The 121,896-nt window shown below is 46.7% G+C and overlaps 2 protein-coding genes across 2 annotated transcripts; one reads left to right on the forward strand and one right to left on the reverse strand.

Annotated features, from left to right (window-relative positions):
* Nucleotides 1-32,070: 32,070 nt before the first annotated feature.
* Nucleotides 32,071-88,898, reverse strand: SCARA3 (scavenger receptor class A member 3). Its single transcript, XM_047717506.1, has 6 exons — nucleotides 88,625-88,898; nucleotides 63,702-63,800; nucleotides 62,396-62,515; nucleotides 58,771-58,869; nucleotides 56,576-57,619; nucleotides 32,071-33,973 (listed from the first exon to the last, which is right to left on the reverse strand). The coding sequence occupies exons 1-6, from the start codon at nucleotides 88,629-88,631 to the stop codon at nucleotides 33,522-33,524; spliced, it is 1,821 nt and encodes a 606-aa protein (XP_047573462.1). The 5' UTR covers nucleotides 88,632-88,898; the 3' UTR covers nucleotides 32,071-33,521.
* A 14,258-nt stretch (nucleotides 88,899-103,156) lies between these two features.
* Nucleotides 103,157-120,058, forward strand: CLU (clusterin). Its single transcript, XM_047717507.1, has 9 exons — nucleotides 103,157-103,373; nucleotides 107,263-107,394; nucleotides 108,910-109,058; nucleotides 111,710-111,880; nucleotides 113,583-113,987; nucleotides 115,052-115,157; nucleotides 118,268-118,497; nucleotides 119,399-119,574; nucleotides 119,811-120,058. Exons 2-9 carry the CDS (start codon nucleotides 107,301-107,303, stop codon nucleotides 119,818-119,820), a joined length of 1,341 nt encoding a protein of 446 aa, XP_047573463.1. The 5' UTR covers nucleotides 103,157-103,373; nucleotides 107,263-107,300; the 3' UTR covers nucleotides 119,821-120,058.
* Nucleotides 120,059-121,896: the final 1,838 nt, after the last annotated feature.

Below are 121,896 nucleotides of genomic sequence, written 5' to 3' on the forward strand. Positions count from 1 at the left end.
TATGTGGCATAGTTTCTATGAAATGAAGCTGGAAAATATCCAGGGGGAGAGAACTATGCTCACTAAACCTTGGTTCTGATCCAAAATACTGAAATATACCCTTTACATACAAAATTCATGTAATCTTCTTTACTACTCTGTGAAGTAAAGATTCTTACATTTATGTTTTAGAAAGAAAGGTGGGGTTTATGAAGTAAGAGTAATTTGCCTAAGACACAGCTGGCAAAGGACAGAGCAAAGATTCAAACAACATCTCTCTGGCTCAGATCTGGACTCTTTTCACTGTGCAGTACTTTCTACCCAGAAAGGTGTCTGTTAAGAAATTTGGTCAAAAAGCATGTAGTTCCTTGATTCATGAGTTGGAATGGTCCAGCATTGCCTTGATGGAAATCGTCAGATCTTAGGGGTTTTCTAAGATTATAATCTCCATCTGAAACCTGTATATCTGGGAAGTTTTGTGATCAGGCACAGGAGAATGAGAAGGGTAGGAGAATTGAGCTGAGGAGATCAGAGATTAAAGTTAATTGAAAACTGCAGAAAGGGAATCACACAAAGGAATGGGTCCAAGGTCTCAGAGAAGGGATTGAGGATGAGGTCAGCAGGAAGAATAGAACACTCAGGGAACAAAAGGGCCATTCAGCCCTGAAATTTACAGGAATCCACAGGGGGCAAGATTAATGCAGCAGACAGAGAGTGTTCCCAGAAGCCACTCACATGTGGAGTGACAGGAACCAGGTGAGTGTGGCACTGAAACTTACAGGAATCAACAGGAGGCAGAATTAATGCAGCAGAGAGCCTTCCCAGAAGCCACTGGCATGTGGAGTGACAGGAACCAGGTGAGTGCAATCAGCCTCCCCTACTCTCAGCAAGGGGTACCAACACCATTTATAATCAGAATGAATGAATGGTCTAGTTGGAAATGTTAGCATGCTATGAAAGTACATCGAAATGAATCATGGTGTCATGGCAAGTGCAAAAAGAAGGGAAGGTGGTGAGAGTTTGAAAAAGGAAAAAAATAGTAAAGGGAAGTAAGACTCTCAGAGATTGTGCTGTGCTGGACAAGGGAGAGAAACAGCTGGGGGATTCAAATACGTGGTCCCTAGAAAGCCGCATGCACACTGATGATTTGCTAAACTCTTCCCAGTCTGGAGTAAAAGTAAATATTCCTTGCTTTGGAAAGATAGCCTAGCTTCTTTACTTTTTTATATTTTAAAATAAAAACAATTGCTTGATACATTCACAAAATCCAAAAGGTACAAAAGAATATAAAGGGAAAGGCAGATCTAGCTCTTACCTCTCTCACCCATTTCCTGAGCTCCCCTTTCCAGAGGCTTCTATTATCAGGGTCCTATGGATCCTTCCAAAGATATGTTTAAAAACAGCTATGTATCTATTTATATTTTCACACAAATGAAAGCATAATGTACATGTTCTTTTGCACATTGCTTTTTACAAATTTTAACTTTTTTTTATTTAAAGATTTATTTATTTGACAGAGACAGATCACAAGTAGGTAGAGAGGCAGGCAGAGAGAGAGAGAGAGAGGAAGGGAAGCAGGCTCCCTGCTGAGCAGAGCGCCCGATGCAGGGCTCGATCCCAGGACTCTGGGATCATGACCTGAGCCGAAGGCAGCGGCTTAACCCACTGAGCCACCCAGGTGCCCCCAAATTTTAACTTTTTAAATATATTTTGGAAATTATTCTTTATCAGTTTAGAGGACGGCCTTATTACAGCCTGCCTTATTAAAAGCCTGTGTTTTTTTAACAGCCTCGTAATTTTATGTATAGATGTCTCTTAACTAGTCTAATATGAATGGGAATTCTGGTTAATTTCTAGCCTTTTGCTATTACATACTGGACAGTAAACATCCTTGAATAACATGGAGTCAAGCTCAGCAAAGTGCTGGCAATTCCAAAGCACTTGGACAATTGCTGAGGATTCTCTCAGGTGCCCTAATATTCGGAAAGGTCGCATCTCTCTGGATAAAGGATAAAGATATCAGGTCTCTAGAAGTATGTGTCTTTTGTGATAAATAACCTAAATCAACTTTCTGGCCCAAATTGGTCTTGGGAGTTGCCTGGGATCGCTTAGGGTCCACCCAGAATCTGGCTCACCCTGAGCAGAGCTGAGAGAGCACATCTGGGCCTGCTCTCGGCCCACCAGGTTCTGCAATGTGCCGGGGCCCTGAGAGGACTGGACAAGATAACCCCCTACCCTAGGGTTCCCCCATGTTCTAGAGCAATTGAGTGTCTTCTCAGTGCCTAAACACCCACATCCAAACACAATAGGATTTTCGTTTCCAAAGACAGGGACTTGGGGAGCCGGCCTGACCCACCTGGGTCCCTCCTCTGTAATGTGGGATGATCATGAGATAAAAACCAGCCACAGCTCAGTGCATTACCCACTTGGCATTGGTTTAGCTTGGAACTGCCACAGGGTAGTCACACTTGGACCAGCAGCTCCTGTTTCACTTCCTCATTCCTCAGGAGCTTCCGCCCTCGGCTTGGCTCAAAGCCCTTTCTCTCTTAGCTTTCTAGAATCTGAGAAAACAAAAGCTCCAACTGTTCCCCAAGTCTACCCCTCGGATAGAACTGTGGGGCCTATAGACCCCACACTGAGACTGTGGATCCCCTGGATGCTTCCAGAACCGGTTTATCAAACTTCTTTCCCAGGATCCTTTCAGGCTGCCAAGACATACTCTTTTCTGGCACTGCCTCTGATTTTCAGACCTTTTCTGACTGACTGGTTTGGTCACTGGCCAGTGGACTGGTGGGTATAGAATCAGGTGGCAGTCAGGCCATGAAATTCATGGTAAGGGGCCGATGGCAAAATGAAGGATATTGACTCAGTTAGCATATCAGTACACAGTAAAAGGCAAAAAACACATCAGACACCATACCCTTTCTTTTTCTTAATTTAATGAAATTTATAGGACCTGTTGCTCAATGTTGAGTATAAGTGGTGATAGCAGACACCCTTGTTCTCCATCCTAAAGAGAATGCATTTTCTCTCTTTCTCATGTGTCTATGCATGTGCATGTGCACACGCACACACATACACACGCAAGGGCATTTTGTTAATGAATATACTGGAAGATCGAGGGAAGGAGGTGTGGCTATGTTCAGGGATTATAATTGTCATCAGGTCCTAGTCTCTGCTTTCTTAGAGTGGCTTCTTTCTTAGGCAGGATCTTCTCTTATTTTTCAGAAAACGGCCACAACCACTCCAAGCTTTCAGTCTTCTGACCTGGATACCTTGCAAAGAGAAAGCACCTCTTTTCTAATATTTCCAGTGAAAATGTGGAGACTGACTCTCCTGCCTGGGTAACATGTCCATTCCTGCACCGAGTGCGAACAGAGCTGTGGTAGTCCCGCTGGTCAGACCTGAGTCACTGGTCTGTCTCTGAGGGAATGTGGGTACTGGGGTCAACCCTACTTGGACCACATGAAGTGATTAAAGGTGTTTATCCAAAGGAAAAGACAGACAGGCGTTGATACTTGAAGAAGGAGTGGGGGTTCGGTCACTCCAACAGCTATCTGCCATAGTGGCGTGTGAGCTGGGTGTGCAAGTTAGGCAGGACTTAGATCTGGAAAGACAAGCAAAAAGGGAATTCTGGGAGGAAGAAATGGTGTAAGCAAAAGCCAGGAGGTGTTCTGGAGACAGTTTAACCAGCAGCCTGGTCTCCCTGGGAGGCCCCAGGATGGCAAAGGAGGAGGATAGCCTCTTGCCTTCTTTGTTTTCTTTTTCAAAATAACATTTATTGTTGTTACCATCATCATCATTATTGTCTTTTAAGTTGTTATTACAGGGGATTTCCAACAAAAACAAAGAGTAGATAATGTACCCACCATGTACCCACGTACCACCCATTACCCAATTTTATAATTATCAATGTTTGACCACTTGTTTTATTTGTCTTATCTCATGGCATATTTTAAAGCAAATCCCAGACATCAAATCAGTTCAGCTCTAAATATTTCAAGGTAGGTATCTTGAACATAGAGAGGTTTTTTTGTTTTTGTGTTTTAAAAGATTTTATGTATTTATTTGACACAGAGAGAGAGAGCACAAGCAGGGGGAGCAGGAAACAGAGGGAGAGGGAGGCACCCCGCTGAGCAGGGAGACCAGTGTTGGGCTCGATTGCGGGGACCCTGGGATCCTGGCCTGAGCCGAAGGCAGATGCTTAAAAACCAACTGAGCCACCCAGGCAACCCCATATGGAGGTGTGTTTTTTTTTTTTTTAAGTAATCACAGTACATTATGACACTTAATAATTTCTGAATATGGCCTAATAACAAATCTGTGTTCAAATTTCCATGATTTTCTCAAAAAATATCTTTATAAAGCGATTTGTTTGAATTGTTTGAATTAAAATCCAAAGTCCAAACATTGCACTTTGTTGATATATTTAAGTCTCTCTCTTTAATAAATTTTTCCTTGAACATTAATTTTAAGATTCTTTTAATCTCAGCATCTCCTCTACAGTACTTTTCCCATGCCATTTATTGTTGAAAAATGAGTCATTCTGGGTTGACAACTCATGATCATGAAGACGGCATTAAGGTGTTTCTTTGGAGCTGCCGTGAACTGGAAGATAGATCTAGAGGCTTGATTACAATTAGGGGCAAATTTCTTTTCTTTTCTTTCTCTGTTCTGGCAAGTCAACTTAATAGGTGGTGCTGTGTACTATTACATCATATCTGGAGGCATGTGATGTCTGGTTCTCTTAAAGGGAACAGCTTCCATTTTTCAACTTTATGAAGGGTTTTTGCTGTGAACTTTTTAAATTGATACTAAATTTTAGGTTTAAAAGTTCCCAGTCTGGGGAGCCTGGGTGGCTCAGTCAGTTAAGCATCTTGGCCTCATGATCTCAGGGTCCAGCAATCGAGCTCTGCATCAGGCTCCCTGCTCAGCAGAGAGCGTGCTTCTCCCATTCCTCTGCCCCTCCCCCTGCTTGTGCTCTCTCTTTCTCAAGTAAATGAATAAAAAATCTTTAAAAAAAAAAAGTTGATAAGATGTCTTAAAAACCATGAGCAGATGCCTTGTTTATGAAATATTTTTTCTGCTTCTATTCATCTATTTCCTTTTCTGACTCTGGTAACAAGCTTTTCTATCCTCATGGAATAGGATAAAATAACTCTATTTTATCTGTTCTCTGGAAGAGTTTGTGTTGGATTAGAATCGTCTTTGAATGTTTTGGTAGAATTTGCCTGTAAATCTTTCCCCATAGACCTGGTGTTTTCTTTGTGGGTTTTTCTTTCTCACAGATTCAATGTCTCTAATGGCTTCAGAATATTCAGGTTTTCTATTTCCTGAGTCAGTTTTGATGAGTTACATTTTCCTATGAATTTGTTTGGTCCATTTAAGTTTCTTTTTTTTTTTTTTTTTTTTTTTAAATTTTTTTTTTATTTTTTTCAGCATAACAGTATTCATTATTTTTGCACCACACCCAGTGCTCCATGCAATCCGTGCCCTCTACAATACCCACCACCTGGTGCCCCCAACCTCCCACCCCCCACCCCTTCAAAATTCTCAGATCGTTTTTCAGAGTCCATAGTCTCTCATGGTTCACCTCCCCTTCCAATTTCCCTCAACTCCCTTCTCCTCTCCAACTCCCCTTGTCCTCCATGCTATTTGTTATGCTCCACAAATAAGTGAAACCATATAATAATTGACTCTCTCTGCTTGACTTATTTCACTCAGCATAATCTCTTCCAGTCCCGTCCATGTTGCTACAAAACTTGGGGATTCATCCTCTTTCTTTTTTTTTTTTTTTTTTTTACAGCTTTATAAACATATATTTTTATCCCCAGGGGTACAGGTCTGCGAATCGCCAGGTTTACACACTTCACAACACTCACCATAGCACATACCCTCCCCGATATCCATAACCCCACCCCCTCTCCCAACACACTCCCCCCATCAACCCTCAGTTTGTTTTGTGAGATTAAGAGTCACGTATGGTTTGTCTCCCTCCCAATCCCATCTTGTTTCATTTACTCTTCTCCTACCCCCTCGACCCCCCATGTTGCATCTCCTCTCCCTCATATCAGGGAGATCATATGATAGTTGTCTTTCTCCGATTGACTTATTTCGCTAAGCATGATACCCTCTAGTTCCATCCACGTCGTCGCAAATGGCAAGATTTCATTTCTTTTGATGGCTGCATAGTATTCCATTGTGTATATATACCACTTCTTCTTTATCCATTCGTCTGTTGATGGACATCTAGGTTCTTTCCATAGTTTGGCTATTGTAGACATTGCTGCTATAAACATTCGGGTGCACGTGCCCCTTCGGATCACTACGTTTGTATCTTTAGGGTAAATACCCAGCAGTGCAATTGCTGGGTCATAGGGTAGTTCTATTTTCAACATTTTGAGGAACCTCCATGCTGTTTTCCAGAGTGGTTGCACCAGCTTGCATTCCCACCAACAGTGTAGGAGGGTTCCCCTTTCTCCGCATCCTCGCCAGCATCTGTCATTTCCTGACTTGTTAATTTTAGCCATTCTGACTGGTGTGAGGTGATATCTCATTGTGGTTTTGATTTGTATTTCCCTGATGCCGAGTGATATGGAGCACTTTTTCATGTGTCTGTTGGCCATCTGGATGTCTTCTTTGCAGAAATGTCTGTTCATGTCCTCTGCCCATTTCTTGATTGGATTATTTGTTCTTTGGGTGTTGAGTATGCTAAGTTCTTTATAGATTTTGGACACTAGCCCTTTATCTGATATGTCGTTTGCAAATATCTTCTCCCATTCTGTCAGTTGTCTTTTGGTTTTGTTCACTGTTTCCTTTGCTGTGCAAAAGCTTTTGATCTTGATAAAATCCCAAAAGTTCATTTTTGCCCTTGCTTCCCTTGCCTTTGGTGATGTTCCTAGGAAGATGTTGCTGCGGCTGACGTCGAAGAGGTTGCTGCCTGTGTTTTCCTCGAGGATTTTGATGGATTCCTTTCTCACATTGAGATCCTTCATCCATTTTGAGTCTATTTTCGTGTGTGGTGTAAGGAAATGATCCAATTTCATTTTTCTGCACGTGGCTGTCCAATTTTCCCAACACCATTTATTGAAGAGGCTGTCTTTGTTCCATTGGACATTCTTTCCTGCTTTGTCGAAGATGAGTTGACCATAGAGTTGAGGGTCCATTTCTGGGCTCTCTATTCTGTTCCATTGATCTATGTGTCTGTTTTTGTGCCAGTACCATGCTGTCTTGATGATGACAGCTTTGTAATAGAGCTTGAAGTCCGGAATTGTGATGCCACCAACTTTGGCTTTCTTTTTCAATATTCCTTTGGCTATTCGAGGTCTTTTCTGGTTCCATATAAATTTTAGGATTATTTGTTCCATTTCTTTGAAAAAAATGGATGGTACTTTGATAGGAATTGCATTAAATGTGTAGATTGCTTTAGGTAGCATAGACATTTTCACAATATTTATTCTTCCAATCCAGGAGCATGGAACATTTTTCCATTTCTTTGTGTCTTCCTCAATTTCTTTCATGAGTACTTTATAGTTTTCTGAGTATAGATTCTTAGTCTCTTTGGTTAGGTTTATTCCTAGGTATCTTATAGTTTTGGGTGCAATTGTAAATGGGATGGACTCCTTAATTTCTCTTTCTTCTGTCTTGTTGTTGGTGTAGAGAAGTGCAACTGATTTCTGTGCATTGATTTTATATCCTGACACTTTACTGAATTCCTGTACAAGTTCTAGCAGTTTTGGAGTGGAGTCTTTCGGGTTTTCCACATAGAGTATCATATCATCTGCGAAGAGTGATAGTTTGACTTCTTCTTTGCCGATTTGGATGCCTTTAATTTCCTTTTGTTGTCTGATTGCTGAGGCTAGGACTTCTAGTACTATGTTGAATAGCAGTGGTGATAACGGACATCCCTGCCGTGTTCCTGACCTTAGCGGAAAAGCTTTCAGTTTTTCTCCATTGAGAATGATATTTGCGGTGGGTTTTTCATAGATGGCTTTGATAATATTGAGGTATGTGCCGTCTATCCCTACACTTTGAAGAGTTTTGATCAGGAAGGGATGCTGTACTTTGTCAAATGCTTTTTCAGCATCTATGGAGAGTATCATATGGTTCTTGTTCTTTCTTTTATTAATGTGTTGTATCACATTGATTGATTTGCGGATGTTGAACCAGCCTTGCAGCCCTGGAATAAATCCCACTTGGTCGTGGTGAATAATCCTTTTAACGTACTGTTGAATCCTATTGGCTAGTATTTTGGCGAGAATTTTTGCATCTGTGTTCATCAAGGATATTGGTCTGTAGTTCTCTTTTTTGTTGGGATCCTTGTCTGGTTTTGGGATCAAGGTGATGCTGGCCTCATAAAATGAGTTTGGAAGTTTTCCTTCTATTGCTATTTTTTGGAACAGTTTCAGGAGTATAGGAATTAGTTCTTCTTTAAATGTTTGGTAGAATTCCCCCGGGAAGCCATCTGGCCCTGGGCTTTTGTTTGTTTGGAGATTTTTGATGACTGTTTCAATCTCCTTACTGGTTATGGGTCTGTTCAGGCTTTCCATTTCTTCCTGGTTCAGTTGTGGTAGTTTATAGGTCTCTAGGAATGCATCCATTTCTTCCAGATTGTCAAATTTGTTGGCGTAGAGTTGCTCATAGTATGTTCTTATAATTGTCTGAATTTCTTTGGTGTTCGTTGTGATCTCTCCTCTTTCATTCATGATTTTATTTATTTGGGTCCTTTTTCTTTTCTTTTTGATAAGCCTGGCCAGGGGTTTATCAATCTTATTAATTCTTTCAAAGAACCAGCTCCTAGTTTCGTTGATTTGTTCTATTGTTTTTTTGGTTTCTATTTCATTGATTTCTGCTCTGATCTTTATGATTTCTCTTCTCCTGCTGGGTTTAGGGTTTCTTTCTTGTTCTTTCTCCAGCTCCTTTAGGTGTAGGGTTAGGTTGTGTACCTGAGACCTTTCTTGTTTCTTGAGAAAGGCTTGTACCGCTATATATTTTCCTCTCAGGACTGCCTTTGTTGTGTCCCACAGATTCTGAACCATTGTGTTTTCATTATCATTTGTTTCCATAAATTTTTTCAATTCTTCTTTAATTTCCTGGTTGACCCGTTCATTCTTGAGAAGGATGCTGTTTAGTCTCCATGTATTTGGGTTCTTTCCAAATTTCCTCTTGTGATTGAGTTCTAGCTTTAGAGCATTGTGGTCTGAAAATATGCAGGGAATGATCCCAATCTTTTGATACCGGTTGAGACTTGATTTAGGACCAAGAATGTGATCTATTCTGGAGAATGTTCCATGTGCACTAGAGAAGAATGTGTATTCTGTTGCTTTGGGATGGAATGTTCTGAATATATCTGTGATGTCCATCTGGTCCAGTGTGTCATTTAAGGCCTTTATTTCCTTGTCGATCTTTTGCTTGGATGATCTGTCCATTTCAGTGAGGGGAGTGTGAAAGTCCCCTACTATTATTGTACTATTGTCGATATGTTTCTTTGATTTTGTTATTAATTGGCTTATATAGTTGGCTGCTCCCACGTTAGGGGCATAGATATTTAAAGTTGTTAGATCTTCTTGTTGGACAGACCCTTTGAGTATGATACAGTGTCCTTCCTCATCTCTTATTATATAGTCTTTGGCTTAAAATCTAATGGATCTGATGTAAGGATTGCCGCCCCTGCTTTCTTCTGATGTCCATTAGCATGGTAAATTGTTTTCCACCCCCTCACTTTAAATCTGGAGATGTCTTCGGGTCTAAGATGAGTGTCTTGTAGGCAACATATAGATGGGTTTTGTTTTTTTATCCATTCTGATACCCTGTGTCTTTTGATTGGGGCATTTAGCCCATTAACATTCAGGGTAAGTATTGAGAGATATGAATTTAGTGCCATTGTATTGCCTGTAAGGTGACTGTTATTGTATATTGTCTCTGTTTCTTTCTGATCTACTACTTTTAGGGTCTCTCTTTGCTTAGAGGACCCCTTTCAATATTTCCTGTAGAGCTGGTTTGGTATTTGCAAATTCTTTCAGTTTTTGTTTGTCCTGGAAGCTTTTAATCTCTCCGTCTATTTTCAATAATAGCCTAGCTGGATATAGTATTCTTGGCTGCATGTTTTTCTCATTTAGTACTCTGAATATATCATGCCAGCTCTTTCTGGCCTGCCAGGTCTCTGTGGATAAGTCTGCTGCCAATCTAATTTTTTTACCATTGTATGTTACAGACTTCTTTTCCCGGGCTGCTTTCAGGATCTTTTCTTTGTCACTAAGACTTGTCAATTTTACTATTAGGTGACGGGGTGTGGACCTATTCTTATTGATTTTGAGGGGGGTTCTCTGAACCTCCTGGATTTTGATGCTTGTTCCCTTTGCCATATTGGGGAAATTCTCTCCAATAATTCTCTCCAATATACCTTCTGCTCCCCTCTCTGTTTCCTCTTCTTCTGGAATCCCAATTATTCTAATGTTGTTTCGTCTTATGGTGTCACTTATCTCTCAAATTCTCCCCTCGTGGTCCAGTAGCTGTTTGTCCCTCTTTTGCTCAGCTTCTTTATTCTCTGTCATTTGGTCTTCTATATCGCTAATTCTTTCTTCTGCCTCATTTATCCTAGCAGTGAGAGCCTCCATTTTTGATTGCACCTCATTAATAGCTTTTTTGATTTCAACTTGGTTAGATTTTAGTTCTTTTATTTCTCCAGAAAGGGCTTTTATATCTCCCGAGAGGGTTGCTTTAATATCTTCCATGCCTTTTTCAAGTCCGGCTAGAACCTTGAGAATCATCATTCTGAACTCTATATCTGACATATTACCAATGTCTGTATTGATTAGGTCCCTAGCCTTTGGTATTGCCTCTTGTTCTTTTTTTTGTTGTGAATTTTTCCGCCTTGTCATTTTGTCCAGATAAGAGTTTATGAAGGAGCAAGTAAAATACTAAAAGGGTGGCAACAACCCCAGGAAAATATGCTTTAGCCAAATCAGAAGAGATCCTGAATTGTGAGGGGGGAGAAAGGGGATAAAAAGGGGTTCAGAAAGAAAGAAAAAAAAAAACTATTAAAAAAAAGAGAGCCGATAAAAAAAAATATAAAAAGAGGAAAAAATATATATATATTAGATAAACTATTTAAAAAACGTTAAAAAAAAGAAAACGGTAAAAGTTAAAAAAAATTTAGCAGAAGAAGAGAAAAAGAAAAAAAATTGAAAAAGAAAAAAAAATTAAATTAACTGCAAGGCTAAAAAATCATGGGGAGAAAGCCATGAGTTCCGTGCTTTGCTTTCTTCTCCTCTGGAATTCCGCCGTTCTCCTTGGTAGGTGAACTTGGTCCTGGCTGGGTTTCCCGTAGATCTTCTGGGGGAGGGGCCTGTTGTAGTGATTCTCAAGCGTCTTTGCCCCAGGCGGAGTTGCACCGCCCTTACCCGGGGCCGCGCTGAGTCATCCGCTCGGGTTCTCTTTCGGGAGCTTTTGTTCCCTGAGCGCTTTCCGTAGAGTTCCGGAGGACGGGAATAAAGATGGCGGCCTCCCGGTCTCCGGCCCGGAGGAGCCGAGAGCCCGGGGCCCCACTCCTCAGTGCGCCCTCAGAGAACAGCGCCAAATGACTCTCGTCACCCTGGCCTCCGGCCGCGCTCCGAGCTGACCGAGCCTGCGACCGGTTCAAGGCAACCCCGAGCTGAGAGTCACTCCTCGGCTCTGTCTCTGCAGCCGGCTTCCCCGTTCTAATACCGGTAAGCTCTGCGACACTGAGACACCCCCGATCCTTCTGCGACCCTGCGGGACCTGAGCCCCGCGCTTACCCCGCCTGGGCTTCACCCCAGTTAAGCCTCTGGAGCGATGTCCCTCAGCAGAACAGACTTTTAAAAGTCCTGATTTTGTTCCGTTGCTCCGCCGCTCGCCGGGAGCCGGCCCCTCCCCCCGCGGTCTATCTTCCCGTCGCTTTGGATTCACTTCTCCGCCAGTCCTACCTTGCAGAAAGTGGTTGATTTTCTGTTTCTGGAATTGCTGTTCTTCTTCTCTTCAATCTCCCGTTGGATTTGTAGGTGTTTGCAATCTTTAGATAAGCTATTTAGCTGATCTCCCGCTACCCGAAGTAGTCTCAGCCTGCTACTTCTCCGCCATCTTGACTCCTCCCCTCCATTTAAGTTTTCATAGGGACTGGCACTAAATGTTCATAATGTCATCTTTTTTATTCTTAGTTAATCTTTTGTTGATGCTTTCTCTCATGTGTCTTGATCAGCATTGCCTACAGTTTATCAGTTGTGTTAGTCTTTTAAAAGAACCAACTTTTGGGGCCCCTGGGTGTCTCAATTGGTTGAATATTCGACTCTTATACTTGGCTCAGGTCATGATCTCAGGGTGGCAAGATCGAGTCTTGTGTGGGGCTCGCACTCAGCCCAGAGTCTGCTGTTCTTTCTCCCTCCCCGTTTGCTCCACTGTGTGCTCTCTCTCTCTCTCTCTATCTATCTAAAATAAATAAATAAAATCTTTAAGAAAAAAAAAAAAAGAACCAACTTTGGCTTGGTCAATCCTCTCCATTCAAAACTTCTTTTTCCTATTTCATTAATTTCGGGACTTTATTATTTTCTTCTTCCCTCCCGCAGTGTGTTCTGATGTACCTCAGACTTTTCAAGTGGAACATGTAACTCATTTCTTTTAGCCTTTCTTCTTTTTCTTCTATAAGTATTTAAGACCACCAATTTTCTCCTCAAACACTGCCTTGGCTATATTCCTCAACTCCTGAGATTTAAACATTTCATTATAAAATAGCTTTAAAATATTTTCTATGTCTATTTCAACCTAATTTTTATTACAATTTTTTTTTTGTAAGTAGCCTCAGCACCCAACATGAAGTTTGAATTCATGACCTCAAGATCAAGAGCTGTGAACTCTACTGACTGAGCCAGCCAGACATCCCTATAATTGACTCATGAGCTCTTGAAGTGAATTTCTATTTTTTTTTTCAATAATTTTTAAAAACTCAGTGTTACTTTACATTCCTTCAGTGAAATGCACACCTCATGTGTATAGTTTGATGAGTTTCCCCAAATGCGTACCTCTCTGTACAAGTCCACAGCTCTCACCGTACAGACCGTTTCTGTGACAGCAGGAACTTGTCTTATAGCCTCTCCATCAATCCCTGTGCTTCCCCTGCACACCTTGAGGCTGCAGCTGTTCTGATCTCTAGTATCATAGAGTAGCTTTTCCTCTCCTGAAATGTAATAGAAATGGAACCATATCATATGTACTCTTTTGTGTGTAGCTTTTCTTCAGTATAGTGTTTTTGAGTATTTTTTTATGTTGTTGCTTGTATTTCTTTTTTTTTTTTTTTTTTTTTTTGGTTGTTGATCTCTTTCTTCTTCTTCTTCAACCTTATCCTCCTCCCCTTCTTCTCTTTCTTCTTTTGAATTTTTCATCGTTGCATGAACATACACAACAATTTACCCATTCCTCTGTTGATGGATATTTGGGCTAGTTCCAGTTTGGGGCAATTATGATGAAAGCTGCTATGAATGTTTTTTTTGTACGAGTCTTTTTGTGGAATATGTTTTTATCTCTCTTGGGTAAATACCTAGGGGTGGAAGTGTTGAGTCATAGGGTAAGTGCATGTTTACCTTTACAAGAAACTGCCAAACTGGTTGTCCAAAGAGGTTCTACCACTCACACTCCACTATTGCTGGATATTTCAGTCTTTTCAACTTTAATGATTCTAGTGAGTAAAATATGGTATCCTAGTTTTTTTTTATAATCAGTTTTACTGATGTATAATTTATATACAATAAAATAACATTTTAAATGTGTGATTTCTCGAGTTTTGACAGATGTACACACCTGTGTAATCATCACCCCTAATCAAGACATAGAACAATTCCCTGGCCCTTTCTAGTCACCCCACTTCTGCCCCAGTAACCACTAATCTTATTTCTATCATTTTTCATTTGTTTTGCCTATTCTGAAATTTCATATAAATGGAATCATACACTATGTGCTCTTTTTTTGCATGGCTTCTTTCATTTAGCATAATTATTTTAAGATTCACTCATATTTTTGTGTCCAACATTAACATTTCCCTTTTCATTGCTGAGTGACATTCTATTGTATGGATGTACCAAACTTATTTATCCATTGTCCTGATGATGGACATTTGGATTTCCTTTACTTTTTGCCTATTGTGAATAAATGTATTTTCTTATATATGTTTTATTTCTTTTGGATAAATTCCTAGGAGTGGAATGGCTGAACCATATGAAAAGTGTATGTCTAACTTTTTAGGAAACTACCAAACTATCTTCCAAAGTGGTTGTATTATTTTATATTCCTTCCAGCAGTGTATGAAAGTCTCATCCTCACCACATCCTCACCAAGAGTTGGCCTGGTCAGTCTTTTTAGTGTTAGCTATTCTTATAGGTTTATGGTGGTATCTCATTGTGGTTTTAATTTCCATTTCCCTGATCACTAATGATGTTGACCATCTTTTTATGCACAAATGTCTTTTGTGATGTTCGCTGAAACACCACCCATTTTTCTGGGTTATTTATCTTCTTATTACTGAATTGCAAGAGATATTTATATATTTTATTTGTAAATTATTTGTCAAGTATTTTCTCCCAATGTGTAACATATTTGATCATTTACTTAACTGGATCTCTTAATGTGCAGATTTTAATTTTATGAAATTTAATTTATCAATGTTTTCTTTGATGGTTAATGCTTTTCTTGTTCTAGCTGAGAAATTTTTGTCACCCAGATATGATGAAGGTGTTTTTCTGTATTTTATTCTAGAAATGCTATAATTTTAACATTTATATTTAGGTCTTCATCTTATCTTGAATTAATTTTTATGTGTAGTATGAGTTAAGGGTCAAGATATATTTTCTCCCTATGAACATCCAATTGTACCAGCACCATTTTTGAAGAATCTTTCTTTTTTTTCATTGATTTTTTTTTGGCTCCTTTGTAAAAAAAAAAAAAAAATCAATTGACTAATATTGAGCTAATTTCTGATTTTGTTCTGTTCCATTTGTCTGTTCATCTTTGTGCCAATACCATACTTTCTTGAATACCAAATCTTCACAGTAATCACTGAAATCAGACTATGTAAGTCCTTCAAATTGGTTCTTTTCTCAAGAATTTTTTTTTGCTATTCTATGTCATTTATATTCCTATATACATTTTATTTTATTTTATTAAGATTTTATTTATTTATTTATTTGAGGTGGGGGGAGAGTGTGTGCAAGTAAGGGAAGGGGGTACAGGGGAAGGGAGAGAGTCCCATGGATCACCAATACATGGTTAACTCAAAGTAATAAAAGCATATATCCTTGACTCTTTTCAGCTCTTAGGGAAAAGTATTAAATCTTTTATCATTAAGCATGATGTTAACTGCAGGTTGTTTGTTTATTTGTTTCTTTGTCTTAGGATATTTTTTTTTATCAGATTGAGAAAGGGCCATTCAATTCATACTATGGTGTGAGGTTTGTTTTTTTTTTTTAATAAATGAATTTTGGATTTTTTCAAATGCTTTTCCTGCATCTATAGAGATAAATATATTGGCTTATTTTCCATTAACATGGTGAATTATCTTAATTTTGAGAGTTAAAACAACTTTGTATTTTTGAGATAAAACATTCATGATAAATTATCCTTTTTATATATTGTTGGATTCAATTTGGTAAAATTTAAGAAATTTTCCTTCTATATTCTAAAGATACTGATCTGCAGTTTTCTTTTCTTAAAATGTTTTCTTTTCCTGTAATATGCATTAGGTTTTGTTATCAAGGTGTTGCTGGATTCATAGAATGAGTTAGCAAATGTTTCCTCCTCTTCTATTTTCCAGAAGAGTTTGTACAGAATTTGTATTATTGTTTTCTTTAAATGTTTGGCAGAATTCATCATTTGGCTCAGCTGAGTCTAGTGTTTTCTTTGTGGGAATTTTTTTTTTTAAACTAAAATTGTGTTTATTTAATAGAGTTGTTCACATTTATTATTATCAGTTTCTCCTTGAGTGAGCTGTAGTAGTTTATGTGTTTCAAGAGATTTGTTTATTTCATCTAAGATATTATTGGCTTAACTTAGTTTAAAATTGTTCACAATATGTCCTTATTATTATTGTAATGTCTTTAGGATCTGTAGTGATGGCCCCACTATTGTTGCTGATATTAGTAACTTGTGTCTTCTCTTAGTTCTGATCCATATGACTAGAGGCTTATCCATTTCTTGAACTTCTCAAAGAACCAGTTTTTTTTTTTTGTTTTATGAACTTTTCTTTGTATTTTTTTCTTTTATTTGTTATCTTTATTATCTCTTTTCTTCTGTTTACTTAATTTCCTTTTCTTTTTTTAGTTTCTTAAGGTCAAAGTTTAGATCACTGAATTGAGAGCTTTCTTCTTTTCTTTTCTTTTTTTAAGTAGGCTCCATGCCCAGCGTGGAGCCCAACACAGGGCCTGAAATGACGACTCTGAGATCAAGACCTGAGCTGAGATCAAGAGTTGAACATTTAAGGGACTGAGCCACTTAGGCACCCAGAGAGCATTCTTCTTTTCTAATGTAAGTATTTAATGATATGGATTTCCCTAAAGCACTGCTTTAGTTATGTCCCACAAATTCTGTTATATTATGTTTTCATTTTCATGAAGTTCAAAATATTTTCTAATTTCTCTTATGATATTTTTCTTTGACTCCTGGGCAATTAAAAGTGTATTGTTTAGTTTCCATTGATTTGGAGACTTAGATACCTTTCTGTGTTCATTTCTATTTTAATCCCATGTGGTCAGAGAATATACTCTGAGTGGTTTCAATTATTTTGACTTTGTTGATACCTGTTTTATGGGCTATAGTATGCTCTGTCTTGGTACATCTTTTATCTGCCTTTGAAAAGAATGGATATTCACCTGTTGCTGGGCGCAATGGTCTCTTATTATTAGGTCAAATTAGTTGATAGTATTGTTCAAATTTTCTATATCCTTACTGCTTTTCTGCTTATTTTTCTATCAATTATTGAGAAAGACTTTGTCACTGTGTGTCTAAAATCAGTTCATAGTCGGCTCATAAACCCTGTGATTTTTGCCTTACACGTTCAAGTCACCATTCAAGGAAACTCTGTGCACAACTTCCTCCTGCCCAGTGCCCTGTTTCATACCCAATTCCAGCTACCTTGGCAGCCCCAAAGTCTGACTTCTATTACTTCCAGCCAGTCAGACCACTACTCTCTGTATGGGCCCCACTTCTCTGTAAGGTGCCTTGGAAAGTGTTCTTGGGCAGGAAGCTAAAATGAATCTGGAGCTCACCTCTTTTTCTTTTTCTTTTTTTTCTTTCTTTCTTTCTTTTTTTTTTTTTCAAAGTACAATATGTGGCAGTTACTTACAGCTCAAGAACTATTCGTTGAATGAGTGAACACCTTCAGTGGGATCTCCACACTACCTATTACGTTTTTAAAAATGTTTCCATGTCTGGAAGAAGGAGCTCTAGGAAGCTGAAATAAGGACAATGATGGATGATGGGGAGCAAGCAAATTTCAGGTTGTAAACTTAGGAATCAGGCTTGTCTAGGGCATTTAGAAGTTCTTGAAGTTCAGAAGAAGGAACTGTTGGACTACAGATCCAAAATCATCACGTGGAGATTCTCTCTAAGTCAAGAGCTCAGCTTTATCACAAGGGAGAATGTCAGAAGCAACAGAGCTGACTTAGGGCAGTTGGGCTCAAATATTTTTATCACATCCCCTTTAGTGAAAAAATTTTTTGAATTTTTGAAAATGTCCCAATATATGTAAAAATATTTATTTGTAAATTATTTTTTATGTTTTATTATTGGCTAATGTCTCAAGGCATAATTGCACTGAGAGCACTGTTTATTATTAAAGATAGTGAATATAAATTCATTTTCAGATCATATTCTTGGTCATTCCAAACTTCCTGGCTGACTTCATGTCAGATCGGATTACACGGAAACACAATGTAACTTAGAATAGATGAAACACAATTAGTAGACATTTTAATATTTAATAGTTTTTTCCTCACCCCAGAGGATTTAGTTGGGTGCCCATTTTGGACAACTTGGGCTTAGGGAAAAGGCCACAGGGAGGCTGGTGGCTTGGCTGAGGACGGGCACCTGGCCTCCTTAGCGAAGCCTCCAGCTTTCACAGCAGAAAGCATGAGCCCATCTCTAATTCCTGCACTGCTCTTCCTAATCCCTAGATGTGTTTAGTGACAAGGCAGCCGGGCCAGAGAGGCCTGGCAGCCCTGAGTTCTGGGGCCTTGTTACAGCTTTGTCAATAGCTTGCTCTGGGTCCTTGAACAAGTCTGTTTCTGCGGGTCTCAGCTTTCTCAACTGCAAAGCACAGGCCCGACTAAATTCCCAATCCTACCATTCTGTAAGCAGTAGCTCCCTATAGCTGGCTTCTGTAAATTCTGGGTTCAAATCCACATAACGTCTGCATGGCCTTGAGTGAATGATTTGACTTTTCTGAGCCTTCTTTTCTGATGTATAAAATGAAAAATACTTTTGATTTGTGAGACTTAGAAGAGATGTTATACATAAATTTAAAAAACCCAAACAAACCCATAGTTCACTTTCTGTATCTCTTACACCTGTGGTTCTCAAATTTTATTTGGGGCATCGGAACTCCCTGGGGATTTTTTCCCATCATCCTTCATATGCCACCCCATCTGCGATTCTGAAGCTGGGGTAGGGGCCAGCAGTCTGCACTTTGGTGGCCTTCTGTGTGATGGTCCTTTCTAAGAGCACTGCCCAATACTTTGTGCATCTCCTACCACATCAAACACAGAGCCTTGCACTTTGAAGCATTCAAAAGAAAACAGAGAGACTGGATAGGTGATGGCAAGGGAAACAAACAAACTGTGCTTCTGCACATCAAGCCATACCCTGGGAGGCTGCATGCATAGTGGCCTGCCTGTGTGTCCCACTCGTCCCTCCCCAGCCCAGCCCAGCCCAGCCCTGCTGGAAAGCATGGCAGGGTCAGACGGTGTTTGTCAGCTCCCTGGTCTCCTTGCCTCCGGCTCTGTTTTGACAGGTGTGTCTGAAGCTGGCACAGCACACATTGCCAGGGGAGAGGAGCCAGAGGAAAGTCTGGAAGCTCCGCTCAGGGCCATGTCCTACCCCAGCTGGAGGGGCAGTGAGGTGGCTCTCACTGAGGAACGGTGGGCAGGCCTGGGGGGGTTTGACCTATCCCAGTCCTGTGGCCTCCAGGAAGCCCCTTAGAAGGAAGCCCAGGGGCCTTCCAGGCTTTGCAAATCCAGTGGGGATTAAAAAAACTGATGACAAAGGCCAGGTTTCTAACCCAGTGACTGAAACCTCGCAGGCTATCACCTCTCAGTCTGGCTTCAGACTTTAACGCCTTAGCCCTGGCAAGTTCTAGGAAAGCAAACAAGCAGGGCAGGAGGAACAATACTCAGTTAGAATTGCAGGGTAGAGGAATCGGGCACATTCTAGGAGCCTCCCTGATGGAGTCAAGACTGGGCCCCTTTCTTTGTTTCCTAGCAGAGAACCCAAAAGCCAGAGAGGGCCTCTGTCAACCTGCAGTCACTCAGGAGGTGCTCAGTGGTTGTGACCAACAGCAAAGGAGCCCAAGAAGTAGAGCTGTAGCCCAACAGGAGAGGTGAGAAGTTGGGGGGCCAGGACCCAAGAGACCTGAGTTCCGGTCCCAGCTGGTGACAAACTCCTCACCTCTCGCAGCCTTGGCTTTCTGTCCCGGAAAGAAGAGGCTGGGCTTGGTGAGGTGCCAGCTCACTCTTGGGTCTAACGATGCAGAGAATGTGGGAGTGGGCCTTGCAGGGGCTGGAGTTCTGGCTCATCGCCTGCAGAGGACAGTGGGGAGTGCCACTGCCATTCAGAGGCTCTGGCTCTGTGTAATGACCCTCATGATAATGGCTGCTAATAGCATGGTCACCACTGCCATGTACTATGGACTGGATTGTGTCTACACAAAATCCATACGCTGAAGCCCTAACCCCCAGTGTGACTGTATTTGTAGACAGGCTACTAGGGGATAACTGACTTAAATGAGACCATAAGGGTGGGGCCCTAATCTGTTAGGGCTGTTGCCTTATAAGAGGAAAAGGGGGCTCTCTCTCACTCTCTTTCTCTCCTCCCAGACACTTCTCTCCCCATCCCCGACCCCGAAACCAGGTGAGGACACAGCAAGCCAGGAAGAGCTGGCATCTTGCCCTTGGACTTCCTAGCCTCCAGAGCCCTGAGAAAATTAATTTGTATTGGTTAAGCCACCTGGCCTGTGGTACTTTTTTATGGCAGTCTGAGCTGACTAATGTACCAGGCAATTCACCAAGTGCATTGTTAAAAAGAAAACCACGGGTCCCAAATGGCAGTGCTTGGGCCAGGTCAGGTCATGAAACCTGGGCTTAATACCTAACCTAACTGCAGTTTCTTTTCTTTTCTTTTTTTTTTTAAAGATTTTATGTAATTTATTTATTTGACAGAGAGAGATCACAAGTGGGCAGAGAAGCAGGCAGAGAGAGAGGGGGAAGCAGGCTCCCCCCTGAGCAGAGAGCCCAATGCGGGGCTCGATCCGTGGCTCGATCCCAGGACCCTGAGATCATGACCTGAGCCGAAGGCAGAGGCTTAACCCACTGAGCCACTCAGGCGCCCCCTTACTGCAGTTTCAATCTCCCCCAGAAATATGTCTCAACCTGTCAATCAGGAATTTTCTGATAAGCCCCAATGAGGTCATCTGAGGACAGGGGCCTTCTCCCTTCCCCCACGGAAGATGAGGTAACCTGCGTAGTAAAACCCCTTGGCCTTGCCACCATGGGAAGGTGATTTTGCCTGAAATAATTCTTTCTTTTCTTTTGCTTATAATCTTTTGCCCCACACTCCTTCCTATAAAAACTCCCCATTTGGTACAACCCCTCTTGACGCCCCTCTCTTTGCCAGATGGGGTGCTGCCTGATTCTTGAATCATTTAATTAAGCCAATTAGATCTTCAAATTTAGTCAACTGAATTTTGTGTGTGTGTGTTTGTGTGTTTGTTTGTTTGTTTTTTTACAGTATCCTCTTACTTAACCCCCTCATTGACCTCAGGCGGTTGATACAATTATAACCCGCATTTTACGGGAAGGGAACAGAAGCACAGAGAAACCGTGCTTTTCACCCAAGGCTGAGTTTCAATAGAGGTACATCTAAAAACTCGTTATCTGTGTGACTTAGGGAAGTTAATCTCTCCAGACCTCAGTTTCCCCATCTGTAAAGTGGGAATAATAATGTTCATACAGACATAATAGCTACATTATAAGCTGTAGTGAGGATCAGATGTGTTCTTATATGTAAAGTCCTTAGAATGGTCTTCTGTTGCATAGTAAATCCTCCACGGGTGTCTGCTCTGATTCTTGTCGTTATGAGTCTCTTATTCCTATTGCCAACCACAAAGTTCATGGCCAGCTTTGCTCAGAGTCAGTCTCGCTCTTGTGCCTCTAATTTTACCACATGACTCCCTCCCTGTGTAGTCCTAGCTCAGTGGATCTGGGTAGAACCCCCCCTACTGACCACCCCCCCACTCCCCCCCCACCCTGGCATTAGCAATTCGATTGCTCTCCTAGGGCTGGGAATTAGAATTTGAAGGATAGTCCTTTGGTGGAGAGCAATAGCCCAGTTAAGCTGTGCTTTATGCAAATGGAAGATGCTGGCAGAAGAAAAGAGACAAAGGGGAGCAGAGAGGAGGGGTTAGTGGCCAGGGAGACAAAGTAAGAGACAGGTCACCCTCTGTAGTGAAGACAAAACATGGGATGCTGGCAGCTTCCCATGGGTAGCAAGCCTGAGGCCAGGCTGGTTTTGCCCTAATTCAGGCCTGATTCAGCCCCGATTTTGCCTGCTGTGCCCATATCATAAATTCCTTCTCCTTTACGTCCTTGCTAGTGTTGAGAGGACTTTCGTGACCAGGGAAAAGTGCACGTGTGGACCTGGGGGAGGGGATGCTGTGTGACTGCACAGGTTGGCTCCAGGTGCCTGCCTTGTCCTTGCCTGTAAATAAAACTGACACCCCTCTGTAAAGTTGCTCCCACCGGTGATGGTAAGAAAAGAGGCTATGAGGCAAATGGATCCGAGAGATGAACTTTATTGCAAGCATTCTCGGGCGAGGTTCCGCAACTCACAGAAAGAGAGGGGGGCGGGGGCGGGGATAGTGAGTTGGGGAAGTCGCACTGGGAGGGAGTTGGTGAGGTCCTTTTATAGGGTTGAGGTAGGTCATAGTCTTGCGCCCACTGGGTATGTGGTGATCAGAGGGTATGGGGCGGGGGTGGTCCGTGATGGCCAGTTTCCAATTTGGAAGCTCCTGGATGGAGAGTTTCCATCTCCTGACGGTGACATGGAGGCCGCAGTGATGGTGGTGGGATAGTCCGCCATTTTGGAGAGGGTTGGGTGGAAGATCCACCATTTTGGAGCCCCGGTTTCCCAGCCGGCCCATCATTCAGACCTCTTTATATTTATATTGGTATCAGGGGGCGTCGACTTTGCTCTGGCTGCTTCCTGCTGGCAGTGGGATGTCGTCGTAGAGGCCATCGGATGTGGGCAGGCGGGAATAGGACTATAGGAGGAGTTGGTTGACTGATACCCTGGTCATTTTCTGCAGGCGCTCCTGTAAGCAGTGTATAAGGCAGGGAGCGATAGAGATTAACAGAAGGAGTATACAGAAGGGCCCTGCCAAAGGGAGGAGCCAGGTTACCCAGGCTTGGGGGTTTAAGCCCTAACTAGAGTCATCTTGACGCCTTGCCCGGATCCGGTCCTTGAGTTCCTTGACTTTGGAGATGACTATGCACGACTGGTTGACGAAGCAGCAGCACTCCTCGTTCAAGTAGAGGCACGTTCCCCCTTTCTCAGCAGTGAGGAGATCCAGTCGGTTTTGCAGAGTGACAGCGGCTAAGCTGGTGATTTAAGTCTGTAGGGTGGTGAGGGAGTCTGCTATTTGTTCCATGTCCTCGTTGAGTGCCTGGGAGAGCTTATAATAGAAGTTAATGGAGGTTCCCAGCCCTGTGGCCCCAGTTGCCACCCCAGTTGTTAGTCCTGCCCCTATTAAGAAGGGGAGGAAGGCAGCACTCCTCTTAGGAGAAGTAGGGAACAGCTGAGATAAGAGTTGTTCAGATGAATAGATGCTGGTGGTTGGAGACAGAAAGATGAGAGTACAATCCAAGGAATCATTGGTGGTTAGGCAGCGATAGATCCCTTTTGGGCAGGAGAGAGATTCCCCAGGGGGTGCAGTAGGGGAGAGTGGAGATGTTGTGGGTGGTGTGAGGTGTGGAGGAGGTGAGGTTCAGGATCGGTATGGGAGCGCCGATGGGTCTGATGTGGACCGTCTTAGTGGAGGAACTGGGTATAGGCCAGGAGTTAGGAATCGGTATCCCGATGATGTTAGTGAGGGAGGAAAAAGGAAAACAGATCCAGCAGTCTTGCCCCCTGGAAACGTTTTTCCAGAGATTGTAGCTGGAATTTAGGAGAGTTAGGGTGAGCGGTTCGGTGGAGGGTGCCCCCTGTAGGAGTTGAGGTTGATCCCTTTATATTCAGGTTGTGCTTGTACCCGATTTAGAAGTTGTTGTACTTTCTTGAGGGAGTTGTTGCAGGTGGCCTGGTCCTGGATACCCCCCCCCCCCCATCAGAAAGTCCTATTTGGGCCAGATAGGTCCAGCAGACTTTTCCAGATTTGGGGTAATTAGTACAGGGGGAGCAGGAGGTCTAAGAGAGTTCAGAGGTCCAAAAGGTCTTTCCCGGGGCATGGGTTGATGTGCAGAGGGTTGGTGTCTTTCCCTGGTAGCAGGACTTGGGCATAGAGGTATAGGCCGAGAAACAGTATGAGGTAACTGAGCCCCTCATGTAGTCACATGAATCCGCCTGGATCTGGGGACTCAGGAGGAGTACGAGAAGGAGCCCTAACCAAGCGGAGTTTGGTGGGGCCCACCATCTGGGAGGCCCACTTACTGTCAGTGGGGGCCTATTTAAGGTTGTTGATGTGCACCCATGGCTGGTAGCCCAGTAACTTTGCCGCAGTTGGGGTGGACAGTGTGGGGTCCCGTCCACTGCATCTGTAAGGGACCGGGGTTGCGACTCCTGAGGAGAACCTGGTCACCCGGGAGTAGTTTCCGGGGAGAAGTCTCATCATCCTCGGGGTTGTTCGGGGCCGGGGTGACTGAGTCAGCATGAGCTCTCAGGAGGGCCCAAAGCAGAGTGAGGTAAGGCAGATACGAGAGAAGGGGTGGAGGAACAGCCGGGAGATTGTGATCTATGAGGAAGGGATGACCGTAGAGGAGTTCGAATGGGCTTAGTCCCGAGGGTCCACGGGAAGCCGCCCTAAGCCTGGTGAGGGCTAGGGGCAAGAGGATGGGCCAAGGAAGATGGGTTTCCAAGGTAAGTTTAGTGAGTTGGGCTTTAAGGAGGCCGTTGGCCTTCTCTACTTTACCCGATGACTGAGGATGGTAAGGAATGTGTCGTCTCCAGGAGATGTTGAGACTTTCAGCCACTTGCTGGGTTATTCTGGATATGAAGGCGGGCTCGTTGTCCAACTGGAGGGTTTGGGGCAGCCTGAAACGGGGGATGATGTGTTCAATAAGGATAGAGGACATGACATCTGCTGTCTCGCGGGCTGGGGGAAAGGCCTCTATCCAGCCTGTAAATGTGTCAACCAAGGTTAGTAGGTAGAGAAGGGTTTTGTGGCAGAGTATGTGGGTGAAGTCCAGTTGCCAGTCTTCTCCCGGCTGGTGGCCCCACAATTGGTGGTTAGGTCCTGGTCTGCGGATCCCGCCTTGGGCATTGACAGCCGAACAGACAGTACATGCTCTGTGAACGGTTTCAATGACCTTGGACAGGAAAGAGTGATAGAAGAGAGGTTACAAGAACTGAAACAACGCCTTGGGGCCAATATGGAGCGACTGGTGAATTTCTGTGACCAAGGTGTGAGCCAGGTTTTCAGGTATGGCAATGCGGTTCTGGATGTGGATCCACTCTTTGTCCCCCAGTTTGCCCGCAACTTTTGGAGTGCTAGTGTCTCCTCCTCGGTATAATAAAGTTGGTGTGCAGTGTTGGGGAAGAGTACAGGGGCAGGAGTGGGGCTAAGGGCCATCTGCCTGGCCACTGTATCAGCCTTGTTGTTGCCTAGGGAGATCGGGTCAGGGGTAGTTTGGTGTCCCCGGCAGTGGACAATGGCGACCTCGGTGGATAGGCGTAGGGCTTCGAGGAGCCTGGCGATGAGTGGCCCATTTATGATAGGGGTGCCTTTGGTAGTCAGGAATCCCCTTTCTTGCCAAATAACCAAGTGAGTGTGGGATATGAGGTAAGCATATTTGGAATCAGTGTAAATAGTGACTCGCTGTCCCTTGGACAGGTGGAGCGCCCGGGTTAGAGCTTATCAGCTCCGCCTTCTGGGAGGTAGTCCCAAGAGGAAGGGGGGCTGCTTACACAACCGCCTCAGAGGTAACTATGGCGTAGGCGGCGCGGCCAAGCCATATGGGGTCAGAAGGGAGCTGCCATCCACAAACAGGATGCGGTCAGGGTTAGTCAGGGGTTGATCGGAGAGTCTAGGGTAAGAGGGGGTAAATTCCTCCAGAATTTGAGGGCAAGAGTGAGAAGGGTCAGAGGTAGGCAAGGGTGCAGGCAGTAAAGTCGCAGGGTTTAGGCAGGGGGAGACAGACAAAGATATCTGACGGTTTTCAACGAATAGCAAATGGAACAGCTGCACCCGGGAGGGAGTCAACTGGGCCAGAGACCAATGGCCAAGGAGGTCCATAAGTCGGTGGGGGGAGTAGACTGTAAGAGGCTGTCCTAGGGTCAGTTTTAGGGCCTCCTTTGTGAGGGAGGCCACGTCAGCCAGCGCCCTGAGACAGGGTTGCCAACCCCGGGTGGTGGCGTCTAACTGCTTGGACAGGTAGGCCACTGCCCTATATGTAGGCCCGGTGGACTGGGCCGAAGGCCGGTGGCTCACCCAGAACGTTCATCCGTGAAGAGATGGAATGGTTTAGTAGGGTCCAGGAGGGCCAGAACTGGCCCCTTGATGAGGCAGTCTCAGAGCTTCGATAATCTGTGCTGGATTGAGGTAGGATCAGTTAAGGGACCCTGGGAGGTTTCCTTGGCCGCTTGGTATAAAGGCCGGGCCAGGATAGAGAAGTTCGGAATCCAGTGTCTAAAAAACCCCATGAGTCCCAGGAAGGAGAGTATCTCATCTGCACTCTGGGGGGGTTGCAGTTCTCGGAGGAGGCGAATACGGTCCCCAGTAAGGGATTTAGAGGTAGGAGTCAGAGAGATCCCTAGATATGTGACTGATGGGGTACATAGCTGGGCCTTAGATGGGGTGACTCTATACCCCTAGCTCCCAGGAAGTTTGGTAGGGTAGAGGTATCTTCCTGGGAGGTGAGGAGGGAAGGGCTACAGAGAAGCAGGTCATCTACATACTGCAGCAGGGTACTGGTCTCCAGGAGGCATTCCCTGAGGTTGGCCGCCAGGGCCTGGCCGAAAATGTGGGGGCTGTCTCGAAACCCTTGTGGTAGGACCGTCCAGGTAAGTTGCCCAGAAACATGGGTGTCAGGGTCTTCCCAGGTAAAAGCGAACAGGAAATAGGAGTCAGGATGCAGGGGAATAGTAAAGAATGCATCCTTTAGGTCGAGTACCGTGAAATGAGAGGTGCCGGGAGGGATGTGAGACAGCAGGGTATAGGGGTTGGGAATGACGGGGTGGAGTGGGACGACGGCTTCATTAATGAGCCGTAGGTCCTGTACCAGCCGATAAGCCCCTGATGGCTTTCGTACAGGCAGAATGGGGGTATTGCTGGGGGAGTTGGTAGGAATGAGAAGGCCCTGCTGCTTTAGGCGTTCTATTATAGGTTTGAGGCCCCGACAATGGATAAGGGAGGTGGGGAACTGAGCCCTAGAAGGGTATGTGGAGTTATCCTTTAACCGGATATGAACTGGACTGTGGTGGGAGGTGACGATGGGTTTGGATGTGTCCCAAACTTGGGGATTAACAGCGGGTAGGTTTGTTGGGATGGGAGTTGGAGGAGAGGGGAGGAGTGGCAGTAGGAGGCACTCCGAGGCTGAAAGAGAAGGAGAGAAGCGGATGGTGGCCCGCAGTTTTGGGAGGATATCTCTTCCCAAGAGAGGCACTGGGCAGGTGGGGATTACGAGGAATGAATGAGAGAAAGGGAAACCATCCAGGCTGCAAGTAAGAGGTTGGGTCATCCTAAGGGAGGAGGTACCGTCGATCCCCATCACAGTGACTGGTGAGGCATGTGTGGGTCCCGAGTAGGATGGCAGGACTGAGTAGGTAGCCCCCGTGTCCAGCAGAAAGGAGATGGACTTACCCGCTACCTGGAGCGTTACCCTGGACTCGGCTTGGGTGAGGGGGGTATCTGAGTCCGGGCTCTGTCAGACTTCCTCCAGCCTGAGTAGCTGGAAAGCAGGACTTGCTGGTTCAGGGTTTCCACCCCCCCCCCCCCCCCCCCCCGCTAGAGGCTCCAAGGATCCCCCGAGGCTAGGACAGTTCGACTTCCAGTGTTCCATCAGGTGACACCGAGGGCACGGCTTCGTGGGTGCCTTTGGGTTAGGACATTGACGGGCCCAGTGTCCTTCCGCACCACATTTAAAGCATGCCCTGGGAGGGGTACATCCGGTTGCCCCCTCCCTTGCTGATTCCTGGAACCAGCTGGCCACAGGGCTGTCAGCAGGGCCTGGGTTTGTAATTGGACCTTCTGCTGGAGTATGGCTTGCCGTTTGAGTTCGGCTGCCTCCTCTCGGGAGTTAAAAACCTTAAAGGCCATTTTTTTTTTTTTTAAGATTTTTTATTTATTTATTTGACAGAGAGAGAGCACAAGCCGGCAGAGAGGCAGGCACAGAGAGAGGAGGAAGCAGGCTCCCTGCTGAGCAGAGAGCCCGATGCGGGGCTCCATCCCAGGACCCTGAGATCATGACCTGAGCCGAAGGCAGCGGCTTAACCCACTGAGCCACCCAGGCGCCCCTTTAAAGGCCATTTTCACCAAGTCAGAGATGAGGGTCTGGGGGCCCTCCTCTGCCTTTTTAAATTTCTTTCTCATGTCCAGCGCGGATTGAGAAATAGAGTGGGTTGCCAGGACTGTGGCTCCCCCTGGGGAGGCCGCGTCTAATCTGGTGTATTGTGTTAGAGCCTCAGTCAGCAGGTTAAGGAACAGGGTGGGGTTCTCATCTGGGGCTTGGATAACCTCCCTGATCTTATCGTAGTTAACCGCTTTATTGGAGGCTGCCCTCATGCCGGCGTTAAGGCATTGAACCATGCGGTCTCGCCGCCGGCGGCCATCCCGGCCATTCTGATAGTCCCATCCGGGCTCTACATCGGGGACCACCTGAGCACCCACAGGCATGGTGGCGTCTGTGAGATGGACTTGATTGGCATGTGCTTGAGCAGCGGCCTGGATGCGTTCCCTCTCCTCGGTGGTGAGGGTAGTGGTCTGAACCACGTGTAAGTCATGCCAGGTAAAATCATAGGCTTGGGCCAGGTATTGGAACTCTTTTATGAAATTGTCCGGGTTGGCCGAGAAGGAACCCAGGCGTTTCTCAATTTGGGAGAGGTCCTGTAGGGAGACGGGCACATGCACTCGGACGACCCCTTCGGCTCCAGCCACCTCCCTTAAGGGGCAAATTAAGCTGAAGGGCGGATCTCGGGAGCGCGTCTGGGCAGAAATGGGAGGGGAGGTTGGGAAGTCCGGCAGAGACTCTGCTTGTGCCGGGGGTGGGGGCTCGACCTCGGAAAAGGCTGTTGGGGCCTGCGGGGGTGCTGGGGTCGCCGATTCCCCGGAGGGCTCAGGGGGCGCCAGAGGTTGAGGAGGGGGCTGATAAGGAGGAGGAGGGGGTAAGGTGGGAGCTCGAGTGGGGGGTACAGAAAGGTCTTGGGGCGGTTCAGAGAGATCGGACTGAAGAGGAGCGTCTGGTTCACGGGTGCGGTAGGGGATGTGCGCGGAGTGGGGGGAGCGGCGTGAGCAAGGAGGACTTGAGAGGTCGAACAGCAGGAGCACAAGGACGGCCGAGACCGTAGGGTCCAGAAAGCTTGGTCATAGGGAATTTCGGACCATTTGCCCTGACGCCTGCGTAGGTTGTCAAGATCTGTGAGCGCCTGATAGTCAAATGTGCCCTGGGGAGGCCATTGCGATTGGTTGTCTAATTTGTATTGAGGCCAGGCAACGGGGCAATAATGTATAAGGCGTCGCCTGCGTAAGTCCTGGTCTAACTCCAATGTACGGAGGTTGGCCAGAAGGCAGCCCAGGGGCGTTTTGGAGTCGAATTTGGATTGGGAGGCTCCCATGGTCCCACTCAGATTACGGAGGAGAGCGTCCCCTCGTCCGAGCACTGGGTCACCAGAGGGACAGCAGTTTCCGCGGAATGAGGACGTCTCCCGATTCCTTGGGACTGGCAGGGCCACCAGGTGGCCGAAGGTCTGCCCAGGCGCCGCCGCGGCTAGGACAGGGTGACCTGGAAGTGGATCAGGGGCCAGGAACACTCACCACAACAGGCTCCGAAGTAAGCCTTCTCGAGGTGGGCGGCGGGAGGTTTAGGTCCGCAGGTGAGGAGGGAGCCTCTGTGCCGGGCAAGGGCTCAACCTCCTTCCCGGGTGCCGGCACCAAATGTAAAGTTGCTCCCGCCGGTGATGGTAAGAAAAGAGGCTACAAAGCGAATGTATCCGAGAGATGAACTTTATTGCAAGCACCCTCGGGCCAGGTTCTGCGACTCACAGAAAGGGGGAGGAGGGGGATAGTGAGTCGGGTAAGTCGCACTGGGAGGGAGTTGGTGAGGTCCTTTTATCGGGTTGAGGTAGGGCATAGCCTTGCGCCCACTGGGTATGTGGTGATCAGAGGGTGTGGGGCGGGGGTGGTCTGTGATGGCCAGTTTCCAATTTGGAAGCTCCTGGGTGGAGAGTTTTGGTCTCCTGATGGTGACGTGGAGGCCGCAGTGAGGGTGGCGGGATAGTCCGCCATTTTGGAGAGGGTTGGGTGGAAGATCCGCCATTTTGGAGCCCCGGTTTCCCAGCCGGCCCATCACCCTCCAAACCACATGGCCAGGGATGCTGGTGGCAACTGTCCAGGACGTGTGTTTTTCTTACATGTTTGCTTCTATGTTCTCAAATCGCTCAGTTTTTGATCTTTGCAGCCTAGTCTCTCCTTCTGGATCCCAATTCATCTCTTGGAATTGATTGCAGATCTAACTGGGATTTTTGACTCCAGGACATTGTCTTGCCCCCAGGCTTGGACTCCTCCAGCTCCCTGGGCCGCTGGCTTATGCTGGGGAGCATGGTTACCTCCAGTCATGCTGACAACCCCACCCTGGACAGCGATTGGCTGTAATTTCCTGGAGGCATTCTTGGGGACCCAGGCTGTAAAATGATACCACTGGATCATCTCCACTGTCTCCTTCAAGGCCCACCATCTCTGTGCCATGGCCTACTCAGCTTCACCTGTTACATTGCCCCCAGGGCCACGTCCTCTCCCACCCTTGGCCTGCCTCACATGCTGCTTGAGGTGGAGAGCTATCTGTTCACTATGAGCCCCCCTCCCCTCCTAGAGGTGAGACCCACAGCACAAGGCCTCGGTGCTAAACATTATTTCTAGGTGTGCTTGTGAGGATGTTTCCAGAAGAGATTCGCATTCAAATGGGTTGATTGAGTAAAGATTACTTTCTGTATCTGTCTCTGTGCCCTCCCACCCCAATATGTACACACACATGTATGTAATAGTCCACCCTTATCTGCAGTTTTGCTTCCCAAGGTTATAGTTACTGCTGTCAACCACAACCTAAAAGCTGACGATCCTCCTTCCAGCCAATAGTAGCCCAACACTTAGGTCATGACGCCTAGGTCCCTCACCTCACTTCATCCCATCACGTGGGCATTATACCATCTTGCATCCCTACAAGAAGAAGGATGAGTACAGTATAATGGGATATTTTGAGAGAGAGAAAAAGAGATCACATTAATAGAATTTTATTATAGCATATTGTTATAATTGTTCTATTTATTATTGTTGTTGTGAACCTCTTAACTGTGCCTCATTTATAAATTAAACTTTATCATAGGTATGTATATTTGGGGGGAAAAAGCAAAATATATATAGGGTCTAGGACTATCTGTGGTTTTAGGCACCCACTGCAGATCTGGGAGCATATCCTTCACAGATAACAGGGGACTACTGGATAGTCTATTGGTTTTGTTTCTCTGGAGAAAATACAAAAATGCAAAATACAAAAGCAAAACAGGGCATAGGACTTACACTAGGCCATGTTTTACTAGCAAATGAATACATTGTGTTACCTACCACAGACAATTGTGTCTCCCCAAAGTTTATCTATTGAAGCCCTAACCTCCAGTGCAGAGGTATTAGGAGATGGAGCTTTTAGAAAGTGTCTGGGTCTTGAGGGTGGAGCCCTCATGAATGGAATTAGTGACTCCAGAGAGCTCCCTCCCCTTTCTTTCCTTCCCTGTGAGGGCTCAGTGAGCATGTGGCCAGCTATGAGCTAGGAAGCAGGGCCTCACCAGACTCTAAGCCTGCCAGTACCTTGATCGTGAACTTTTAGCCTCCAGAACCGTGAGAAATAGATGTCTGTTGTTTGTAAGTCAGCAGTCTGTGGTTTTCTGTGGTAGCAGCCTAGATGGACTTAGACTTATGCTTTCCAAGCCAGCCCCCGAGGGCTGAGCTCCCCTCACACATTCCAGCCTCCTGGGGCAGGCATGGCTAATTCATGGGGGTACCCCACTGTCTTCTGTTTCCTGGGGATCCTGGAGAGCCAGGCCTTTGGGGGAAGATCTAGCCTGGTCTCTTCCTCCTTTTTTCTTTTATCTGCCAGTCTTAGAGGCAGGAGAGGGAAGCCTCAGGAAGGTATCCCTCAGATGTCCAGGACCCATTTTGTCCTGGTCCATTTCAGCCCACTGGGCTTCTGCTCGTTGTGAGTAAATCCCCCACATCCTCTTGGTCCTTGGCCCCAACGGGACAACTGTGAGCTCCTGGTAGAACTCAGTATTTCTAGATGGAGGGGCAGAGGGGGAGACCCAAACTCCACCCCTCGTCCACCGGTTCTCCTTCCAGGGCAGGTGAGGCAGAGCTCCTGAAGGCATTAATGCCCCCTTTAGGGCAGAAAGGACCAGAAGACAACTCCCTTCTGGAAAGAGCTCTTTACTGAGTCAGTAATACTATGTCTCATGATATCATAGGTAGACAGGATTACACGGCAGTGGGGGCAGGCGGGAGTACAAGCCAGTTGCACACCTATGACGAGAAGGGAGGTGACACTGTGAGGCTTTCGGAAGGAAGGAAGGAGCTGGAGTCTGAGTTGGGGCAGGGGAGGAGACAACTCCATGCCCCCAGCCCAGGAGTGGTGGGAATCTGTCAAACCCAAAGGAGGGCAGCTTGACAACCAGTTTAGCCTGGGGACCGCCTTCACCTTGCTGGGGGGATGTCCCAGAGCTCCTTTCTGCACCTGTGCACAGGAAGGGGGTGAGGGGTGATGTCAAAGTGAGCCCCCTGTGGATGTTCAGGCCCTTCTGTCTTCGAGTCCAGTCCTGCTGCTCAAGCAGAGAGGCCTCGGCCGTTCTGAGTCATGGTCGGGGGAGATCAGAGGGCGGTTATGGGCAGGAGAGCCAGGCATAGGAGGGGAGAGCTGCCGGGGTTGGCCCTCCGTCAGCCACCACAGAGGGGGCCCATCTCCATCAGCCCCACATTGGGGAGTGGAGCAGGCCAGCCTGGCTTGGAGCAAGGGAGCCAGCCCCGCACACAGCCTCGTGACCCCAACCTCTTCACACTTGCTCCTGCCCCCCACCCCCACCTTCCTTCAGGGTCCCAGCTGCAGGGCACCACTCTGGGAGAATGTTCCAGGGCCTAGATAGTCTTCCCATGCAGATGAGACTCCTGCTTGCATTCTTCTGGGATGCTCCTGGAAGAAGGAGGGCAAGGATGATGTGGAAGAACTTTCTGGAGACATGAAAAAATTGTGCAACTCCTGGGAGCACGGTGCCCAGAGCCTGAGGACAGCAGCACAGGTGGGGGACCCTCTGGTCTGTGTAAGGCAGGGGCAGCTCCTGGGACTCTGTTCCCATGCTTAGAAGGAGAGTGTTTGGGTGGCCAAATCCATCTTGTCCCTAGAGTTTGTACTACATCTTCTGCAAAGGTTTTCCTGAGTCTTCCCAGCCGCTGGGAGCCACAGGGAACTGCTAGCTAGGTTGGTTCTGAAGATGCTGAGTTGGTTAGCAATTCAGAAATAAGATCAAGACCTTCTTCCCAAGGTAGTCACCTCCCTGGCAGGCTCAGTCACAGGACAGGGGATGTCTCCTCCCGCCATCTCCTCCTGCCCAGCCTGGGAAACCCGGCTGGCCCTCCTGGCCAGCAGAGAAAGGTGTGTGCGTGTACATGTGCGTGTGCGTGTGTGTGAGGGGCTGCTTTCTATGGTACAGTCAGTACTGGGGAGCCCACAGGTGCAGGGGCAGGCCGGTTGGAGGAAGCCCCTTTGGGATCAAATTATCACCACTATCTGTAGGTGTGGCTTTCTGGGCCGCTCGCTCTGCCCTGGGGCCCTTCCTGCCATTCTGCATAGCAGTGTCTGGGACTGGGGCTTTTAGTAGCGGCTCTGGCTTCCTGGTGGGCCTGGGGGCCCTGGGAGTCCTGGGGGTCCCTGGATCCCTGGTTCACCCTTAAGCCCCATGGGCCCCCGCTGGCCCGGCGACCCTGTCTTCCCAGCAATCCCTGGTTTTCCCTGAGGCCCGGGGGGCCCTGGAGACCCTGGGGGTCCCTCTGACCCGGGGGGCCCCACCTCCCCCTTGGGGCCTGGCTGTCCTCTTGGGCCTCCATTTCCAAAGCTTCCCTTTGAGCCTTTGAGGCCTGGGAAACCTCGAAGGCCAACCGAACCCCTTTCTCCCACAGGTCCTTTGTCTCCAGGCTGTCCCTGAGGACCCTGGGGTCCTGGTGGGCCCAAGCTGCCAGGGTCTCCTTTGGGTCCTCTGCTGCCAATGGGTCCTTTCATGCCCATGTCTCCTTTGAGTCCTCTTGGTCCTGGAGGGCCGGGGGCACCTAGGGTCAGAGAAAAGAGGGGAGAAGTCAGTACACGAGGGCAGGTCACGAGGCTTTCTCACGATGTAGGTGTGGTGCACAGGTCATATCGACGAGCCTGAGAGTGGGACAGTAACCAAGGCCAGGTCGGCCAGCTGCAGGCTCTGGAGCTCTGGCTGATTCCATGACTTCTCTATGTCTGCCATAGCACCTGTGAAGGGGGACAGGAAGACTCACCAGCAGGCAAGCAGGGATTCAGAGACAAGGTGTGTAAGCCTGAGGCCTGGTGCAAAGTGAGAATTCATTGCTCTGACTTCAGGGTTCAGGATGGGAACTGAGAGAGCTGGACAGGTCTGGGAAATGGCCAAGACTGTCCAGGACTGTCTATCCAGGTCTGGAGGACAGCTTGGCCTTCTATACCTTCTCAAGGTCTTGGATACAAGCCCATGCCCCACAGACATCACACCCTTGGCTCTGCCCATGATGGTCAGGGGACCAGAGATGCAGTCAGGTGACATGGATCAGAAAACCAAAAATCGAGGTGTGAGAGGCAGACCCCTCCCAGAATGAGTGCGTGGGTACAACAGCCCAGAAAAAGGACGGCTCCTCCAGGCGGCCCACCCTGATCACCACAGCCTGTTCTCTGAGTTCCCGAGATACTACTTGCTGAATCTTCCAGGTGATGTGTAGAAAAAGAAGTCACAGTACAGAGGAGTCAAGATGGCGGAGAAGTAGCAGGCTGAGCTGACATCAGGTAGCAGGAGATCAGCTAGATAGTTTATCAAGCCATTCTGAACACCTACAAATCCAAAAGGAGATCAAAGAGAAGAAGAGCAGCAATTCTAGAAACAGAAAATCGACCACTTTCTGAAAGGTAGGACCTGTGGAGAAGTGACTCTAAAGTGACAGGAAGATAGACCGCAGGGGAGGGATCAGCTCCTGGCAAGCGGTGGAACAACGGAGCACTAAATCAGTGCTTTTAAAAGTCTGCTCCACTGAGGGACATCGCTCCAGAGGCTAAGCAGGGGTGGAGCCCACACAGGGTCACAGAAAGATTGGGGGTGTCTGAGTGTTGCAGACCTCGCAGGTATGAAAGCAGGGAAGCCGGCTACAGAGATGGAGCCGAGGAGTGAGCTCTCAACTCAGGGATACCTTAAACTGTGGTCCGTGGCACAGTCAGGCCACTGCTCTTTGAGCAGGGAACCCACAAGATCCGGGGAGACCCCCACTGGGAGCTCAGGGATCTGCTGGGTTTGGAGACTCCAGGCGAGGCTGTTTGCCAGAGACAGAGATGCTTGGTCACAGGCTGGGTGAACTCAGAGCACAGTCAGAGGCCAGGGAGATGGGAGTAATTGAGTGCTTCTCTCTGGGGCGCACTGAGGAGTGGAACCCCAAGCTCTTGATTCCTCCAGGCTGGAGATAGGGAGGCCGTCATTTTCATTCCCGTCTTCCAGAACTCTATGGAAAGCCTTCAGGGAACAAAAGCTCCCGAAAACGAACTTGAGCAGATTACTTAGCCAAGCCCCTGGCAAGGGTGTTGCAATTCCACGTAGGGCAAAGACACTTGAGAATCACTACGACAGGCCCCTCCCCCAGAAGATCAATAAGAAATCCAGCCAAGACCAAGTTCACTTATCAGGACGAACAGTGGAATTCCAGAGGAGGAGAAAGCAAATCATGGAATTCATGGCTTTCTCCCCATGATTTTTTAGTCTTGCAAAGTTAATTAATTTTTTTAATTTTATTTTTTTCTTATTCTAATTTTTTCTAACTTCTGCTCTTTCCTCTTTTAACATTTTTTAACTAGTTTATCTTAACAATACCTTTCATAAAAAATGTTTTTGAACCTTCATTATTATAGTCATATTTTATCCTTCATTGTATCTAACTTTATTTTTTGTATACACATAGGGTTTTTTCTTCTAAAAAATTTTGGGATACAACTTCTTCTAATGGATCAAAATATGCCCTAAATCTAGCACAGGGCTTTGTTCTAGTCTCCAGCCTGAGCAAATTCTCTCCACTTTCTTTTTCTTTCTATTCCCAACCAACTTACCTTATCAACTCCTTTCTTAGAATTTTTTTTCAGTTTTCATCTTTACAGTCATATTCTATCCCTTCATCGTGTTTACCCTTATTTTGTGTGTGTGTGTGTGTGTGTGTGTATACATACATATATATAACTTTTTCTTTAAAGTTTTGGGAGGTAGTTTCTTCTAAGAGACCAAAATACTTCCAAAATTAAGTGGGTGGCTCTGTTCTATTCATCAGTCTAATATGTATATTTTCTTTTTTCTAAAAAAAAATTTTTTTAACTTCTTTTTACCCCCTTTCTTCTCCACACGATTTGGGGTCTCTTCTGATTTGGTTAACACCAAAATAACACCAAATATTTTCCAGGGGTATTTGCCACCCTTTTAGTATTTTATTCTCTCCTTCATATAGTCTTATCTGGATAAAATGACAAGGTGGAAAAACCCACCACAAAAACAAAAAACAACAACAAAAAAACCCCCAAAAACCAAGAGGCAGTACCAAAGGCTAGGGACCTAATCAATGCAGACATTGGTACTATGTCAGATCTAGAGTTGAGAATGACGATTCTCAAGGTGCTAGCTGGGCTTGAAAAAGGCATGGAAGATATTACAGAAACCCTGTCTGGAGAAATAAAAGCCCTTTCGGGAGAAATAAAAGAAGTAAAGTCTAACCGAGCTGAAATAAAAAAAGGTATTAATGAGATGCAATAAAAAATGGAGGCTCTTACTGCTAGGATAAATGAGGCAGAAGAAAGAATTAGTGATATAGAAGACCAAATGGCAAAGAATAAAGAAGTTGAGCAAAAGAGAGACAAACAACTACTGGACCATGAGGGGAGAATTCAATAGATGAGTGATACCATAAGATGAAATGATATTAGAATAATTGGAGTTCCAGAAGAAGAGGAAAGAGAGAGGGGAGCAGAAGGTATATTGGAGAGAATTATTGTAGAGAATTTCCCTAATATGACAAAGGGAACAAGCATCAAAATCCAGGAGGTGCAGAGAACCCCCATCAAAATCAATAAGAAGAGGTCCACACCCCATGACCTAATAGTAAAATTTACAAGTCTTAGGGACAAAGAGAAAATCCTGAAAGCAGCCTGGGACAAGAAGTCTGTAACATACAATGGTAAAAATATTAGATTTTCAGCAGACTTATCCATAGAGACCTGGCAGGCCAGAAAGAACTGGCATGATATATTCAGAGCACTAAATGAGAAAAACATGCAGCCAAGAATACTATATCCAGCTAGGCTGTCATTGAAAATAGAAAGAGAGATAAAAAGCTTCCAGGACAAACAAAAACTAAAAGAATTTGTGAACACAAAACCAGCTTTACAGGAAATATTAAAGGGGTCCTCTAAGCAAAGAGAAAGCCTGAAAGTAGTAGACCAGAAAGGAACAGAGACAATATACAGTAACAGTCACACTACAGGCAATACAATGGCACTAATTTCATATCTCTCAATAGTTACCCTGAATGTAAATGGGTAAATGTTCCAATCAAAAGACCCTGGGCATCAGAATGGATAAAAAAACAAAATCCATCAATATGTTGTCTACAAGAAACACATTTTAGACCCAAAGACACCTCCAGATTTAAAGTGAGGAGTGGAAAACAATTTACCATGCTAATGGACATCAAAAGAAAGCTGGGGTGGCAATCCTTATATCAGATCAATTAGATTTTAAGCCAAAGACTATAATAAGAGATGAGGAAGGACACTATATCATACTCAAAAGGTTCGTCCAACAAGAAGATTTAACAATTTTAAAATCTATGCCCCTAACATGGAAGTAGCCAACTATATAAATCAATTAATAACAAAATCAAAGAAACACATCAACAATAATACAATAATAGTAGGGAACTTTAACACCCCCCATCACTGAAAAGGACAGATCATCTAAGTAAAAGATCAACAAGGAAATAAAGGCCTTAAATGACACACTGGACCAGATGGACATCACAGATATGTTCAGAACATCCCATCCCAAAGCAATGGAATACACATTCTTCTGTGGTGCACATGGGACATTCTCCAGAATAGATCACATCCTGAGTCATAAATCAGGTCTCAATTGGTACCAAAAGACTGGGATCATTCCCTGCATATTTTCAGACCACAATGCTCTGAAGCTAGAGCTCAATCACAAGAGGAAATTTGGAAAGAACCCAAATACATGGAGACTAAACAGCATCCTTCTCAAGAATGAATGGGTCAACCAGGAAGTTAAAGAAGAATTGAAAAAATTCATGGAAACAAATGATAACGAAAACACAATGGTTGAAAATCTGTAGGACACAGCAAAGGCAGTCCTGAGAGGAAAATATATGGTGATACAAGCCTTTCTCAAGAAACAAGTAAGGTCTCAAATACACAACCTAACCCTACACCTAAAGGAGCTGGAGAAAGAACAATTAAAAAAAGCCTAAACCCAGCAGGAGAAGAAAATAATAAAGATTAGAGTAGAAATCAATGAAATAGAAACATAAAAAATCCAATAGAACAAATCAATGAAACTAGGAGCTGGTTTTTTGAAAGAATTAGTAAAATTGATAAACCCCTGGCAGACTTATCAAAAAGAAAAGAGAAAGGACCTAAATAAATAAAGTCATGGGTGAAAGAGGAGTCTGGAATTGAACCAACACCAAAGAAATACAAACAATTATAAGAACATATTATGAGCAATTGTGCCAGCAAATTTGACAATCTGGAAGAAATGGATGCATTCCTAGAGACATATAAACTACCACAATTGAACCAGGAAGAAATAGAAAACCTGAACAGACCCATAGCCAGTAAGGAGATTGAAGCAGTCATCAAAAATCTCCCAACAAACAAGAACCCAGGGCCAGATGGCTTCCCGGGGGAATTCTACCAAACATTTAAAGAAGAATTAATTCCTATTCTCCTGAAACTGTTCCAAAAAATAGAAATGGAAGGAAAACTTCCAAACCCATTTTATGAGGCTAGCATTACCTTGATCCCAAAACAAGACAAAGATCCCATCAAAAAAGAGAATTACAGACCAATATCCTTGATGAACACAGATGCAAAAATTCTCACCAAAACACTAGCCAATAGGATCCAACAGTACATTAAAAGGATTATTCACTATGACCAAGCGGGATTTATTCCAGGGCTGCAAGTTTGGTTCAACATCCGCAAATCAATCAATGTGATACAATACATTAATAAAAGAAAGAACAAGAACCATATGATACTCTCAATAGATGCTAAAAAAGCATTTGACAAAGTACAGCATCCTTTCTTGATCAAAACTCTTCAAAGTGTAGAGATAGAGAATACGTACCTCAATATCATCAAAGCCATCTATGAAAAATGCACAGCGAATATCATTCTCAATGGAGAAAAACTAAGAGCTTTTCCACTAAGGTCAGAAACATGGCAGGGATATCCACTAGCAGCACTGCTATTCAACATAGTACTAGAAGTCCTAGCCTCAGCAGTCAGACAACAATAAGAAATTAAAGGCATCCAAATCAGCAAAGAAGAAGTCAAACTATCACTCTTTGCAGATGATTTGATACTTTATGTGGAAACCCCAAAAGACTCCACTCCAAATCTTCTAGAACTTGTACAGGAATTCAGTAAAGGGCCAGGATATAAAATCAATGCATAGAAATCAGTTGCATTTCTCTACACCAACAAGAAGACAGAAGAAAGAGAAATTAAGGAGTCAATCCCATTTGCAATTGCACCAAAACCATAAGATACCTAGGAATAAACCTAACCAAAGAGGCAAAGAATCTGTACTCAGAAAACTATAAAGTACTCATGAAAGAAATTGAGGAAGACACAAAGAAATGGAAAAATGTTCCATTCTCATGGACTAGAAGAACAAATATTGTGAAAAAGTCTATGCTACCTAAAGCAATCTACACGTTTAATGCAATCCCTATCAAAATCCCATCCATTTTTTCCAAAGAAATGGAACAAGTAATCCTAAAATTTATATGGAACCAGAAAAGACCTCAAACAGACAGAGGAATGTTTAAAAAGAAAGCCAAAGTTGGTGGCATCACAATTCCAGACTTCAAGCTCTATTACAAAGCTGTCTTCATCAAGACAGTATGGTACTGGCTCAAAAACAGACACATAGACCAATGGAACATAATAGAAAGCCCAGAAATAGAACCTCAACTCTATGGTCAACTAATCTTCGACAAAGCAGGAAAGAATGTCCCATGGAAAAAAGAGAGTCTCTTCAACAAATGGTGTTGGGAAAATTGGACAGCCACATGCAGAAAAATGAAACTGGACCATTTCCTTACACCACACATGAAAATAGACTCAAAATGGATGAAGGACCTCGATGTGAGAAAGGAATCCATCAAAATCCTTGAAGGGAACACAGGCAGCAACCTCTTCAACCTCAGCCGCAGTGACTTCTTCCTAGGAACATCGCCAATAGCAAGGGAAGCAAGGGCAAAAATGAACTATTGGGACTCCATGGAGATCAAAAGATTTTGCACAGCAAAGGAAACAGTTAACAAAACCAAAAGACAACTGACAGAATGGGAGAAGATATTTGCAAATGACATATCAGATAAAGGGCTACTATCCAAAATCTATAAAGAACATATCAAACTCAACACCAAAAGAACAAATAATCCAATCAAGAAATAGGCAGAGGACATGAACAGACATTTCTGCAAAGAAGACATCCAGATGGCCAAGAGACACAAGAAAAAGTGCCCCACATCACTCAGCATCAGGGAAATACAAATCAAAACCACAATGAGATACCACCTCACACCAGTCAGAATGGCTTAAAATTAACAAACCAGGAAATGACAGGTGCTGGCAAGGATGTGGAGAAAGGGGAACCCTCCTACACTGTTGGTGGGAGTGCAAGCTGGTGCAACCACTCTGGAAAACAGCATGGAGGTTCCTCAAAAAGTTGAAAATAGAGCTACCCTATGACCCAGTAATCGCACTACTGGGTATTTACCCTAAAGATACAAATGTAGTGATCCATAGGGGCACATGCACCCCAATGTTTATAGCAGCAACGTCCAGAATAGCCAAACTATGGAAAGAACCGAGATGTCCATCAACAGATGAATGGATAAAGAAGAGGTGGTATATATATATACAATGGAATACTAAGCAGCCATCAAAAGAAATGAAATCTTGCCATTTGCGATGACGTGGATGGAACTAGAGGGTATTAGGCTTAGTGAAATAAGTCAATCAGAGAAAGACAATTATCATATGATGTCCTTGATGTGAGGAAGTTGAGAGGCAATGTGGGGGGCTTGGGGGGGGTAGGAAAAGAATAAATGAAACAACATGAGATCGGGTAGGAGACAAACCATAAGAGACTCTTAATCTCACAAACTGAGGGTTGCTGTGGGGAAGGGGGATAGGGAGGGGGTGGTTGGCCTATGGATATTGGGGAAGGTATGTGCTATGGTGAGTGCTGTGAAGTATGTAAACCTGGCAATTCACAGACCTGCATCCTTGGGGCTAATAATACAATATATGTTAATTTAAAAAATTAAAAATTAAAATAAAAAAAAAAAAGATGTCGCAGTACAGTGAAAGCAAACCTTTGGTGCTTATCTGGTGAACTCAACTAGACTGTGGAACCCCAGCAAGAGAGTGAGGGCCACAGCTCACATCTCCCGCCCTGGGCATGGAGCCTGGCACGTGGCAGGAAAGCTCCCCCCAACAGCTGAGGGCCCCCTGCTCCCACGTGGCTCTGGCCCAGCACCTGGGGGAAATGCCGAGATGAAGATGTGGTCTGTCCTTAAAGAGCCCAGGTTAGCTCCCAAGCCAGGGGTCAGAGGACTGTAATATCCCTCTGAAAAGGTGGGTCTGAAAGTCACCACCTCCCGGAGTTGTACCAACCCTGAGGATACAAAGCACAGTGTGGCCATCACTCTGCCCAAGGCATCTCTCAATGCCCGGAGCGTGGAGGAAAGAGGACTCTCCGGCCTCATGAAGACCATACAACAAAGGCCCAGGAAAGACCCGGCTTTCTTCAGTGGTCTCTGCAAAGGGGCTGTGGGAGCAGTGGGCCCCAGGGCTGGCCTGGGGGCTGAATTTTCATGCCGGGACTCAGCTATCCCTGAGAATGCAGCGGCTGCATGAGTCCTCTTGCGAAAGACTTGCAGCCTTTTCGAGCCAGGTGGGAGCCAGTCCAATTCCATTTCACAGAGGAGGCAACGAAAAAGCCCAGAGAGGTGAAGCAGCATTCTCAGGGGCCCCTGAGCGGAAACCACAACCCAGGTGGGCCTCTCAGGGATGAGGGATCCTGCAGCTGGGAGCTGGGAGCCCTGCCTGTGGCCGTGACCCAGGTCTGTGGCGCCAGGGCCTCCTCCCCAGCTGAGGAAGATGCCGTGGCTGTGAATCCTGGCTGATGCTACCTGCTGTTCAAGCTCCCCGCGGCCAACTCCCTTTGTGTCTGCTTCCCGGAGGGTTTCTGGGGAACAGAGTGTCAGTGACACCACCTTCTTTCAGATCTAAACTGGGATCTAAACTGGAAACTGGAGCCCAGACAGAGTCAGCTCCATGAAGGCCAATAAAAACCTTCCAGCCATTCTCTGCCCACTCCCCACCCATGCCCACTTTCCCCCACACAGCGGGGAAATGTGTGCATTTCCATGTGTGCTCGGCTCACGTGGCCGGCCAGCTGCACAGGCCAGAATTCTGTCACCCCGCTGGCAGGGACCAGGGTGAGGCTGGCTGGCTCTGGAGGGGACACCTGGCCTGGAAGCAGCCCAGAGGCAGGTTTGCAGAGGCCCTCCTCCCTCGCCCATTCCCTCTCCCTGTCTTGCAGCCCATAGCGAGGCAGCCCGAACCACCTGGGACAGGGAGAGGCCCATGTTGGGGACACACCCACCCCACCCCACCCCCGCCGCCGCCTGGCAGGACTTGCTAGGAGCTGGCAAAATCATGGCGCTGGTCAGTCTTCACCCCGGTTCTGGACTCAGCATGTTGAGCCCACTGAGGTTGGAACAGCAGAGCACTTAGGAGGTGGAGAGGCCCCAGAGGCTGGGTGGGTGGCTGGGAGTCAGAGGGCCCTGGAGTTACGATGGGCAAGTTCTGCCCACTCGGGAGCTCACCTCTCATCTAGAAAATCGAGAGTCACTCTTGACAGTTCCGAAGGACCCCTGGAACTCCACCACGACCCCTCTTCCTGCCTCGGTCCCTGTTCCCCGGCCTGCTTTTTTGGGATCAGCGTCTGCTTGCTCTGGGAACACAGCTTCCTGGTTCCTCACCTGCTCGACTTCCAACCATGGCTGTGCCTTCCACTCTTGTTCCTGGATAGAGGGCTCCACACTCCCTGTTTCCAGCCATGAGCCAGGAAAAGCACGAGCAGTCTCCTCTCGACAAGGTCGCCCTGCTTTAAGCAGTCTCCAGGTCCAGCAGGAGCCCCCTCACTCTCTCCGGGGACCCCATCCTTGCCTCCCCACTGTCTTCACCAGCTGCCCCTCCTCTCTTGCTCAAGATTGGGAGCAGCTGGCTGCGAAGGCTTCTCAGGGTCTCTATGCCAGTCGTAAGGGAGAGAAGGCAGAGGGTAAAGGCCCTCTCTTCTGCCCATCCCCACCAACCCCTGTAGCCTCCTCTTCCGGGGGGAGCTCCTGGCGCCTTCCCTGGATGGATTAGGTTAGGCACCCATGAGCCTGGAGAGAAGGTGTGTTGTGTGCCCACCTTGCTGCCCCAGGAGGCGGCAGCCCCCAGCCTGAGTGGAAGGAGGTCTTCAGGGGAAAGAGCCACATCCCTCTCCACAGCCCCAGTCGTGGCTGCACCCACTGACCCTGTCTCTGAGAACACAGAAGGATGCCCTAGACAGTCCCCTCGAGGACATCAGGTGGGGTGGCCTCATCTGGGACAACTTCCCAGGCCTCCCTAGCTGCCCTCATCAGGGGCCAGTAGACGAAGCCTGCCCTGTGTCGGTGTGCCCATGACATCCAGCCCCCGGCTCACTCTAACTTGTCCGTGACCTGCCTTCTCTTGGAAAAGGGAAGGGCCATACGAGGAGCGAACGTGTGTCTGCCAAGCCTCTCCTGTGTTAGCGCCGCACACTGAGCTTGCTGTCCCATTCTAGAGATGAGGAACAGGGGTGCAGAGGCTGGCTGCTTGCCTAAGGTCATCAGCAGGAAGGGGGTAGAGATAGGATTCAAAGCCAGACCTGAAACCCTGAAACCCATGCTCCCTCCCCCGACCCTGCTGCCTCTGGTCCTCATCACACTGTGGCTGGGGGCTCCTGGCCCTTTCCCCAGCCCCCAACTCCCCCTGGCCTCCCCCTGTTGGGGCCTCCTGCCTGGTGCCCAGAGGAGAGGGAGGGTCCCCATGGAGCGGGGAAGGGGAACCTGAAGGTGAGCTGAGACCCTGCGGGTCCCTCCCTGGCCAGCCATGAATCATGCACTCAGTGGGGACGGCTGGCGGCCCTGGGTCTAGCCGGGAGGAAGTAAACAACCATAGCTTGGTGGTGAGCTTAGGAGCCAGGAATGTGGACAGAGGCTGACCGAGGCACTCAGCAGGACAAGGTGCCCCTGACACAGCCCATAATCAGATCGTAGTATGAGTAGGGCTAAGGGCAGAGGAGTGGGGGGCTGGATCCTGCTCTGGGCAGTGGAGGGACATTTAAAGCAAAGGAGGAAACTGAGTGGCAGTGGCTGAGGTGCAGAGTTGGGGGGAGAGGCATGGGGCACCCTGGAGTTCTGGGGAGGTCCATAATTACCCAGGAAGCCAGAGACTATAATTAGGCCATCCCGGCCCATTAGGATAGAGCCACAACTGACTGCATGTCTGGGACGAGTAGGTGGTCTGCTCCTGGTCTGCACCAGGAACCCGGAGGAGAAGGAGGGGGATGGGTGTGTGGGTGTGTGTGCGCGCGCGCACGAGTGCACACGCGCATATGCACAGAAGCAGCAAGTCTGTCAGCACTCAATGCGGCCCACCCATGGGTGGGGTAGTGTGTGGGCAGGAAGGGCCCACAGTACCTCTCACGGTCCAAAACCGCAGGCCAGCCTACGAGGACAGAAAGAGGTAGAAACGGGAAGGGCGCCTCTTGGAAGGCTGGTGCCATGGAAGGCGCACAGGCCTCGCCTTTGGAGGACCTGGGTTTGGGCCCCAGGTCTGATATTAACAAATCGGATGACTGGGTAAGGGTCTGTCCCTCCTTGCACCTCAGGCTTCCCTCCATTCAGTGAATATGTTAGCTTGGGTCAGGGGCTGTTGATGTTGGCTGCTGTCACCTGAGGAACACGGGGAAAATGACCAATGACAATGGACTTCTACTTCAGTGACACAGTAGATGGCAGCAGACCGAACTTCTCCCATGGAGAACAATCTGAATCATCAGATCAGCAGATCAAGTAGCAAGACATCCTTCTGATGTCTTCGGAGAGAGACCAAAGGCCAAAATCACAGGGAGAAGGGAGACCCCTGAAAGCCTGGCCCTCTTGGCCACGTTGCTTCTCAAGGCATTTGTTGATTAGTGATTAGTGTGGGCAGAACCCCTGAGAAGCCAGACAGAAGGCTGCAGCTGTCAGGCTGAGAAGCTAAGCTGGGTTTTCAACAGCCTCTTTGGGGCTGGAGTTCAGGACTGCCAAGATTCAGGAGGAAAGGAGGCTGTGTGTGCAATTGCTGTAAGGAATTGAGAAGGGGCAGAGAAGTCAAACAGAACATTCAGCTTCATTCAGTGGTGCTGGGGAGACAACAGAGTTTAAGACCAATAAGGTGGTAGGGACCTTGTAAACAGTCCTCCAGGACCATGCATGGTTATCATGAGTGTGTCAGAAATAGGCCAAGTGTCAGAGCAGCAGTTGGTTAGGTGTCTGATTTGATTTCAGCTCAGGCCCTGATCTCAGGGTGGTGACACTGAGCCTCCTGTTGGACTCTGTGCTGGACGTGGAGCCTGCTTAAGATTCGCTCCCTTTACCCCTCCCCACTTGAGTGCACGCATTCTCTAACTCTCTCTCTCTAAAAAAAGAAAAAAATAGGCCAAGTGTCACCTTCCTTGCCCACCCTTAGCTTCTAGCCTTGTTTATGCTTTCATTATGCATTCACTGAGCAAATGTTTCCTGAGTGCCTTCCAAGGGCAGGCACTCTGCTGGGTTTTTGGTCATTGAGACAAGGAGCCCATCAACAAGCAAATTAGATTCAGTCCTAATCCTGAAATTAGGACACACTTTTATAGTTTACAAAAACTTGTTCATACCCATTGCTGGCAATGATACTCATGGCTACCCCATAGCATATAAGTAAGGCAGGTATTAATGTTCCTATTTGTAGATGAGGGAAACTGTATTGAAAGTAGCCAAGAGCCTTGTCCAAGATCACTCAGCTAATAAGCAACGATGGTTTCCTGTCTCCAGTTCCCTAGCAACAGTCCCAGTACAGACACTGTCTATCACAGACACAGAAATCATCCTACAGAATAGGAAGAGGGAACTATCTTATGGGAGGGACAAAGACTACGGAAGTATCACAGGCTTTCTGTTGAGCAAATGGAGCTAAAAGGGGTCTCAAAGACCAGCTGGTCTTATCTTTTCCCTTACAGATGAAGAACAAAAACAAACAACAGAGGCTTGGAACGATGAAGTGATTCTGTCTACAGACTCAGAGCAAATTTAAAAGTCAGACTTCTCTCCCACATCATTTAAGAGTCCAGCCCTTCAGTCCGCACTCAGCACCTCCCCGTTGGCTGTGGTTCCTGCTGTCCCACCCCCCGTATTCTAGAGAGCAGCTCAGCTCCAGCCAGGGGGAGACCTCACTGCCAGTTCCAACATGAGAGGCTGGCAGCACCTGTCTGTGCAGGAAAGAATGAGAACCAAGTTCCTTTAGGAAGGGATGTACATTTTGTACCTGAAATTCTCTCACTGATGAGAAAGTATTTTCATGTGCTGCTTTAACAAACCAAGAGGAATGTAGACAGATGTGCAAGAACAAGAGTTGGAAGTGGCTGAAACGAATGTCCCACCTTGCTTGCACACTAAGATGAGGTCCTTGGATGAGAACGCTGCCATTATCAGCACACGAGCAGATAAAAATTCCCATGACTCTAACTGGGTAATACTTAGAATGAGGCTCCCCTCCAACACCTTGAGTATCATCTTCCCCTTCTTCACTCTCCACCCCACACCTTTACACCTAGGCAGGACCTGAGTGGAAAGTCCTTTTTGGTATCCACAAGCTCATGCTCTCAGTGTCTCCTCTTCAGGCTGGACAGTGGACGTGTGCATCTCAGAGCCACGACAAGGGGTCAGTTTTTAAAATCATAGTGTGCCCTTGAGTTCATGCCTTCACCTTCCCCAGTCTCAGGTCACCTTTCTGTAAAATAAAGACACCGACTCCTTGATGTTGCCTTGTCTACTATACAAAGGTGGTTTTGAGGCTGAAATGAAACAAAGTGTGTGAATGTGCTTTGACATTGGGAAAGCTTTATATTCCACTTGTTCTTGGGCTCAATGCAACGAAAATACAAAATGACCAGAGAATGAACCACAAGAACTACCTAGTAAGGCCTTTGCTGGAAAAACGCATCCTAGAGGTTGTATGTTAGAGATACATATTTTAGGTAAAATACTGAGGGAAGATTTCAGTTACCCAAGAAACACTCAGTACCTGGCTTTGTTGCAAAAATATGACAGCAGGCAAACAAGACCTACCCCCACCCAACACCACCAATCTAGAGGAAAAAAAAAAAAAAACCCTAGTGGCAGTAGAAATGCTCACTGATAAAAAAAAATAAGGGCAACATATGTTTGAGATTAAATGGTTAAAGCAAAATAGAATCAGAGAGGCTGGTTCCAAGTCTGTGCTCTGCAGAGAGAACAGAGGTGTCTAGGATCATGGGACCCTCCCTTCTTTATCCTTGGAGCTCCCTTGGTTATCAGGCCCAGATGTTTGGCCCCCAAACTGCAAACCATAAATTCTGGAACTGCCATATCTCAGTAGCTAACTAATTCTTTTATCTAGAGCCAAGACTAGTTATATTTTCAGGTTGAACATTCTTTCCACCAAGACACATGCTTCCTCGGGAAGGGTTCAGGGAACCTGGGTATAGCCATCCAGATTCCTAGCATAAAAGAATCCTGATTAGGAGTTCTTTTGGACTCTTTTGCAAGACAAAAACTGTTGGGTCTACTGCCGTGAAGGAGTAGAATGTAAAAGTAATAGTATTTGTTAGGGATTGAATTGGGTCCCCTCAAAATTCATAATCTGAAGTCCTAACCCCCAGTACCTTGGAATATGACCTTCCTTGGAGACAGAGTCTCCACAGAATCAATTTTAAATGTGGCCACTAGGTAACCCCAAATCCAATATGACTGGTATCTTTATGAAAAGGGGAAACTGGACACAGAGACAGACATGCACAGAGAGAAGATGAAGAGACCCAGGGTGAAGCTGGCCACCTATAAGCCAAGGCCTGGAACAGAGGCTCATAGCCCTCAGAAGGGACCAACCTTGATCTCAGACTCTGACCTCCAGAGCTTTGAGACAATACATTTCTGTTCTTCAAGCCTCCTAGTCAGTAATACTTTGCATCAGCAGCCTGAGCAGATGAATACAGTGCTCATTTCATAGTGAACTTCTCATAAGCAGAAGCCATAGAGCATTTCAAGTGAACTGAACGAGGGGGCCAGAGAACCCCCCTTTGATATGGAATCTAGGAGTAAGGTGGGGATGGAGGTACCCCAAGGGGAAGATGAGGTCAGCCCCTTGCTGGGGAAACTGATGGGGAGTAGACAGGAAAAGCCCACAACAACGACACGGAACAGTCTGGGGACAAGGAAAGGAGAAGGCCATTCAAGACAGCTTGCAACTTTGGATCTCAACTGCCTTGAATTTGAATCCTGTTTCCATTCCTTGATAGCTGTGTGAGCCTGGCTAGACCTCATGTGGCATCTAGCTCTTCACTGCAGGCTTTTTGGATTCACAGTTTCAGAGATCCTGGGAATGAAAAAAAATAATGTATATGCCCTACGCTTTCCCCAAGACTTTGCATGTATTGCTCCCTCTACCTGGAACTCTTCTGCTCATCCATGCTGACTCTGTTATACCTGACTTATTCCTCCTTCTTTCTCAGGTCTGATTATTAATTTCATATGTCAAATTGACTAGTCCATGGGGTGCCAAGATATTTAGTCAAACGTTATTCTGGGTATGCCTGTGAGGGCGTCTTTGTATGAGATTAATATTTGAATCAGTAGACTGAATAAATCCCCAAAGTGGGTGGGTCTCATTCAATCAGTTGAAGGCCTTAATGGAACAGAAAGGCTAAAAGGGAACTCCACCTGTCTGACTACTTCAAACTGGGACATCAGTTCTTTTCTGCCTTTGGATATGAACTGAAACACTGGCTTTTCCTGGCTCTTGACCCTGCCAGCCTTCAGACTGCAATGACACCATCAGCTCTCCTGGGTCTCAGACTTTTGGACTCAGAATATAATGCAACCATTGGCTCTTCAGGTCTCCTGTTTGCTGACTCACACTGCAGATCTTGGGCTTTCCTTGCTTCTATAATGTGTGAGCCAACTCCTTCAATTCCTTATAGTAAATCAATATCTCTTTTCAGAGATCTTAATGGACACAGGATATATATATCCTGTTGGTTGGTTCTGTTTCTCCAGAGAACCCTGACCAATACAGATTTTGGTACCAAGAGTGATTCTAAAGGAACACAATATTAAACATGAGTTTTCTAAGTTGATCTGGGGTTTCTGGAATTGACTCTCTAATCTAAGATTTAAAGATGCTAATGACTTTATTTCTAAGTAGTAAAGGCAGTCTAATGGTCCAAGGCATATGTGATAATAGAGAAATGAAAAGTACTGGGGACTCCTCATGAACCACTTATGAGAGGCAAGGATCTGGGTGCCCATGTGTATGATACTTTCAAACACTTTTATCAAAATAATGAGTATAATGAGGATTGGTTGCTCCTAGTGTTACTGGACAAAGTGGGGAAAGAAAAGGTTGGCCTTGGGATTTAAATTCCCAGCTCAAGTGTCACATAAATGACCTGCAATCTATGTCTGCCCTTATCTCCTGTAGTTACAGGGATGAAATTGTTGAAAATCTAACATACCTTATCCTGTGATTGGCTGAATTGCAATGCAGGTCGAATTCCCAGCTTCCTGGGGAGTCTCCTGTTAAAATAAAGGCTTTGACTGGGAAGGAATGAGATCCTGAAAGTTGGATTGGGGGTATATGGGAAGACCCTGATGGATCTGGGGACACTGGACCCCTAAATTATGATGAGTCATCTTTGGCAGTGGAAGCAGTTTCTCCACCCCCAGTATAAGTGACTTCCTGAGGCACCTGGCTACTCAGTTAAGCATCTGACTCTTGATTTTTGACTCAGATCATGATCTCAGGATTGTGGGACTCAGCCCCTCATTGGGCTCCATACTCAGCAGGGGAGCCTGCTTGAGATTCTCCCTCTCCCTCTGCCTCTCCCCACTGTACTCTCTCTCTCTCTCTAAAATAATAAACAAATAAATCTTTTAAAAAATGACCTCTCAACCTGTGTCTGAACCCTGCCTTGCCTGAGGAGAGGACAGTGGCCTCCCCCACTGCCAAGCAAGACAATGCTGATTGTCCTGAGGACCCACCTCCCCATCCTTCTTTGCTTCTAGACCTATAACTAGACTCAGTTCTCAGCAGGACCCTAACAGTGAGGTAAAGTATGTGTGTGCTATACTCCAAAAGAATTACCTGAGTTTTCTAATTCGTACGGATAGATATCTGGGGACTACTTGTGGTAGTGGATACTAAAGGTGTGGGATAATGGTGGAAGAAACATAATGTTGGATCAGGCAAAATTCATTCATAGGGGCTGACTAAGCAGAGATTTTCTAAGTAATGTTGCATCTTGGGGAGTTAGAAAGAGTCTAACAGTTTGTTTGTTTCATTGGCTGAAGCATGGGCAAAAAGACCCACAGGGAGTGAGTGAAAAATACTGGGTCTGCCTTGATTTCATGTAAAGAAAGGGATCCAAAGACAGGGAGAGTGGGATTTTGGAGTGGGTTTATCCTCTGAGACCCACTCACCCACCCTGGGAAGGTCCAGAAGACATGACTTTCACCATGACTATGAGAAATAAACCTGTGGGGAGAGTCTTAGAATCCTTGAAGAGCTCTATGATCATTCTTTGTAGGCCAGACCTTGCAGGGAGAATTGCAGTCTCTGAACTGGGAAACCTAACCACAATGACAGTAATTGGATCCTGGGGTGGCAAATACCTAATTGTGGCACTCAACTGCCTAAGGCAAGGAGAGCCTGGGTACCATAATAGATAGCAGAGTCAGTGCAGTGATGGGGATAGGCTGACATGCACAGACCCATGGTATTGGCTAGTTGGTCATAGTGTGCCTAGAGGTGAAACAGATAGGAGGCCTACTAAATTCTTACTTGTTCTGAATAAGCAGAGAAATTCTAGGTCAAGTGAACAAAAGTCTAATCTGAATTATAAAAACAGTCATGGCTTCTCCTCAGACTTGAGGCAGTTTACAAACCCAAAATGACTTAGATGAAAGGGAAGCTGGGTACCCTTGAGGAAGGACCCCAGTACACACCAAATATTTATATTGTTAATTTTCCCAGCCTTTCCCAAAAGGACCTACAGGTTTTTTTTACCAAAATAACTGTGCACTAGGGAAAAGGAAATAATCAGCCTTTTGGGGAACTACCACACACTGGCTCTGAATGGACACTGATTCCGGGAGACCCCAACCCCCCTGTGGTCCTTCAGTCTGAGCTGGGGGCTTATGGAGGTCAGGTGATCAATGGGGTTTTAACTGAGGTCCATCTCACAGGAAGTCCAGGGGGCCCTTGAAGCCACCCTGTGGTTGTTTCCATGGTTCTGCATTGCATAACTGGAACAGACATGCTGAGAATCTGGCAGAACCTCACATTGGTTCCTTGATCCATGGAGTAAGGGATATTATGGTGGAAAAGCCAAGAGGCACTGCCTCTACCTAGGAAAATAGTAAAACCAATGCAATCCTGCATTCCTGGAGGGACTGCAGAGGTGAGTACCCCCACCAAGAACTTGAAATTTGCTGACTTGGCCAGTGCAGAGGACAGGTGGACCTTGGCGAATGACAGTGGATTTTCATAAGCTGAACAAGGTTGATTCCAACTGGTGGCTGCTGTACCAGATGCAGTTTCATGGCCTGAGAAAATTAACACATCCCTGGGGATGCAGCTATTGATTTGGGAATTGTTTTGTTTTGTTTTGTTTTGTTTTTTCCCCATACCTGTTCATAAGGCCCTCCAGAAGCAGTCTGCTTCTGTCTGACCAGACCAGCAATACACCTTCACTGTCCTGCCTCAGGGGATCTCACTGCTCCAGTTCTGTCACACTTCAGTTCACAGGGAACTTGATCTCCTTTCCATGTCATCGATGATATCATACCAGTTGAACCTAGTGAGCGAGTAAGTAGTAGCTTGCTCTTTGCAAGACATTTATGTGTCGGGGGGAACATAAATATGACAAAAATTCAATGTCTTTGGGGCCCCTGAATGGCTCAGTCGGTTTAGTGTCTGCCTTGCGCTCACATCATGATTTCAGGGTCCTGGGATCGAACCCTGCATCGGGCTCCCTGCTCAGTGAGGAGTCTGCTTCTCCCTCTCTCTGCTCATGCTTCCTCTGTCTCTCTCAAATAAATTTTAAAAAAATTTCAAGGGCTTTCTACCTCAGTAAAATTCTTAGTGGTCCAGTGATGTGGGCATGTTGAGATATCCCTTCTAAGGTGAAGACTAAACTTCCATTTGGCCCCTCCTATAATGAAAAAACAGGCACGCCTAGTGGGGGCAATGTACACATCTTCCTCACTTGGGTGTGTTATTCCAGCCCATTTACTGAGTGACCTGAAAAGGTGCTGGCTTTGCGTGGCACCCAGGACAAGAGAAGGCTCTGCAACTGGTCTGGGGTACAAGGTAAGCTACTTTGCCCCTTGGGCCATATGATCCAGCAGACCCAATAGTGTTTAACATGGCAGTGATGTTAGGGATGCTGTATGGGGCCTTTGGGAGACCCCTATAGAACTACACTATAGATCCTTCAGATTTTGGAGCAAAGCCATGCCATCATCTGTGGGTCACACTATTCTCCTGCTGAGAAACAGCTCTTGGGCTGTGATAGGGCTTGGGTAGAGAACAGATGCTAGCCATGGGCCACCAAGTTACCATGACACCCGAGTTGCCCATCTTGAACTGGGTACTTCCTGACCCACTGAGTTACAAAGCTGGGCATACAGAGACACATTCCATCATCCAATGGGAAGTGGTATATATGTAATCAGGCCTGAGCAGGCCCTGAATGCACAAGTTAAGTTACAGGATAAAGTGGCCCAATAGCCATGGTCCCTACTTCTACTATACTACCATCTCTCTCCCAGCCTGCACCTATGGAATTATGGGGAATTCCCTATGACCAGCTGATGGAGGAAGAGAAGATTCTGGCCTAGTTTACAACTGGTTCTCCATGATATGCAGGCATCACTTGAAAGTGGACAGTTGCAACATCACAGCCCCTCTTTTAGACTTCCCTGAAGGACAGTGGTAACCGAACATCTTCCCAGTGGGCAGAACTTCTGGCAGTCTACCTGGCTGCCATGCTTTCTTGGAAGAAGAAATGGTCAGACGTGTGATTATAACCTGCTTCACAGGCTGTGGCCAATGGTTTGGCTGGATGGTCAGGGACTTAGAAGAAACACAACTGAAAAACTGGTGACAAGAAAATTTGGGGAAGAGTTATGTGAATAATCCTCTCTGAAGGATGAAGACATTTGTGTCCTCTGTGAATATTCTCCAAAGGGTGAGCTCAGCAGGGGTGGATTCTAACAATCAAGTGGATATAGCATGAACTATACTGTGAGATAGTCACAGTATCTAGTCAGCCTTCTTCTCCAGTCACCCCTGTCATCCCCCAATGGGCTCATGAACAAAGTGGTTCATGGGTAGTTCAAGGGATGGATTTTGTGCATGGGGTCAGCAACATGGCCCTCCAGTCACCAAGGCCAGCCTGGCCAGGGCTCCCACCAAGTCCCTAATTTGCCAACAGCAGAGACCACCAGCAAATCCCCAGTATGGCCCCATTCCACAGGGTGATCAGCCAGCTACGAGCTGACAGTTTAATTACACTGGACCGCTTCCATCATGGAAGGGGCAATGTTTTTTCCCTGCTGGAATAGGAACTTACTCTGGATATGCATTTGCCCTCCCTGCATGAAGTGCTTTTGCCAAAAAATGCCATACAGAATGCATTATCCGCCATCATGGTATTCCGTGATATTCCAATGTAGCGTTGCTTCTGATCAAGGAAATCACTTTACAGCAAATGAAGTACAACAATGGGCCCATGATCATGGAATTCACTGGTGTTACCATGGTCCTCACCACCCTGAAACAGCTGGCTTGACAGAAGATTGAATTGTCCTTTGAAGACTCAGTTCCCGAGCTAGCTAGGTGGCAATATCTTGCAGGGCTGTATACGGTCTGAATTAGTGTCCAATATATATGGTGCTATTTCTCTGATAGCCAGGATTCACTAGAACTGGGATCAAGGGGTGGAGATGAGAAAGACACCACCCACTATCACCCCCGGTGACCTACCAGCAAAATGTTTGCTTCTTATTCCCACAACCTTATGCTCTGCTGGCTTAGAGATCTTAGCTCGAAAGGAAGGAATGTTTCTGCCAGGGATACAACAATGACTGCATTGAACTGGAAGTTAAGACTGCTGCCTGGTCACTTTGGGCTTCTCAGGCTTCTGAATTAGTAGGCAAGGAAGAAGATATTGTGCTGACTGGGGTAGCTGATCCTGACTACCAAGGAGAAAGTGGACCACTACTCTACAATGGAGGTAAGGGACAGCATGTCCGGAATTCAGAAGATCCCACAGAAGGTCCTGAAATAAATTCAGTGGAAAGCTACAACAGCCCAGTCCAATCTAGGTAGTACCCTAGATCGGGAATGAAGGTTTGGATCACCTTACCAGGTAAAGAATAACCAGCTAAGATGCTTGCTAGGACAAAGAAAATACACATGGGTCGTAGAAGGAGGAAGTTATAAATACCAGTCATGACCATGTACTCCTTGTCAAGAGTATTTCCTCCTTGGTGTGTTATAAATATATAAATATAAATGTATATAGCAAGTATTTTTGCTTTCTTCCCTTTCTTATCCTCTTAGCATGTAACATAAAACATAAAATATATTGACTTTATATCACAGTATTTAAATATTGTTAACTTTATGTCATAGTATTGAAGTTATGAGATATCAAAGGGAAAAGTAAATATCTCTCAAGGACTTTACCTTCTCTTCTGGGGAAGGGGTGAGTGTGATTTTGGTTGTACACAGGATACTCGCATCATGAGTATTAGGCAGAATTGTAGCCTTGTTAGTATCTCTATTTGGAGATTAAGTATGATTTAAGGAGATGTGCACGGGTGCCAAGTTGATCTGTGGAGGTTAATTTTGTGTGTCAACAGGACTGGACCACAGAGTGGCCAGACATTTGGCCAGACATTATTCTGGTTGTGTCTGTAGGGGTGTTTATGGATGAGACTAATATTTTAAACTGATACTGAGTAAAGTAGATTGCTCTCCTAATGTGGTGGGCCTCATCTAAGCAGTTGAAGACCTGAATAAAATCAAAGACTGACCCTTCTGTATGTAACAGAGAATTCTCCTGCCTGGTAGCCTTCACACTGACCCATCACTTCCTCCTGTTCTACAGCAGCTTCTGGCCTTCCGATTCAAACCAGGACATCAGCTGGGCATATTTTGGACGTGCTGGCCTCCTTCATTACATGAGCCAATTTTTAAAATAATTTCTCTCTCTCTCTCATAGGTTCTGTTTTTCTGGAGAACTCTGGCTAATTCAGGGGTGAGATGAGAGTAAAAGATAGCATCAGAGTGATGGACATCCCGAGGGGCAGGTGGCTGTACACCCCTGCGATCAGGTGGGAAGGGAGAAAATGTGAAAACAGGGTTTCCAAGACGAGGGCTGCCTATTTCTCTGTGTGGACCAGATCAAACAAATCCACATATGAAAATCCAGTTTTGTATGGCAGGCAAAGTTAGGAGCCACAGCACCTTTACAAAAGAGGTTTGTAAGTACAGTAGTCTTCCCTTATCTGCAATGGCTATGTTCCAAGACCCCCGATACAGCCTGATTTTTCCTATATATACTTCCCTATGATAAAGTTTAATACATAAATTAGGCATTACATGAATATTGTCTCCTCTCAAAATATCAATGGTACTGCACTTGCCCTTCTTGTGATGCTCTGAGGTGATAAAACGCCTAAGTGATGAGAAAAAGCGCAGTGAAGGACACAGCCACTGTGATGTAGCATTAGGCTACCACTGACCTTCAGAGGATACCTCATTAGGAGAAAACTGAAACCACAGATAAGGGGGGAGGGACTTACTGTGTTTCTTAAAGCTTCCAGTAGCCCTTGGCATTTGCTACAGGATTGTATGAGCCTACCAGGATTTTTGCTGGAAACTTCTGTGTCAGGCAAGATTACCACAGCCCTCTGGAGGCTCCGTAGCAGACATGGTCCAGGTCTGGCTCTTACCTCTTACGATGGTAACATTGCGAAGGATTTCTCCATGCTGCGTGTCCACAGCCTTCATCTCCTCCACGATCATGGAGAGGTTGCGGACGTTGAAGTCCAGCCGCGCACTGAGCAGGCTGAAACGCTCCCGGAGCAGGTCCGTGGTGCCCAGCATGAGAGAGACAGACTTGTTCAGGTAGTAGAGCTCCTCGGCGTGCGTGTGGAAGCCCAGCGTGCAGGAGAGCCGCACGTCGTCCAGGTACTTGAGCATGCTGTGCACGTGGTTGTCGGTGGCATTGATGTTGGTGAAGATGGTGCCGATCTCGATCTCATGCGAAGCCATGCGTCCTTCCAGCGTCTCGAACCTCTCCATGGTGCGGTTCTGGGCATAGCGGGTGTGGTACTGCAGATCGTGCATGTTCTCCTCGTGGTCATCCAGGAAGGACGAGATGTTATCCAGCTGCAGCTGCAGGCCCATGACCTGTAGCACCAAGTCGTGTGTGCTCTCGGCATTCTGGCTGATGCGCTGCGAGGAGACCCCCAGGGTGGCCTGGATGTTCTTGACTGCTTCTCCGGTCTTGGCTGAGATGGTGCGCAGGCCGCCAAAGAGCCGGGTGTAGTTCTGCCAGTCGGTCACCATCTTCTGGAGGGTCAGGGTCTCCTCGTCAGTCTTGCGCTGGATCCCATGGATCCACTCCGAGGTCTGCCCCACAGTGAAGTTGATCTGGTGGACCGTAGCCTTGACATCATAGCAGTCCTGGGTGAGGTCCTTCAAAGAGAGGTCCAGGCCAGCCGTAGTGGCCTGCCAGCCTCTCACCTGGGCAAGAAAGAGCCCCAGAGACTGGTTGACCTGGTGGATGGAGAAGGAACAGCTGCCCATCTCCTGGGAGATCTGACTACTGGTGGTAGAGAGCAGCTCGTGGGTCTGAGAGGTCTGGTCCAGCTGTACCTCCTGGGCCAGGAGCATCTTCTGAATTCCCTCCAGCTCCTCCTGCAGTTTTCTGATCTCTTGCTCCAGCTGCCCAGCCTCATGGCAGAAAGAACAGTTGTTTGGGGCTTTCAGATCTTCAGGGGAAAGGGACAACATTTTGAGTTGCTGAAGGATCATGGGACGAAAGTTGCTTCTTTACATATATCAGAGCATAATGGATTGTCAAGTGGCTTCCTGATCCCTCTTCCTATCCTAAGCCTGCTATGAAAACCTTTTGAAAAAGCCTTACCATCTCTATGAAACATTATTTTACCAAATGTCTTTACTATGACATAAAATGTAGAACTGGGGACATTTTTTCTATCTTGCCACTGAATTCTTGAGAATATAGCTTCATAACTTCTCTAAGGTTGCCAAGAACCACCCATTTATATTTTGTCTTAAAATTTCTCCAAATATTTTTGTGCTTATTATCGACAAACTTATGGGGGGAAAGATGGTATGGGGATTATTTCTCCCTGTGACAGAGGAGAAATGAGGCACAGAGAAGAGGTTTGCTAAATTTATCACTCAGCTAGTACTTTCTCTTTCTGTCATGGCTGACCTCCTCTACCCTTTCTATTGTGGCTCTTTCTGTCTCAGTCTTGGAACGAGAAGATCCCTGGTTAAAGCAGGAGATAGCATCATGACTTGGTAGCATACGGTAGGGTAGGGTAGACTTGACTTATCAAGAAGCTTTGGAAGATCTTAAAAATAATTTCAGGGTGGCTGGGTGGCTCAGTTGGTTAAGCATCTGACTCTTGATTTTGGCTCAGGTCATGATCTCAGGGTCCTGGGATGCAGCCCTGCATTGGGCTCCCTGCTCAGCAGGGAGTCTGCTTGTCTCTCTTTCCCCCTCTCTCTCTCTGCCCTTCACCTGCACGCACTAGTGCTTTCTTTCTTTCTCAAATAAATACATAAATCTTTTTAAAATAATCATATTCTCAGATACATGAGAATGACTGAGGAACGGACTTTCTTTAGGTTCCTTCTCTACCTGTAGGCTTGGGCTAGATCTGAACCACATAGAACACTTGGCCCCAGTCCTAGGTGAATCCCAGGGCAGCAGCCCTCTTTGAATGGACAGGGAGGCAGGGAGTCATAGCTGTCTTTTCCCTTGTGTCTCAAAGGTTGGTGAAGGATGTCCTATTCTAGGCCACCATGGCCTGAGGGAGCACTCAGCCCTCCCCCATTATTACTGGTCTTCCATCATACTCATGTGCACATCTGGACATGGGACACTTACCCAGTCCTTGGAGGTTTTCCTGCATAGACAAAAGTTTCTTGTCATAAATGGCCTGGGCCAGGGTGATGTCTTCTGAGAGAGAGTCCACTTTCCTGAAAACTGTATGGGAAATACAGATGAGAAGCTAGGGCAGGGTCTTAGCTCAGAGAAACAGCAGTCATTTGTTGAGAAGGTGTTTTTATCAAACTCTCTGCCACCAAAACCATTCACCTTTTTATGGGGCTTTTCAGTGGTGGGAAGGGAAGATGCTTCTCATGGCCAGAGTTTGTCATGCATTCCTTAAAAACACAGATCTACATCTATATATCTCCCTTAAGTGTTTCTATGTATGGATATATATACTCGTATGTATATATGTATATGTATGTGTGTGTGTGTGTGTGTGTGTGTGTGTGCACGCGCACGTGTGTATCCCCCTCCACATTTAAAACTAGGTCTGACCACAGGATAGAATAGAATAAGGAAAATTACGAAAAAAATACAAAAAATACAAAAAGAGTATAGAAATTATTCTTAATCCTACGACTGAGAGACAATAGTCATTAATATCTTCGTGTATCTGTTGGACTCTTATCTCCATAACCATTCTGTAGCTACATAGATATATGCATACTTTTTTAGAAAAAAACAACAGGAACCTGGAATGTTTGGACTATGTCATCTATTTTCTTCCAATTTGCTTCGTTGATATAATGTCATGAACATTTTCCTATTGAGGTTTAAATCACTTTAGGATCATTACTTTTAATGTTTGTATCATACTCTGTATAAATGACTCAGCAATTGTATAAAAGTCCCCTGTGCTTGGGGGACACTTCTGAGTCTACAAATAAAACTTGGTGGGTAGATATGAGTAATAGTTATTCCTAGAAATAATCCTTACATTTGATGGTTTTATGTATATGGTTATTCTCATAGGATAAATTGCTTGAAGCAGAATTAATGGGTTAAGGAGTTGGACACATGTTGCCAAAGTGACCCCTAGGAAAGGTTTTACCAGTTTATACCAGCTTCTTAGGGGTCAGTGCTGGCCTGGGTTTAGAGAACATCTGGGCATCAACAGGATCCCTGGCTTTCTCTAGCAAGTGCCTGACTAGACAGGGAGGTAAGAGGAGAGGACGGAGTAGATGGATGTTTCCCACAGAGCCTATGAAGGTAAGTGTGGGGGTGGAAACAGATCTACCAAGAAAGCTGGGGAATGTAACTTCTGGTCCACATTTGCCTCAGATCTTTTGGGTGTCTTCAGGCAAGGCAGTTAATTTTTCTGCAGCTCAACTGAATCATCTGTAAAAGGAAAGTATGAAGCTAGATGACTTCCAATGTTCTTCTCAGCTCCAAAATTCCATGATTCCATTTTGTTTTGAATCTCTGGGCTTTCATTAACATTGTATATCTCAGAGCTGCTGAGACTTAATTAGCAGCAGTGACATGGTGAGAGACCCTAGGAACAGTTTGATGCCCTTCTATTCCACCAGCACCTAGAGTTTATAGTATTTATTATTCCATTTGAGTGTCCCCCAAATTAAAATTTCTTATATAGATGGCGGGGAACGGAGGTGTAGAAACTCTGAATGACTTTGATTCCTATCCTAATGCTTTGTAAAGTCTACCCCCAAGCCAATAGCCAAGGGTTCATTCACATAATTCACCCTGTTCACTTCTTCACTGAGCATTTCATGATCTGTAATTACATATTTTTTGTTTACCATTTTCCTTATTTTTTAGATCTTATCCTTTTCTCATCTTTTCGAAATTGTCTTATAACGTATACTATAAAGAGAACATATGTGCAATTTATAAATAAATAGGCATATTTCACAAGTGTAAGATGATCTTTTTTTATTTTCAAATATTTAAGTATAAACATTTTCAAACAGAGTAATCAAGGCTTGGACAGTGACTGTCTTACTTGTACAACTGGCAGTCGTGTGTCTACTGACTACATTCTATAATTAACATTTTACCTGTATTCACTTCATTGTACATCTGCCATTTTACCCTTTTATCTGTTCATCAACCCATCTACTTTTTTGATACATTTTAAATCAAACTTTTTACCAATGGGTACACAGTCAAAAAAGGTTCGTAAATTATTGGTCTAGGCTAAGGGCTGGCAAAGCAGGATCTACATGTCGCATCTGACCCAAGATGGAACAAAGCCATCTCCATTTAGTACATATTGTGTCTGGCTGCTTTTGCTTTACAACAGCAGAGTGGTTTTGACAAAGACCATGTGTGGCCCGTAAATCCTAAAATATTTACTACCGAGCCCTTTACAGGAAGACTGCCAAACCTTGCTCTAGATTATGAGCTCCATAAACAGGGCCTATGTTTTCTGAAGCAGTATAAGCCCCATGCCTAATGCAGTTCTCAGCTTATAGTATGCATGCAACAGGTACCCGATTAAAGGAGTAAGTTGAATTTCCAAGTCCCTTTGAGGAAGACAGATTCTACTCAACCTCCGGACTTTATCCTCAGTTCTGACCATAATACCTTGACTACGACTGTCTACATATATACTCCCAAATCTCTAGTCTTTATTTGACGAGTATTACTGAGCACCTGCCAACCAGGTCAGGATGTGCCAGTTCTGCTCTAGGGACTTGGGACGACCAGGCTGGAGGCAAAAACAAAAAGGAAGCCTAATGTTCTTCCTGGATTCCGCAAATGCTCTCCTTACCACCCAGTTATTATGATCTTCTGGTCATTCACTCTGGGTCTTAGGGAAAATCCTTTCACCTTCCCAGAAACATGGAATGAGGCCAGCCTTCTGTTTCAGGGCTTGTTGAGATGATTTGTAGATGTCATGTAGGCGACAGTGCCTGGCACCTGGTGGACACCCCATCACTGCCCATACCTGCTGAAAGGTGTCGGTGCCTGTGTTCCTCTCTGGGCTCAAGCCTGTGGCTTTTGGAGCTTTATTCATGGTCCTGCGGGTGTGGAGAGCTGAGGCCCCGTGAGGCCTGGCCAGGAACAGACTGGGGAATTTCCCTGATGTCCAGTTTGCTACCTCAGAATGGTGGACAGCAAATTTGGTTCCCTCCATTTAGCATAATCTGTTAGCATCCAGAAGGCAGAGGCTGACTGAACCCGGCTGTGAGCTATCATCTGGGTTGGCTCCCATAGTCGTACAAGCTGTGGCGTGTATGACAGCCACCACACTCCAGGTCCCCGGCCTTCACTGGCAAGACTCTGTTCAAACAAGCGAGGTCCCAGTGAGACTCAGGGATTTGCATTTTAACAAATACTGGGGGTGATCTTGATGTAGGCAGGCATCTAACCTCACTTCGAGAAACGCTCACAAAGACCATGGAAGGGGTTTCAAAAATGCCCGGTGCAAGGATCTCAACCCTGGATATACTTACCCACACATCCGATATTTTTTTCAAAACTCGCAGGTGATTCTAACATGCAGCTGAAACTGGGAACCGCTGGGCTGGTCCTGTCCTCTCATCTTACCAGAAAGAAAACAGAGGTCTCGAGAGGGGAATGCCTTGCTCAAATCCACACAGCTACATACTGACTGGAAATCAGAAGCTGGTCTTTGAAGTCTGAATCAAGTATGAAGATTCCCCTGTCAGAAGGATGCTGGACCACCTCGGGGCTGCCGGGCGCCTGCACTCACCCAGAGAGGCCAGCACGGCCACGGCCACCAGGAGCAGGGCCAGGAAGAGGTAAAGAATCCGCACCGATGTGTGTAAAGACAGGTTCTTCTGGCAGCGGCTGCAGCGGGGGCCCGGCTGGCCTGTTGGGGGACAAAGGAAACCAGTGACTGAGGCTGCAGGTTGAGGGTCAGGTTCATGTCCCTGCTCTGAACTGTCTCATCCCATCTCAAACCAGCCTCAGAAAGGGAGATGTTCTCCATCTTCATGCCTGCCCATCTCACCATGTTCTCTCTAGGTTTTAGCAATAGAAGAGACCAGAGTCGGGGTCTTCAAAGAACGCCCCCTGCCACCATTCTCTCTGAGGGCAATGTCAATGAGCCCAGGGTGTAGGGAAACGCCTCTTCCTGACACATGGCCTTATTGTGGTCCATAACACGGGGCAGTCAGCCTTGTTTCACCCTTGGGTGACCAATGTGTCCCAGTGTGCCTAGGGTTTTCTGGGCTTTAGCCTTGAAAAATCTCCTCTTGTGGGAATTCCTCAGTATGGGGCCAACCAGTCACACACCCTGGGAAACCCTTCAGTCCCCAAACTTGTCAGGTGACAAGCAGTTCTCCTGGAAACAGAACGAATGGTTGTAGTCCACCAGCTGGGGCCCCTGATATGGAAGAAGAAGGAAGCCAGGTGTTCCTGACTACTCTTGCATGTGGCCAAGGTCCAGTGGGAATGCGGCTGTGAAATTGTGACATTTCTAAGGCAGATTCGACTTCAGCTGCACATTATGAGTACTGGGAACGTTGAAAACTTCAGATGCCCCTTTCACACTCCAGACCAAAAGGAATCAGGATTTCTGAGGGCTGATCACGGGCTTCCTGGGGTGGTTACAATACGCAGTGCCAGCTGCAAACAGCTGTGTTAATCCACACTGAAACCCACCGAGATGCCCTCCTCCACGTAACGGTTCAGATGGCATTGGTTTCTGAGATTATCCAAATGCCAAGCTGAGTCCTGTAGGCCAAGGGGATGAGCCACTTGGGTGACAAGGGATATGATGAAGGGGACAGTTCTGGTCCAGTTAGAGGATAGGCCCTGGGGGAGATGGCAGAGGTCCCTGACTGGTCTCAGGAGGAGCCCTGGAGACAGATGTCACTTGTGTCAGACTTTGACATCATCCATACGGCATAACCGAGATCCATGCAAATCTGCCCTTCCACCCTCCATGGAGTAGTGGGGAAAGGACGATCATGATTCTGAAGCCATGTGGAGAGATAAGTCACCAGCCTGGGGATGGGGACAAGGAGGTCGGAGGCAGCCCGCAGGGCCCTTACCTTCTTGTGTGCATGGGAAGGTCGGCATGTCCTCATCGTCACCGGCCAGCTCCTCTTCTGTAACACACAACGCATCTCCATCGCCAGTGGCCGACCTCACTGTGATGGAGCCAGGGCTGTCAGACTCGGTGTGGGAACCTGGAGCCACACCCACCCCTCTCCAGCTTCAGCAATCCCCACACCCGGGGCCCATTCCCGCCTTTGAATCCAAGTCAGCCCACTGGAGCTCCAAGTGACCAGACAGTTAGCAGAGGAGAAGGGAAAAGAGATAAGAACAAGAGACTGAGGATCTGAGATTTCCCAATGCCTGTGGGTAAGGAGATTTTATGATCTCACACAAGCTGGTAAAGATACAGAGGCCAGCTCAACTGCATAGTCTCTGCACCTTGCTCAAACCCTCAGGGTGGAGTGAGAAAGAATAAGAGCTGGTTGTTTGATCCAGCCCAGCATCCTTCTGTTCCGATGGCTTGTGGTAACGCAAGCAGAATTCCTTTGCTGCAGGGTCAAGGGTGAATCTGCAAGACCCTGCATCCAGCCCAGCTGGAGCAGCCAAGAGGAGGGAGCGGGAGCGAAGACGGTAGGAGCCAGTCCCAGACCTTCGCCTCACACACTGCATCATCTAGGACCTGATGGTGCGGAAGGGACCATGGGAAGAGGTCTCAAGTGTTCCCTGGGATCATGTGTTCCCTGAATAAGACCTAGTGATGGAATCCCTCATTCAGAAGAGTGCTCTTGGACACCTCATAACTCCTCCTCCTTACAAGACCTGGTCTTTTGTAAATGATGAGGAGAAGGATGCCCAAAATAGGCAAAGGGAGCCAAATTTCCAAGTGGGTGCTTAAGAATTGTGCTACTTTTGTCCTGGAAAGTGTGTGGGGGGTGGGGGTATGTGCAAGCTGATCATGACAACCGAATTCCTGGGAGATGTCTGTCGAGGGGATTTTTTTGACAAGTATGCCTCAGGATGCCTGGGTGGCTCAGTGGGTTAAGTCAATGATCTAAGTGGGTCAAGTCATGATCTTGGGGTCCTGGGATTGAGCCGCACATTGCGGGGGAGGGGAGGGGGGGGTCCCTGCTCAGCAGGGAGCCTGCTTCTCCCTCTACCTCAGCCTCTTCCCCTGCTTGTGCTCTTTCTCTCTCAAATAAGTAAATAAAATTTTTAAAAAACCAAAATAAAATTATGCCTCAAAATCCAGAGGCAATAAAAGAAAAAAAAAGATTCATTTGACTGCATGATAATAAAATGAAAATGCTTTTGCATGACCAAAAAAAGTCATTGGCAAACTGGAAGAAAATATTGACAGTACATATTATAGATAAAGTGCTAAAATACCAAGTTTATAAATAGCTTTAAAAAAATTCAAGAAATGGAATGAATTCAGTAGTCACAGTTTACAAAATCAATGTATAGAAATTTACTGCATTTTTTTTTTAATGTAGGCTCCACACTGACTGGAACTTGGACTCATGACCCCGAGATTGAAACCTGAGCTGAGATCACGAGCCACCCAGGCACCCCTGGTGCATTTCTATACACTAATAATGAAGCAGCAGAAAGAGAAATTAAGGAATCAATCCCATTTACAATTGTGCCCAAACCAGTAGGATACCTGGGAATGAACCTAACGAAAGAGGTAAAAGGCCGATACTCTGAAAACCCTAAAACCCTGTTGAAAGAAATTGAGGAAGACACAAAGAAATGGAAAGACCTTCCATGTTCATGGATTGGAAGAATAAATATTGTTAAAATGTCTATACCACCCAAAGTAATCTACACTTTTAATGCAATCCTTATCAAAATACCAAGAGCATTTTTCACAGAACTAGAATTAACAATCCTAAAATTTGTATGGAACCACGAAAGACCCCAAATAGTCAAAGCAATCTTGAAAAGAAAAACAAAACTGGGATTATCACAAAGCTATAATAATCAAGACAGTATGGTACCGGCACAAAAACAGACACATAGATAAAAGGAACAGAACAGAAAACCCAGAAATAAACCTACAATTATATGGTCAATTAATTTTTGACAAAGGAGGAAAGAATACGCAATGGGAAGAGTCACATCAACAAATGGTGTTGGGAAAACTGGACAGCTCTTGTAAAAGAATGAAACTGGACCACTTTCTTACAGCATACACAAAAATACATTCAAAACGGATTAAAGACTTAACTGTGAGATCTGAAACCATAAAAATCCTAGAAGACAGCCCAGGCAATAATTTCTCTGACATCAGCCATAACACATCTTTCTAGATTTGTCTCCTGAGGCAAGGAAAACAACAGCAAAAATAAATTATTGAGACTACATCGAAATAAAAAGCTTCTGCATGACGAAGGAAACAATCAACAAAAGTAGAAAACAACCTACAGAATGGGAGAAGATATTTGCAAATGACATATAAGATAAAGGGCTAGTATCCAAAATGCATAAAGAATGTATCAAGTATGTACTTATAATGTGTAAGTATGTAATGTATAATGTATAAAGAGTGTACTCAATACCCAAAATATGAATAATGCGATTAAAAATGGGCAGAAAACATAAATAGACATTTCTCCAAAGGAGACATCCAGACGGACAATAGACACAAGAAAGGATGCTCAACATCACTCGTCATCAGGGAAATGCAAGTCAAAACCACAACTAAATATCACCTCATACCTGTTGGAATGGCTATTATCAAGAAGACAAGTAGCAAGTGTTGGGGAAGATGTGGAGAAAAGGGAACACTTGTGCACTGTTGATGGGAATGCAAACTGGTGCAGCCACTGTGGAAGAGTATGGAAGTTCCTCAAAAATCGCCCAACTGTGGAAAGAGCCAAAATGCCCTTCAACTGTGAATGGCTAAAGAAGATGTGGTCCATATATGCTATGGAGTATTATGCCTCCATCAGAAATGATGAATACCCAACTTTTGTATCAACATGGACAGGACTGGAGATTATGCTGAGTGAAATAAGTCAAGCAGAGAGAGTCTAGTATCATATGGTTTCACTTACTTGTGGAGCATAAGGAATAACACAGAGGACACTGGGAGATGGAGAGGAGAAGGGAGTTGGGGGAAATCGGAGGAGGAGACAGACCATGAGAGAACTGTGGACTCTGAGAAACAAACTGAGGGTTTTGGAGGGAAGGGAGTGCGGGGTTGGGTGAACCTGGTGGTGGGTATTAAGGAGGGCACATATTGCATGGAGCACTGAGTGTGGTGCATAAAAAATGAATCTTCAAACACTAAAAAAAATAAAATAAAATTAGATGTTAAAAAAAAGAAAAAAAATACAACTATGCTATGACCTTATGCTCCAGTAATCACATTACTGGGTATTTACCCCCAAAATAAAAACACTAACTCAAAGGGACACATGCATCCTGATATTTATTGCAGCATTATTTACAATAGCCAAATTATGGGAACAGCCCAAGCATCCATTGAGAGATGAATGAATAAAGAAGATGTGATATACATATCATGGAATATTATTCAACCATAAAAAGAATGAAATCCTGCCATTTGTAGCAACATGGATAGAACCAGAGAGTATAACGCTAAGAGAAATAAGTCTACCAGAGAAAGACAAACACCATATGTTTTCATTTGTATGTGGAATTTAAGAAACAAAACAAATGAGGGGTGCCTGGGTGGCTCAGTTGGTTAAGCATCTGACTTTAGCTCAGGTCATGATTTCAGGGTCCGCTCAGAGGGGAGCCTGCTCCTCCCTTTCCTTCTCCCTCTGTCCCCCAACCCATGTGCTCTCTCTCAAATAAACAAACAAAATCTTTTTTTTTTAAAAAGGAAGAGGTCCCCTAAACAAATGAAAAGATGTTCAACTTTATTCACAAGATAAATGAGATTTTTTATTTTTAAAGAATTTTTATTTTATTTTTTTTTAGAGGTGGGGGAGGGACAGAGGGAGAGGGAGTGAGAGAATCTTAAGGAGGCTCCATGATGAGCACAGAGCCTGACGTTGGGCTCAGTCTCACAACCCTGAGATCATGATCTGAGCCGAAATCAAGAGTCAGACACTTAAGTGACTGAACCACCCAGGTGCTCCACAGTAAATGCAATTTAAAACTACGGTGTGAAATCATTTCTCACCTGTCAGATTGGCAATAATGCAGAGGTTGACAATATACTCCACTAGCCAGGCTACGGGGAGTTGGGGTGGGGATGCATATGGTCCAGACCTGGCGGAGGGGAATTTAACATATACATTTGCCCTTCGACCCCACAATCACACTTCCATGAATTTATCCATAATATACACCTCCAACAATCTGAAAACATATATGACAAAGCTATCATGGCGGGATTATTTGTAATTGCAAAAACTGTCTTGTATTGCAAGAACTACCTAAATATTAAACTATGGGAATTGGTTAATATACTATAGTTATACACACACAGTGGGACTCTCTGCAGGTATATAAATGAATAAGGAAATCTCTATTCACTGACATGGAGTCATTTCAAGGGCATATTAAATAAAAACAGCAAAATGCAGAGGAGCATATGTAATATGCTACCTTTTTTTAAGAAAGAAGCGAAAATAAGACAACATGCATATATCTGCTTATCACGAATTTGCTTTTATACTTTATCTAACCTACAGTGTTACCATCGGCCAACGCTCGCCTCTGCAGATTTTCTTTACTCTCTGGCACAGGAGCCAGTCTAAAGTCAATGTGTTGCATTTCGTTGTCTTGTCTCTTTCACCTTTATTGACTTTCATGACTGATATTTTTGGAAAGGACAGCCCCTCCCACATACTTTTTAAGGTGATCATCCTCATATTGTGTTCTTCTCATGCTTGCTCTTGATTGGATTGGGATTATGCATTCTTGGCCAATAAACGTCACACACAATGGTGTGTCCTGCTCTGGCTGTCACATCTGGAGGCACGCAGTGTCCGTCTGTCTCTCAGAGGTGATGTTCATTTTGATCACCTGGCTGAGGTGTTGCCTGATTTCTCCACGAATTAATTACTAGGGTTTTCCCCCTCCCTCAGACTAATAAGTCATCTGTAAGGAGACATGTGTGTACTGCTCTTCATAAAAATTTACCCTAAAGGTAGTATCTGTTGATGATTCTTTACTGTGATGGCTGCAAAGTGCTGATTTTCCAACCCCAGGACTACTACAAGAAACATCCCTTCCTTTTTCCCTTCCCGGCTGCTTAAAACTCCGCACCATCATGAACAACACAGTAACCATCCAGACTAGGAAGTTCATGACCAACTGACTACTTCAGCAGAAACAAATGGCCACTGATACTCTTCATCAGGAAAGGCAAAGGTATCTAAGACAGAAATTCAGGGAAAATGTAGCCAAAATGTACAAGGCCACACCATACATCTTCTTGGTATTTGATTCAGAACTCATTTTGGTGGTGGTACAACAGAGGGGGATTTCCTTGACTTTTGCCAGGTGCCAGGGGAACTACCAGTCTGGGACCACAGCAGTTTGAGTGATTAAATTGGGTTGCCCAAGTATGCACAAGGAATGTAAACTTGACTCCAGGCCCATGTGAGGGCAAGTCTGCATTTACCTGGCACAGCCCTTTCCACTCTCTGGACTCTCTGGAGACATCCAGTTTCCTAGTCGCTCTCTGGCAGGTACATCGCCCTTCCTCCAACCTCTTGCCCCTCCCCTCCCCTTTTTCCCAAGAAGCACACTAGATGTGGGGGAGCTTCAAAAACTTTAGCCAGGGGTATGGGCATTGACCCATCAGAAAAGACTGGGGGAAAACACACAAACAAAATAATGGCTATTCCAGGGTTTCACAGGGTGACACAATGAGGCAGGCTTTCTTGTGGGGGTCTTCAGGTCCACTGTCCCGCGCTTTGTGCCATTTGCAGCCTTGTTCCTCCTACTCCCAAGACTCTAGGTTCCTGACACCCAGATTCTGTCTTTGTTGACCCGCGGGTTTCAGCTCCTAATTGGAATTTTTTTTCTTGGTCTTCAGAAATTCCTCAGTTTTCTTTCAACTTCAGCTATGTATTTGGCCATTCGCTTGGTGTTTACTACATAAGCTTCATAAGCCAAGCATGTTTTAAGCTGCGGACCCTAAGGGTAAAAGCATGAAGTTCTGTTTTTCTTTCTTCCCTTTTTTAATGTGTTCAAAATTTGGGTCCTGTCTTGTGGCAATCTTCACAACAACCCTATACACTTTACAGTCTAAGGGTGCCTCGGTGGCTCAGTCATTAAGCGTCTACCTTTGGCTCACTCATGTCATGATTCCAGGGCCCTGGGATCAAGCCCCACGTGGGGCCTTGGGCTCCCTGCTCAGAGGGAAGCCTGCTTCTCCCTCTCCCACTCCCCCTGCTTGTGTTCCCTCTTCCATTCTCTCTCCTTCTCTATCTAACAAATAAGTAAAATCTTTAAAGTATCACTTCTATGGACAAAAAGACTGAAGTTCAGAAAAGTTAAGAATGCTGCTTAACAGCACATAGAATGTGCGGTGAAGCTGAGATCTGAATTCGGAAATCTTTTCTGCCATGCCTACTGCCTTCTCAGTGAAAAGAGCAAAGGTCCCACAGGTGCCAAGAAACCTGGCTTCTGGAATGAGGGAGTGGCTAGAAGTGCAGGGGGCTGGTGCTAACTGAGCATGCGATGGGGGCTCGTGGGCTCTGGCCATGACCTTGAAGCAGCCCGAGTGGCCCTGAGACCTCATTTTCCAAATGCTGTGCAGTTGTGACCACTGATCAAGAAGGGAGCCAAGACTCGGCTCCTCCGGGCCGGAGACTGGGAGGCCGCCATCTTCACTCCCGTCCTCCGGAACTCTACGGAAAGCGCTCAGGGAACAAAAGCTCCCGAAAGCAAACCCAGCAAACCCGAGCGGATTACTCAGCCCGGCCCCGGGTAAGGGCGGTGCAACTCCGCCTGGGGCAAAGACGCTTGAGAATCACTACAACAGGCCCCTCCCCCAGAAGATCAACAAGAAACCCAGCCAGGACCAAGTTCACCTACCAAGGAGTACAGTTTCAATACCAAGGAGAGCGGCGGAATTCCAGAGAAGAAAGCAAAGCATGGAACTCATGGCTTTCTCCCCATGATTCTTTAGCCTTGCAGTTAATTTAATTTTTTTTTCTCTTTTTCAATTTTTTTTCTCTTCTTCTGCTAAATTTTTTTAACTTTTACCGTTTTCTTTTTTTAACGTTTTTTAAATAATTTATCTAATATATATATATATTTTTTTTCCTTTTTATATTTTTTATCTGCTTTCTTTTTTTAATAGTTTCTTTTTTTTTCTTTTTTTTTTTTCTTCTGAACCCCTTTTTATCCCCTTTCTCCCCCCTCACGATTTGGGATCTCTTCTGATTTGGCTAAAGCATATTTTCCTGGGGTTGTTGCCACCTTTTTAGTATTTTACTTGCTCCTTCATATACTCTTATCTGCACAAAATGACAAGGCGGAAAAATTCACAACAAAAAAAAGAACAAGAAGCAGTACCAAAGGCTAGGGACCTAATCAATACAGACATTGGTAATATGTCAGATATAGAGTTCAGAATGATGATTCTCAAGGTTCTAGCCGGGCTTGAAAAAGGCATGGAAGATATTAAAGCAACCCTCTCGGTAGATATAAAAGCCCTTTCTGGAGAAATAAAAGAACTAAAATCTAACCAAGTTGAAATCAAAAAAGCTATTAATGAGGTGCAATCAAAAATGGAGGCTCTCACTGCTAGGATAAATGAGGCAGAAGAAAGAATTAGCGATAGAAGACCAAATGACAGAGAATAAAGAAGCTGAGCAAAAGAGGGACAAACAGCTACTGGACCACGAGGGGAGAATTTGAGAGATAAGTGACACCATAAGACGAAACAACATTAGAATAATTGGGATTCCAGAAGAAGAGGAAACAGAGAGGGGAGCAGAAGGTATATTGGAGAGAATTATTGGAGAGAATTTCCCCAATATGGCAAAGGGAACAAGCATCAAAATCCAGGAGGTTCAGAGAACCCCCCTCAAAATCAATAAGAATAGGTCCACACCCCGTCACCTAATAGTAAAATTGACAAGTCTTAGTGACAAAGAAAAGATCCTGAAAGCAGCCCGGGAAAAGAAGTCTGTAACATACAATGGTAAAAAAAATTAGATTGGCAGCAGACTTATCCACAGAGACCTGGCAGGCCAGAAAGAGCTGGCATGATATATTCAGAGTACTAAATGAGAAAAACATGCAGCCAAGAATACTATATCCAGCTAGGCTATTATTGAAAATAGACGGAGAGATTAAAAGCTTCCAGGACAAACAAAAACTGAAAGAATTTGCAAATACCAAACCAGCTCTACAGGAAATATTGAAAGGGGTCCTCTAAGCAAAGAGAGACCCTAAAAGTAGTAGATCAGAAAGAAACAGAGACAATATACAATAACAGTCACCTTACAGGCAATACAATGGCACTAAATTCATATCTCTCAATACTTACCCTGAATGTTAATGGGCTAAATGCCCCAATCAAAAGACACAGGGTATCAGAATGGATAAAAAAACAAAACCCATCTATATGTTGCCTACAAGACACTCATCTTAGACCCGAAGACATCTCCAGATTTAAAGTGAGGGGGTGGAAAACAATTTACCATGCTAATGGACATCAGAAGAAAGCAGGGGCGGCAATCCTTACATCAGATCCATTAGATTTTAAGCCAAAGACTATATAATAAGAGATGAGGAAGGACACTGTATCATACTCAAAGGGTCTGTCCAACAAGAAGATCTAACAACTTTAAATATCTATGCCCCTAACGTGGGAGCAGCCAACTATATAAGCCAATTAATAACAAAATCAAAGAAACATATCGACAATAGTACAATAATAGTAGGGGACTTTCACACTCCCCTCACTGAAATGGACAGATCATCCAAGCAAAAGATCGACAAGGAAATAAAGGCCTTAAATGACACACTGGACCAGATGGACATCACAGATATATTCAGAACATTCCATCCCAAAGCAACAGAATACACATTCTTCTCTAGTGCACATGGAACATTCTCCAGAATAGATCACATTCTTGGTCCTAAATCAAGTCTCAACCGGTATCAAAAGATTGGGATCATTCCCTGCATATTTTCAGACCACAATGCTCTAAAGCTAGAACTCAATCACAAGAGGAAATTTGGAAAGAACCCAAATACATGGAGACTAAACAGCATCCTTCTCAAGAATGAACGGGTCAACCAGGAAATTAAAGAAGAATTGAAAAAATTTATGGAAACAAATGATAATGAAAACACAATGGTTCAGAATCTGTGGGACACAACAAAGGCAGTCCTGAGAGGAAAATATATAGCGGTACAAGCCTTTCTCAAGAAACAAGAAAGGTCTCAGGTACACAACCTAACCCTACACCTAAAGGAGCTGGAGAAAGAACAAGAAAGAAACCCTAAACCCAGCAGGAGAAGAGAAATCATAAAGATCAGAGCAGAAATCAATGAAATAGAAACCAAAAAAACAATAGAACAAATCAACGAAACTAGGAGCTGGTTCTTTGAAAGAATTAATAAGATTGATAAACCCCTGGCCAGGCTTATCAAAAAGAAAAGAAAAAGGACCCAAATAAATAAAATCATGAATGAAAGAGGAGAGATCACAACGAACACCAAAGAAATTCAGACAATTATAAGAACATACTATGAGCAACTCTACGCCAACAAATTTGACAATCTGGAAGAAATGGATGCATTCCTAGAGACCTATAAACTACCACAACTGAACCAGGAAGAAATGGAAAGCCTGAACAGACCCATAACCAGTAAGGAGATTGAAACAGTCATCAAAATCTCCAAACAAACAAAAGCCCAGGGCCAGATGGCTTCCCGGGGGAATTCTACCAAACATTTAAAGAAGAACTAATTCCTATTCTCCTGAAACTGTTCCAAAAAATAGAAATAGAAGGAAAACTTCCAAACTCATTTTATGAGGCCAGCATCACCTTGATCCCAAAACCAGACAAAGATCCCATCAAAAAAGAGAATTACAGACCAATATCCTTGATGAACACAGATGCAAAAATTCTCGCCAAAATACTAGCCAATAGGATTCAACAGTACATTAAAAGGATTATTCACCATGACCAAGTGGGATTTATTCCAGGGCTGCAAGGTTGGTTCAACATCCACAAATCAATCAATGTGATACAACATATTAATAAAAGAAAGAACAAGAATCATATGATACTCTCCATAGATGCTGAAAAAGCATTTGACAAAGTACAGCATCCCTTCCTGATCAAAACTCTTCAAAGTGTAGGGATAGATGGCACATACCTCAATATTATCAAAGCCATCTATGAAAAACCCACCGCAAATATCATTCTCAATGGAGAAAAACTGAAAGCTTTTCCGCTAAGGTCAGGAACACGGCAGGGATGTCCGTTATCACCACTGCTATTCAACATAGTACTAGAAGTCCTAGCCTCAGCAATCAGACAACAAAAGGAAATTAAAGGCATCCAAATCGGCAAAGAAGAAGTCAAACTATCACTCTTCGCAGATGATATGATACTCTATGTGGAAAACCCAAAAGACTCCACTCCAAAACTGATAGAATTTGTACAGGAATTCAGTAAAGTGTCAGGATATAAAATCAATGCACAGAAATCAGTTGCATTTCTCTACACCAACAACAAGACAGAAGAAAGAGAAATTAAGGAGTCCATCCCATTTACAATTGCACCCAAAACTATAAGATACCTAGGAATAAACCTAACCAAAGAGACTAAGAATCTATACACAGAAAACTATAAAGTACTCATGAAAGAAATTGAGGAAGACACAAAGAAATGGAAAAATGTTCCATGCTCCTGGATTGGAAGAATAAATATTGTGAAAATGTCTATGCTACCTAAAGCAATCTACACATTTAATGCAATTCCTATCAAAGTACCATCCATTTTTTTCAAAGAAATGGAACAAATAATCCTAAAATTCATATGGAACCAGAAAAGACCTCGAATAGCCAAAGGAATATTGAAAAAGAAAGCCAAAGTTGGTGGCATCACAATTCCGGACTTCAAGCTCTATTACAAAGCTGTCATCATCAAGACAGCATGGTACTGGCACAAAAACAGACACATAGATCAATGGAACAGAATAGAGAGCCCAGAAATAGACCCTCAACTCTATGGTCAACTCATCTTCGACATAGCAGGAAAGAATGTCCAATGGAAAATAGACAGCCTCTTCAATAAATGGTGTTGGGAAAATTGGACAGCCACATGCAGAAAAATGAAATTGGATCATTTCCTTACACCACACACGAAAATAGACTCAAAATGGATGAAGGATCTCAATGTGAGAAAGGAATCCATCAAAATCCTCGAGGAGAACACAGGCAACAACCTCTTCGACGTCAGCCGCAGCAACATCTTCCTAGAAACATCACCAAAGGCAAGGGAAGCAAGGGCAAAAATGAACTATTGGGATTTTATCAAGATCAAAAGCTTTTGCACAGCAAAGGAAACAGTGAACAAAACCAAAAGACAACTGACAGAATGGGAGAAGATATTTGCAAATGACATATCAGATAAAGGGCTAGTGTCCAAAATCTATAAAGAACTTAGCAAACTCAACACCCAAAGAACAAATAATCCAATCAAGAAATGGGCAGAGGACATGAACAGACATTTCTGCAAAGAAGACATCCAGATGGCCAGCAGACACATGAAAAAGTGCTCCACATCACTCGGCATTAGGGAAATACAAATCAAAACCACAATGAGATATCACCTCACACCAGTCAGAATGGCTAAAATTAACAAGTCAGGAAATGACAGATGCTGGCGAGGATGCGGAGAAAGGGGAACCCTCCTACACTGTTGGTGGGAATGCAAGCTGGTGCAACCACTCTGGAAAACAGCATGGAGGTTCCTCAAAATGTTGAAAATAGAACTACCCTATGACCCAGCAATTGCACTGCTGGGTATTTACCCTAAAGATACAAACGTAGTGATCCGAAGGGGCACGTGCACCCGAATGTTTATAGCAGCAATGTCTACAATAGCCAAACTATGGAAAGAACCTAGATGTCCATCAACAGACGAATGGATAAAGAAGAAGTGGTATATATACACAATGGAATACTATGCAGCCATCAAAAGAAATGAAATCTTGCCATTTGCGATGACGTGGATGGTACTAGAGGGTATCATGCTTAGCGAAATAAGTCAATCGGAGAAAGACAACTATCATATGATCTCCCTGATATGAGGGAGAGGAGATGCAACATGGGGGGTTGAGGGGCTAGGAGAAGAGTAAATGAAACAAGATGGGATTGGGAGGGAGACAAACCATAAGTGACTCTTAATCTCACAAAACAAACTGAGGGTTGATGGGAGGAGGGGGTTGGGAGAGGGAGGGCGGGTTTATGGATATTGGGGAGGGTATGTGCTATGGTGAGTGCTGTGAAGTGTGTAAACCTGGTGATTCGCAGACCTGTACCCCTGGGGATAAAAATATATGTTTATAAAAAATAATATTTAAAAAAAATTAGCTTATGCTGCCTGCCCATATTTAAATAAAAAACTACTCTTACTTTAAAAAAAAAAAAAAAGAAGAAGAAGGGAGCCAAGAGGCAAAGTGGGCAAAGACCCTAGGTAAGTGAAGGAGCCGTGAATGGGCTCAGGAGGTGAGGGATGGAGATAAACCCAAGTTAAAGATGCCATCATCATTGCCAAGAATGCCTTCTGCTTGTCCTCTAGGTCACGGCTTAGATGTCACTTCCTCAGTGGCCTTCCTTGAGCTTCCCAACTGGACCCATCCCTTGTTAGAGATAACCTGGGTGTGGTCTGTGTCCTCCTGCTGTAAAAGGCAATCTATCTCTTATTATTTATTCAACAGCTCTTTTCCCCAGTGTTTAAATCTGAGGGCAGGGAATGTGCCTCTCTTGTTCTCTGCTTTACCCAAAGACCCGAGGGCAGTGGATGGCACTGAGAAATTGCTCAACAACCACAATTGTAAAAGAATCTATGATTTTACACTATGCTTCCCAGTCCTAAGCTGGTTTATGCTTGATGTGGGATCCACGGGAAGCTTGGTCAAGAGACCAAGGTTAGTGTCCCACTTTCAAAGATGGAGTCAATCTAGGGGACAGGGCGGAGAGCTGGGCTCATATCCATTATTGCCTTTGGTCCTTATGGCTAGCCTGAGAGAGAAACAGGGTGGGAAGACATTCTCCCCATTTTACAGGTGAGGAAACTGAGTTGGGGGCAGGGGGTTATGTTTTCATGCCTGGCTAGTCACAGAGCCAGCCACTGGCAAAACCTCCTGAATTCTGGCTGTTTTCCTCTCCACAATAATGGATCGTAGGGAGCCACTCTCTGATGGAGCTAGTGGGCTCTCATGAGTGTGTGTGTGTGGTCTGGGGTCTTGGGAGTGGGAGAAGGAGGTCTATATGGCAGGTACCACTATGAGGCAGATCCCCTCATCAATAACCTGAGAAATCAATCTTTCCAGCCCCTCTCTGTGTCTCAGGCTGCCATCCTGTTGTCAATCTGCCAATAGTTTATGAGGGTAACTATGCCTGTGGGGTTATCAGGGTTCCCATCCCTTTCCCATAAACATAAGCCTCAGATGAGGCAGGCTCAGATCCCTTGGTGCCTTCCGCACTCCCATCTAACCAACACCTCACCCTAAGCAGCCGTGCCCTCCCAGCCCCAGATGATCTCAGCCGGAACCAAGCCGTGTGCTGTCGGATGTACCGCAGCCGTGGTCCCCGGGGGAGGTATTCCTTCCATCTGTTGGAGCAGAAATGCCTTCTAGGCCTTCCTGCCCCTGTTTCTCATTTCTCCCCACCCCTTGATGGTGCTTCTCTGCACTCCCTCAGGACTTGGCCTCCTCCCTGTTCTGGCTCCAAGGCCAATTTCATCACTTCGCTCTTTATAGCCTTTGCAAGGGAGCTGGGAGGACTTAAATCAAGGGAGGCTGACACTGACTTTCAGCAAACACCGCCCCCCAACAAAAGCACACAGCTTTGTCATCACTCTACTCTCGCACTGAGGGCCCCCCAAATTGGCAATCGTTAGTGAGTGGGAATTAAGAAAGACCCCATTCCGGTACTTTGCAGCCCACAGGCAGGGAAATGACAGTTGCCAGCCCGGAACTTGGCTCTCTGCAGATGAGGGGTTCACAAGCATTTGGCACTGTTCCTTCTGTTGACATCTCAGCTCCATAGCTCACACCCTCCCTGATCCCCAAAGGGGTCTCCTCCTTTCTCTAATCCTTTGGACTTCCTGTTCACTGGCCGAGCCATGGGCCTTGGGGACCCCTAATTTACCTATGTCTGGAGTGCTCTAGGAACTCTCCACTTTATCCCTGTTCATGTTAATGGGAACATAATCCAAAGCATTTGGGAGGCTTTTATAAGCCAAACCCTTTGCGAGTACAGGCTCATTATATTCACATTACACCAAGATTGTTCCGGTCGGGGACAGAAGAAGAAACAGACGGAAAGCACTGAGAAAATCTTGGCTTCAGGATCCAGAGGCTGTGATTGATCAGAGGATGATTGATTAGACAGGAGTCTGTACTCCCTCCTCGAGCAGGGCCAAGTGGAGTGGATAGAGACAGGAAACGACTTTCCTCCCCCTCTCAGTCTCCCATGCCTTGTGCTGAGATCTGACTTAGTGTTGGATATACCAGCTTTCCAAACAGTTTTCAGAGATAGGGAGTGTGGGAAGGAGCTGACAAGCCGCAGAGCCCATCTGTCATGGTACAAAGGCTTGGAGAAGGGAAGTGACCTGCCAGCTAGTTTGTGGTTCCTGAAGTCCGGGGATCTGAAGGCAGATCCAAGCGCATGTACAGAGGGCTCGCAGGGCCGCACACAGCCTTCTCCATCCAGGCCTGACATCTGTTTACATCTCCTTGAGGTCTGAAATCTTCCTCCAGCCTTGGTCAGGCCCGGGCTGATCATGGAGTGGGGTTTCAAGAAAGATGGGTCTGCTGACTCTATGAGAAGGTCTGCATCCCTAGTTAATTCTTAACTTCCTCTGTCTCGAGTAAGAGCTCATTTTTATTAAAAAATAAAGATTAATGACTTCAAATATGGTTTAAATTTGGTCTTAGTTTTCTGTGACTAGGGAGTGCTAATGCATTGAGGATGCAAAGGCTTAAAGCAGCAGACAGAACCTAGTGTTTTTGTTTGTTTGTTTGTTTGTTTGTTTTTTCAGAACCTAGTGTTTGAATTGAAAAGGAACGAAGCCAGAATGCACAGGAGAATGTCGGGTCTGCTCCCCCTGCTTCTCTCAGAACTGGAACAAGGGATAGGATATTCCTCTCCTAAAGCTGAAAGGCCTCTCTAGAGGGGCATGGATATTTTTTCCCAGTGGTGTCCCAATTAAAAATCTTAGAATACCAGCAGCATCTTATAGCCCTCTAAAATAAGGCTGTGACTCTTCCCTGTGCCATACATGTTACCCATAACACTGAGTATGTCTGGTAATACCAAAAACTGAGGGGACCTGAATGTCAGACGTTGTGGGCTGCCAGGTGTCTACAGTGGCTGAAGGAGAGGCCGTATTGCAAGCCATGGGCACCTGAAGGGAGACTGCGTTTCCAAAAAGGGAGACTCCATTGTGTTCTTTCTTTCCTTCCCTTTCCTGTATTGCTGACTCCAGGATAAATTGTGACAAGAGGGGTAGGCTTGGCAAAGGACACTGGAGAAGCGATGACAATGCCTGGATGGTAAGTCTTTGGGAAGGCCCCTCTCTCACAGCAAACTTGGGACAGCAAGCTGTTCCAGTTAGCAAACATCTAAGCCAGTTTCTGCCTCCCCCAGTCCAGAGGTGCCAAGGGTTTACATCTGTCACAAGGGAATATTCTGGTCATAGTGATAAAGAAGCCAGGCCTGTGAAAGACATACGAAAGGCACCACCAGGCTTCATCTAGTGCTCTCTACTCAAAGTCCAGGCAGTGTGCTTAAAACAAACAAACAATCCAAAAGCCTTCGTAGGCCAGTGTTGCAAGCTCAGACTCACTGAAGACTGGAAAGAGCGTTTGTTCCTTTCATTCCTAAGGTCATAATAGCCGACTCAAATATCAGAAGGATAGCCACAAGAGAAACCACTTTTTTTTTTTTTTTTAAGCTTCTGCTCCCACAGAGCCACATAGAAAGTGTGATCGAAGGTGCATGTCTTGGCACATTGTTAGGCGTGACTGCTGACTCTGTCGGGGTTGAACTCAGTTCCCTTCCCCTCGGGAGGTGGAAAACAGCCTGGACCTGTGAACCAAAAGCTAACTGGCCTGTGGTTGCCGATGCCGGCTTTCTCTCGGTTGACCAAAAATATGGAGTTAATTCACTCCTCAGCCTTTCTGGGACTGCAATCTTCCATCAGAGTCAGCAAGGGAGAGAGATTCGAGGAACTGAATAAAAGGGCTTTCTTTGGGAACTTCAAGGAACATATTTTGATGATTATCTTCTACGGAGTTCACAGAGTGGGTTTTCAAAACAGCCAATTGGGTCGGCAAAAATAAAGATTTCAGAGTCTTCTCAGGAGCCAATGCTATATTTAAAGTTACAAAATAGCTATAGTTTAAGGTTCCAGAATGCTATAATTAAGGTTGCAAAATTGTTTTCATTAGAACCCTCCCGCCATTGCCCGCTCCCTACGGGCTTCCTCTGTGGACACATCTGCAGTCCGGGGGGAATCAGTCTGCCCCTCTCTGCTCTAATGGATCTGGTCCTTCCCTTTCAGATTCTCCTGCTCTTCCAGTGGTCATGATCTGCTTCCCTGTAACAATCCTTTCTGCTCCTTCGCTCCTAAACTCCCATTCGATGCTCTGGGACAGGTTTTCTCTCTCCTCCTGCCACCCCTGTCTGAATCCTCTGAGCCAGCCCACAGCCTGCCTTCCACTGTGCTCCTGGTCACCACAGCTGAGGGGAAACTGGCCCTTTCTCCTAAGCCCTCTCTGTTCCCAGTGACTTTCCTCCCCTTTCTCATCCTCTGTGTTTCCGGAGGGAGCACTCAGCCTCTGGGGGCGCAATTCTTTGTTAGACAGCATTTACCCACGCTGTGCAGGCTTTGTCATCCTAAATGTCAGCAGCCATCCCTGGTCATTGTGATAATTTCAAATGCCCACCCCATTTCTAGACACTGCTTCAAGGGGTGTTGTAGCCTCCAGTTGAGAAGACAACCCTCGTTATTCACTCCATGCAAGAGACCCAACCCTCCCCCACCATCACATACATATTGGTCCTCCCCCTGAACCCCTAAATCCCATGGGAATGGGGAAGAGGTGCGGGGATTGCCAGTTCCTTGGTCTCTGTTGCATTTCTGGATCTTTGAACCCCTCACTCTCCCCATGTTTCACTGTTTGAAGTCCCTGTTCTCCTTCTCATGGGGACCCTCTTCCCTCTCTCAGCTTCATGTTCAAACTAGACTCACAGAGCTGCTGTGGAAACCCAACGAGGTGACAAATGACAAGTACCTGGCACACAGTGAATACTGATAAATGGTAGCTGTCATTTTTATTGGGATTCTTTTTCAATCCTACTGGAATTGTTACTATCATTTATTGTCCTTTCTCGGTGCCACTTATGCTCAGGACCGATTTCCAACTTTCCGGAAATCCATTTTTCAGGGTGTCTGGGTGGCTTGGTCAGTTAAGCATCCAACTCTTGATTTTGGCTTAGGTCACGATCCGAGGGTTGTGAGATCGAGCCCATTGTTGAGCTCTGAGCTGGGTTTGGGACCTCCTTGGGATTCTCTTTCTCTTTCTCTCACCCTCTGTCCCTCCCCATCACACACAAAAGAAAGAAAGAAAGGAAGGAAGGAAGGAAGGAAGGAAGGAAGGAAGGAAGGAAAAGAAAGAAACCTATTTTTCAAACTATGTCCTATGAAACACTTTGGAATTCCAAATTACTCTTTGTGAAAAAAAAGGTTCTTTGATCAAGTAAGTCTAGAAAATGCTGCATACCTTATTTACCATCTTAGAAACTCACATTAACATAGTGAAGATTTTGACAAGTCCTACAAAAAAAAAAAAAGCCCTCTTCAATCTGTATTTATTTTTATGTTTCTCAAACATTTGATTGTAGAACTTCCTGACATGCTTGAAAAAAAAAAAAAAGATGCATTAAATCCCATGGAACTGGTATTCAGGTATTGAGTTGGCTATTATGACCTTAGGAATGAAATGCACCAGCTTCGGGGAACACTGTTCTGGATAAACCCATTGCCTGGGCTGGATTACTTTTTTATCCTGTCTCCGGCCATCAACTTTAATGGAGAAAACATTTGTTGAAAGTCCCTTGGTTCTCTGGACCTTGGGGCTCCTAGACCCAGGATCTATGGGTCTCCTCTCTGCCTCAAACACAGCTCAGCCTCTGCAGCAGAAAGCTCCCTGCCGGTCCATCTGCAGGATTTCCAGGACCATTCCCACTGTTCTTCCTACTCCCCGCTGCACTAAGCCTTTTAACTCCTTACTCCATCCTGCCATCAGTGGAGCCTCCCGGGATAAGCTTCAGCTTGCTGGAGCCATTACCTTTCTCTTCTGGCCCTTGTGCCTTCAGCCCCTCAGCCTGTTTTCTCTGCACTGCTCAGGGGAAACCCAGCGGGGTTGGAGAGGAGCCCTTCGGGGAGCTGAGAGTGGTGTGGAGTTGCCTTCAGCCAAGTCCTGGCCCCTGGATTGTCACCACCACTCCTCCTCTTCTCAGCCCGATATTCCCCAAAGATGAACTCACTTCCTCCTTTCCTGAAAAGATCAAAATTCGCCACCTTCCTCAAACTCGCTCCAGGTGTTACACCTCAGACCCCATGGGAATGAAGGGCCTGCTTGTGCCTGTGGGACAGTGTGGCACTCTGTTTCCAAACTTCAGATGAGTGTGCCTTTGGACTCCCCAAAGCCCCTTCTAGGAGTTTCTTCCTCAGGGGATACTTACACCATGAGGTAAAGACGGATGTGTAAGAATTATCACTGCGTGCTATGATAAATCCAAGGAAAAACGTAAATGACTCAAATGCCCATCAAGAAGGGATTGGTTAAATAAATGATCAAAAGGCATATATGGACTATTATACAACCATTTTAAAAATAGTACAGATCTCTATTTTTGGCCCAGGGAAGATATCTATGTTCTATTGTTGAATTTTTTAAAGAACATATAAAGAGGGATGCTTGAGGGTCTCAGTCGGTTGGACATCTGATGACTTCAGCTCGGGTCATAATCCAGGGTTCTGGGATGGAGTCCCACATCTGGCTCCTTGCGCAGCGGGGAGCCTGCTTCTCCCTCTGCCTGCTGCTCCCCTTGTTTGTGCTTGCTCTCCCTCTCTCTCTCTGACAAATGGGCAAAATCTCTTAAAAAAAATAAAAATACATATACTGAATAACATGGAAAGTATAGTCTTATCCATATGGAAAAAAAAAAAAAATCTGTGTGCAAACACACCCAGAAAGATTTCTGGAAGAATGCTCGTCCAAATCTTGTCAATTTTTTTTGAGAGGTAGGAGTTCACATAAGTACTTTTTCTTTCCCCCGTTACTAAGTTCTTCAAAAATTTTCCTAATGCATATGTACTAGAAAAAGATTAAATGCAACAAGTCTATGTCTACCCTTCAACTCTTCCTGAAAGCCTCTCCAAGGTGCCCCAACTTCTAATGCTCTTTCTCCCCAGGATTCTACCGAATCCACTGTATAGACCAGTCATCTGATTGGTATCTTCTTCTCCCTTCATTATCTGGTTTTCCTCTTAAGCGTGTCTGTCTTGTCTGCCTGAGGGCGGAAACCACTGGAGTGTGGTGTAACATCCCAGAATAAAGAATAGCTTAGCTTAGGGTTCAGGTGGACGTGAAGGTATCTCATCGGAGCCCTGAAGGAGGTCTCTGCAGGTCTCTAGCGAGAGGTGTTACCCTGTTTGTAATAGATGTCCAGAGCCCAGTGTTGTAAACCTGGCTGCACCAGCCTCTCCCCATGTGTCAAATCCACATGGCTGGGTAAGACTGTTCGAGAATGGGTGCCCCCTAAGAACCAGAGGCTCCACAGCTACTACCAGGGTCTTCCAGAAGAGGAGCAGCGAAGGCGGGAGACAGGGAAAGAACCAGTTCTAGCAAAGGGTAAGCTCCTTGAGAGAAAGGATGTGGAGCCCTTCTTTGCATCTTCCTTGGCCCTTAGGTACAGATAGACATACAAGCTCTCACATACGGCAGATGGTCAGTAAATGTGAAATAGAAGCACAAGTCTTTATTGGAGACCGACATTAGGTTCTGGGAATCCCATGATGTTCCTCTTGCCTTTAAGGATTTCAGCGTAATGGGGCACTCAGATTTATGCACTGGCGGATATAGTGGATACCTCCTAAGTGACAGCCACTGGGAGAGAGTGAGGCGAGAAGAAGGCAGCCAGGGTCACCATATTCATTCACCTCTCATTCTAACACTACTCTGCGGGTTCCACAGTCTTATTCAGAGAGAAAAATAGATACAGATCACTAGATAGATGGATAGATAGAAATGTATATATACCTGGTATATAGAGTGGAATATTACGTGGCCACGAAAAAGGGTGCAACCTTGCCACTTGCAACAACATGGATGGAACCAGAGACCATTATGCTAAGTGAAGGAAGGCAGACTGAGAAAGACAAATACCATATGATTTCACTTATACGTGGAATCTGGAGGAAAAAAACAACCAAATGAATAAACAAAGAGCACAATCAGATCTATAAATACAGAGAAGAGACAGATGGTTGCCAGAAGGGAGGTGGGGGGTGGCTGGCAAAATGGGTGAAGGGGAGTAGGAGGTACGGGCTTTCAGTTACAGAGTAAGTCCTGAGCATAAAAGACATAGCACAAGGAACAGAGTTGATGATATTGTAACAGTGCTGCGGGGTGACAGATGGCTGTTATGCATTTTGGTGAGCACAGCTCTGTCCTAAGCCTGAAACTAAGTTAACGTTGTGTGTCAACATGACTCAAATAAAATAAATAAATAAGCGCGCCCTCTCAGAAGGAGAAACCACAGAGGAGGATGTTAGAGTTGGAACGAGCATTAAAGACGATCCAGTGTACTTGCTGAGGAGGTGGCCGGAGAGCATCAATGACTCCATCGTAGCTACTAGCTTATAAAGCTGGTGGGTGAGAGGGCTCCCTCTAACCTTGGGCTTCAGCGCTCACAACACATGCACACACACATGCACCTGCTAACCAAAACATAAACAAACACGGGCAGTGTCTATGTGAGTGATGAGGGGCCCGGTCCGTCCCACTGCTGGACTCACAGGCCTCACACCTAGCACAGCTGCCTGTCCTCCAGGAAACTTGCTAAGCTATTCCAGCAAACACCTATTGAGAAGCAGAATTCTTTTTTCTCTCAAATTAGCTTTGGGATGTGGGTCTTCGAGTATCAAAATGACCCCAGCTGGAGGGCAAGGTCAGCAGTGCGTGTGTGTGTGTGTGTGTGTGTGTGTGTGTGTGTGTACCTGAAGGACAGGAACTAATCTCCATCATCATCATTGGAACTAATCTCCATCATCCGAGCCCTCAGGTCCCCCCAAAAAACTGAACTGTTTAATGATTCTTTACACCCTGCCACATCAGCTCCTTTTCTTCTAGAATCAGGTTCCTTCTAGCGCCCACGGTCTGAGGATGGGGGTCAGGCTTTCAAAGGGGGCACAGTCTACCCACTTGTGATTGGATACAATCTCCTCTGCTAAGCCGTATGTGGTAGATTTTCCTGGGATCACACAGCTATACTCTGCAGCCTTTTCTCTGCCTGTCCACACTTTTGTCCATGGAGTGTGGGCACTGGTCTCTGATTCTGTAGGGAGGGGCTGTTCCTCCTACGCTGGGGGAACAGCAGGGTGTGACTCTGCCCTGTACATGGCAGCTGAGGACAAGTCTCCCAGGGGCACAGAGCTGCTCGTGCGGTGGGCCTGCTTCCAACCATATCTCCACCGAGTCACTTCCGCTCCCCAAATGGTCCTCAGGCTTAGAGTTCCTGGGCTGGGTCACATTACGTCAGGGCACGAGGGGCCTCAGGGACCACCCAGGAGGAGAACGGGGCCCAGAGAGGGAAACGGTTTGACCAGAGCCTCACGTGGGGCCAGGAATAGAGCCCAGGTCTTTGACTCTCCAATCCCAGGGGACCAGGCTGTTCCTACAGCGTGTGGGGGTGGGGGGTTGACAGAGCTGGGAGCGCTTTCACCACAGATGTGCACAGCATCCCACAGGTGGCTGTTAAGGTCTCAGACAAGCCAGTGGGAAGCTCCAAGATGGGCTGGTGGCAGCTCTATGCCCCTAGGGTGCGAGAAGGGACACCTGGGGCCAGGTACCGGCCCGCATGGAAAAATGCGGCTGCCTGGGAGGCCTGGCCAGAGGCAGGCAGGCAGGCAAGCAAGCAGGCAGGAGGGGCCCTCGGGTGGAAACAGCTTGGCTGGCAGAGGAGGCCTGGCTCCTGGCCACTGGTGGCTTAGCTCCTCAGCACACGAGTTTCCTTAAGTGCCGTCCCCACCAATACCCCTCTCCCCCACAAAGCATAACATCACCATGTTTGGCTTTGAGGGGGGAGGTGAATGTTGGCCAACAGATGTACTTCTCAGATTGGTGGGCCTTTGGAGAAGGCTTGGAAGCCGGTTCCCCTTGGGGAAGGGCCAGCCTGGAAGGGCCGCCCTGCTTTGCTGGGCACTTTACTTTTTCCGTGTGGGTGAAATCTATTCCTGCTTCTTCAAACTCCACAGATCCAAAGGCCAAATATTTGCTGTCTGCCCTGCTTTTTCCATCTCAGGTAGAGGTGGTCGCTCCTCCTGGCTCCTAGGGAGGACGAGGGAAGACCCCGTAGAGAGGTGTATTGGAAATCAAGCCTTGTCTTCCCTCAAAGCTCTGCAGCCTATGCCCCTGGGGTGTTACGAGAGATCACGGAAGGTTTCCCGGAGGCTGGAGGAAAAATACACGAGAGCTGCCCCAAAGGCCTCAATGAACAGGAATTTGGCCCCACCTGGTTGGTGAGGCTGTTGGTTGAGAATGGGGAAAAGGAGGTGAGGGAAGCAGACCTTAGGAATGCCAGGAGGGAGCCCACAGACTTCCAGCCAGCCCTTTCTCCTCCAAATAGTCATCCACACCAGCTTGTTCCTCTTCCACTCAGAGGACTGGAATTGCCTTGCTGAGTTTCAGAAAGCAGGTCATGTGCTCCTAACTCCCTCCTCAATGGGAGCAGGATGTCTCCACCATTTCAGAGGACTTCTGTCCTGTCTTTCCCTCACTAGATTTTCTCTTACAGTGTTTGTCAAGAATGTTGGTGAAGCCAAACCACTCCGAGTACGTGTAGCATCTTACCATCGTCATTAAGGTCCAGAGCAATGTGGGCCCCGAACCTGTGGTGAGATGTGGTCTAAGACCCTTCCAGAGACTTCTGGGTAATGACCTGCCCCAGGCCAGCTAACAGGGGTGGGTGCAGTTCTGTAAGATGTGGTAGCTGAGAGCAGGAGCTTTGTGGGCGAGGCTGCTCTCTGCAGCCAAGGGAACTCCCTGGGGTTGCTTATAAATTGCTTGTCTCATCCCAGACAGCCCAAGACATGGTGAGGCCATCCGGAAGCACAGAGGGGCCAGAGGCCAGAGGGAAGGAAGCGACAGAGAGGTAGGGGTATGTTAGCCAGTGCTCTGGCCTGGAAGTGGGCCCCTGAGCTCTGGTCCCCCTGACTAGCTGTGACTCTTAAGCAAGTTCCTTCTCCTAGCCATAGGACCAGAAACATAACTGGTAGAGCCCTGTGCAAAACAAAAGCGTGAGAGGACCCTGTTTAAAAGTTTTTACGAATTTCAAGACATTAAACCTAGTACGAGGCCTTCCGAGTGCGGGGACCTGTTGGGGGGCACAGGTTTGCATACCCATGAAGCCGCTTCTACCTGTTTGGTCTCAGTTTCTTCAACTGTACAACATGTTGGCTGTATTCTGTCAGAGGTTTGCCTGTGAGCCCTTTCTTCATCCCCTTCTATGTAAAGGACACCAACAGAGCTGCTTCTTCAACAACACCCAAGAATAGAGTTAAAAGCCCTTTAGATGATTTCCAAGGTCTTTTTCAGTCCCCACGTTCAACAAGTCAAAGGAGTAGGGAGGTTCTTACTGCCAGGAGCTCAGCACCTGCCTGAGTGAGGCGCTAGGGAGGGATTATTAACAAGCACAGAAGAGAGCAATCAAAACCTAAATCATCCTGTCCCATAGGATGATTCCAATGCCTGCTGCTCCCCTAGCTTGAAAATGAGTGTTAAGATGAAGTGTGCTCTTTCCCGGGCCTCCAAAAAGCCAGGCCCAGGTATGAGCACCTGGGATCGAGTCCTGTTCTTGTGTCCATCCCAGGACCTGTTTGCAAGGGCTATGGTGGAGATGACCCAGTGCCCTCCGGAAAGCTCAGGCCTGGACCAGGGGTCCTCCCCAGCTGCTGTGTCCCTGGGAGGTCACCAGGTGGGTCAGCCAGGGTTCAGGGGTCTGGTAGGGCAGGGTCTGGGCTGAAGGACTTGGACACAACAGGTCTCTCCTGAGGAAGGGGCTGAAGCTCCTGGAGGAGAGTCCTAAGCCTGGCCCCGGGCCAAGAAGTCTAGGTAGGGGCTGCAGGAGCCTCTGAGATGGGTCCCCTGGATGGGGCTTTAACATGACCAGAAAGTTGGGCTGGTGGCATCTTTTTGCACTGACCCGGTTAAAGGGATCAGAAACTTCTCTGGAATTTACAACTATTTGGGGGGATAAAGCAATGCAGAGTGAGAAGAGGACTGTGAAGGGGACTGCGTGTGAACTCTCCCCCTCCTCTAGACATCAGGGCTCCCCTGGTCCTGTTCATCAATGCCTTCCGCGGGAGGATCAGAAGGGCGGGAGAGCCCAGAGCTCGCTCCGGGAGCTTCGTTCCCTCCGCAGCCCCGCCGGCGGCGTGGGGTGGGGTACCGGGGGCCAGCGGGGGTTCTCCTCGGCCCTCGCGCGCGCGGGGCTTACCTTTCATGGTCCCTCCTGCGGGGCCTCGGGAGCGCCCCGGGGCGGCGGCTCGAGCTGCGAAGTGGCCAGGGGTGGGGTGAAGCCGGCGGCTCCTCGGCCGGCGCCCGCTCGCCGCCCTACGCGCCGCCCGCTCGAGCGCCCGGCTGCGGAGGCGGCACGCCGAGGGGAGGGTCCGCGGGGTCGCAGCCGAGGGGCCCCGGGCCGCCCATCCCGCTGCCGCCGCCGCCCGCGCGCGCGCTTCCCGCTGGAGGCCGGCGAGGTCTGCGGCCGCCCCGCGCCCCCCGCTCCCCGCCTCCCCCCTCCCCCTCGCTCGCGGACGCGCTCCCGCCCTCCCCGTCACGCCCTGGGCCCCGGCCCAGATCCACTTCCTCGGGAGGTTCAAAACTGCCGCGGCCGGGCCTCTTTGTGCCACCGCGGGTCCCCGACCCCGGGCCCGCCAGCTCGCCCGCCCGCCCTGCGGCCGAGGCGCCCCGGGGAGCGCGCGGGGGACCACCCCCCCCTTCCCTGGCCACCCGCCGCCAGCCCTGGGGGCCACCTCGTGGCTGGGAGCAAGTCTCAGCCCCGGACGGTCTCCTCACCCGCCTGAGAGGCAGACGGACTGGGGAACGCAGGGTCCCCCGGCTTCCAGCCCCGGGTTGCATGGAACTGTCCCCGCCTCAGCCCTGAAATTCCGCATCCCCGCCAGCCCCTCAGTCCCGGGGAGGCCAGCAAGGTTGGTCACCCACGCGCTGGGTGAGTGACTTTGAGCGGCCACTCCAGGTCTCCAAACCTCGGTTTTCTGCAAGGAGAGAGTTGGACCCCAGGCGCTCCCAAATTCTGTGATTTTGTACAGTGACATCGGAGGAAGAGTGACCTCGAGTCAGGAGTTGTGACTCTTGTCTGAGGCTCTCCTCTGGGGGTCCTCACATATCATTCTTCATTAATGGAACATTCCCTGACCACCTTCCACGTACCAGCTTCTGCCCCCAGCTCTGGGAGGGTGAGGGATACTCTGTGAGGTTGCCTCTGGTGAGGAAAGCCAGCAATGAAACAAGTCAGGGTGCTGAGGTGTGATGAACACTACAACAGGGTAGTGCAGGGAGAGAGGGGACCCCAGCGTGGGGGCAACCCAGCCTGGCCTTTCCCCACATCCCCACACTTCCATGCCCACCCCGTTTGGCCCTTAGAGTAAAGGAGGTAGGGCCCAAGCAGAGACACTTTCTTCTAAGCCAGGAGCCTAGAAGGGGCCCTAGTTACCATCAGAAGGGTGCTGTTCAGCTATCTCTAATAGGCCCCACCCCCCCGGGGGGGGGCAAGTTTCAGTTTATAAAGCACATATAAAGCACATTCTCTCCATTTTCTCAAGATAGCTCACTACAGCCTCTAGAGCTGAAGCCAGGAACAAGGGTGCCCATTGTATGGAAGTGGAGACTGAGGTTCAGAGAGGCTGTTGCCCACCTTGTAGTAGTTCACGCTGTACTCCTTGAGTCTGGATTCCGAGTCTACCTCAGCCTCCTGGGATTGTGGCATGGACCAGGAGAGCTGCTTCGTAAATACCAGGGGGGTAGTCCCATCAAAGGAATCCTTTGTAGGATTTGTAGGTTACCTGTGTGTTAATGCATTTCATCTTCCCAGTGGCTTTAGGAGACAAACACAATTATTGTCTTCACTTCTCAGTGGAGGAAATGAGACAAGGAGAGATTAATCACGTGCTTACTGTAAGGAACGTAGCTAGGAAGTGGAGATCTTGGGACTTGAACCCAGGCAGGCTAAATCTGGCACCTGTGTGTATAGCTACCACACTGCATCTCGCAGAAGGCACTCAAATATTTATCCACAAGAAGAACAAGCAAATGACCTTTGGTCTTCTCCATGCTTTCTTTAGTTGGCTTGATCCAAGATGTTTAGTGACAAAAAGGTCCTAACCCTGATGTGAGGGAGTGCCCCCACCCCTGTCCCTGACCTTTGGACTCAGAAGATGTGTATAGCCTATGGTATTGTTATGATTTGCAAATGCATCAGCAAAGAAATGAAATAGGCCTGTGTCTGGCTGCAAATGGGCCCTGGGTGAGCAGGGCTGGACTCCAGCCCTGAAGATGTTCAGGGGATGAGCCCCAGTTCCAAAAGGACGCAGGGGAGATGGGGCCCAGTCCTGCAGAGTGGCAGGAAAGCGCTGGAGAGGAGTTGGCAGGCAGGAGGGGTCACAGCTCTGAAATAGTTCAAAGGAAAAGCAGAAAGATGAGACTACAAGATGATTACAGACCACAGATCAAGAAGGGAGGAGACAGAGATTTCCTGGAGAGTACACTATCCCTTGGGTGAAAGCCTTCAGCTTCAATTTCAGGTACCTTCCAAAAACAGCCAGAGGTATGGACCCAGGGTCAACTGAAAGAAACTCTTAGCTCCCCCACCCTAGCCCTGCCCCATCAGACCAGAAGATGAGGGGCTATCAGGAAGGGGCTCAGGCTGGGACATGGGCACAGAGGCACAGATGGCACAGGCAGGTGTGGTGGGGTGGGATAGAGAGAAATGCTTAATACTGTTTATAACTGGGGCTGGGGGTGGGTGCATTTGACTGGAACACATGAGTCATACCTCTGTTGGAAGCCAAAGGAAATGCTATAGGGCAGAGGTCATTTAGAGGGGAAAACAACAACAACAACAACAACAACAACAACAACAAAACAAACCAGATCACTAATGCTGGAACCATTTGTATTAAAGAAGCTAGAAAGTCCCACGTCAGTTCTTGAGCAGTGCTGTGGTTTGCTCCGAACAGAATCCCCCAGGGAGCTCCCCTAGCCTTGCTTTTGTCTTTTCTACTTCAGGCACTAAACATCTTTTTCTCCTAAAGCTCAATTCCTCCCTCTGTGCCTTTGAGTGCTTCCTCTCCCATCCTGTTCTTCACCAGGATTAGGACATTGCTTCCACTTTTCCTTCGGTTGTAGCTCCAAGCCCCAATGTTTGTTGAAATTGCTTCCTTCCTCTTAGTTGCCAGAATAATAGCCTTTTTGAAACTTGTATCCTCTTCAACCATTTTGTAGACTTAACACTGTATTAGTCGGGTTTCTCCAAAGAAACAGAACAAATAGCCAGGAGGCTGGAGACCCAGGAAGAGTTAATGTTGCAGCTTAAGTCCAAAGGCAGTCTACTGACAGAATTCCCTTTCTTTGGGGGAGGTCAGTTTCTATTTTCTATTAAGGTCTTCAACTGACTAGATAAGGCCCACCACAGGATGGAGGAGAATCTGATTGAGTCAAAGTCTACTGATTTGAATGTTAATCTCAACTGAAAAAACACCTTCATCTAAAATAATGTTTGAACAACAACAACAAAAAATAATGCTTGAACAAATACCTGAGTACCATGGCCTAGCAAAGTTGACATGTAAAATTAACCATCACAAACACCATTAGCAGTTTCTTCTTGAAGCTCTATTTTCCCCTGGTTTCTCTGATCCTACATACTCCTGGTTCTTCTAAGCTTCTTTGACTTCTCTTTCTCTGGTAGCTTCTCTTATTTGGTATATTTTCTAAATAAATATAGGCATTCCCTATCCTGACACTAGTCAGTGAAGTAACACTCGCTGCTTTGACAACCCCTATATCCCACTATCTTAATACAACAAAAGTTTATTTCTCACTCACATCACAGTCCTGGGTTGGTTGGGCAGTTCTCTTCCACATTGTGACTCAGGGACCCAGGGACCTCCCATCTTGTTTTACCACTATCTTCAACATGGGGTTCTAAGGTTGTTGCAAAAGGAAAGAAAAGATGGAGGACCCTGCATCAGAGGATTTTATGGGTTGGGCTGGTGTAAAGCACTTTGACCCATATTTCACTGGCCAGAGCCTACCTAACAGCAAGGGGTTGAAAACAGAGTGAGCTGTGGGCTATGGATGAAGAATGAAGCAAGATCAGCGGGCACTGGCATTCTCTGCACAGTTCACCCCCCCTAGCCACCAAATATTGGTTTGCTTCCTTGTCTTCACACATAAAGCTCACTCTCTCCACCGGGGGTGGTGTGGGGTTCAACCCCACAACCCAGCAGCTCACAGTCCAGGGCCTCCCTGTGATTCTGTATTTCCTTAGGTCTGACGTAGCTCCAGGCTCACATGGAACAGCATGGATCAGATAACCACAGTAAAAACGCCCATTTGGAAAAGGGAAGAGAGAGAGAGACAAAGTAGCTAAAGGTCTGTGGATATTTTGAGACCCTCCCAGATTCTGTAAAGGCCCCTAACCCTGGGATGGGGGCAGGTCTTTGTTTAGGCCCTTGTTCAACTCTCTGGAGGATCTCTCTTGCCTATTACATCCTAGGCTATGCTCTCTAGAGAGCTCTTCCTGGCCCACTACCTGTTTTGTATACATCTGAAGTGGGTGCTGGGGGCTGAGTCTTCCCTGAAGTTGCTCAGTTCTTCCAGCACACTTCCTTCTGGAGCAGGGTTATTTTACTGCTCTAATAGTGGAGATAAAAGGTAAAAGTCTGGGCATAGGGGTTTTTATGTATTCAGTTGGTTTTGGGTTTTGGGGTGTCTGTTTGTATATGATCAAAGTCCCTCAAAATTTTAGCAAAGTCTTATCCGTTTACTTCTAGTCGATTCCATGGGCTAGTGACCACACCTAGAGTTTTTCCTAGACATAGTTTCCAAACCTGCTTTATTTCCTTGTTTCTGTCCCCTGTGCTTCTTTCTATCTGTCAAGGGGCAGGTTGCTACTTGGATGCTACAAGACTTGACTGGGAATGTCATATCCTTAATCTGATCTTTTCACCAAGGCTGGGTCTTAAAGGGCCTTTTCTGCCGCTTGGGATTGAGAAGTCCTTGGTGTTTTCCTCCCTATTAGGCTTAAATTTTCTGAACTCTCTCTATTCCCCTTCGTTTCTCTTTGCAAACCATCCACTTCTCCTGAGCTCATCTTTTTTCTTAGATTGCTTTGCCAGATACAACCAATAGCAGAGAACATACACTCTCACTTTGATTCTATCCAACAAATGCCCCTTAGCATGTTGCTAAGCTTTGCCACATATTTATGTTTTTGTTATTGTGGCATCCCATTCCAAGAGTTTCTGTAGTAGTTAGAGCAAGTAGCGCTAAATAACTTCAAGACTTCAAGGCCAGACAGCAGTATTTCATTTCTCATGAATTTCGCAATTCGCTGCAGGTTACCTGTTCTTACAAACATTGGCTGGGGGATCCAGGCTTCTTCTGCCCTGCGATGTTGCCATCTTCAGTAAGCAGCATCCCAGGTTGATGGAGAATGGAAAGAGACAGGAGGATTGTGGGTTGGAGGTGAGCACGGCACAGACCTAGAAGAGGTGCACACTCACTGTCAGCCCCATTCCAGTGGCCAGAACTCAGTCACATGACCTCAACCGAAGGGAAGGGGGAAGGGAAATATCCCTTAGCCTGGTCACCACCAGGAAAGGGGGAAACGTGGATGCTGGTGAGACCTCCGGTGCATTAACCCCTCTCCAACCCAGACCTTGGCAAGATTTTGCCCTTACCCCTCAATAAACTCTCTAATGCCATGGACTGAAACTCCCACAGTGGTACCACCTTGTTCATGCCACCTTGTTCATCACCCAGATTTCACTCCTTGAAAGCTAAGGAGTGAAATATTTCTGGAAGGCCAATATGCTCACCACCATACCATCAATACTACCCAAGAGTAAATTTTTGAAAGGACCCAGAGGGCCAGTCCAGGGTATTTCCTAGCAGTGTTCCAGCAATATGGGCTGTACAGGAAAATATAAACCCCATTTTCCTGTTGGATTCCATTTAAAATAAGAAATAGAATTTCCTGGGTTGGGGGGGGGGAATCCATCGATATTTTCGGTTGAAGATGTTTGGTGGGAGAAATGTTAACTTGGCTTCTTTGGCCCATTCTCTGAACTATATGCTATTTTCACAATTCTTAAGTTTCCTGTCTTTTATTGCTTTCCCCCAGAAAGTCACCTAGGATTTCCCCATGTCTATGGATTCTTGCCTTACTTCTCATTTATAAGTACTAGAATTTTTGAGAATGTACTTATATAGCGTGGCCAAGAGGGGCCCTGCAATACCACTCTTTATCAGTGGGTGATGCTATATAATATGAATTCTTCTAGTCCGAGAAATTCTTAAAGGGATTTTACATTGTCCAGAGAATACCTTGTTTTATGAACTCTGTAAGGGCAAAGTTCTAAGAAAAGCAGTTTAGTTTTACTTTTTAAAAGATTTTATTTTTTTAAAGTAATCTCTACACCCAAAACAGGCCTTGAACTTAAAACTCTGAGATCAAGAGTCACATGTTCTACACCCTGAGCCAGCCAGGCGCCCCTAAAGCAATTTAATTACAGAGATGCACCAGAGCTTGAACAAATCTTTCAGATTAATATAATAAGGTATTAGCAAAGATAAAGTACTTAGACTTTTCATCCGAATCAATTATGACTTCAGGAAGAACGTGGCTGACTTCATTTGGGGCTGGATATAGCTGAAAAAAGGAGCCTTGATGATGTGTAGGAAGGAGAAGCCTCTTTTAGTCAAACATCCCTGGATAATGGGAAGGAATCCCTGCAGAGATTTTGTAATTTGGATAACTGCAAAGAGGACCAGAAAAACCCCTGTATCCAGGTAGAGAAGAATTGTACATATTAAAATGGAAAGACCAGAACTGGAGGGACATGAATGCTTTTGAGGAAGATATTTTCCAAAGGATCTGATACACAGCAATTTATTCATAGCAGGCCTTCAAGAGATTTTAATGTGATAAGAAGGGTCCTAATGGACATTCCTAGCTATACTCTGGATGGAGGAGATGGATGAAGGCATGCTTATTTCTTTGTTTCTCATTCAAAACTGCAAGGACAAAATTCAGAGCTACCTGGACAGGTGTCCACAGTACACATATGATAATATTCAAGAGGAATAAATTTAAGCCCTACATGTGAATTCACCATCAGTTGCACTAACAAAGGATGAAGCTAACAGAGAAAAAGATGTAGTTGACATTTGTCAATGCATGGCTTTCATTCCCTTATTACACAAACACATAGTGAGGATCTGTGCTAGTGCCGGGGATAGGTTCCCTAACCTTGTGGATATTACAGTTTTGAGATGGATCAAAAATAGGATAAGACTGTCAAAACAAACCAACAAACAAACCTGAGATCTTAGATCTCAATAATCAAAGAACCGATTCAGGGGATTTAAAAAGTATTTACTTAGCACCTACTGCATGCTGGGCCATGTCTTAGAGAATGGGAGCACAAGCTGAATGGAAGTGGGTAAACAGTTGAATTCTGATCGGATAAATTTCAGTTATTTTTATGCTTCATCAAGATTTCTCTAACTTTTCCACCACCACAAAGACAGAAGTAGCAAAAATGTCTGAAATCTTTCCTCTTACTTGGAAAAATGATGTAAAATTGTGTGCCCTATCACAACGAAACAGTATTTGTTTGAATACAGAAGTAACATTTTTCTGGGTTGGGGGTGGGCATGGCGGCAGCCTTGAGAGGAGGGAGGGTGAGGAATGAGGCAAGGGGACTTCTGAGTTGGTACTTTCTGTACTATTTGATATTTTCAAATTATACATATATCTCACTTTGATAAAAGAAAACTTTACTTAGAGATAAAAATAATAGTTTCGGGGCACCTGGGTGGCTCAGTGGGTTAAGCCACTGCCTTCGGCTCAGGTCATGATCCCAGGTCTTGGGTTCGAGCCCCACATCGGGCTTTCTGCTCAGCAGGGAGCCTGCTTCCTCCTCTCTCTCTGCCTGCCTCTCTGCTTACTTGTGATTTCTGTCAAATAAATAAATAAAATCTTTAAAAAAAAATAATAGTTTCAATTACTTCTAGACCTACGTATGCTTCCAAGTAGGAAGAAAGAATATAAAAATGTGAATTCTTCTAAAACTAGTATGTGCTTTCAGTGCAATTATAATTACAATTACCATCTTTTTTCAAACTGGAACAAAATTAGAGTTCATACTGGAGAATTAATGTCCAAGAAAAGCCAAGAGAATTTGTAAAGGAAGGGTGGAAGAAATTACCTTTCAATATTAATTATTGTTTCACAGCTATGTAACGAAAACAATACGTTACACAGGAATAAAAAAATAAATCAGAGGAATAAACTAGAAAGTCCTAAAACAGATCCAAATTTATCTGAGAAATTTCACATATGACAAACTGGCAACTCAGCATGAATATGGTAGTTTATTTGATAAATCATGTTGACGTAATTGGCTGCAAGTCTGGGAAAAAAATGAAGTTAGATCCTTGCCTCACCTCCCTCCTACAAACACACACACACACACACACACACACACACACACACCTCTCACCACACATACCACATATCATACAAATACACACACCAAAAAAACCCTACCATAGGGGTGCCTGAGTGGCTCAGTGGATTAAGCTGCTGCCTTCGGCTCAGGTCATGATCTCAGGGTCCTGGGATCGAGCCCCGTGTCGGGCTCTCTGCTCAGCGGGGAGCCTGCTTCCTCCTCTCTCTCTACCTGCCTCTCTGCCTGCCTACTTGTGATCTCTCTCTGTCAGATAAATAAATAAAATCTTTAAAAAAAAAAACCCTACCATAAAAACACACATACACACCCTCATATACTCGCACCATCACACACACACACACACACACACACACACACACACACACACACACACATTGCATTTGGATTAAATACCTAAATATAAAAACTAACAGGAAGCTAGAAGAAAATCAGGAGAACAACTCTTAATATTTTAGTGGGACATTGTTAGGTCAGGAGACCTAAAAACTTATAAAGGGAAAAACCAATTTCACTACATAAAAATTTTAAGAGCCTTCATAATCAAAGGGAAAAGACACATAATAACTTGATAAAAACATTTGCAATGCACTTAAAATCACTTTATTCCTTTAAAGTGCTCCTATAGGGGCTCCTGGGTGGCTCAGTGGCTTAAAGCCTCTGCCTTTGGCTCAGGTCAAGATCTCAGGGTCCTGGGATCAAGCCCCACATTAGGCTCTCTGCTCGGCGGGGAGCTTGCTTCCTCCTCTCTCTTTGCCTGCCTCTCTGCCTACTTGTGATCTCTCTCTCTCTCTGTGTCAAATAAATATATAAAATCTTTATAAATAAATAAATAAATAAATAAAAGAATGATTAGTTGAGGGGCACCTGGCTGGCTCAGTCGGTGGAGCATGACACTCTTGATCTTGGGATTGATTTGTTGAAAATGATAAACAGGCAAAGGGATTAAGGTGGCAAAACATCACTTTCACAAACCAGACTGGCCCAGATTCAAAAGGCCAGCAGCATCCAGTCTGATGATCACACGGGGAAAGGACATCCTCAGAGAGAGTGGGACTCCAACATATTAGGGATACCTGTGGAAGGCTGTTCATTGTGGCACAGTTTATAGTGACAGAAAAAAAACTGGAACAAAGGAACGGCTGAATGAAACACGTAGCTACAGAAAAGTATGATTCATATCTATGTATGTATGACCTGGAGGGATATACATAATACCCGTGATATTGTGGAAAAGAGCAAGCAGTATATATAATACTATTTTTAAAAATTTTTTAAAAAGAAAAGAAAAAGGCAAAATCCCTTATTGGTTTATATATATAATATATATTATGTACAGATATTATATATACAGGCATACATTCTAAATATAAGTTTATGTATGAATAGATATCCATTACTTTCCAAACATGAGATTTAGGGAGAAATTGAATAAAGATAGAAAGAAAGGAAGGAAGAAAAGGAAGGGAAATTGATGACTTTCTAAATATTAACTTTTCTCCTTAAATCTGAGAAAAACTGCAGTTACTTGTGTCTTTGTGTACTCTCAGCACCTCTCAGCCTGCCCCAGGGGTCAGTGTAAACCAATTTGAGAAGCACAGTGTGTTATGACATAATATAAAAGTAAGCAGAGGGCGCCTCGGGGGCACAGGGAGCTTCGTATTAAATCCCAAGTTGTGCCTTGCTGCCCTCCTGCCTGGCTGCCCAAAGCTGGGTCTTGTGCTTGTTCCTAAAGCCACACCAGAGGAGTGAGGACAAAATGGATCACCCTTGGGGCATGGAGGAGCAGAGTCGGTATCTGGCAACCTCACTCTCTGAGAAGGGAGTGAAGGACCCGTACAAAGAAATATGTCGGGGCACCTGGATGGCTCAGTTGCTTAAGCATCCGACTCTTGATTTCCAGTCAGGTCGTGATCTCAGGGTCCTGAGATCGAGCACCTTGTCCAGCTCTGTGCTCAGCGGGGAGTCTGCCTGAGATACTTTCTCTTTCTCTTCCCCTCTGCCCCTCCCCCAACTCATGCTCTCTCTGTATAAATAAATAAATAAATAAATAAATAAATAAATATCTTAAAAGAAAAGAAAGAAATGTATCTAAGTTGAGGCAGAATCAGTGTTTTCAAATATTTGAAGGGCTGTCCTGTATGGGAGGGGTAACTTAACATATAGCACCTTAGAAATAAGACAGGGGACGGAGAAGTGATAAAGGGGCAGATTTCAGTTCAGTGTAAGCAAAATCTACTAAGATTCTTTGACCCCTAATTTTGTCTTTTATGAAACAGAAGAATACCACATACTCTTAACAGGGACGTAGAGGTAGGGTGAGGATCAACGGGCACAGTGCAAGTCAGTAACTTATAAGCTGGAAAAACAGTAATCCTCAATTTTGGCCGTGCATCAAAACCACCTGGAGAAGAACTCCCGGGTGGCTCAGTCAGTTGAGCATCTGCCTTCAACTCAGGTCATGATTCCAGGGTTCAGGGATCAAGCCCCTCATCAGGCTCCTTGCTTGGTGGGGATCCTGCCTCTTGCTCTGACCATCACAACCCCTGCTTGTGCGCTTACACTTGCTCTCTCTCTCTCTGATAAATAAATAAAATCTTAAAAAAAAAAAAAAACTGCCTGGAGAATCTGAAAAGTCCTGATGCTTTCTCTGGCTGTATCCAAGCTTGATTCCATCATAACCTCTGGTGGTGGGACTCAGGCACTGGTAAGTTTTAAAGCTCCCCAAGAGATTTCATTGTATAGTTCCACAGAAAATCACTGACCTAAAATAATTACTAGTTGGATTCCAGGTGATTGTGGAAAAATTAGGTTTGCCCTGAGACAGATCTGGGGGCCAATTAAAAAAAATGCCCACTGAGGCTCCTGGGTGGCTCAGTCTGTTGAGCGGGTGGCCCAGTCTGTTGAGCAGCTGGCTCTTGATTTCAGCTCAGATCATGATCTCGAGGTCCTTGGATCGAGCCCCATGTCAGGCTCTGCACTCAGCAGGGAGTCTGCTCTAGCAATCTCTCTCTCCTCTCTCTTCCTCTGCTCCTCTCTCGCTCCAAAATACATAAATAAAGCTTTTAAAAATGCCCATTAATCAAAGAATTAGAGCTAAATGTTAGAGTTGACCAATTCTGGAGTAACATCTAGACCATGGAGTCAGTCAATAGCAAGTGTAGCAGTGAAGATAATTTAAGTAATATTTGTCTACTCAGAGGTCCATGGTAAGCATCTTGGAGGAGGCTAGCTTCGTATCTTTTCCCAAAAACGTATTCCCTAGATGCGAGGAGAGAGAAATGCACCTGATGGAGTGACACTTTTGTTATGTTAGGGAGTCCTGAAAAAGCATTCAGGACACCTCTGCACCTGCTGTGGGCTGAGTTTACTGTATACAATTTTTATCAAACATGATTTTTTTCATAGGTCTGTAACTGATGGAACAGACCTGTTCAATAATTTGAGCCTGGAGAGGTATGATTAATAGTAGGCCACGGGCTACTTACTGCTCTTGTCCATTTCTAGCTTGTTCCAGCTATGCCGGCAGTGGTCGGGCTGGTGGCACTGAGCTGGACAGTGTGGCGGTGATAGGGGTGCATGACAAAGATATTTCATAGAAGGGGAGAGAAGGTGAGGAAAAGCATACAGAGATAAACCAGATAAATCGATAAACATAGAGCCCTTTACTTTCCCCTCACACCCTCCCCATGGTCCCCTGTTCCAGGAAAAAAAAAAAAAATCAAGCTACAAACCCCAAACTGATTGCATAAGTCCAAGATGGGAGCAAAATGATTAAACAGCAGCATCTGCCAAAAAGATGACGAATTCTATATGAATCAGCCAAGTGACTCAGCAGTGAAACAGAACCTTGTCTAAAACATCTGAGCAAGGGGAAAGGTGGTCAGCCCTCCGTGGTATAGGCAGGTTCACCTCTGGGTTCAGAGCAGCAAGAGAGGCAAGGTCCAGAAGGCCAAAGGGCTGGAGAGGAATCTGCAAACAAGGACAGGGCAGGCAGGCACACGCCTGGAGATCACTGGGAGAAGCAACTAGCTGCCTTCAAGTATCAGAAGGACTAGCAGGAGGGAGAAGGATTGGGTTTTCCTGTATGGCTTCGAAGGACAGAACCGGGCTTGGGGGCTGCCCTTGCAGGGGCCAGACTCTGAGAACCTAGTGCTATCAATAGCTTTTCTAGATAGCTGTTTGCATACAGGTAGTAAGCTCTCAGTCATTGGGGGCATTCAAACAGAGGCAGGATGATCACCAGGGGAGAGGGGGAGCATTACTGGTGTTGGTGGGGAATCAGCACTGGGGTATGGTATGATAGCTTTCAAAATTCACAATTTCCCCCTTTAAAGTTTAATCAGCTGAGCCTTGTTTGCTGAGTAGCTGGAGTGATCAAGTTATCATTCACAGGATTTTTTCTTCCAAATCCCCTCTCCCTCTCCTCCCTTCCCCCACTTCAGCTGACTAAGGCAGATCTCCTTGTCTGTCCTTCAAAATCTGATTTTTACAAATATAATTATCACAGATTTATGCCTCTTGTGCCGGATGCGGGGTGGGGGGTGGGGGGTGGGCACAGAACAGAAAAGTTACAAGGAGTGCTCAAAAACAGCTCCTGTGACCTCAGTCATTGATATGGTAAGGAGGAGGCAGTTTCCATAGAAAATGTAGCTGTTACTGATAATTAGACTTTTTTCTTTTTAAAGAGAAATAACAGGAAGCCTCAAGAGAGAAATATTGTTCCACATTTTCACTGGATTTTTTTTTCCCCTCTGGGCTGATTTTCTCAACACTTGGCCTTGTCTCAGGTTAGGTTGAATGGGACCTTAGAGATGACACCTACCTTCCCGATTCTTCATTGTCCACTTGGAAGAAACTGAGGCCCAGAGGGCAAAGTGGTTGTCCAAGGTCACCCAGAACTTTAGGGCAGAACTAAGACTGTAGTCAGAAATCCATGCACCCAGCTCAAGTGCCCCTACTTCTTCATAGGCCTAGAAGCTCCATTTGTGCTCCCTCCAGAAAAAGGGTGGGGTCCCAGTTGTCCCCAGACCTTGGGCCACTAGGGACTGGGCCTCAAGCTATAGCTCTGGAAGTGGTGGGCAGAAAAACTCAGCCCCTGACCATTACAGATCTCCCCTAAAGCCTTACGTCTCGAGTGGCTTTCAAAGTTGGCCACCCAAACCAGGCTGCCTTCACACCCCCGCCTACCCTTCTCCCCCCATCGGTGTGAGAACCACCAGCAGGCAACTTGACTTTTCACCTGGAGTGCAAATGTCCTGGGGTTCCAGAGCAGGTGCCTCTGTTTCTTTCCCAAGAAGTAGCTATACCTGAGGGGCATCTGGGTTGGTGCCCTCCCTGCCAGGTTCCCATCTCTCTGGAACCTCATAGCCCCCTGCCAAAGGGAGTCTAGAAATTAGCTCCTCCTGTCAGCAGAGGGAACTGAGACAGACCCATCAAGCTAAATGAGCCCCAACTCCCTTCCCTTGCAAACAGGACCTGCACTAATTTGCAAGGCCAGGTGCAAGATGAAAATTCTGGACCCCTTGTTCAACAACCATGAGGAATTTCAACATTGCAGGGAGAGCCCTCAAGCCAAGTGTGGGGCTGCCGAGTCCCACACCGTGAAGCCCACCCGGTTTAAGTGGGCCCCAAATGGGTGGGGACAATAATTGCTTAAGGTTCAGGAATCAAGGAGCCAGGGGGATGTTGTGGTTCCCTCAATGTATGCTCAGTTCACCCCCCAAAACACATTCCTGTTTCCTCCTGGCCAGCACGTGCACCACTCAATGTATGCTCAGTTCACCCCCCAAAACACATTCCTGTTTCCTCCTGGCCAGCACGTGCACCAAAGGCCCACGGGGGTCACTGTGATGGCTGGAGAAATGGCATTTCTTTCTCGCTCTGTGTTCTCTCGCACAACACCCTCTCCAGCCCACTCTCATAATTTCTGATGCTTTTCTACTAAAGTGGAACGAGGCTCACGTTCAATCAGAAAGAACTGTGCGATTTTGTTTTGGAGCGTAGTGCACCCCTGGAACCCCGTGGAGGGGTCCCCGAGCTGCGCACCTTAACTGGAGCCCTTCCCCTCCTGGGGGCACGGTCCCCCAACTCTGAGCCGCGGGGGAGTTGGGAAGCGGCTAGCAGCGAGCGGCGCACCGCAGCACCCCCAAGCGGCCGTTTGCGGTGCAGGAGCCCTGCCGCCCTCTCCCCAACCCGCCCTACGCGCGCCCCCCGCCGGGTGCTGCCCCGGAGCGCCCCTCTACCCCGCCTCTGCGCACCCCTACCCCGCCTCTCCGTCCCCTCCGGCGCCGGCTTCCAGAAAGCTCCCGGTGAATTCCACAGCATTCTTTGGGCGTGAGTCATGCAGGTTTGCAGCCAGCCCCAAAAGGGGTGTAGACGAGACAGAGCGCTATAAATACGCGCGCCTCACGGTGCTCAACCACGCGGCGTCGCCAGGAGCAGCGCACGGTCGCCGGGCGCCGCTGACCGGTGAGATGTCCCCACCTCTCCTACCGGCTCAGAGCCCCACCGGGACCCGAGCGGGGGGGTGGCAACCGGGGGTGGTAACCGAGAGAGGACAGGAAGATCGCTGGTACCACCTGGGCTGTCAGAGCTGCGCTTCGGATGGAGTCTGGGAACCAGGGAAGGGAGGTGGCTCGAGCCCCGTCACCGGGCCGCCGAGCTGGAGGCCGAACTGCTGCGGGGTGGCGCTCGGGCCAGGACTCCGGAGCTCCCGTGCTCGCTAGCTGCAGCCACAGTTCTGTGGGTTAACTAGGACAGGTGTAATGACCCTCCTTTTGCAAGGATGGGGAAGTGCGGCTTGGAGAGCTAATGCCTATTGCAGGAGGCCCAGACCTTCTGTGGCGTTCTCCTTGTCCAGGTACTGGGCTCCTGTGGTGGTCAGCTTGCCTGCTTGAGTAGTCTGGTCTGCTCCTAAATTCCGTACTTCTCTCCAAAGGATGATCATAAGTATGTTTTGATTTAAGTACATGTTGCAGCCACTTAAATCGCACTCTTTCTGCTTCCTAATGCCCAGGCTACATCAGAGAAAAGTCACAACTGCCATCAGATCGCAGACGTCTGCTCCAAATGTCTCATTTTATAGATGACAATCTGAGGTCTGGAGCGGTTTAGGATCCTTTCCCAAGATAAACAGCATGTAGATGTTAGACTCAGGACTAGAACTGAAGCCTTGATCTTCCAGAATTCTGGACCTAATTAAAAAAAAAAAAAGGGGAAGAAGAAGCTGTTTATTATTCTTATTTTTTTTTTAAGATTTTATCTATTTACCTGATAGAGATCACAAGTAGGCAGAGAGGCAGGCAGAGAGAGAGAGAGAGGGAAGCAGGCTCCCCACTGAGCAGAGAGCCAGGACCCTGAGATCATGGACCCTGAGATCATGACTCTATGCCAGGACCCTGAGATCATGACCTGAGCCGAAGGCAGAGGCTTTAACCCACTGAGCCACCCAGGCGCCCCTATTATTTTAATTTTTAAAAAGAGGTTAGGAATTTAAGAATAAGGACAAATAGAATGAAAGGGTGCCGGCTTGAGTCTTCATTATAATAACACTGGGAAATTACATACAATGTAAATGCCCAACCTTGTGGGAGGGCAAAATAGAGGCCACCAGAAAATGCACCATTCTGCAGCCCCAAAGGTGTGCTTTTAAAGAACTATTTGAAGATAATGGGTGTAAGGGATCGGATTGCACAGAAATGCATAGAAAATCGAAGGACATCTACAGCAGTGCTAGTAGTTGTCTCTGGATGGCATGAATTACCAGTGCCTTGTTTTTCTTTTCCGTTTGGTTCCTACATTAGGGGAGGCAGTGGGATAGAGCTTGGGTCTTGGGCGTTAAAAACCGTGCAGCACGCTAGCTGCATTGTGACTCTTTTGGCTTAGGTCTCTGCGTCCTTCCCATGGCTCAGTCTGCTGCGGGTGAAGCCTGCTGGGGGGCAGTGGGGACTGCATAGTGGTGGTGGGTGGGGAGAGGAGGACCTTGGCAGGGCATCGGTAGCCGGGTGCCCAGGCCGAGCTGAGAGGAGAGGAGAGTTCTAGTGCTGCCCTTGGATGGGCAGTATCAATATCATATTAAGAGTCAGAGTCAGCATTGTCACAAGATCCCCCTCCCCCACCGTCCCAGGTGATGCCTAAGTTCTTTAAGGGAGCTGAGCCTTGCACCAGGGCAAAGCCTCACTGGGAGGGGTCACAGGTTCCTCTGCCCTTCTCCAAACATGCCACCTCCTCCCACTTCCCCGAAGGATAGTGCCAATGCCCACAACGGGTCCTAGGTCAGATTTCGAAACAGCCAGAATTTACTGTGATTATCTAAGACCCCTGTGTTTGCAGAAGGCAGTCACATCTCAGAGGTCCACATGGGGTATATTGTACAGATGAAGACACTGAGGTCACATTTAAGTTACCTGGTGTCCGGGAAAGGACACTGGACTAGAGATGGGGGGCGGGGTCCTCATCCTTGGATTCCCAGCCTGCTGCAGGCCTTTGGGAGCCCCATGCTGTCTCTGGGTTTAGCTTTTCCTCAGAGGCCAAGGATTGGGGCAAGAGGCTGATTTTTCTCTGCTCGGGACCCAGGGGCGCCCAATGGAGCCCAGGCTCCTGGTGTGAGACTGTATTGGCTGCTGGGTTTCTGGACTCCTCCATCAGTGCTCTTGCCTCACCTCCCTTTTTTTTAGGGCCCAACGCCGTGTCTCCTGGTCTAGGCCTAATTCAGAGGCTCTTGTATGAATTTCTGAGAAGTATCCAGGGGCCTCTCGGGGAGAGGTGGGTGTTCTTGCTGGCTTTTTCTCTTGGGTGTCACAAAAGCTCTGTGTCCCTCTGAGGCGTTTTCAGGCCTCAGTGAGCAGCTAGGGCAGAGCCCTTGAGCCCTGGGCCTTCTGGCAGGCCTGAAATAACACCCCGACTCAGCCACCCACCCTGTCTTTGGGGAAGGCAGTGACCCTCTCTCTTCTCCCACGCTGTGCCTTTGCTGTGCTGCTGGTTTGGGACCCACAGCTTGGCTGCTTTACTAACTATTTTCCAGCAGAGGCTTCCTTTATTCATGTGCTACCAAGGGTTTCTATGGGCCTGCTGAGCCGAGGGCAGTTTTTCTGATGTTCACAATTTTAGGAAGGGGGACCCGACCTCTCTGTTCTGTTAGGGGAAATGAGGGAGTTCAGATAAGCATTGTGGTGGAGGGGGCTGCTGGGGTGAGGGGTTCTGTTTGGTGTAACAATTCCAGCTTCTGGGAAAGGGTCCGTTGTGTAACACTGGGCTGTCCTGGGCTCCCAGCAGTCAGCTGAGTGGTGGGGGGGGCACCTTGGCAAGTCACCCTACTGTGGGCTTAAAGGGGACAGCCACGGGAAAAGGACCTGGTGACAAAGGGGCCCATCCATCCAGAGGGAACTTCTCCTGGGGAGGCGTAGGGCCCACCCTTTAGCCCTTTGACTCTGCCCCCACTACTCTCTGAAGACAATTGTCCCCTGCTCTGCTACATTCACACCCCAAATCTATGCAGGGATCTAGATCTTAGGTCTCCTGCCGGGGGTGGTAAGTGGCATTTATCTCACTGCCTTCGAGTCTTGAAAGGCCATTTGGGGGGGCGCCTGCGTGGCTCAGTCGGTTAAACGTCTGCCTTTGGCTCAGGTCATGATCCCACGGTCCTGGGATCGAGTCCCACATCAGGATTCCTGCTTGGCTGGAAGCCTGTTTCTCCCTCCGCCTGCTGCTCCCCCTACTTGTGCTCTCTGGCTTTCTGTCAAATAAATAAATAAAGTCATTTTTTTTTTTTAAAGGACATTTTGGGGGGTGTTGAGGTTTGGTGGACAAAAAGGGGATTTTTCTTTTGTGACAGATTGGGGACACCTGCTGTGGGCCTGATTAGTGACTGCACACAGCAGGGGCTTCCAAGAAAGTCCCCATATTAGGGTGGGGAAGGAGAGGGGCGGAGCCTAGAGAGATGTTTTGAGTGTTTATTTGATAGGAGCAGGTATCAAATAGATGTCCTTTCTGGATGCAGAAAACACATGCTCAGACTGAGTCAGCGATTTCTGGGGGAAGAGGAGGAGGAGGAAGAGGAGGGCTGGACCTGAGCCCAGGCTCTGACTCCAGAGTTCTAGTTTCTTCTGTATTAGGCTGCTTCTCCTGTGGTTCCCCCCTGTATCCCCAGCCTCCATTTTCTTTTGAAGGGGTCCAGTGGCAAGTCCGATCTTTTCTCCCAATTTCCCTGGGATTAGAAACAAGGTAATGCCAGCTGAGGGGCTGGCTGAGGGCAGGGCCTCCACAGGGCTCCGGGGAAGCTGCTGGAGGCTGCAGGCCAGCCGGAAACCAGCAGGCTGGCTAGCTGTTACCATGACAGTCTCCTGTTCTCTACAAACAGAGGCCTGCTGGGATTCCAGAATTGGAGAGGGAGGCACGATGAAGACTCTCCTGCTGCTGGTGGGGCTGCTGCTGACCTGGGAGAATGGACGGGTTCTGGGAGACCAGATGGTCTCAGACACTGAGCTCCAGGGTAAGTAGAACAGGTGTCCCCTCCCAGGCCACTTCCTCTCTGCCAGGGCCTGAAGCAGTAGAGACCCATCGGCTTTGCTCAGGCGGGTCCCTCTCGGGGCCTCCTTCCCTCAGCTACCTGGTCTAGGTTCTTGGCGGTCAGGTGGGCTTCTAGGCATTTTTCAGGTGTATCCCCAGCGCTTTCTGGTGGCTGCGTCCCTTTTCACCAGTCTGCTTGTCCCAGGGCCCACACCTCCTTTGGGAAGCCTGGCTCATTTGAGCCTTCGTGAGTTTCCATTTTTGCGTCCCCATGGCACCTACTATATGTCCCCTCCACCTTTCCACCTAGAAACCCAGTGGTCCATATCCAGAAAAGGGGAAATGTCCTCCTGCAGAGCCCAGCTTTGGGGTGCACTCCTCTGCCAGGCCTTTCCTGAAACCCCTCCTCCCTGTGCCCTCCTGTCCACCCCGGTCCTACAAGCTGACTAGTTCCTAGGGGTCTTGTTAAAAACTCAGGCTTGGAGATCAGACTCAGGTATGTGTCTGGCCCCGTGACCCCCCCCAGCTGTATTAACCCGGGACGAGGATCTGATCTCACTGTTTTTTCCTGGGGCTGCAGTGGGGATGATATAGGCAGCGCAGAGAGCATTTACAGAAAAGGCATATGTCCTGGCCGGCTCAGTGCCTGGCCTAGGACAGCCACTAGAGGAGCCTTAGCTGTTTCACCTTCACTACTTCGGTGAAACTGTCTCCTTGCATTTGCCCCAGGGCGTTGTGTCCTGATCACAGCTTCCTTGTGGAATGGTGCCATTAATTCATCTTTGTGTCCCTTATCACATGGAGCCATGGGAGAAGGAAGTTCAGATGTTTGGTAAAACGGAGTCCCCGAAACGCTTGTATCCAATATAAGATTTTACATTTTGATGTTTAAATGGTTATGCTTCCAGAATATTTTTAAAAAATATTTTATTGCAACTCAATTTAAGCCGCATCTAGTGTATTATGAGCTTCAGGGCTAGAGATCCGTGGTTCATCTGTTGCATCTAACACCCAGCACTCAGTCCATCCCATGCCCTCCTTAATGCCCGTCACCCTGTTACCCCCAGTGCCCCGCCCCCCTCCCCTCCAGCATCCCTCAGTTTCTTTCCTGTGATCAAGAATCTCTCATGGTTTGTCTCCCTCTCTGATTTCGTCTTGTTTCAGTTTTCCTTCCCTTCCCCCATGCTCCTGTTTTGTTTCTCAGGACTTTTTTCCCTTGAAAATGTTCCCCTGCAGCTGGGCAGGCTCGTTCTCCAGAGCTGCTGCTTTAGTCCCTACTTGGGGACTGGGTCCACAATAAGCCCTGTGATCCCTTCCCCTACCCCAGTCAGGGCAAAGCTGGGGTCCAAAGGCCACCCAATTGGGGGTGGGTGCTCCCAGCCTGGAGAGCCCCTGGACTGAATTGGCCTTCCTGACCATTCCAGCTGGTTCTAGAGTGGTATCCCCAGCCCCATCTCTGCCTCTCTCCTCACTCTCCCTGCCTGCCCTTCTCTTGCAGAAATGTCCACCGAGGGGAGTAAGTACATTAATCGGGAAATTAAAAATGCTCTCAAGGGGGTAAAGCAGATAAAGACCCTAATAGAACAAACAAACGAGGAGCGCAAATCCCTGCTCACCAACTTGGAAGAAGCCAAGAAGAAGAAAGAGGTAAGGAGAAGCCAGAGGACCAGACCTCACCCCCTCTGTGGAGGGGAGGGGCCATCCCCCCTCGGGTGCCCTGCTGGGTTGCCGTGGTGACCCTGGGCCCTCTCAAGCTAGTGTCAGCTGATGCTGGGGCTGTAGTTAGGAAAGAGGGAAGGTTTCTTTGCTTTTGAGAGTTTCAAGGGGTTGGCTCTTGGATCTGGTTTCTTACCAGCTTGGCCCAGGGCCTGATGATGACTGATTCACTTCAGTAGATTTTTCTAAACCCTGACTAGGCAAGCTCCAAGGTAGGCTTCGGATCGGATCTGCCCCGGGTCAGGAGGGGGGTGGCGCCCCACCTTCAGAAGCTTATCTAGTAGGGCAATAACTTTGGGGTGAAGGCAGGTACAAACTGCAGTGCCCCATGGCTTTCTAGAGTTCTGACTCCTTAATAAAGAGACATCTAAGTTGGATAGTGAAAATAGTGGGTCTAGCCTGTGCTTAATGATTCAACAAAACTAAAACACCATAATGGAGTAAACGACTAATTTTAAAAATCAGCAGTCTCCTTAAGGGTATCCTAAAAACCTACTCCCATTGCCTCCCTACCCCTAATGATGGAGAGGCTAAGATGGGTCACCTGCCACTTTCCTGACCTATGATGCACACAAAAGTATTGTTTGTTTGTTTGTTTTTTAATTTAATTTTATTTTTTTTCAGTGTTCCAAAATTCATTGTTTATGCACCACACCCAGTAAAGTGTTTTAAAGGCTCTGAGAAGTTCTGTAGTAAAGAAAGTTGTGGAACTTCATTTAACCCTGTGTTTTCCAAACCGAATTGACCAGCGAATCCTTTTTTTCTCCCCATGATAGTTTTTTTTTTTTTTAAGATTTTATTTATTTATTTGAGCTGGAGTGCGCGCGCACACACATGCATGCGCACGAGAGAGAGAGAGAATGCACATGGTGGGGGGCAGAAGGAGAGGGAGAAGCAGATTCCCTGCTGAGCAGGAAGCCCAATGTGGGGCTGGATCCCAGGAGCCTGGGATCATGACCTGAGCCTGAAGGCAGGAGCTTAACCAGCTGAGCCACCCAGGTGCCCCTCTCCCCATGATAGCTTTCAGCACAATTCCCTGGAGGCCACTTAGGGAAATGCTGGCCTGGATCCCGTTCTTTCTTTTGACGCGGTGCCCTTCCTTGGCATCAGTGTTTTTCCTCACCATTCTGGGAGAATCCTCAAGGAGCTCCTAGAAAAGTGTCAGGCAAGTCCTGTTCTTGAGTTTTTGGGGTTATCATCAGTTTAGTATTCTCCAATCCAGGTTTTGTGAGAAAGCACATCAAGTTGAGGACAAGACTCCATGACATCTTGGTTCCTGAATCTGTGAATGCAAAAGAGAGGAAGTGGGCAGCGAGGTTGATGCTTGCTTGTGGGTTGGCTGGGTGGGAGGCACGGCGGCCTTCCCAGCAGGGAGCATGGCACCTGGAACAGGAGAGCGATCTCACAGACCTCAAGGTCCTCCTGGTCAGCTCTTCCCGTACCTTTGTTTAGGGTGTGGATGGTCTACTTAATTCTTCTCCGAAAGGTTAACACACTCATTTGTTGTGATTTTAATATACAAAAGTGGAAGAGGAAAAGTTTTCCATAACCCTTTTACCTATGGACAATTCACTGTTAACATTTGATCTGTTTCTTGCTCCTTTATTTTCCTTTATACTCTTCTGATAGTCACTATATTCAAAATCACACCTTGTTAACATGAAAAATGCTTGTTATACTATTTGAAAGTTAACAATGAACCCCTCAAAAAGCATGTCTCCGGCCTGTGTAGACCAATGATTTGCTTGACCTTTGATTTTTTTTTTTAAGATTTTATTTATTTATTTGACAGACAGAGATCACAAGTAGATAGAGAGGCAGGTGGGGGGCAGAGGGGGGAAAAGCAGGCTCCCTGCTGAGCAGAGAGCCTGATGCAGGGCTCAATCCCAGGATCCTGAGATCATGACCTGAGCCGAAGGCAGAGGCTTTAACCCACCGAGCCACGGCGCACCTTGACCTTCTATTTTTAAGCATTCAGGTTGATTGAGTATTTCCCACCCAGCCTGTGCCATTAAAGAACACCATATCAGAGATCTTCATGCATTGGATTTCCCCTTTACTGCAGGAATTCTTTGGGGCGGATTCTTACGGAATTACCTGGCCAAATGCCATGGATGTGCTAGAGAGTTTTGATAGCTGTTGTGACTTTGATTTTTGATGGCGTGCCAGGGACCGGGGCTGCACTAGACAAATAAGATTCCAAGCGCCTCTGGAAGCTTTGGAAGACAACATTTAAACACCAGAAGTTGAGGTTAGAAAATAGGGTATAAAAGAGAGGTCAATCCTGGGGTCAAGACTAAGTGCAGTGTCAGAGGAAAGGGATATCCACGTGGGTTCTAGTGGACGGGGAAGACCAGGAAGAGGAGCCAGGTCTTGAAGTTGAGAAGATGCTTAAAGTGGGGTGGGGAGGGAATTCCAGGCAAATGGGGGAACGCAGGAGCCAGAGGAGGAAATAGGCATGTGGTGTGGCCAGCCCTGGGAAGGCCTGCCTCAGTGGGTGGAGGGCCCGGCATCGTGCCTGCTTGGAGAACGTGAAGCCTGTGGTTTCCACGTGGCTAACCTGGCCTCGTGTCCTCCTGTAGGATGCCCTGAATGACACCAAGGATTCAGAAACGAAGCTGAAGGCGTCGCAGGGGGTGTGCAATGACACCATGATGGCCCTCTGGGAGGAGTGTAAGCCCTGCCTGAAACAGACCTGCATGAAGTTCTACGCCCGCGTCTGCAGAAGCGGCACGGGGCTGGTTGGCCACCAGGTGAAAGGGGTCGGGCTGTTGAGCACCGCTGGGCTCTGAGCGGTGGAGGCGGGAATGGAGGGAAATATGCTTCTTCTCTGGTCTGTCCCCCCACCTGCCAACCCTGTTCCAACCCGTGGGGCAGTTCTCCCACACCAGCTGGGTGCCTACAAATCAGCTCAGTTCTGACACTCTCTCCCTGGAGATGGGGGATCTCTCGGGCTAAGGGCTCACGCCCACAAGCCTGTCCTCCTCACACCCACCCCCGCCCCAACTTCAGATACCCATCACAAGTCTGGCTTGTCACCTGTGCTTCTGGCCTTGGCTATAGATTGGAGGTTCCTACAGCCCCCTTCTCATGGTCATTTAATTTGCTGGGGAAGCTCACAACTCAGAGACACATTTGACTTACTGGGTTCTTGGTTTATTATATAAGGATATAACTCCGAAAAGCCAAAGGGAGGCAATGCATAGCTCAAGGTGTGGGCGAGGGGTGGGGCACTTTCCATGCCCTCTGAGAGGGCGCTACTCGCCTCCATCCTCCATCTTCACGTGTTCAGTCACCCAGAAGCTCCTCAAGCCCGTCCTTGTGGGATTTTAAGGAGTCTTCCTCCCACGGGCATGATTGATTAAATCATTGGCCATTGCTGATGGATTCAACTTCCAGTCCCTCTCCCCTCCCCTGAAATTAGGAGATGAGATTAAAAATTCCATCATTCCAATCTCGGTGGGTTCAGCTGTAGACCAGCCTCCATCCTCAGGTGCTTTCCAAAAATCACCTCATTAGCATAGCTTTATTATTTTTTTTTAAAGATTTTATTTATTTATTTGACAGAGAGAGATCACAAGTAGATGGAGAGGCAGGCAGAGAGAGAGAGAGGGAAGCAGGCTCCCCGCTGAGCAGAGAGCCCGATGTGGGCCTCGATCCCAGGACCCTGAGATCATGACCTGAGCCGAAGGCAGCGGCTTAACCCACTGAGCCACCCAGGCACCCAGCTTTATTATTTTTTAAATTTATTATTAGCATGTAAGTTTATTGCTCTCCTCACAGGAAATTCTAAGGGCTTTAGGAAGCAGACAAAGACCAAATAGACACTTCTTTCTATAAATCACAGTATCACGGCTTCATTTCACCTGCCAGATGCAACCGATTTGTCCCAGCTGCCCTGAGGCCTGGAGTGCCATGATCAGTTGGCAACGTTTGCCCTCAGTGTGCAAATGTGAAGTCACCCAAAGCACCTGTGCCATCTCTTAGAAGATTCTCATCCAGAAATGATTAGCTGGATGACATAACAAATGACTTCGTGGAGTGGCACATCCCTGGGTCCACTTAGGCAAAAGGAATTAGGAATTTTAGCACATTAACATTGATCCTATCCTCCCCTGTGGGCCTCGCCTGGTTGGGACTCATGAACTAAAGACCTCTCCATTGGCCCTTGGCTGAGTCGGGATGTGGGGAATCCTTGGTGACCAGAAAGGAGACTCGTCTCGGGTGATGGGGGTTTGTGCATCTCTTGGCCCCCGACGTCTTCTCAAACTCTTCCCCGCTGGGTGGGTAGAATGAAAGGGGATTTCCCTACAGTTGGGGGTCAGGGAGCCAGTCCCAGCAGGGGCTTTGGTCATGTGCTATGTGACGGAGGTGACCGAGGGGCAGCAAGGGGACGCAGGAGGAGGCTGGGACTTCACTGAGTTTCTCCTAACTCCCCCGTTCTGCCCCTCACAGGTTGAGGAGTTCCTGAACCAGAGTTCTCCCTTCTACTTCTGGATTAATGGCGACCGAATCGACTCCCTGCTGGAGAACGACAGGCAGCAGACCCACGCCCTGGACGTCATGCAGGACAGTTTCGACCGGGCGTCCAGCATCATGGATGAGCTGTTCCAGGACAGATTCTTCACCCGTGAGCCCCAGGACCCTTTCCACTTCTCACCCTTCAGCTCATTCCAGCGGAGGCCTTTTTTCTTCAATATCAAGCCCCGCTTTGCCCGGAACATAATGCCTTTCCCTGGCTTCCAGCCCTTGAATTTCCACGACATGTTTCAGCCCTTCTTCGACATGATACACCAGGCTCAACAGGCCATGGATGTTAACCTGCACAGACTCCCCCACTACCCAATGGAATTCACAGAAGGTTAGAAGGCCATCATCTCCTTCATTCTTCATGAGAAGGGATGGGAACAAGCAGATTATTGAGAAACCCTTTAGATTCTAAGAACTACGCCAGGGGCTTGGCGTGTGTCATCTGTTTTCCCCAACAACCCCATGAAGGTGGTATTATCCCCATTTGTGGAGGAGAAAAGTATGACAGGTGAAGGAGTGTGTCCAAGTATTCATAGCTGATAAAGGGGGACCCGGTCAAATTTAGCCCTGCTGGACTTGGAATCTGCGTTCTTTCAAGTTGACCGTGCCCCTTTCGGCCACTGGGGGGGCGTGACGTGGATGACTCCTTTCTAGAGAACCAGACCCTTTGTCTTGGGAACCAGGTGCCTTTATGTGGATGCTGTGCAAGCAGTGGTGACAAATTATATAATCTGTCCATGCTACAGGCTAGAAAGCTGTTTCTGCCTATCGCCTTGGGGCCTGGTACAGAATGGGCATGCATGAATACTTTTTGAATGAATGAGTTCTACTGTGGACATGAAAAATCAGTACTTTCAGAGGTGATTTCCTTCGTTGAACCAGTTAGCCAATACCACCTCCTGAATGCTACCTTTTGGTACCCAGTTTGGCTTGAATCGGTTTGGAGATACAGGAGGACACTGAATTGAACAGCGTCTACTGTGTATCCATAATGGGGGGAAAGGGCATTGTGTATAAGGTGGCTCTAAGAGGATCCCATTCCCTCCTTCAAGAGGCTTGCTGACTCTAGCGGAGAGACGAGCCAGATAGAATGCAGAGCAGAGTAGGTTCTGATGCCAAAGAGAACAGAGGCAGAAAGGGCTTATTGGATGCAGATGGTGGGAGGCAAGGCCATACCCAGCTGAGGGAGGCCCAGGAGCTCTGTCCCCTGTCCCTCCACAGGGAGCCCTGATCAGAGAGGAAGGAATCTGCAGGCAGACAAGTCATTCCCAAACTGCTCTGCCCACAGAAGCATCTCAAGGAGGCAAACAGTAGTGTGGAAGGGGTCAGAGGGGAGGACTATATCACTCTGTGTGGTCCCTTAGCATGACGCTCTCTTCCCTCATGTGTCTCCCGAAGACAACAAGGATGGCGCCGTGTGCAAGGAGATCCGTCACAACTCCACAGGGTGCCTGAAGATGAAGGACCAGTGTGAAAAGTGCCAGGAGATCTTGTCTGTGGGTGAGTCGAGGAGCTTTGGATCCCTTTATGGGGTCAGACACATAGGGCTTGAAATTCCATCTCTGCTGCCTTCTAGCTGTGGCACTGGGGGAGGTCCGTGGCCCTGCTCCATGTGTGCCCCCATCTGTAGACAAGGGCTAAGAGGTAAGGTTGTCCCTGAAGTTGGGAGACATCTTTTTTTTTAATTTCCCCAGTTACTCTCTTCCCCAGGGCCATGCTGGATGGATGTCCCCACTTTTTTCTGCAGATGGACTTTTAGATAATATGTATTCTGTTTAGCAAACTCTTACCATGTTGGTACTGTTGTAAACACTTTGCAAACATTAGTCATTTCCTCAGAATGGCCCCATGTTGGGTACAGTGACTTTCCCTATCTTACCGAGGTAAAAAAGCTCATAGTCACAGGAAGCTTGAGTCACTTCCCAAGATGATAGGACACCCATATGTTAGAGAGCTGGGTGTTTGGGATGTGTTCTTAACTGATGTGTTCTTAGTGTTCTGTCCCGAGAACACGTGGGTCACTGGTCGTGGTACCTTCGCTTCCCAGCAAAATACACTTTGGTTCATCAGTCCCCAAAGCAAAGGAAATAGAGTTGACCTTTGAACCAGAAGGGGGTGAGGGGAGGTGGTATCAACACGTATTTCATATGTAATGTGTACTATATACTGTATTCTTAGAGTAAGCTAGAGAAAAATGTTACAAGGAAATGATACAGAAGAGAAGGCTATGTTCACAGTACTACACTGTAAAGAACCGCGTATAAACAGACACAGTTCAAACCGTTATTCGAGGGTCAACCGCACTTCCCTTCAGCGGCTCCCCTCAGCTTTATCAGATCCGTTCCCTGGCTCATTTCTTCTTACTTCGAGTGACAGCTGTAGAAGCATCTGGAACACAGCCTTCTCTGCTCGGAAAGAGTTAATTGTTTTCCTTGGGTGTAGCCGATTGTTCCTGTGGCTTTGCTCTTACTTAATATGTTTGGGTTTGCTGGGCCAAGGCTTCGGAGTCCAGTTAAATATGCCCAGCCCCACCCCTGTAAGTTTCAAAGGCACCGGGAAAGAAATCCAAGTGCAGGGAGGGGCGGATGTCCGAAGTGGACAGGAGTCCTCAACCCAGGGTCCCCAGCTTTGCCCATCAGCTATCACAGAGGAGCGTCAAGGGTGCAGTTCCTCACTGCCAGAAAGTTCATGCAGGGCCAGAAGGAGAGAGCACGGGTGCCCAGGCTCACACCGGTGCCCTGAGCACGGATCTTAACGGTCCCCGATCACAGCTCACCCACACTGCCTGCCCTTCTACCCCGACAGAGAGTGACCACCTCTCCTTTGAGGCACCCGCCACCAAACAGGCACGCACTGCCTGACCTCTCTAGACCAGGGTTTCTCAACTTCGGCACTACTGACATTTTGGACATTTTGGACTGGCTTGTTTTTGTTTGTTTGTTTTTTAAGATTTTATTTGTTTATTTGAGAGAGAGAGAGAGAGAGTGTGTGTGTGTGTGTGTGTGTGTGTGTGTGTGTGTCTATGCGTGCGTGCACCAGCAGGGGGAGGGACAGAGGGAGAGGGAAAAACGGAGAAATAGGCTCCCCGCTAAGCAGGGACCACCCCCCCAACCTCTCCACTCACCCCACCCTTGACACGGGGCTCCATCCCTGAACCCCAGGATCATGACCTGAGCTGAAGGCTGACGTTTAACCAAAGGAGCCCCCCAAGTGCCCCCCGGAATGGATCATTTTTGTCGGGAGAGGCTGTCCTCTGCTCTGCGGGATGTTTAGCAGCTCCCTTGGTCTCTACTGGCCAGGCACCGGTACCCGCCCCCAACTGCAGGTGTGACAGCTAAAACTATTTTCAGACCTTGCTAAATATCCCCCTGGGGGCAGCAGAGCCCAGGGTTGAGATCTACTGCTCTAGACAGAGTCTCAGTTCTCAGTGACTTTTTTCAATTTCTAATTTCCCTGGTGAAAGAGTTGAGATTATTCATTATATTATCTTTCCAACCTGGCTTTTATTTCCCGCCCTACCTACCATTTTTAAGAGTTTAATAGAAATGATTACATCTACTTATAATCACTTATGGGGACCCTTTACAGTAAATGCAGCATGCAAAGGTCTGTCTTCTCCTGACTTGCTTGGGTTTGATGTACCCTCCTGGGATAGTTTTGAAACAAACCAGGGAAAGAAAATCAGTAGTTTTTAAAGACACAGTGGATAGTTGCCCGCTCTTATTGATTATACAAACTGCAGTGAGCATTCCAGCAGCCCCCTGCGTCTTCTCTGTTCCCCCGATGAGCGGGGTGACCACCTCTGGTGAGCAGATGGGCCAGCCGGGCCCCCGAGTCAGCAAGCTACTCTGCTCTGTACCCCAAGGATCCTGGCCAGCTCTTGTGTGTCATGGACTCTTGGCACTAGATTTCTAGCTCTACAGATAGGCTCGAAAGACAGGCTTGGAGAATTTTTCCAGAGCCACAGACTCAGAGGAGGAAGAGCCCAAGTTTAGGAGTTAAAGCCTTGGATTCAATCCTGGCCCCATAAATCCTTCTGTGTCTTTTAGCAAGTGATTTACTTTTGTGGGCCTCAATTTCATCACTCGTAACACTTGAGGTGAAAGAGCTCTGATTCTTGGAGATAGTGGGTATCCAAAGTGCTCGTGTAATGTCTGGTACTTAGGAGCTGTAAGTAACACTCTCTCTCCGAAAACGATGCATCGGGGGACTAGCACAGCAAGAGCTGCTCGGGGTCTGAGCCACATAGACTGAGATCAGTTCTTCTCAAGGTGCGGTCAGTGCCCTTTGTCACTGGTCTCCAAGGAGGTAAGGGCCTTGCCCCCAAAGGTAAATCAATGATGTCACTAAGGACCCTGTTTAGTTCAGGTGACATTGTTTTCCAGAGCAAGACTTTGTCGATGAAGGAAGCAGCATGTTGATTGACATTCTGAGCGAGCTCTGAATTTTGTTACCGAGTGACTGCACGCCGCGTGTGGCTGGGCGTTTAGAGCCGCTGTGCTTTAGGTCCTGGCTCCATGAACTGACTTCCAGTCATATTTTTATCCCTTTTGAGGATTCCCTTCACATTTCCGCCTTTTAAAAATTTTTTTTCCTCTACTTCCGGGCAGACTGTTCGTCCAACAACCCCGCTCAGGTCCAGCTGCGACAGGAACTTAATAATTCCCTCCAGATTGCCGAGAAGTTCACCAAGCTGTACGACGAGCTGCTGCAGTCCTACCAGGAGAAGATGTTCAACACGTCCTCCCTGCTGAAGCAACTGGACGAGCAGTTTAGCTGGGTGTCCCAACTGGCGAATCTCACTCAGACCGAGGACCCATTCTATCTCCAGGTCACGACGGTGAGTCCCATCCTTGCCACACACTGAAGATCGGGGTGGAGGGGGGCCAGGTATGTCTGGCAGTGATGTGAGCCTCCCCGGGGAGCAAAATAGGATGGAGATGTTAAAGGGGGCACTTGCGCTTTGAATCAAACATTTGTCATGTGGCAGGAAACATACAACTTTGAAGTACATGAACGCATGGAAGCCTCATGAGGGGCGAGGGGCACAGAGAGAAGGAGAAAGAAAATCTCAAGCAGGCTCCATGCCCAGCGTGGAGCCCAAGGTGGGGCTGGATCTCACAACCCCGAGATCATGACCTGAGCCAAAATCAAAAGTCAGACGCTTAACCGACTGAGCCACCTGGGTGCCCCCCTCCCCTATTGTGACCCCATTGATGGTTGAGGAAAGTGAGAGATGCAACAGCTTGCCCCAGGTTTAATAACTGTTGGGTGACCCACTTGGGCACTCGAACCTATCCACCTGGCTGAAAAGCCTGTGCTCTACCCACAAAGCTGCCTCGCTGCCCTACACTCTAGCTTGGCCCATGAATTGGTGCGTTATTCTTTACCAGTGATAGAAAGCCTCTCTCTAGTGCTGAGAACCCTTTTTTGTTGTTGCTTTTCTTTCCCTGATTCCTTTTCTGCTGCTGGCCCAGCCAGGAGCTGCCCAACGAAAACATGGTGGCTTAGAAACCATTTTTCCCCTGCGGGGTCAGGGGTCACCCCATGGGCTGGTTGGTCATTTGCGGATAGCACTGACACCTACAAACAAATGAATTTGGGCCCTTCTGCTCATTGAATTGAACGGCTGTCAAACTTAGTAAAAAGCGGAGGGGTCACATGTCTGGATGTCCTTTTGTTGCAAAAGGAGTCCATTTTTACCAATATTTCAGTCCTTCTCTTACCCTTTTTCCTCCTAGGTGAGTTCCCAGACTTCTGACTCCAGTGCTCCCTCTGGCGTCACTAAGGTGGTTGTGAAGCTCTTCGATTCCGACCCCATCACCGTGATCCTCCCAGAAGACCTCTCCAGGAACAATCCTAAATTTATGGAGACCGTGGCAGAGAAAGCCCTTCAGGAATACCGCCAGAAAAGCCGGTGAGTACGCAGGCCTCACTGTGCTCCTTCCGGGCCCAGCAGGTCCCCAGGAGCCAGAAAAAAGGCCTCGGGTCAAGCCTGGGAATGATTCCTCCTACAGGCAGAGACCAGGCAGGAAGCCAGAAAAGTCTCTGGAAATGTTAATTTTCCTGTGGAGGATGTTCTTTCTTTTTTGAGAAGCATTTATCTGTGAGTGTCCAGCCTTCACCTTCCATTCTCCTTTGTTTTGTTTTCAGGGAGGAATGAGATGGGAACACTGCCTCTCCACATGGCGGGTGTCTGAGTTCCATCGCCCCCGAGATGAGCGATAGGTCCCTAGAGAGAGCTCCGCATGTCACCGAGTGACCGGGCCTTGCCTTGAGGCCCTCCTGTCCCCTCACCCCGCCTGTCCTCCCTCTGGACTCCGCATTGTAACACCATGTTCGCTGATCATGGGAAGAACTCCTGTGTGCCACTAACTCAATAAAACCACCAGTAATCTGAATTCTCTGTGGTGTCTTTTTGTGCTGGGTTTTTCTATCTCCCACGGGTCTTCATTTTGGCATGAAAAAAAAAAAAAAAAAGATGTAGGAAAGAAAAGCGCTAGCTCAGATGGTATAAGGACTATCCTGTAATTGAGAATAAAAGGAGTGTGACAGAGTTGAAGGGAATTCTTGCTTTTCAGAGCGGAAATGTGTTCTAACGGCCAAGTAAAATATATTTCTGAAAAGTGAATTTTGTCCATTCCATTATAAAATGGTGGCCGTATTGGGGTGAGTGAGATCTCCTGAAGGAACACACGGAAGATGGGATTGAAGAAGGGATAGTAATAATGCATCCTGGGTATTTTAATACCCAGTTGATATTTTCTTCCTGGAATCTGTCATCCCCAAAAGACTAAATGAGTCAATTTCCTTTTTACTTGTAAGGGTTTGGAATTCCTGTGGCCCTTTCCTGACCGTGGCCTTGTTTGCTGTCAGTCCATACGACTTTCCTATCTTGCCCTCCCCTCCACCACAATTTCTCATCTACTTGGGTTTTTCCTGAAGGCATATTTACTTCTTAGTCCGATATAGCTGGGCTGCAGTACCCCAGACTGCCAGCAGATGGCCCTGCCTAACCGCGGTTCTGCCCCACCAACACTAAGTGACGAAGCCTTACCATTTCTGAGTATTTTCTAACTACAGAATTCTTTTCATCAAATATACTTCACATGAGGAAAACACATCTGGCTGCATTCCAGGTTTGTAGCAAAGTCCACATATTAATTAAACGCTTAGAATATTCTTAGGTCACAGATGGGATCAGGAGGGAGACAAACCATAAGAGACTCTTAATCTCACAAAACAAACTGAGGGTTGCCAGGGGGAGGGCAGTAGGGAGAGGGGGGTGGGGTTAGGGACACTGGGGAGGGTATGTGCTATGGTGAGTGCTGTGAAGTGTGTAAACCTGGTGATTCACAGACCTGTACCCCTGGGGCTAATAATACATTATATGTTAATAAAAATTAAAAAAAAAAAAAGTATTCTTAGGTCACCATTACTTGTCTTCAAGTTCTAAGTACCTCTGGCACACAAGTGACACCCCAAGGCTTAGCTCATCAAAGAAGCTGGTAATTTTCATTTTGCTCTCAAGGAAATTCAGAATAAAGTTAGTGTGGTTCACTTAATTAGGGGCATGGGTTCAGAAGGGGCATGGGTTCAGAAGGCATTTGCTAAAATGACCATCATTGTAAATCATATATCACATTAATGTCACATCCTTATTTCAAAATTTGCTTTTTATTTTCTAATTATGTCACTAGATTCTGGCAGCCACTTTATCCAAATGTTGCTTTTTTTTATGCAATCTACTTCACACTGTCCTAGTGTACCACCTTAAAGACAGACTAAAGCTGACTCCAAGGTTTGCTGGGAGCCCATGTGTCCATCCTCTTTCCTCCTTTGCACAGTGGACTCGTTGAAGGTGTTTAGTTAGATGTCCCTCCATCCCTGACAGGAGTCCTAGCCTGAGGCGCTACCAAGACCAAGGCAGGGCACAAGATCACCAAGGTGCAGGGACAAGATGTGTATGGAGAATTGTGGCAGGGAGACCATGGCTAATGAAAGACTATGGCCTCTAGGAAGCTCATGGCAAAGTGGGAGCAGGACTGGATGTTCTGAGAAGAGAGGGCTTGGCACCTGACTGGCAAGGGGCACCACCAACCCTGTGGTTAGCCCTATGGTGACCCTCAATGGCCTTCAGCCAGAAAATTGTAATAAAAAATAATCTCTGCTCGCTGCATGGTGAAATGATACTGGAATTACGCAATGTACAGCTTGTGCAACTGTACCAGTACCCCTA

This window comes from Lutra lutra, chromosome 2 (assembly GCF_902655055.1).
Source record: "Lutra lutra chromosome 2, mLutLut1.2, whole genome shotgun sequence".
NCBI classification, from domain to species: domain Eukaryota; kingdom Metazoa; phylum Chordata; class Mammalia; order Carnivora; family Mustelidae; genus Lutra; species Lutra lutra.

Excerpts from the sequence above, each read along its gene's own strand:
- SCARA3 (XM_047717506.1), bottom strand. Across the intron at positions 62,516-63,701 it reads CTTCCCATGCACACAAGAAG|GCCAGCCGGGCCCCCGCTGC; the intron begins GTAAGGGCCCTG and ends GTCCCCCAACAG. Across the intron at positions 57,620-58,770 it reads GGAAAACCTCCAAGGACTGG|ATCTGAAAGCCCCAAACAAC; the intron begins GTAAGTGTCCCA and ends TTTCCCCTGAAG.
- CLU (XM_047717507.1), top strand. The coding sequence starts at position 107,301 with ATGAAGACTCTCCTGCTGCTGGTGGGGCTGCTGCTGACCTGGGAGAAT. Across the intron at positions 113,988-115,051 it reads ACCCAATGGAATTCACAGAA|GAAGACAACAAGGATGGCGC; the intron begins GGTTAGAAGGCC and ends CATGTGTCTCCC. Across the intron at positions 115,158-118,267 it reads CCAGGAGATCTTGTCTGTGG|ACTGTTCGTCCAACAACCCC; the intron begins GTGAGTCGAGGA and ends ACTTCCGGGCAG.